Below are 144,179 nucleotides of genomic sequence, written 5' to 3' on the forward strand. Positions count from 1 at the left end.
TCTCCTCCGGGTTTATACACACTTTTCAACAGTTTTACAACAGTTTTCTACATTTTATAGAAAGTTAGATATTTTACAACAGTTGCAATGCAAGCTCAGATAGTTTAAGAAGATAAACAAAAAACAAACAAGTCTGTAATATTTGTCTGTGTGTGTTTGTCGGAGTGAGAACTTCGCGCACACACGTGTGTGTGTGTGTGTGTGTGTGTGTGTGTGTGTGTGTGTGTGTGTGTGTGTGTGTGTGTGTGTGTGTGTGTGTGTGTGTGTGTGTGTGTGTGTGTGTGTGTGTGTGCGCGCACGCGCGCTACAGAGGTCATAAGTTCTTTGAGCATTGAAGCAGAATTAGGCCCATCAGCCCATCTGTGTGTTCCATTTATTATCCCTTCAACACATGTTTACTTCCTTCTCTTTGCAACCCCCATAACTAATGGGAACGTTTCAACGGCTGCCTGAAATAGGCTCCACGTTAGCCCTTTCATTGTTGCGGCCTAATTGCAGCATTCTAATCCAATTTATTGTGATTTTAAATCTCTGCAGCTTCCTGTAGAAGTAGTAGAGGCCAGTTCAGTTGTGTCATTTAAAGTAAAATTGGATAGGTATATGGACAAGAAAGGAGTGGAGGGTTATGGGCTGAGTGCGGGTAGGTTGGACTAGGTGAGATTAAGAGTTCGGCACGGACTAGGAGGGCCGAGATGGCCTGTTTCCGTGCTGTGATTGTTATATGGTTATATGGTTATAATCTCGGTGGACCAGGCATTGTACATGGAGAGTTGAAGAGAAAAATAGAGAGAGACGGGATGAAGGAGGGAGAGAGGTACAGAGTGAGCTGATGATTTGTATCTGTAAACGCAGGAGATTCAGCAGGTGCATGAAATCCACACTAACTCAATGAAAATGCTGGAGGAATTCATCAGGTCAGTGAGCACCGATGCAGGTGAATGAAGTGTCGGTGTTCTGTGTCGATAAATCATCAGGAACCCTTTATTTTCTGCTTCAGATTATCTCTATCAGGTGTTTGGACTTAACATGACATTTTGGAGGGACGTGCTAACAACGATGCACGTCAGATCAGTGGAGGAATTTTCAAGAGAGTCCATGTGCTACTTAAAATCTGCATTTCTTAGATTAATATGTTTTACCTAACGGAAAGGTGAGATGGAATAATTGAGAACAGACGGTTAGTGCAGATATAGATGGAAATGCAAAACTGTTTAAATAACAAAGCTAATAAATTAGATGATAGAAGTTTGACTAACAATAGGTTAGGAGTAGTTAACATGAAACACTTGAGAGCAGCCGGGGACTCTTCACTGAAATGTTCAATAGTAATTTGATATGATGTCTGTTAGAAGCATTGATAGACACTGGGCGATTCGCTTTGCAAGAAGAAAAAGTAGAAATAGCGCAGTTCTTCTTCTCTTAAATTTTACATTGAGAAAATTGTAACTTTCAAACGTCCTTGGAATGCTAACAGAGTGTTTTCATTTTCAATCGTTAATAAAGCATAGAACAAAGAAAACCTCTGCACTGGACAGGCCATTTGACACACGATGTGCAGGTATTAATGCTGAGTTATACTAAATTTTCTCCTTTTGTGTATCATTCATATCGCTCCATTCACTTCATATTTTTATGTCTATCTAAATCATGCTAAACAGAAAACTGTCTTCTCCCTCTGCTACTCCTGATAATTTACTCCAGCCACCCGCATCAGAACCTTGACACTTACGTTCCTTTCAAATTTAGCCCCTCTAACCTTCTCCTCTGGTATTTGCTATTTCGACTCCAGGGAAATATTCGAATTAGCTTTGGCCGTCAGAATTTAAAAAAAAAACAACAAAAAAAAACTATTGATAACAGCCTTCTCTTTTCAATCTCATCCTTCGTCCCTCTAGTGGAAGAACGACATTTGTTCCATCTTTCTTTCGGACGCCTACCCTTTAATTGACACAGAATTATTCAGATCGATTCAAATCAAAACAGGCTTAATTGTTATTCAAACATGCATGGATGAAGCCGAACGAAACTGTATTCCTGTGGTGCAAATTTGAAAAACAAATTTGAAAAACCGAACAGGGATACCAAGACCGCGACCTGAGGCCTAGTCAACAATAGAATAGAGGTTACACAGACTCCCCGCCTCCAGTGGCCCCACCGGCAAGGGAAACATTCCTGGGACACATACCATTAACCAATTTCTTTAATCCCATAGTCCAAATCATTGACATACATTGGAAAAAGCAGCGGTCCCAACACTGTGGAACTCCACTGGCAACCGGCAGCCAGCCAGAATAGGATCCCTTCATTCATACTCTCTGTTTTATGCAAATCAGCCAATGCTTGTATCTTCCCTGAAATTCCATCTTGTTACAGCCTCATTTGACATTCTCATGTCAGGGGAATCCTCAATATCCAAGTATACTATATCTACTACATGTCAGGGTCATCCTGAAAAAACCAAGTATACTATATCTACTATGTCTACCCTGCTTGTAATTTCCTGAAAAAATTTTAGTAGGTCATTCAGGCAGGAGCTTACTTTTAGGAAACAATTCTTGCTGTGGCCGATCTTGTCATTTGCCTCATGTTACGATGTAATCTCACCCCTAACAATAGATTCCAACAACTTTCCAACTACTAATTTCAGGCTAACAGGTCTATAGTATCCTTTCCCCGCCTCCCACCTTTCATAAATAGCGGAGAAACATCTGATATGTTCCAGTCATTCGATACAATGCAGAATCTATCGATTCCTGGAAGGTCATTGTTAATGGCTCTGCAGTCTCCCCAGCTATTTCTTTCAGAACCCGAGGGTGCACTCCATCAGGTCCAGGAGTTTTCTCCAACCTCGGACAATTAAGATTCCTGAGCATCTTCGCAGTCGTAATTCTCACTCTCCTAATTCAGTTCCCTGACACTCTTGAATGCCTGATGCACTACACATGCCTTCCACTGTGAAGACTGATGCAAAATTCGCATTTGGTTCCTGTGCCATCGCTGGGTCTCTAATTACAATACCTTCAAAGTCCTTTTCCGTTGATCCTATATCTACCTTCAACACTCTTTTAGCCTTCATATATTTAAAAATACATTTCGTAACTTAGAAACATGGAAACATAGAAAGTCTGCAGCAAATTACAGGCTCACAAAACTGCGCCGAACATGTCCTTACCTTAGAAATTACCTAGGATAGCCCTCTCGTTTCCTAAGCTCCATGTACCTATCCAGGAGACTCTTAGAAGACCCTATCTATCCGCATCCACCACCGTCGCCGCCAGCCCATTCCATGCACTCACCAGTTTCAACGTAAAAAAAACTTACCCCTAATATCTGCTCTGTAACTTCTTCAAAGCTCGTTAATACTGTGCCCTCTCGTATTTGTTACAAGGTCGCCTCAAAAGCAAGACATAGACACTGAAGCAGTATGAACAGGACGATGTTTGTTAAGAATACTAGGGAAGCCAAGGAGCGAGGACAAGATGACAACACGGACATAGACGTAGGATACAACCTGGGCTAGGACTTCGAACTTGGACCTGACTGGGAACACGGTTCATGACTCGGAAATCGGGTCTTGTCAGGGACTCGGTACCTGGGTCTTGACTTGGCTCTTCACCAAAACTCGGACTGGGTTGGGTTGGACACGTTCGTAACTGGGTACTCGGGTCATGACGCGGAACTCGCGTCTTGGCAGGGACACGGTAGCGGGGTCTTGAATTGGGCCTTGACTTAGACTCAGACTTTGCTTGACCTGGAACCATGGCAGGGCTTGACCTGGAACTCAGGCTTGATTTGACTTGAAACTTAAGCTTTACCTGACTTAGAACTAGACTCAAATTCAGACTTGACTTGACTTAACTTGACTTGAAAATCGGACACGGATACACAGACAGGACTGAACCTTGGACACAGAGCCAGGACCCAACTTTGAATACTGAGCGGGGACACAAACTTCGATACGGAGCCGGGACTCAACATTGGACGCAGAGCTGGGACACTTCTTGAACGCAGAGCCGGGACTCTTCTTACTGCTAACAGCCAGCAATTCTCAGCTGGCCCCGAAAAAGTCAGATTTCCTACCCTACTTGGAGCAGCGGCAGACAGCCGGCAACTCAGCTGGACATGACAACGACTGATTCTTTAAGCAGCCACAGGCACAGAAGCAACTTAGAGTCCACCATATTCGAAAGTTCTGATAATGGTCAAGACATCTACGCTGGCTGAGGTCGCGTGTTTCTGGTTACTGGTTTCTCGTACCGAGCTTCTGGGTGTGGGTTTTGGAAGCCGTGCTACTTGGAATGAGTTTCTGACGGGTTTGTGACGGTTTTCTGACGTAACGGTCCAGCGAAGGAATCAATGGACCACGGAGCTGTTTATTTTGTCAGCCGGAAACTATAATTTGGTATTGGGAAATGAACCTGGTAAGGTGTCAGATCTCTCAGTGAGAGAGCATTTTGGAGATAGTGATCATAATTCTGTCTCCTTTACAATAGCATTATAGAGAGATATGAACAGACAACTTAGAAAAACGTTTAATTGGAGTAAAGGGAATAATGAGGCTAACAGGCAGGAAATTGGAAGCTTAAGGAGGAAACTGATATTCTCAGGCAGAAGTACGGAAGAACTGTGGCAAGTATTTAGGGGATATATTTGTAGAGTTCTCTATAGGTACGTTCCAATGAGACAGGGAAGTTATGATCGGGTACAAGAACCGTGGTGTACAAATGCTGTAATAAATCTAGTCAAGAAGAAAAAAAAACTTACAAAAGGTTCAGAGAGCTATGTAATGTAAGAGATCCAGAAGATTATAAGGCTAATAGAAAAGAGCTTATGAAGTTAATTAGGAGAGGGGCCATGAGAAGGCCTTGACGGGCAGGATTAAGGAAACCCCAAGGCATTCTACAAGTATGTGAAACGCAAGAGGATAAGACGTGAAAGAATAGCACAAATTAAGTGCGATAGTGGGAAACTGTGTATGGATACTTTACTTCAGTATTCACTATGCAAAATATTCTTGGTGATTGTATTGAAGACTTGCAGCAGACTGAAAAGCTTGAGGATGTAGATATTAAAAAAAAAAGATGTGCTGGAGATTTTTAGAAAGAAGCAAGTTAGATAAGTCGCCAGGACCGGATGAGATGTCCCCAAGGTTACTGTGGGAGGCGATGGAGGAGATTACTGAGCCTCTGGCGATGATCTTTGCATCATCAATGGGGACAAGAGAGGTTCCGGAGGATTGGAGGTTTGCGCATGTTATTCCTTTATTCAACAAAGGGAGCACATATAGCCCAGGAAATTATAGACCAGTGAGTTTTGCATTAGTGGTTAGTAGGTTGATGGAGAAGATCCTGAAAGGCAGGACTTATGAACATTTGGAGAGGTATAATATGATTAGGAGTAGTCAGCATGGCTTTGTCAAGCGCAGGTCGTGCTTTAAGAGCGTGATTCAATTTTTTGAGGATGTGACTAAACACACCGATGAAGGAAGAGCAGTGGAATTAGTCTATATGGATTTGATAAGGTGGCACATGCAAAACTACTTGAGAATGTAAGAAGGCATGGGATCCAAGGGGACATTGCTTTGTTGATCCAGAATAGGTTTGCCCACAGAAGGCAAGGAGAGGTTATAGTCGGGTCATATTCCGCGCGGAAGTCGTTCACCAATGGGAGCCTCAGGAATCTGTTCTGGCACCCTTACTCTTCGTGACTTTTTATAAGTGACCTGAATGAGAAGTGGAGGGACGGGTTAGTAAGTTTGCTGATGACACAAATGTTGGAGGTATTGTGGATAGCGTGGAGAGCTGTCAGAGGATAAAGTGGGACATTGATAAGATGCAAAACTGGGCTGAGAAGTGGCAGATGGATTTCAAACCAGACAAGTGTAAAGTCGATCATTTTGGTAAGTCAAATATGCTGGCAGAATATAGTATCAATCGTAAGACTCTTGGCAGAGCGAAGGATCAGAGGGATCTTGGGGTTCGAGTCCATAGGATGCACAAAACAACTGAACAGGTTGACTCTGTGATTAAGAAGGGGTACGGTTCAATGGGCTTCATCAGCTGTGGAATTGAATTTAGGAGCCGAGAGGTAATTTGGCAGCTATATAGGATCCTGGTCAGACCCCACCCAGAGTTCTGTGCTCAGTTCTGGTCGCCTCACTGCATGAAGGCTGTGGAAGCTATAGAAAGGGTGAGAAGGAGATCTACAATGTTGTTGCCCGGATTTGGGAGCAATCATTACGAGACTAGATTGAGTGAACTTGGCGTTTTCTCCTTGGAGCGACGGTGGATGAGAAGTGACCTGATAGAGGTGTTTAAGATTATGAGAGGCATTGACCCTATTGATAGTCAGAGGCTTTTCCCAGGGCTGAAATACTTACTACAAGAGAACGCAGCTTTAATGTGCTGGGCAGTAGGTACTGAGGGGATGTCGAGGTATTTTTTTTTTTTAACTCAGAAATGGGTAATTGCGTGGAATGGGCTGGCGACTCCGGTGGTGGAGGTAGGCACGATAGGGTCTTTTAAGAGACTTTTGGATAGATACATGGAGCTCAGAAATATATAGGGGTAAATTGAAGACTAGCAATTTCTAAGGTAGGGACATGCTCGTCACAACTTTGAGGGCCGAAGGGCCTGTATTGTGCTGTAGGTTTTCTATGTTTCTATGGAAAACACGTTTTTATTATTTGGAAATTCAATAAAGTAAGACCGTTCCGACATAACGAGGTGGTGTCACCCACCCAGATACAGGTGACCAATTAATGTGTTAATGCGTATGTCTTATGTCATTTGAAGAATTTTTGATGGCTGTGTTCCTGCATTGACTGGAATGCAGAAGAATGAGGGATGTCCACATTGAAATCTATCGAATGGTGAAAGATCTTGATGGAGTGGATGCGACGAGGATGTATTGGACGAGGACATAGCTTCAGAATATAAGGGCGTATTTCGAGAACAGATATGAGGAGGAATTTAATTAGCCAGATAGCAGTGTGTATGTGGAACATATTTCCACAGACAGCTGTGAAGGTCGTATCATGTACAATATATTTAATAGAGAAGCTGATAAATGTATTTAAGGCAAAGTTTGATAGACTCTTGATTTGCCAGGGTTTTGAAGATTACGGGGTGAAGGACTCAGACTGGGGCTGAGAAGAAAATGGGATCAGCCATGACGAAATAGCAGAACAGACACGATGCGCCGAATGGCCTAATTCTACTTCTAAACCTTACAGATTTATGGAACTTGGGACTTCGGAGGAAAACAGAGCACCCTGATGAAACCCATGCACACACGGGGAGAATCCCGACTAATAACGTTCCCTCAGTTGATGGCATACTGGCCGGACAATAATTTATTGGCTTATGTTTCGAGACATTCAAACTGCGGAACAAAGTTATCTGCTGGTACGAATCCTATCAAAAAGGATGATTTAAATGTCTCTGATAGGGACTTGGTAAATTCTGCACTTATATCACCACATTGTATAGTAGAACATCGTTTGTTTGTGGCTAACCCTGAAATCAGCCTCATTTTGTTTTAAAACCAGCATCTGAATATCCTTTTTTTTCTGTAGGCCGCTCAATAGTAACAGGAATATCGAGGAGTAGATAGAGAAACGGATTCTGGAAAGTTATAGTCATAACAGAGTTGTCGTGATAGGAGATTTTAATTTCCCGAATATAGATTGGCATCTCCCTAGAGGAAGGAGTTTAGATGGGGTAAAGTTTGTTAGGGGTGTTCAGGAAGATTTCTTCACACAATATGCAGATCAGCCTACAAGAGGAGAGACTGTACTTAATTTGTTATTGGGAAATGAATCTGGTCAGGCGCCAGGTCTCTCAGTGGGAGAGCATTTTGGAGATAGCAATCGTAATTCTGCCTCTATTACAATAGTATTGGTGAGAGATAGGAACACACACGTTAGAAAAAAAAACGTTTAACTGTTATAAGGGAATTATGCGGCTATCAGGCAGGAAATTAGACACTTAATTTGGAAACAGATGTTATCAGGGAAAAGTACGGAAGAAGCGAGGCAATGTTCAAGGGATATTTGTGTGGAGTTCTGCATAGGAACATTCCAATGAGACAGGGAAGTTATGGCAAGGTACAGGAATTGTGGTGTACGAAAGCTGTAATAAATATAGTTAGGAAAAGAAAAGCTTACAAATTTTTCAGAGAGCTAGGTAATTTTAATGATCTAGAAGATTATGAGCCAAGCAGGAAGGAGCTTAAGAAAGAAATTTGGAGAGCCAGAAGGGACCATGAGAAGGACTTGGCGGGCAGGATTAAGGAAAACCACAAGACATTCAACAAGTATGCGAAGAACACGAGGATAAGACGCAAAAGTATATGACCTATCAAGTGTGATAGTGGGAATGTATGTATGGAACCGGAGGAAATAGCAGATGTACTTAATGAATACATTACTTCAGTATTCCCTATGCAAAAGGATGTTGGTGATTATAGCCATGATTTGTAGCGGACTGAAAACTTGAGCATGTGGATATTTAGAAAGAGGATGTGCTGGAGCTTTTGGAAAGCATCAAGTTGGATCAGTCGCCAGGACAGGATTTTATCTACCCCACGCTAATGTGGGAGGCAGGGAGGAGATAGCTAGGCCTCTGGCGATGATTTTGCATCATAGACGGGGCCGGGAGATGTTCTGGAGGACTACAGGGTTGCGGATGTTTTTCCTTTATTCAAGAAAGGGAGTAGTAATAGCCCAGGAAATTATAGACCAGTGACTCTTAATTCAGTTGTTGGTAAGTTGATGGAGAACATCCTGAGAGGCAGGAATTATGAATATTTGGAGAGGTAAAATATGCTTAGGAATATTTAGCATGGCTTTGTCAAGGGCAGGTCGTGGCTTTTGTGCCTGATTGATTTTTTTGAAGATGCGACGAAACACATTGATGAAGGAAGAGCGGTAGATGTAGTGTATATGGATTTCAGCAAGGCAATTGATAAGGTAGCCAATGTAATTCTTATTGGGAAAGTAAGGAGGCATGGAATCCAAGGCGACTTTGTTTTGTGGATCCAGAACTGGCTTGCACACAGAAGGCAAAGAGAGGTTGTTGTCGGGTCATATACTGCACGGGGGTCGGTGACCAGTGTTATGATAGATAGATAGATAGATAGATAGATAGATAGATAGATAGATAGATAGATAGATAGATAGATAGATAGATAGATAGATAGATAGATACTTTATTCATCCCCATGGGGAAATTCAACATTTTTTTCCAATGTCCCATACACTTATTGTAGCAAAACTAATTACATACAATACTTAACTCAGTAAAAATATGATATGCATCTAAAATCACCCTCTCAAAAAGCATTATTAATAGCTTTTAAAAAGTTCTTAAGTAGTTTACTTAAATACATTGAGTCCTAACCCCGGCACTTTAACATATCTTACACCTGGCGGTTGAATTGTAAAGCCGAATGGTATCAGTCTGTTCGCCAGGGTAGAGAAGGTGAGTGGTAACAGTCTGTTCCCCGGGGTAGATAAGGTGGATGCTATCAGTCTGTTCCCCAGGGTAAATAAGGTGGATGGTAACAGTCTGTTCCCTGGGGTAGATTAGGTGAGTGGTATCAGTCTGTTCCCCAGGGTAGATAAGTTGGATGGTAACAATCTGTTCCCCGGGGTAGATAAGGTGATTTGTATCAGTCTGTTCCACAGGGTAGATAACTTGAGTGGTAACAGTCTGTTCCCCAGGGTAGATAAGGTGGATGGTAACAGTCTGTTCCCTGGGGTAGATTAAGTGAGTGGTATCAGTCTGTTCCCCAGGGTAGATACGTTGGATGGTAACAATCTGTTCCCCGGGGTAGATAAGGTGATTTGTATCAGTCTGTTCCACAGGGTAGATAACTTGAGTGGTAACAGTCTGTTCCCCAGGGTAGATAAGGTGAGTGGTAACAGTCTGTTCCCCAGGGTAGATAAAGTGAGTGATATCAGTCTGTTCCCTGGGGTAGACAAGGTGAGTGATATCAGTCTGTTCTTCAGGGTAGAGAAGCTGAGTATTATCAGTCTGTTCCCCGGGGCAGATAAGGTGAATGGTATCAGTCTGTTCCCTGGGGAGATAAGGTGAGTGGTATCAGCCTGTTCCCCGGGGTAGATAAGGTGAGTGTTATCAGTCTGTTCCTTATGCCTTAGGGATCTGTTCTGGGATGATTACTCTTCGGGATTTTGACAAATCACCTGGATGAGGCAGTGGAGGGATGGATTAGTAAGTTTGCTGATAACACAAATGTTGGAGGTCTTGTGGATGGTGTGGAGGGCTGTCGGAGATTACAGCGGGACATTGACAGGTTGCATATTTGGGCTGAGAAGTGGCTGATGGAGTTCAACCCAGAAGAGTGTGAAGTGGTTCATTTTAGTAGGTCAAATATAATGGCAGAATGTAATATTAATGGTAAGACTCTTGTCAGTGTGGAGGATCAGAGTGAACTTGGGGACCTAGTCCATAGGACGCTCAAAGCTGCTGTGCAGATAGACTCCTCAATTAAGACGGCATTCGGTGTATCGGCCATCATCAATGGTGGAATTGAATTTAGGAGTCGAGAGGTAATGTTGCAGCTATATAGACACCTGGTCAGACCCCGCTTAGAGTACTGTCCTCAGTTCTGGTCGCCTCACTACAGAAAAATTGTGGAAACCTTAGAAAGGGTGCAGAGGAGATTTACAAAGATGTTGCCTGGATTGGGGAACGTGACTTCTGAAAACAGGTTGAGTGAATTCGACCTTGTCTCCTTGGAGTGATTAATGCTGCGAGTTGACCTGATGGACGTGTATAAGATGATGAAGACATTGATCGTGTAGATAGTGTTATGATACGTCTCTGGCAGCAATACAAATAGAATTGAGTCAGGTTGTATATTAAATAAATTTAAAAAGTATTAAACTCTGCTTAACAAAATAAAAGAAAAGTAAACAAACCACTAACTTACCCGGAAGTTAACTGCTATACGGAAACTCGAACAGTTCTTAAAGTGGTAAATGCGAACACAGACTTCAAGTGGTAAATACGAAATTCCAAGTGATTTATTCAGTCATTTAGGGGACACTTTCCTGAAGTAACGAATTCCTCGACGACGTGAAGTTATTGCTGATTCCAGCCGAATTATGCCTTGGTCGAAGGATTCAGGACGAAGGAGATAAAAATAGCTTAAAGGAACTGCGCTTTTTCTTGGCGAATGAACACTGCAAACCTCTTCTACTCTTACAGGTAGGGGTTATCTCAGATGCAGGTAAATGCTTCCTTGAACGAAGAGCCAATAAGTTCGATCATGTATTAAACCGACACAAAACCAACTATACTCGATCCTTCGGGTTCCCGTACTTCGGTAAAATCTTCACTCTCCAATACTTAGAATTTAAAATTAAATCGAAGATACATCAAACATACTGGAAGCCCTTTGGCGAAACTGCCTGCACAACGATTCTTAGAGTAGAAAGTGAAACTCCACTTTAAAAAGAAACTGCGTCATGAGACCAATTACGCTGCATAACGGAGTAATTGAAGAATTGAACGTCTCAACAAAAACTCCTGTGTCACAGCAGGCTTTCCCATCTTATACCGGTTGAGAACAGGTCATCACGTGACCTGAGGCTGGCGGGAATTTACATCAACCCATCATCACAAGACCATTACATCATGCTCACAAGTTACTTAATTACATCGCGGTCATAAGACAGTCACAAGATACCCACACAATGATTTAACGTGCTGGGGAGTAGGTATAGAGGAGATGGGAGCGGTAGGTTTTTTTTTACGCAGAGCGTAGTGATTGCGTGGAATGTGCTACCTGCAACGGTGGTCGAGGCGGATACTATAAGGTCTTTGAAGAGACTTTTGAATACATACATTGAGATGAGAAAAATAGAGGGCTATGGGCAAGCCTAGTATTCTGTAAGGTAGGGACGTCTGAGCCGAAGGGCCTCTGCTGTATTGTGCTGTAGGCTTTCTACGTTTTTAAGTTTTTAAAAGGATGTCCCTCTAGTCTGAGGCTATGTTCTCTGGTCTCAGACTCTATTATCATAGGAAATATCCTCTCCATATCCATTCTATCAAAGCATTTCACCATTAGATGCGTTTTAATTAGGAATACTTATGAATTCTGGTAAATATAGCCCTAGAGCCATCGATTGTTCTTATTACAAACCATTCAATACTGGATTTGTTTTCATGAATATCTTTTGAATTCTCTATTGCGTCAGCACATCCTTTCCACGGTAAGGACACACAACTGCTCACAATACTCAAAGTGATGCCTTAAGTCATCAACATTACATCCTTGGTTTTAAATCTCAGTCCTCTTGAAGTGACTGATATCTTCGTATTTGGCCTCTTAACCACTGACTCAATCTGCAAATTAAACTTTAGTGAATCCTGCATAAGGACGCCCAAGTCCCTCTGCGGGTCAGTTGTATTTCTTCGAACAAATTACATTACCTTACAATTCCGGTCACTAAATTCCATTTGTGCCTTCTTTGCCCATGCTCTGAATCTGTGTAAGTCCTTCTGTAGTTCTTCTACTTGCACAAAACAACCAGTCCATCCATCTATCTCCGTGTTATCCATCAACGTTACAACTTCTTCTCCAATGCTATCATCCGGGTTATTGAAATGAAAATTAGAAAGATCCGATCCCATCACAAATCCCACTGGAACTCCGCCAGTCACCGGCAGCCAGCCCAAAAAGGTTCTGTTCATTCCTCCCACTGTTTGCCTCCTGCCAATTAGCCAATGCTTTATCCGTAACTAGTATTTGCTCGCAATACCATGGTCTCTTAACTTGTTCAGCAGCCTCGTATGGCACCTTGATAAAGGCTTCTGAAAATCAAAGGACATAACATCGCCGATTCTATTTTCTCTATTCTGCTTATTACTTCCTCACATAATCTGAACAGATATGTCGGGCAATATTTTCCCTTGGGGAGACCATGCTGTCTACCATGCTGAAACATTTTATAATGCTTCTCCGTGTACCCCGAAACCGGATCCTTTATAGTCGACTCCAGCATCTTTCCAAACACAGTGGTCAGAGTAACTGCCTATACTCCCGACTTTTCTACTTCTCTCTTGTCTTGAACGGTGTCGCGTCACTGGCAGAAGTCCAGTTTTTCCCGAACTTACCAGAATCAATTTAGTCTTGAAACACCAATTCGAACGCCGCCATAATCTCTACTTGTAACTGTTCTTCTGTCTTTTGCTGGAGTACTGTCGTGACATTTCCCTTACTAGTAACGCCATCCTGCCTCTTTCACTCCCTCCAGCTCTGTCACTTCTTAAACACGGTACATTGAACAGCCGGTCCGGCACCACCTGAAGCCAAATCTGATGGATATTATAATTTCAAGCGTTTATCTATACCCCGAGTTTCCTGCCTTTCCTAATGTAATTCTTACTTTGAAGTAAACTCATACACAGCTCCAGAGTCTAGTTGCACGACGCTTAACATTTTCATTTCTTAATTTGTCTGAAGTTATGCCAAAATCTGTCTCCAAGACATCTCTGCTAGCTAACCCCTGTACTCTCGTTTAAGTACTTCTCGATAGGATATTAATCTCCCTCCAGTTCAGGTGTATACCGTCTCTTCTCTACTGGTACCACCTACCCTGTAATAGAGCCCAATTATCCATAGCTACATGTTCAACTGCATAATCTTCCTCTTGCTGGCCTCATGAGCACATGGCATTATAGCAATCCTGAGATCACGACATTTGAGGTCCTGCCCCTTAAAAGCATCTTCCTTCCCTGAACTCTCTTTACTGAAACTCATCACTCTTCCTACTCTTCCATCGGTACCTACGTCGACCACAGCCTCTGGCTATTCATCCTGACACTTAAGAATGTTGATGAATCGATCTGAGGTATAGCCGACCTTGACAACATACCATCGGCATACTTCGTTCTCACCACCTAATCTCCTTTCTTTCCAGCAACGAACAAATCCCCGATCCACACAGTGACCTCATTTGCCCTATTCCCCACAGTTGCGAAGCCAGGCTCAGACCCTGACATCTGATTGCTGTGACTTTCTTCTGCTCTGTCATACCTCACTCACCCCCACCCAAAAGTACCCACAGGTTTTTCTGCACAGGTTCCTTAAACACCTTCCTCTTAAGAAATTCCCACCCAATTTTCTGTGCCCTGACCCTTGGGTGTATTTACCTCTATATACAGTTTATACTATATATCACACGCTAAGCCTCTCGAATGATCCAGAGTACACACTGTAACATCTCCGACGTCTTAAAGCAGCTTGATGCATTTCCCGCATTTGTGGTCGTTAGCGAAACTGGGCGTCCTTTGTTTCCCATATCACACAAGAGGAGCTTTTCATTATTCCGTCTGGCATCTTTGCTGGTCGATATGTGCAAATGTAAAGAAGGGGAAAAACTGTATTGAGAATCTTTTCTGAAGCCTTGAAGAACTAAAACTTCAATGATCACCCACACTAAATTTGTCCACTGCAACTATGGCCACTCCGCTTAATCAATTCTTATTTTAAATTGGTCTTTTGAATAAACCGTCAGTGCTCATTGGCCGCAACTCAAAGCTCCATACACAACTGGCGCGAATCGCTTTCCTGACTGTTTGATGAGCGAACCAAGCGTCTGATCTTTCCCATTGACCGCCGATCAAAGCTCCAGGAAAGTGACGCGAGTAGCTTCCTTTTCTACTTGATCAGTGTTTCTCAGCGAATTAAGTTTTCTCTGGCTTCTGATTTCTCCGATTGGCGGCCAGTACAGTATCTTCTACCAAATTTCTCATATCATTATTCCAATTGCCACTTTTTTGCCCACATTACTAAGTTGCTTCATTCTTTCCGCATCCTCTCTGCTTCCTCATCACTACATTCTACCTCACCTATCTTGGATCATCTCAGAACGTGGCCACAAAGCCAACAATTACGTCAATTTAGTAATTGACAGAGAGAGTAAAGAGAAATGGTCCCAACACAGATGCAAATGCAATACTAGTACTGCAGACATCCCACCAGATGAAGCTTCCATTTATTCCCTATATTTGCCACCTGCCAAACAACCATTACGGGTCCATGCTGGTGTCGTTTAATTAATACAATAGGTTTTTTAACTTGTTTGGTTGCCTTATGTCTGGTTCCATATCAGAACACCCTTTGAAAACCCAAGGGCACAACACCCACCGATTCTACTTTGTCTGTTTTGCTTGTTATTTCTTAAACGAATTGCAAAAGATTTGTAAGAGAAGACTTCGATTCAAAGACACCATTCTGACTTAGGTGTCTATTTCCTCTGTCTCCAATTCGGCTGAATCCACATTCTTAATAATCGAATTCACTATGATCCCAACCATTGGGCTAAAATATCCTTTCTGCTGCCTGTCTCCCTTCTTGAAGAGTGGAATGACATTTGTAATGTTCCAGTCCTTCTGATCTATTCCAGAATCAATTGATTCTAAAATAATATTAATAATGCCTACATGATGTCTTCAACCGCCATTTTCAGTTTTCTTGGCGTATCCCATCTGAACTTTATGATTTAAATATCTTCCGAAGTTTCAGTTTTCCAAGAACCTTCTCCCTAGTAATGGCAACTTCATTCATTTCTGTCCACTGACACTCAAAATTTTCTGGCATAAGGTTTGCTTCATCCACAGTGAATACTGATGCAATATTTATTTTCAGTTTTTCCGCCATTTCCTTCTCCCCCATTACTACCTCTCCAACGTCATTTTACTAGAAATCCAATATTTACTCCAAACTGCTTTTCACTCTTTATGTATTGGAAGAATCTTTTGGCATCCTTTTAGATATTATTGGAGAGTTTAACTTCGTATTTCATCTTTTCCTTTTCTGTGAATTTTTATTTACCTACTGTTTGTTGTATCAAGTTTCTCTATCCTTTATCTTCCCACTCGTTTTTCCTGCATTATATGCCTGCTCTTTGGTTTGTAATTTGGGTTTTAATTTTCTTGTTAGCTGCTGTTGCATTATTCTGCCTTTTGAATGCTTCTGCTTCATTTCCGTCACTCTATCCTGAACCTTCAGAATTGCATCAGGAAACTCCAGACATTGTTCTGCTGCCGTCATCTCTGCAGCTGTCCCTTTCCAATTAATTTTAGACAGCTCCTCTCCCGTGCCCCTGTAATAGATTTTACTGCACTGCAGACTGAATTTATGTTCTTCTACTCCAATTGCTGGTGAGTTCTCTAATATTACGATCACATGCCCAGAAGGATTCCTTTACTTCCCGAAGTCTAATCAATTCCGGTTCATTGCCCAACACCAAATCCAGAACATTTGATTACGCAGATGCCTCAACAATGAGCTGCTCTAAACGCCAACTGGAATGTATGCTATAATTTTCTATTCCTATTTGGATCAAGCGGGTGGCGCGACGCAGCATGCAGCGGCCACTCCGGAGCTGATATGTTATTTGTTAAGCGGGGCCGTGCACAATCCTAATCTAATGAAAAACGGACGTGGGAGCACGGAACATGGAGGAACATCTAGAAATCTCCAGGAAGGTCCTTTTCGTTGCTGCTACTGCTGTGAGGTCCGGGTGTCCGCTATGAAGAACAGATCCCCAGTCCGAAGGGTCGCGTTGCCGATGACCGTTGGCAGGGGCGTCTTAATACGCTCGGCAGAGGATTGTGCCCGGAGAAGCTGTGCCGGAGGGGATGGTCGGAGGCTCGGAAGTTTGACAGACTCGGAGTCCGCTGCGGTCAGGTCGCCTTCAGTGTGTGCTGTGTCTGCGAGGCTGAGTTCGACAGAAATTTCATTGCGTGCTGTGTCTGCGAGGCTGAGTCGGGCGGCGCTGTGGAAGTCCATAGCGGGGGTATTCCTTTCTGCCGCCGGCGTGAGATGACGAGTCTATCGGAACCCTGAGGACTTGTGGAAACTGCGTGGTGGTGTCCTTTGAATTACAGTCTTTCAACATCTTTGGACTATTTTTACCGTGCCCATGGTCTGTATTTTTTTTTATCAATGATGGTATTGTTTGCACTGTTGTAACTAGGTTGTAAGTATGTGCAGGACTTCCAGATTTAGATTTTGGTCTTGTTTTGTCTGGTGGGTTTGGAGCTCCTTTCTGGCACACACTCTTAGATGGTAGTGCGATATTAATACGCAGCAGCCTCTCCGAACTCTGGATTGGGGATTGCTAAACGTTATGTGGATTTTCTGATGTAGTCTATTTTGTCACGTGATTTTAAAACAAAAAATCATTCTGGAGGAAATTTGTCTCATTTTTTAACTGCATTGCATTAGTAGTTTTTAAATGACAATAAAATGAATCTTAATCTGAATCAAGTACAACCTGATTTTCAAAAACCGCTTGAATTATGGCTGAAAGAAGACTACAGAGGAGAGCTTAAGAACCAAGGATACACTTATTATGTAGAAGGTACAGGCAGGAAGCAGAGCAGATCTCATTACTTTGTTGGTTAAGCAAATGGAATCGGATCATAAGAAAGAGGGGACATAGCGTCGGAAAACATTGACCTGTTGTGGATAGAACTAAGGAACAGCAAGGGCAAAAGGGTAAAATGACCCTGGTATAGCTGCATGCAGACCACCAAACAGAGATAAGATATGTGGCCTTCGGGAGACAGAAAATGCATGCCAAATATGCAAAGTTACCATCGGCATGGAGGACTCCAAAATGCAGTTTTATTAGGAAAATAATGTTGGTCCTCGATTACAAGAAGAGGAATTTGTAAAATGCATATGAGATGCCATTTTAGAGCAGCTTGTGGTTAAGTTTAACTGGGGGATCAGCTATTCTTGTTTGTGTGTTGTGCGTTGAATAGAAATGGATTAAAACAGCTTAAGGTAAAAGAAACCACAGGGTCAACTGATTATAATATCGTCGAATTCACCATGAATAAGAAGGAAAAGCTGAAGATAAACTTATCAGTATTGCAGAGGCTGAAGACAATTACAGAGGCATGATCGAACAGGTGAATTGATTAGGAAGAAACACCTGCAGGGATGTCATCATATCAACGATGGTAGAAATGTCCAAAAGCAAGAAAGGTGCAGGATATATACATTCCTAAGAGGAAGAGGTATCTAAAGCATAGATAACACACCTGTGGCTAACAAAAGTAGTCAGAGGAAGCATTAAAACCAAAAGTCGGACATATAGTAGATCCACAAGTGGGATGTTAGACGATTGAGAAACCTATAAGAACAAACAGAGGACAGAGGACAGCTTAGGTTTCAGTACCTAAGTTACAGGGAAAGGTTGAACAAGTTAGATCTTTAGGAGTGTAGAAGGTTGAGGGGGGACTTGATAGACGTATTTAAAATTATGAGGGTGATAGATAAAGTTGACGTGGATAAGCTTTTTCTATTGAGAGTAGGGGAGATTCAAACAAGAGGACATGAGCTGAGAGTTACACGAGGGGTGGAAGCTTAAGGGTAACACGAGGGGGAATTTCTTTTTCTCAGAGAGTGGTAGCTGTGTGGAACCAGCTTCCAGTAGAAGTGGTAGAGGCAGGTTCGTTATTGTCAGGTAAAGTCAAATTGGATAGGTATATGGACAGGAAAGGAATGGAGGGCTATGGGCTGAGTGTGGGCCAGTGGGATTAGGTGAGAGTAAGCGTTAGTCCCGGACTAGAAGGGCCGAGATGGCCTGTTTACGTGCTGTAATTCTTAAATGGTTATATTATATAAATGCCAGTAAGAAGATGAAGATGAAGCCAGAAGATACGAAATTAAGCTAGCCCATGATATTAAAGTGGATACCAAAGGTTTCTTCAGATGCGAAAGTGGAAAGGGCAGTCGAGAGTCGATACCGGGTGGCTGGTAAACCATGCGGGAGTGATACATAGTGATGGGTTACAAGGAAAGTATGGGCGAACTGACTATTGCATTTATCGTCAGTCTTACTGTGGAAGAAACTAGCAGTGTGGTGAATGTCTAGAAGTCAGCGTTGCTGTGGTCTGTGCAATTGCAATTGCTAGAGAGGGATCGTCGGCTTTCTAGTAGAGTGATTAAAAGAATAAAATTCAAAAAATAAAGGATTAATAAAGTTGGAAAACCTATCAACATAAAATAGTGCTGGAGGGAACAGGAAGAGCACTATATCATTCGCCCCAGCCAACTGACCTTGATCCACTCTCTAGGCTGCAGATCTGGAATCTCAAGTCATTCCTATAGACTGGTCCCCTTCTACTTCCGTAAAAATTGCACACATCCCAGACTAGCCACGTTTTTCAGATACACGTTTTTCAATATACCAAGGAGGAATCAAATTTAATGTTTCCCTTCCACGTGTTGGCAGACAATTTGTCCGTTCAGATTGTTTCAAGTTTCAATGAGCATTTTCATTTTCTGAATTGAATCAATTCCGAATTTCAGGGGCATGCGGAAGTTGGCGAAATAAATTGAACATACTAAATATGCTGTTGGGACCCAAAACATCGCTGAATATAAAACAGTTCATTTCAAGGGTGTGAGATCAGCCAATCATATCTTTTATCGTGATGATGTCACATTCCAGTGCAACAGCACTTTGCTCGGAATCACCTTACCAAATTAATTATCTCGCAAACAAATAAGAAACGTTTTCGGATAAGGTTTTGCTAGCGCCTGAGGTTTGAGATGTTTGATGATGTCAGGGAGTTGTGGTGAATTCAGAGACATTTCAGTGATGTCTTTGAGAAAACGGTGTTTTCACTGTGGCCAGATGGCTCAGATTATTTTAATTAGCAATATTCAGCATAGATGACTGTTACAGGCTGAAATATTTCAGCTCGATCGGGTTATAAACTGTGACAGACTACTGAAATTCATTAAAATAAAACATGTGTCCACGGTCAAGGAGGACGGCAATGTATCTTTCACCCTGGATTTGTAGTTTTTTTGACATTGATAATTTCCCTAAATTCGTGTCGAAGTACGGCATAAAGGGTATTTCTCCTATTGTGTAGTATCCCGGATGTTATTGGCCCTGGAATTCTGGTGACTGCACCTCCTTATATTGATGAAAACTTTGAAAGCTGCAATAAGGAAAATATTCCAACATAAAAACAACAGTGAGTATTTGGAAAGACGTGATTATTATCATTTTCAGACTGTCGAAATAGGAGTTAATGCTATTTAAATGTTAATTCATGTGTAAGAGGTTACTGCCAATTAATGAAAATGGCAATCAGTGCTTTCCCTTCTATCTTGGTTTGGGTTACTATTATTATCATAGGTGTTGGAATCCACTGTATAATTCTTAGACTTTTAGGTTAGACTGATTTTTTTTTATTTTCAAAGGGTTTAAAAGTTTAGCGTCCTGCTAGTATGCTAAGTAGTTCTTTTCTGCATATGCCACTCGTAGAAGTACAAGCTATAATTCTTGAAAGTTCTAGATGCTGCAATCTTTGGCAATAAGGGCCCTCATTGCTTAACATGGTACTGCAGTATTTCGATTGGTTTGAATCTTATCTATTAAATTGAATGAAAAATATCCTTATCCCTATGGGTATAAAATAGATGATTTAAAAAAAACGTTATGTTAAGCTTCTTAGAATCCTATGCCCTCAATCCATCTATTACTATCTTCCGATCACGCTTCCCTTGTTCTGTCAACGCTTAATAAAACGATCGATAAACAACAGAGTTTATGTCTCGTCCTGAATTCTGCAACGACCAGACATTAAAACATTTGAATCCGATGAAAGCAATAGCTTGATATTTATTCCAGTTTGCTATGTGAGCCAAAGGAAAAGATTTCCGAGCCTGGAATTTTACTCGTTTTGCCGATTGTGGTGACAGGTGGCTGACTGACAACGTGACTGTTTATTCAGGGGCTGGAGCGCTAGGCCTCTGTTATAGGCCATTGAGTGTAACATCAGTGGTAGGGAAGTTATTGAATAATATCACAAAGTAATAGGTGTAGTCCGTAATCAGAAACGTAGTATTAATCATAGATTGCGCCACGGTAGTGTCGCGGATAGCAGAGCATTTTCAGAGCTCCAGGCGTCACAGTCCGGAGTTCAATTCCGACATCAGGTGTCCTCTATTAGCAAGCTAGTAAATTCCATTCAGTGTGCACGTATGCTTCGCTTGAATGTCCCGGTTCCCTCCCACACTCCAAAGACGTACAGTTTAATAAGTCATTGTGAATTGGCGTCGTTCAAGATTACTCTGTGATCTCGGAGGACATTCCGAAAACAGCTGTGTTAATCTGGCTTGGCATTTTTGAGTTTCTGCGCATGCCGTGTGAAATAGGATAAAAATGTAGCACAATCATTCCATCGGCTGATTGTCTCTGTATTAAAATATTTAGATTTTATTTTTGTTTACTTGGGTGACCTACTCATCACCAGTGTATCCATTCCGAACCCATATCTTATGTCCGCACAATTTTCCAAAGCTTAAGCCGACACAGGGTGAATAACCCTGCTAAATACCAGTCTGGGCTTCAACCATTGTCTTTTTCAGCCATTACATCACCGCAGCATGTGTGAAAGACCTTCCCTCAAAAGTGGCCACTGCTACAAAAGAAAAAGTACGGCAGTTTTTAGGTATCTTGATTTTTATCAAGATTTCATTCCTCGACCGGCATATGTTCCCCATGTAAAGTGCGTTTAAAAGGAATACCACTAATTACGTAATTGACTGCACAGCCTGTAGGACGAGGTATTTGAGGATATCAAACGACCTCTTTCACATTTCGACATGCCAGTTCATGGCTGCATCTTTTTGCCGCGATGAGAGCACATTCAGTTTGGACGATCAACAAGTTGTACTCCATTTCGCTTACCTTCAACCTGTTGGCATGAGCAGCACTTTCTAGAACTTCCGGGAATTGCGCAACACAGTCCCAACACCCTCTGGTGCTCGCCCGCCATCCTTTATTTATTTACCTTTCGGTCCTCTACTTTCAGGTTCTCCCTTTTCCAGCCGTTTATCTCTTTCACCAATTGACTGCCAGATGCTTACTTCCGTTATTTTAAGGTGGTACTGCCGAACCTCCTCACTTTCCGCTGCTGCTAACCGGCGAGACCTCTCCCGGGAAGGGGTACCCTTGGTCGCACCAATAGTGTGGCAAGTAATCCTGGAGTAAGCAACATCATCCTCATCAGTCAAAAATGTATTTTCGTGTCCCAACATCTTCTCAGTTAAGTTTCATTTCCATTTCTTGGATTTCCCCGCAAGTTCGGTGTTTCCTGTCTTCCAAAGCGCAGCATGACAGGTTTGAACTGGGTGCACCACACATTTCCTCTTTTCCACTCATCCCTCTGCTTTAGAGAGGCTCGCATCTCCTCAAAAGCTGCTAGGAACACAAAGTGAATGGACATGATGTTCAAAATTTTCTCTCCGTTCCACTCCTTGCATGCCTCCAGGAGCCTTCTCAAAAAGGCAGTATTTGATCCCACAAAAAAAGGGAAGGAATTTCAGAAGAAGATCACTTAATTTGTTAAATATCTTTTGAACTTAACAACTTCGTTTTTACTATTTATAAGCTAGAACAACCAAGACCCGCTAATCCCCATAACCTTTCAACGTAGGTAACAGGCCAACGTTTGGTTCATCTGATTGAAGTCAATGACATCTAACTTTTCCGCATTGAGCTCAGTTTATCAGGTTTTCATCAAATTGTTCATTCAATGTCCCCTTTCAGAATCACAACGGTTACGCCAGAAAATTCCATTCCACCAGGGGAATAGTCATAGGTCTTTAACAATATTAAAACTGGTCCTTTGGCCCATGATGCCGAAGTGAAGCATTCATACAAATCTACTAATTTCGCATTCCTACGTTAGTTGAATTTGCCTCCGAACCTTAGATTTACTAGAATGTTACCTGGGTTTCAGCACCTAAGCTACAGAGAAAGGTTGAACAAGTTAGTTTTTTTCCCCCCTTTGGATCGTACAAGGTTGAGGGGGGAACTTGATAGAGGTATTTAAAGTTATGAGGGGGATAGATAGATTTGACGTGGTTAGGCTTTCTCCATTCAGTGCAGGGGAGAGTCAAACAAGAGGACATGAGTTGAGAGTTAGGGGGCAAAAGTTAAGGTGTAACATAAACGGGAAATTCTGTACTCAGAGAGTGGTAGCTGTATGGACGAGCTTCCATTAGAAGTGGTAGAGGGAGGTTCGATATTGTCATAAAAAATGGATAGGCATATGGACAGGGAAGGAATGGAGGGTTATGTGCTGAGTTCAGGTCGGTGGGACTAGGTGAGATTAAGCGTTCAGTACGGAGTAGAAGGGCCGAGATAGTCTGTTTCCGTGCTGTAATTGTTATATGATTATATGGTTATAACCATGCGCTGTTTACAACTGCCTAATTCATGATGCAACTACAGTGTGTACATATGCCTATTTGCCATATCTAGGGCAACCAACATACTCTTTACCTAAATTGATGCAATCCTTTGAACAGTATGGTCAATTATCAGGATACAAGATCAACATAGATAAAACCCAATTACTTTCATATTACTATAGCCAACCAAGAGAAATTGAAAGTAGATGCCTCTGGGCATGACATACACAGTCTTTCAAATATTTGGGCATCATTATTACAAAAGTTTTGGCAAAATTTTCAGAATGTGATTATCAACCTTTATATAAAATATAAGGAAGATGTGTCAAGATGGAACCTGATTCTTTTTTTCAGTCTCAGTTCAAGGATTGAGTCTATTAAAATGAATATACCGCCCAGACTGTTATATCTCTTTCAGACCCTACCAATAGAAATTAATCAAAATCAATTCAATGAATGGAACAAGATGTTATCAAGGTATATTTGGCAGGGTAAAAGGCCTAGAGTTCCTGTCAAAACTTTGCAATAACAAAGGAAAAGGGGGGATGGTGCCTGCCTTCTCTTCGAGATTATTATTTTGCAGCACAGTTGAGTGCTGTGATACGTTGGTGCAACCCATCATATGATGCGCAATGGAAAAAACGTTAAGGAGCGGGTACATACCATCCCCTTACAAGAAATTTTGGCTGATAGCATCCTGCAAAGTTACATATATACCATTGATAACCCATGGGTGAAATTTACTCTTAACGTATGGAAAACTACTATAAAATAATAAATATTAGAGGGGGTATTTCAGTTCTTAAATAGTGTGCATACGACTCGGATTTTACACCAAATAAATTGGATGCTAGATCTAAGGACTGGACAGCTGAAGGAATAGATAGATAGATAGATAGATACTTTATTCATCCCCATGGGGAAATTCAACTTTTTTTCCAATGTCCCATACACTTGTTGTAGCAAAACTAATTACATACAATACTTAACTCAGTAAAAAAATATGATATGCATCTAAATCACCGTCTCAAAAAGCATTAATAATAGCTTTTAAAAAGTTCTTAAGTCCTGGCGGTAGAATTGTAAAGCCCAATGGCATTGGGGAGTAGTGACCTCTTCATCCTGTCTGAGGAGCATTGCATCGATAGTAACCTGTCACTGAAACTGCTTCTCTGTCTCTGGATGGTGCTATGTAGAGGATGTTCAGAGTTATCCATAATTGACCGTAGCCTACTCAGCGCCCTTCGCTCAGCTACCGATGTTAAACTCTCCAGTACTTTGCCCACGACAGAGCCCGCCTTCCTTGCCAGCTTATTAAGACGTGAGGCGTCCCTCTTCTTAATGCTTCCTCCCCAACACGCCACCACAAAGAAGAGGGCGCTCTCCACAACTGACCTATAGAACATCTTCAGCATCTCACTACAGACATTGAATGACGCCAACCTTCTTAGGAAGTACATTCGACTCTGTGCCTTCCTGCACAAGGTATCTGTGTTGGCAGTCCAGTCAAGCTTCTCGTCTAACTGTACTCCCAGATACTTGTAGGTCTTAACCTGCTCCACACGTTCTCCATTAATGATCACTGGCTCCATATGGGGCCTAGATCTCCTAAAGTCCACCACCATCTCCTTGGTCTTGGTGATATTGAGACGCAGGTAGTTTGAGTTGCACCATATCACAAAGTCCTGTATCAGTTTCCTATACTCCTCCTCCTGTCCATTCCTGACACACCCCACTATGGCCGTGTCATCAGCGAACTTATAATGAAAGAAGGAACACTGTTCAGTTTTGAAATGCTTAAAGAGAAGCACTTGTTAGAAAAACAAGAGTTTTATCGACAATATGTTAATAACGCGTAAAGATGTAAACAAGGCAAGTACATGCTTGATAGAGCGACTTAGAAAAGCATAACGGTAGTAGATTCATTTCAAGCATGTATAAGGGACTGTCAAATCTTAAAACATATTCGACTTCATACATTAAAACAACTTGGGAGAAGGAAGGAGGGATAATTATATCTGAGAAAGAATGGACAATAAGATGGAAGTCTCAATGGAAGTGTATCAGTTCACAGAAATGGAGGGAGTTTGGATGGAAAAACTGGATAAGATATTTCATTGCACCCTCTCAGAAATCCCATTATGATAGTAACCTCCCTGTTTGCTGGAGAAATTGTGTAAATCAAATTGCAAATCATTATCATATTTTTTGGGACTGCCCTGTTATTAAAAATTATTGGAGGGGAAACACAATGTCCTACAAAACATCTTTAATTGTGAAATACCCTTAGAGAGTAAGACCATATATTTTGGATATATACCTCAAGAATGGTTGAAAAGAGATAAATATTTACTGACTGTACTGTTGGTGGCTGGTAAAAAAGGCTCTTGCAAGGAAATGGTTATCACCGGAGAGCATAAATTTAAATGCATGGACGGAAATTAAAATGAACATTTACAAAATGGAGAAGTTAACAGCTTTTATTAATCATAAGGTGGAACGATTTGATTCATACTGGGAAAATGGTTTAACTACATAATGTCTCATAGGCCTGATTTTATTTTCACAAATCAGTGAATATGTTGTAAAAAAAAAAGGATCACTCCCTACCTATACAGTTTTTATCCTTTTGCCTGTTTTTTTTTTCTTTCCCCTCTTTTCTATAAGTGTATACCTCAGATAAATACTTCGTGGAGATTTATGATATATATCATTATATGGTATATATGTACAATGTATGAAATACATCTTATGGAAAAGTTTGATGATGAACTTCAATAAAAATATTTACAAAAAGTTAAGAGACTTTTAGATAGGTACATGCAGCTTAGTAAAATAGAGGAATATAGGTAAGCCTAGTAATTTCTAAGGTAGGAACATGTTCGGCACAACTTTGTGAGCTGAAGGGCTTGTATTCTGCTGTAGGTTTTACATCTTTCTATGTTTCTATATGTTCGGCAGCCTAAGCGCTCGGGCCTCTGGAGATTGGCGGATCGAGGGTCGGTGTCACTGCCGGAGTCTCGTGAGTCGTTGGGGAGACCTGAAAGTCTTTCGCTGTGGGCCCGAAGACCCAAGGTCTATGCTATCTGCGGAGCTCGAAAAAGGAGACGAAACGGACTTCTGCGACCATATACCAGCGGGTTGTTGTTATGTCTCCTGCTCGCTGTGGAAATAGAGGGATAACCTCCACTCTCTTGCCAGGCAGAGGGAGAACCTGCGTTTATCGAATTCCGGATGAAATGCAAAGCTTTTGGGGTAACATTGGTCTGTGTTTTTGCTATTGCTTAGCACACGCTTGTGCTCGATGATTGGACCGATGCGCGTTTATGTTTGCTGGTGACGGGAAGGGGGTTCTTTGCTCGCTGCCACTTACGCGCGAGAGGGGTAGCTGGGGGAACTTTGGGGTTATCAAGTTTTAATGTCGTTCATTCTTTGGGGTACTTCTCTGTGTTCGTGAATGTTTTGGGAAGGAAAAGCAAATTATATACATTTCTCTGACATTAACCTTGACCTTTGAATTATTGAACCTTTGAAATGCATGTTCATGCACTTTGGTAGCAGAAATAAACGTGTGGACTATTTTCTAATCGATGAAAAAATCCAAAAATCTGAGATAGGAAAGGACTTCGGGGTCCTTGTGCAGAACACCGTGAATGTTAACTTGCAGGTTGAGTCGGTATTGAGAAAGGCAAATGCCATGTTAGCATTCATTTGGGAGGTCGAGAAATAAAGAGCAAGTATGCGATGTAGAGGCGCTAGAAGGTACTGGTGAGGCCTTACCTTGACTATTGTGAACAGTTTCTGGCCCCTCATCTCAGATAAGAGTTGCTGACACTGGAGAGAGCCCAGAGGAGGTTTGACAAGGATGATTCCAGGAATGATTGGTTTATCATACGAGGAAAACCTGAAGACTCTGGGGCTGTATTCGCAGAAATTCAGAAGGATGAGGAGAGAGCTGATTGCAACCTTTAGAATGTTGAACGGCCTAGACAGAGGAGATGTGGGAAAAATATTCGCCATTGTGGGAGAGTCTAGGACAAGAGGGCACAGCCCTGGTTTCAAAACAGAGATACGCATGTAACCCTCAGGCTCGACCAGCTCGTGTTCTTCTAAGACAAATGAGCCTCTGGCCCCGCCAAACTGAGAAATCACGTTTGTGTGGATGCTGTGTAATCAACCGGCCAGTTGCAAACCAACAACACAAAACACCAGACAGTAAACCATATGCAATTGTTTTATGATTGAATGTTCAATGCAAATGATTGTACTTTATGAATCTTCACCTGAAGATAAGGTTAGTAATTAAAATATAAAACGGCCCATTTCAAGGAAAAGTCAAAAGTGCACGTTGGGGCTCATTCATTCGCCATTCTTCCACCATCGATCTCCTCCAAGCGTTGCCTGCCTTCGGGCCTCAGATCCCAGTCCACTCCTTCCGGTGTTCTAACAGCTCTCTCCACACGTGTCTTCGCTCTTCATCTCTGCTCGACCAAAGACCGCGATTCACAAGACAGAGGAGCAATCTCTTATTGGTTAACATGCATACCACAGTCATGTTATCTCCAGCCATAACTCAAACATTGCTGAGTTATGTAACATTGTAACACTGTAACATTGGTTACAGAGAAACCATTACCTCAGTAGTGAACATTACAGGGAAGCCATTACATTAGCAGTCAATCCTTACGGCGCGTTACACACTCCCGTCACCAAATTTAGTCATGTCCTCATGACGCTGAGATAATTCGCCAATCCTTCCTGCAAAACACAAGTCCCAATCCATGTGCAAAAGGCAATAACATACCTCCCAAAAACGTTACAGATAACGCCCTGTTTCCCACGCGCTACATAGGCCAAGCTATCTGGTGGTGTCCTAATTCTGTGAGAAAACAGTACCTCTTCCCCTAACTGTTGAAGCTCAGTCGGTACTGGGGATACTTCTCTCTACGTGGCGATCCCTCCCCAGACATATCACTCGTTTCTCCTGTAACTCGGAGCCCGCTGTCTGTGTCCATGCCCTGCTTCCTCTCCTCATGGCCCTGCTGTAACCCAGGCTGCACACAGATAGCACCCCCGTCCCCACTTCACCGGATTCAGCGGGAGAAGGGCCAGGAGACACTTCCTTCCTCTACCGGGAAGTTAACGAAAGGCAGTATATACCACATATCCAGATCCTCATCCTCCGAATGAGGATCCCTCTCATGAGTGTGGCCGGCTCAGCCTCTCCTGTTGTGGGCCCTCTAGTCGCCCTACGTTTTAGCAGAGCCCTCTTAATAGGTGTAGGCTACGAGTTGGGCTCTGATTCTACCTGCAACTCTTGTCCAAGGGGCATCAGGTGGTTCCAATGCAGAAACATGACAGACCCATTTACATCCTTTGGTTTCACCCGGAAAGCTGGTAGGTTTTGTGTTTGACTCTCCGCCACGTAGGGTGTGCCACCCAGTGGTTAGCCAACTGTGCTTTCCAGCTTGCCCCAGATTCCTTATAAGAACCCCGTCCCCCGGCAGGAGTTGGGAGAACCTCATTTTTTGATCATTCCTCCTCTTATTTCTTCGATTCAGCTTGGCGGCTGCGAGCCCAACCAATTCATAAGCCATTTTCATCTCTCTTGCCATATCAGACACATACTTTAGATAGGTCTTCGGAGGGTAAGTTACCCTCGTCAGTATCAAAAAAAAGTCAATGGGCAACCTCGCCTGGCGCCGAAAGATCAGCTAATATAGCAAATACCCAGAAGCTTCATTTCGTGTACAGTTGTAAGTGAACCTGATGCCAAATATGTTGACTCCACCTGGTTTTCAACCTGATCACCAGGGTTCTGAGCATGTCTAGCACGGTCCGATTGAACGTCTCAGGCTGGTCATCGCCCTGCGAGTGATAGGGCGTGTTCCTCGACTTCTCAATTAATGGATGAGTCATCCAGTGACTTCTGGATGAGTCTGCTCTCGAAGACCCGTCCCTGCGTCTATGTGCCCGCCTGGGAAGGCCATAATAAAATAAATACTTCTCCCATGACACTTTTGCAACCATAGTCGGACTCAGGTCCGTGATAGGAAAAGACTGTGCATTTCTGATGTAGAGGTCCATGATCACTAAGACATTGGTCGAGTTGCAGGTTTCAGGTTCTACGGACAAGAAATCCATACACACCAGTTCCAGGGGACCTGCACTCAGCAAGCGGGGCAAAGGAGCAGTTTCTTCCGCCATGTGCGGCAAATTCACGACTTGAAGTATCCAATACTCCTGACGAAGGGTCGGCCTGAAACGTTGACTGCTCATTTCAACGGATGCTGCCCAACCTGCTGATTTCATCCAGCTTGTTTGTATGTGTTGGGGTATTCTTCGAACCCCGATTTCATCCGGGGCCAGTAAACCCGGTCTCCGAGCAATCCAGAGGCCTCGTCCACCCCGAAATGTCCGGAATCATCATGTAGTGGCTTAAACGCAATCCTCCGATACTTATCGGGCAAAAAAAGCTGGCAACTCCGAGGCTGGTCAAAGTTGACTTGACCCGGTAGAAGATCTGGTTCTTCAAATCCAACCGAGGTCAGGCTTTCAGTAAAGGAGACACCAAAGCGTGTTTTGTCTTTTCCGCCTGAGACATGTCTCCCTTTTCAACCGCTGACCAAATAGTGTTAAAGCCCGGATCATCTCCCTGAGCAGCTGCCACTTCCCCAGAACTGAATTCCGGCAGCTGATCTGAACATGGGGGATGGAGTCATCAGTAGCCTCCAATTGATAAACCCCTCGATCCTGTCTCTCCTGTAGGAGATGAGTTATACAGATCTCGTTACATGCATCTGCAGTTCAACAATTTGAGTGATTATGCAGTAAGTTTGAAGTTAATTACTCATCTCCTTCTAACTTAAGCCACTACCTTATCAATCACTGCTGCTGTGAACCGCTTCTGGAGGTCTGAATTCTACAAAGAGATGCATATGCTCAACAACACCTGGACTAAGTGTGTAAATATAGGAGGGGACTATGTTGATAAATAAATGTGCTACGTTTTCTAAAATTTACTTCTTCTACCTCAGGCCACGAAACTATCAATCACCCTTCATACACATGTCCTGGAACTTCCGAGGTTTTCGCAGAAACGCAGGCCATTGCTGCTCTCGTGACATACCTGCCGGTAACTCCTTCTAATTTACTTTGGCCTACTCTTCAGTCTATCCACGGAAATACAGCTACCTCAGGCTATAAATTCTCCCTATCAAATTTCAAGTTGAACACAATCATATCGTGATCTCTGGATCCTATGTGTTCTTTATCTTAAGCTCCCTAATCGCAACTACTGCCTTACATAACATTCAATCCAGTATAGCTGATCACCTAGTAGGCTCAACGACAGAGACATTGTCACTTCAACTGGTGTTTCGAGTTGCTTTTGAGCAAGAGCTTGGCTATTCTGGGCCGGATAATGAGCTTAGACGCGGAATGTGAGGTTCATCCAATCAAAGCAAATCACGTTACGGTTCTGAACAGTAGGGAGAGTAATGGGAAATCCCCAAGATTCACAGAATTCCTGAGGGCGGGGCCCTCTTGGTGGATACTCCGGAAGACCAAGAGGACGAGTATGGTGTGCCTGCTGGGTTACTGGTGAATCCCAAACTACAGGAGCCCGCGGTTGTAGAAGGGTATACGATGGGGGTGATTGTCAGGAAAATGACGAAGAGGGGGGTCACCATCAAGATGGGGATGCCCCAAGCGCATCTATTCTCGGTGACAGTCATGTCTAGTGCCTTGTCAGACAAACGAGGAACAAAATATCTGCAAAAGCGGGAATGTTGACCGCTGAGTCATTCAACTTTGCGGCTTCCACTGTTCCTGTGAGTTGGAAGAGGAGGCTGAGAGAGAAGATATTGAAATTGGTATCTGTTTTTTCCATTCAGAAATCTGATGTGGGTTGTTTAAAGAGCACTGTTCACACTATCCGGATGACCGAGGCCCCCCTGTTCAGAGTAGTCGTGGCAACTGGCCCCTGCAGAGATGGAAGACATTCGACAGCATTTCTGTAAGTTGAAGGATGCTGGGATCACCACTGCGTTCAGAAGCCCCTATGCGTCCCCAGTAGTAGTGGCCAGGGAGAAGAATAAGAATGTACGAATGCTTGTGGACTATACGACTCTGAATAGGCATATCATGTGAGACCAGAATACGGTAACAACGATCGAAGTTGCGCTGCGCTGTCTGAGTGGTGCGAAGTGGATCAGTGTGCTGGGCTTGAGGAGTGGATATTAATAGATACCCATGAGTGAGGCTGACAAAGAGAAGTCGGAATTTATATTTCCACCGGTGTTCTTCCAGTTCGAAAGGATGTCCCAGGGAATATAAAGAGCCCTTGCGATCTTCGAATGTGTCATGGAGAAAACGGGGAGGGATATAAACCTGCTGGAGGCATTAGTGTATCTGGGTGACGTCGTAGTATTTGGGCCCACATTGGAGGAACATGACGCATTGCTACTACAGGTGCTAGGCCGCCTGAAACCTGAGACTTTAAAACGTTCGCTGGACAAGTGCCATTTCTGCAGGACGTATGTCAGCTATTTTGAAGACATAGTCTTAACGGATGGAGTAGCTAACATCTGTCTAAGATAGAGAGGATGCCACATGGCCAAGGCCCCTGACAGTGAGCGCTTTGCGCTTGTTCCTTGGCTTCTGTGGGTACAATCGGAGGTTCGTGAAGGGCTACGTGGAAGTGAGCCGCACTTTCAATCAGCTTCAGTGTGGTTACCATCCCTTGAGGCAGAATTAGAGGAGCACGAATGAAGAGGAGGGTAAAGTGTATCCTAGCCCTTCGACGCCTTTTGGACCGAGGTAAGACGCGAAATCTGTAGAGGTTTTTCAACCACTGAAGGAGCTGCTGACCCAGGCGCCTGTGCTAGCTTTTGCAGAGCCCCGATTGCCGTCAGTACTCCATACAGATGCCAGCCGAGAGGGCTTAGTGGGTGTCCTGTACAGAGTCAGGACACCCGGTTGACACCTGTTGCGTTTGCCTGCCGGAGTCTGTTGCCCTGAGAAAAGAAGTCTCCTACAAACAAGCTGGAGTTCTTGACATTGAAATGGGCTGTGGTGGATAAGTTGAGTGAGTAACACTATGGTGCAGAGTTTGAGATAAGGACGGATAACAATCCCTTAACTTATATCCTGAACTCAGCGAAATGCCACAGGGCATCAGTGGTTGGCGGTGTTTTCTGCCTATTATTTCAGCCTGGGGAAATGGCCGGGAAGGAGGAACATTGATGCTGATGCTTTGTCCCGCGTGCGCGGGAAGGGCCGGGCCGGGACGAAGAGTGGGAGAGTGTTCCTGCCCCAGGAGTGAACCCCATGTGCCAGTTTGCCATCACAGTGAAAGCAGCGGTAAGGCAAGAGCAGGATCGAGAGGTAGATCGATTAGAAACTTCTGATGACGCCATTTCACAAGTTTGCTGTACCCTGACTGCCGTAAAGAAAAAACAATTACTGGCATTCAGTTCTGGGGAAGTGGCCGCTGCTCAGCGAGATAACCCGGGCATCGGTTCCATTTGATCACCGGTCGAAAAGGGATACATGGACCATCGACTTTTGTTGTGGGATTGGCGAGTAAGACCTACCACCGAAGATTTATCTGAAGTAGGTCTGATATGAGAAGGGAGCTGAAAAAGGCTTATGAATTAGCTAAGGTCGCGGCTGCCAAGCAGAATCAAGGAAATGAGGAGGTATGATCAAAAGGTTAGTTCTACTAACTCATGCCCGGAGACCGAGTCATCATAAGGAATTTGGGGCAACCTGGAAAGCATAGGGTAGCATAAGGTAGCATAAGATAGCTGACCGCTGGACTGCTACGCCCGGTGTGGTAGAGTGTCAGATGCCGAACATCTGACCAGAATGTGAACGGCTGAAATCAGAGGAATTTCATCCAGCTTGAAAGACTTGAAAGCATGAAAGATTAACGGAATAGTCTTTCTGTAGAGGCTGTGTTTGGGACATGGTTAGAGATAACAGAATGTGAGAGTCCAATGACAGGAGGGTGTTTTCGTGTCGTGTGCCTGACAGCAGGATGATCTGGGTCTTTGGGTCGGCGGCAGAGAAATAGAGAAGATACCGGAGTGGATTCATTACCCGACGTAGGACGGGGAGACAGAAGGATGATCGCCGAAGGGTAAACCGGGAACTCCAACTTGTGAATGTAACACTGTTTCATTAAAGTAAGCCCTTTGCTTTTCTTTGCCTTTTCTTCAATAACCCTGTAATTAAATTAGGAATTGTAAAGTTAAATCGTTTAATTGTATGGCGTGTGCTGTCTGTGATTTCGTGGTGGTGATTTACAAGAGTGTGACAAATCACCCAGCATCTACAATAACTGGGGGGGGGGGGGGGGAGTGGTTAGCTGTGCACTCGCAACACAGTCTCACCCGTTTGGCAGGGCCAGAGATTGTCTTCTCCAGACTCAACGCAGCTGACAGAGCACGTCAGCTTATACTCTTCGCATTTAGATACACAGTTTGAGTACCGTATTGCTATCTTCCGATTCTGTATCCTTGATGACTTGATACTCAGCCGTTGGCTGTAACTAAATCCCATCAGTTGCCTGCCTGTCTTGACAATCTGACTGCACGCTGTCTTTACTTTTTTACCATCCGTCCTGTCTTGAGGCCCTATACTTCCGTTCCAACCACGCTGACAAGTTAGTTTAATCACTCCCCAACAGCTCTAATGAACCTGACCGGGGTAACATTTGTCTCCCCCACCCCCCTTCACCGGGTTCACTTGCAAGCCGTAACATTTGAACAGGTTATACCGCCCCCAGAAGGGATCCCAATTATCCAAGAACAAGAAGCCCTGCCCGCTGCACTCGCTTCTCAGCCACACATGTATCTACCAATCATCCTACTTCTACTCTCACGGACACAAGCAGCATTGCAGAAAATACTACCCGGGAGGTCCTGCTTCTCAGCTTTCTCTGCGAGCTCTCTAAATTCTCATTTCAGGACCTCATTGCTTTTCCTTCCTATGTCATTGTGCCAAGACATGTGGCGTTATCTTATATATCACAGACCCTGGCACCTGGGAGGCAAAATACTATATATTTGTAACATTCACGACCACATAATCTCCTGTCTATTCCTCTCACTTTCGAGTCCCTTATCACTACTGCTCCCTTCTCTCTCTTTCCCTTCTTCACCACGGACCCATGCTCAGTGCCTGTAACCTGGTCGCGTGTCATTCTGCCCACAAAAGTATCCAAAGCGGTATACTTGTTTTTGAGGGGAATGGGCATAGGGGGCTCTGCTCTAACTGTCTATTTATGTTTCTGTAGACAGTAACCCAGCTGTTTGCCGCCTGCGACCTGCTATATCCTAGATCTCCGGTATAAGCCGAAGTTCATAAGTTGCTTCTCCAGATACCTAACACGGTCTTCAAGGAGCTGCAGCCAGAAGCATTTCATGCAGATGCGTTTGAATAAGATTGGCATGCCGCAAATTCTTCTGAATTCAAGTGAGCACAGATCCAGGACTATCAAAAGCTTGTATTATGATAAGCCTCTGAATCTCGGAGAAATTCTCGTGAAAGTCATTTGAACTCAGTTCAATATCAGCACATTGTTCCTTAGAAAAGTGGAACAAAAGTGCTTGTATAACTCCAAGACAGACTTCATTAGCGCTTAAATGTTGGTGATTATCATCGGAGAGAATCTAGTGGAGTTTTACGAGGATACTTTCGGGGATTAAATGATTGACACACGAAGAGCGTTTGACAGCATTGGGACTGTGCTCATTAGAATTTAGGAGAATACGGGTTTCTGAATATATCCTAAAGAATGTTGAAATGCTTATATAGGATATAGGATGGATATCGACAGGATGTTTCCTATAGTGAGGTATAGCGAAGCAGAGGGCATTGCTTTTTAGAAAAGAACAAATAGATATTCTTTTTCTGCCAGAGAGTAGCTTATCCGTGGAATATTCTTCCTCATACTGAGACGGAAGCGAAGTCTGTGGGACACATAAGGCAGAATGTGTTCATTTCCTGATTAGCCAGACCATCACAGATTATGGAGAGAAGGTCGATGTAAGTGGTTGAGTGGGATACGAGATTAGCGTTGATGGAATCGCGAAGCAGCCTAGATTGGAGAATGGCCTAAATCTGCTGCTATGATTTATTGTGTTTGTGAGGTGCACTTATGCAAAATGTTCAGTTAATTGCCTCACGGTGAAATCTTATGATCAGAAAACAACAAAAGAAAGCAGAGATAGCGGGAAGCCAGGCAGTTATGTTGAATTAATAGATGTATGAAGACCGGTTTACAATTTATGGGTCTCTATTGATCCTAACTGTAAGATAGTGAAATCACTCTTTACGGGACGTCACTGGAAATGCATCTCGTTAGATGCCACACAAAAAGCCATTGCATTCCACGGCCAGGAAACAAATTTCTGATCGGTACGTCTTGGGTATATATGTCTTTGGTCCCGCCAAATCCGTGAGGTTGGAATGACTCACTAACTCAAACCACGATGTGTGTGAACGCTGTGTGATTGACTAACTGATCGCCTTCCAACCCTGCAATCGCCGCCGACGGTAGACTGCATTTTTAATTGGGGGAAGGCAAATTATGAGGCTATAAGGCTAGAACTTGCGGGTGTGAATTTTGATGATGTTTTTGCAGGGAAATGTACTATGGACATGTGGTCGATGTTTCAGGATCTCTTGCAGGATGTTAGGGATAAATTTGTCAGGGTGAGGAAGATAAAGAATGGTAGGGTGTAGGAACTATGGGCGACAAGTGAGTTGGAAAATCTAGTCAGGTGGAAGAAAGCAGCATACATGAGGTTTAGGAAGCAAGAATCAGATGGGATAATTAAGGAATATAGCGTAGCAAGAAAGGGGCTGAAAAGAGCAAGAAGGGGGCATGAGAAGGCCTTGGCGAGTAGGGTAAAGGAAAACCCCAAGGCATTCTTCAATTATGTGATTATTAAAAATCAATTATTAAATAAAACATAAAGTTTACAACATGAGATGATCAACCAGATAAATAATGCCAGAATGACATGCCAATCAACTGACAATTAGTAAATATGTTTTGCAATTGTCTCAAAAATCAACACTTTGGGTTGGTTGAAGCTACATGACTTGTACGTCGTTCGAACTCCACGAGGGAACGTCCCAAACAAGGCTGCAAAACGGTAGGATTGGTTACCGTGTTAGCAACCCTGTAGAAAGCATGAACAGCAGCTCCAAAACACTTATTCCTGGGAACAGTAGCTTCCTCCAGAAGATGGGCTAATCTGGGTACAAATTGAAATAATTTTGCTGGAAAGAGGACTCTGGCGTGCGGCCCCCGGCGTACTTGGCCCCTATATATTTAATAGCCTCAGGTAAGTGGTCCTTTCAATACAATAATAAAGAGACGAGAAACATATTTCAGCAAATGTATTTCCTGGAAGCATGCACACGTTAAAAGAGCAATAGGACGAAAAGCTGCATCGTTTGTTGAATAAACCACACCGAATATAATGTGCTAGAATATAATTTGTGTATAAGAAAGCTGGACATGTAGCATCTGTGTTAAATTCAGCTGAAGCGATTTTACACATTGTACCACTGGCGTATGCCGAACAGTTCAGGTGATATGTTCAGCTTTCCATACACGAGAGTATCCCACTGTAAATCACGGAAGCAGATGAATTCTATTTGAAACATTACATTAAATGAGTCACAAAACATTCGAGGAAATGGCACGGTTTTTGTAGCGGTCCATAAATGTTTAATCTAAATGATTCTAGTTCTCACATCTTCAAGTACAATTAGACAACATCGTCATATACTTCTCCAAAAATTTCGTCAAGCGTCGAAGGGGATTCTGAAAAGTGAAGGACAATTCCTGAGTGTATAGCAAGTATTTTATAAAGTGAAAGTTACTCCCAGTAAACAATAATCTAACTATTGCGTATTCTCGACAAAATGTCTCTCAATATCTGCAGAGGTTTAAACTGCACAGTTGATGCGAATACGAAAGAAGCACATAAAATGATTCTAATCGTCAGCAAGTGCGTAACAATGAGTGAGATACGACCACATTTAAAGTTGCCATAAGACATAAGAGCTGAATTTGATAATTCGGTCAATAAAATCTGCTCATCCATTCCATCGTGCATCAACGCCATTAACTTTCCTCGTTAATAACTTATCAACCACTGTTTAAAAATACGGAATGTTTTGAACTCCACAACCGCCTGTGGCATTGGATTCAACAGTGGCATTATACTTCGGCCAAAAAAAAAACTCCTTATCTTTCTTCTAAATGTACTTCATTCTTCCACTGTAGAGCACATTCTCTCCACATGCACATACTGCAGAGGCCACTCAGTATTCGACAGGTATCACTGAGATTCCCCACTCCCCAATTCAGTTGTCATGATGTCCCTTGCCAGTATATCTTTTCTCAATAATAAGCCTAGAACTTATCTAATTCGAGCTCATGCTCATAAAGCCTTAGCATTACACCCATGCACTTATACGCATGTCCTCTCGAAATGACTATTAATGTTGTAATCCTTACTATCGACTCAAACTGCAAGTTATCCTTGAAGGTTTGTTGTCGAGTTGGAGCTTCTCAGACAGTTTCAGGCACATGGGATTTGTCTATATTCCTTACGATATGTATATGATGGACAATCATCATGGATCTTCTTGCTGCAGATTTCTCAGTTTCCTTAATGCTCTTGCAGTCACACTGCATATGTGTAAAACAGCATGTGTAGTCCAGAGAGGAGGTGCAATAATAAACCTTATTTTAGGAATGAGCCTATTAGATGACTAACGATTCATTTGGAAATAGTAGATAGAAAAATATCGAAACCCTATAAATTTCAAGGTAGCCATGGATACGGATGACCACGGACCCTGCCAGAGACCATTAAGCAAGTCCCAGCTAACTACTAGAGGAATGGTTTGAAACTGGAAAGAATTAATTGAGAACAGCTAATTCGAGGCAAGTCCACATCGCAGATGGGGAGGATGTTTAAAGACAAAGTGCTCTGAGAATACCTTTGTAAGACTGATGGTTAAGGCTGGCAAGGTAACGGAACCCTAGATATCGAGACAGCTGGTAAATTTAGTCAAGTGGATAATAGAGTAAAATAACATGGATCTCTTCTAGACTAAAAGGAAGATAGTTTCCTTGGCTTTATAGGTTTTTTGCATTACTTTTATGTATTTGTTTCTGAATTTCATGGCTATCCGTAAAATGGCAAGTATTGCAGTTCTATGCTGCGTACATACTTTGACAATAAAATGAACTTCTGAACATTAAAAAAAGAAAGGAACTAATTAAGGGGATGAGGAGACCCAGCAATTGTCAAGAAATGTCATTGGCAAACAGAATACTGAAAAGAAAAAAAATTGTATTTGCATCAAGTGCAAAATGATAACTCTGGAGAGGATAGTCAACGCAAGGATACGTTTGCAGTATGTGGGAAGTCAAGGCAAGCATAATTGTCCCTGATAACGACACCTATAAAAGGTGCATCCAGCTGCAGCTCCTGACTAGCCGAGTTATGGAACTGGAAATGGAGCTGGAGCAGCATGAACTTCGGATCATTCTTGAGGCAGAAGCAGAAATAGATAGGAGTTTCAGGGAGATAGTAACCCTAAAGGTCAGGAGACAGGTAGTTGCGTAACTGTCAGGAGGGGGAAAGGGAATAGACAGGAAGAGCAGAGCAAACCTGTGGCCGTTCCAAACAATGATAAGTATACCGTTTTGGATACTGTAGGTGCCAGAGACTATATCCTCAACTTAGAAGGGTAGGAGGGAAAAGAGCAGGGCAGTGGAGATAGGGGATTCGATAGTTAGTCGGGCAGATAAGAGGTTCTGTGGGAGAGATCGAGAATCCTAGATGGTCTGTTGCTTGCCTGGGGCCAGGGTCCGCGATATCTAGGATCAGGTTCTGAGTATTCCCAAGAGGGAAGGTGAGCAACCGGATGCCGTGGTCCATGTCGTGGTCTATGTATATAAGAAGAAGGAGAAGGTCTTGCAAAGACAGATCAGGGAGTTATGTACAAAATTGAAGGACAGGGCCTCCAGGGTTGCAATCTCAAGATTGCTCCCCGTGCCACGTGCTAGTGAGGCTAGAAATACGAAGATAAAGCAGCTAAGTACGTGGCTAAGGAGTTGGTGCAGGACCGGGGGAGTTCATGTTTCTGGATAATTGGGCCTTGTTCCAGGAAAGGTGGGACCTTTTCCGACGGGACGGGTAGCGCCTGAACTGGAGGGGGACCAACATCATTGCGGGGAGGTTTCCTAATGCTGTTCCGCGGAGTTTAAACTAAAATTTCAGGGGGAGGGGATCCAGAGTGTTAGAGCAAATAGTAAGGTGGAGGAAGATAAATGTCATGCGAGAACTGCAAGTATAGTGCATGCAGTAAAGCCAGATCTAACATATAAATAGGCTTTGAGGAAAGTGAAGCAGAATAAAGGGGATAAAGGTAATAAGGTAGAAGGGCTAAAGTGAGTGTAGTTCAATTCAAGATGAATCAGGAACAAACGTGATGAAGTGAGAGCTTGGACACATTCATGGAATTATTATGTAGTGGCTATTATAGAGACTTGACTGGCACCAGGGCAGGAATGGATTCTGGATATTCCTGGATTTCAGTGCTTTAAAAGGGATAGTGAGTAGGGAAGTGTGGAGGAGGTGTGGCATTACTTGTTTAGGTTACCATTACAGCTACAGAAAGAGTGGGTAATGCAGCATGATCCTCTTTGAGTCAGCATGGCTGGAAGTCAGGAACAGGAAGGGTGCAGTTACTCTATTCGGAATATTCTACAGGGCCCCTGATAGCGGCAGGGACACCGAGGAGCAAATTGCGAGGCTGATTTTGGAAAGGTGCAAAAATAATAGAATTGTTTGATGGGTGACTTTAACGTCCCTAATATTGATTGACACCTGATTAGTTCCAATGGTTTAGACGGGGCAGTGTTTGTTAAGAGTGTCCAGGACTGATTCCTATCACAGCATGTTGACAGTCTGACAAGGGGGAATCCATACCAGATCTAGTAATAGATATCGAAACAGACAGGTCACAGAACTCTCAATGGGTGAGCATCTAGGGGACAGTGGTCACCGCTCCCTGGCCATTAACATTATCATGGAAAATAATAGAATCAGAGAGGTCAGGAAAAATTTTAATTGAGGAAGGACACATTATGAGACTGTAAAGCTACAACTTGTGGGTGTGAATTGGGATGATGTTTTTGAAGGGAAATGTACTATGGTCATACGGTCAATGTTTAGGGATCTCTTGCAGGATGTTATGGATATATTTGTCCCGGTGTGGAAGATAAAGATTGGTAGGGTGAAGGAACCATAGCTGACAGGTGAGGTGGAAAAATGAGTTAGTTGGAAGAAGGCAGCATGCATGAGGTTTAGGAAGCAAGGATCAGGTGGATCTATTAAGGAATACAGGGTAGAAAGAAAGGAGCTGAAGAAGGGGCTGAGGAGAGCCAGAAGGGGGCATGAGAAGGCCTTGGAGAGTAGGGTAAATGGAAATCACAAGGATTTATTCAATTATGTGAAGAACAAAAGGATGACAGGAAGGAATGTAGGACAAATTAGAGATAAAGGTGGGAAGGTGTGCCTGTAGGATGTGGAAGCGCGCGAGGTCCTCAATGAATACTTCTCGTCGGTATTCACCAATCAGAGGGAACTGGATGACGGTAAGTACAATATATGTGAGGACGATATTCTGGAGCATGTTGATATTAAGGGAGAGGAGGTTGAAGTTGTTAAAATACATGAAGACGGATCAATCCCCGGGGCCTGACGATGAATCCCCAGGCTGCACCACGAGACGAGGGAAGAGTTGTTTATGTCCTGGTTGTCCATGGAATGGTTCCGGAGGACTGGTGGTAGGCGGATGTTGTCCGCTTGTTCAAAAAAGGTAGTAGGGATAGTCCAGGTAATTAAAGACCAGTAAGCCTTACGTCTGTGGTGGGAACGCTGTTGGAAAGGTTTCTTAGACATAGGATCTATGGCCATTTAGGTCTGATCAGGAACAGTCAACATGGCTTAGCGAAGGGCATATCGTGTCTAACAAGCCTGATAGTTATCTTTGAGGAGATGACCACGCATATAGATGAGGGTAGTACAGTGCAAGTGAGATCATGGATTTTATTAAGGCATTTGACAAGGTTCCACACGGTAGGCTTATTCAAAAAGTTAGAGGGCATGGCATCCAGGGAAGTTTGACCAGGTAGATTCAGAACTGGCTTGTCTGCAGAAGGCAGAGGGGCGGGGTGAAGGGAGTACATTCGGATTGCAGAGTTGTGACTAATGGGGTCCTACAAGGATCGGTTCTGGGACCTCTACATTTCGTGGGGGTAGAAGGGTGGGTTGGCAAGTTGGCAGCCGACACAAATGTTGATGATTTTGTGGATAATGTAGAGGATTGTCGAAGTTTGCAAAGAAACATTGATACGACGCAGAAATGGTCTAAGCAGTGGCAGATGGAGTTCAACCTGGAGAAGTGTGAGGTCGTATACTTTGGAAGTACGAACTCCAAGAAAGAGTACGAAGTAAATGGCAGGATACTTGGTGGTATGGAGGAGCAGAGCGATCTATGGGGTGGGGGGGGGGGGGGTACATGTCCACAGATCCCTGAAAGATGCCTCACAGGAAAACAGGTTAGTTAAGAAAGCTTATGGGATGTTATCTTTCATAATCGATGGAGAGATTTTAAGATTAACGAGGTAATGATGCAGCTCCATAAGACTCTTGTTCGGCCACACTTGGATTACTGTGTCCAGTTCTGGTCGCCACACTATAGGAAGGACGTGGAAGCATTGGAAAGTGTACAGATGAGATATACCAGGATATGCCTGGTTTAGAGAGTATGTATTATGATCAGAGATTAAGGGAGCCAGGGCTTTACGCTTTGGAGAGAAGGAGGATGAGAGGACACATGAATGACGTATCACTGCTCAATACAAGGGGGCATGGATTTAAGATAAGGGGTGGGAAGTTGAAGGGTTTTTTTTACTCAGAGAGTGGTTGTTGTGTGGAATGGATTGCCTGACTCAATGGTGGAGGTAGCTAGGCTAGTGAAATTTAAGAGACTACTAGACAGGTATAAGGAGGAATTTAAGGTGTGTAGTTATATGGGAGGCAAGCCGGGTTTAATGGTTAGCACAACATTGTGGGCCGAAGGGCCTGTACTGTGTTGTAATATTCTATGTTCTATGTTCTATACAGGGGGGAATACGTGCTTGGTGGCGGAGGACGTATCGTTGACTCATGTGCGCTGGTATCTACCAAGCAGGAAGAGGTGAAACATAAGTTCATTTTTAATATGCTATGGCATTTGGATTAAAACAGCGAGATAGTGACGGATCTTCTAAACAATATTAAATTCGACATACCCACTTTTAGAGAGCGGCAAGATGTACAAGTCATTCATAGCCTATGTAGCATCAAATGATGTCCGAGCAAACTGAAACTAATTAATGTCCCGTTATTTAAAAGCGGTCACAGGAATCATCATGGAAACCATAGACCTGTTCTCGTCCCTTTAGTGATAGGGACAATATTGATGAAAAATCCTAGGTGTACGATTTATCAGCGTAGCCTAATTGAGGAGACTCATTATGTCTTCTTGCTGGGGTGCTGTGTTTTAATTGACTGAGACTTTCGAATGGGTTAAAGCCTCTTTCTAATGCACCCCTGAAAGAAGATAATGATGACCTTCGAGGTCTTATATCTAAATCTCACACCCGTTGAAGTGGGTGATGGATTTAAAGTGTGTTTTTATTTTCTGTTGCGGGAAGTATTTTTAATTTCAGACACTATTTTAAACTAACAGAGACGGAAGTCGAACGAACGATAATAGTGAATGCGTGAATCTTTTAAACCAAGAGATAATCTTAATGTGTGCATGCCAACCAGATCTATGTACAAAAAGATCTGGTTTCGGTTGAGATATTCCTGATGTAAGCGCTTCAATCTGATTTGAGTTTTGTTCTTGCCCGAGCTGATCTTCTTCATTGTTCTTTTGTAGATATTAGGAGCCCGGAGGTAATGCTGCAAATATGTAGGACATTGGTCAGACCCCACCTGGAGTATTGTACTCAGTTCTTGTCGCCTCACTACAAGAAAGATGCGGAAGCTATAGGAAGGGTGCGAAGGAGATTTGCAAGGATGTTGCCTGGATAGGGGAGCATGCCTTATGAGAACAGGTTGAGGGGAATGTTCTTGGGGCGACGGAGGCTGAGAGATGAACTGATAGAGGTGTATAAGATGATGAGAGGCATTGATCGTGTGGATAGTCAGAGGCTTTTTCCCAGTGCTGAAATGGTTGCCACAAGGGGACACAGGTTGATGTGCTGGGGACTAGGTACAGTGGAGATGCCGGGGTAGGTGTTTTACTCAGAGATTGGTGAGTACGTGGTATGGGCTGCCGGCAACGCTAATTAAGGCGGATACGGTAATAGAGGGTCTTCTAAGAGACTTTCAGATAGGTACATGGAGCATAATAACATAGAGGGCTATAGGTAAGCCTGGTAATTTCTATGGTAGGGACACGTTCGGCACAAATTTGTGGGCCGAAGGGCCTGTATGGTGCTGTAGGTTTTCTATGGTTCTATGCTTCTATGTTTCTATATTGTCCGTCAAATGTTTTTCCGATATATTTCATGCCTCTTTTCGGAGCGGACTCGATGGGCAGAAAGGCAAAATTATAGTCCATTTCTTAAGGTCTTTTAAATTTTCCTTATCTGCATTTAACTGATTTTGTTTTAATTACTTTCATTGCTGTGTGTTGTAATGTGCTCGCCACTCATACTAAGACCTTGACTTTTTTCGCTCTATTCTGAAGAGATCATCATTGGTTAAAAAAGAACATCGAACTTACCTTCCATGTTTTCATCTTTGTGATCATGCAAATCACCGTCCAGGTAACATTCTTCTTTTTCTGCTGAGCTGATGGATTGACAATCTGCTGATGCAAAAAGAACCTTGATTTCAATTACAAGTAATATATTTACGAACAAATATAACCCGTGAAACTCGTGAAAATTACCTGATCCTGGCCCAGTGTCCTGAATGGCTATCTCCTCATAAGCAGGCTCAGGAAACTGGGGTGGAGAAGTTTGTGAATTCTTAATACCTGAAAGACAAAAAAAATGGAAATTTATCAAGTGAACAAAACCAGAGAGAACTTTCGCCTGTTATTGTTCTCTGCTCCTTTAATCCAGCAGCATCAGTTCCCTCAGAATCAGAATCAGTATCAAGTTTAATATCACCAGCATATGTCGTGAAATTTGCTCTTTTGTGCAGCAGTACCTTGCAATACCTGATGGTAAAATCTATAAGTTGCAATAAAAACTGATAGAAAATACATTATTACTGCGGAATAAGAAGCAGAAGATGAAGATAAACCAGTGTCTCTGTGATGGCTGGGGCTATGTTTGGGGTATGATGCAGATGGCCTAAGATGTTTTCATTGGTTACCTGCTGAAAGATCGATATTATCTTGATATCTCATGTAGGCTTAAATAGCCTTACGGCTCACACGAAAAAAATATGTATTTTTCACAGGTTTTCACTTCATCTCCTCTCCACCCAACTACGAGGGGTGATTGATAAGTTCGTGGCGTAAGGTGGAACGGGATGCGTTAATAACTTCAAACTTTCTGCAAAATCACTCAAAGACCTGAACTGCATACGCTTGTAACGAGAGCTGTATAACTCCTCTCGTTCTACCTTTGCCCACTAACGTATAAATCGCCCCTGCTGTGGACACTTTCTAGAGGTCCAAGATCAGTTTGCTATACGAGGGCTGGACTAAGTGTTTAAAAGCAGGAGTGGACTCTGTTGAAAAAATAAATCTGCTAGGTTTTCTAAAATTTACACCTTCTCCACTCTGCCACATGCCCATTCTGACAATTTCCAGCAAACATTCCAGTCTTGATCAGGGGACGCGGATGAAATCAAGCTGCTTATTCCTCTCTGTAGATGCTGCTTCTCCTCTTGTTTTCCAGCATCCGCCGAATCTCTGGTTATGTTCAATTCTGTCGTTGTTCCATCGTGTACTCCATACTTTCACAATCCAGATAGAGCCAGCTGACTAGTAGTTACATTTAATGAGATGGGATAATTGTGCCACTACGCTGGGAAGGACACATCAGCTTACATGTACAGATGAGTAGGAAGTAGAAGAAACAGGTGGTCCTCGCACTCATCGACGCCTTGACATTTATCAAGGCCTATTTGACTATAAGATCATAAGATATAGGAACACAATTAGTCCGTTGACCAATCGTGTCAGCTCTACCAGTTCATCATGGCTGATAAAATTTTAGTCGCAATCCCAATCTTCCCCCTTTTCCCCGATTTCATTTAATCCTTGACCAATGAAGAATCTATCTAACTCTGCTTTAAGTCTATATTGAGGGGTGACCTGCACAACATGATGTGGCATAAACTCCAAAGGTTCAGCACTCACTAGCTAAAAAAAGTTTTCCTAATCTCGGTTCTAAAAGGACGCCGTTCGATTCTGAGCCACACTCCTCTGGTATAGACTCCAACACAATAGGAAACATCCTCTCCATACTCACGCTAGGCCTTTCACCTTTCGATAAATTTCAATGAGGTCACTCCCTATTATTTTGAATTCTAGTGAATACAGACTCAGTGTCATCAAACGCTCTTCATATGACAAGCTATTCAATCCTGGGATTATATTCGTGAACATCCTTTCAGCCCTCTCCAGGTTCAGCATGTCCTGTCTAAGCGGAAGGGCCCAAGCCTGCTTACAATATTCCAACTGAGGCCACAACAGTGCTTTATAAAAGTCTCAGCAATTCCGAGCAGCCACACAGACACAGAAAAATACACACACGCACACATGCATGTGCACGCAGGCGAATACACATACATGCATACATATACAGATAGAAAGGAAGAGAGAGTGTGAGTGACAGGCAGTTCCGAAAACAATCCCAGATACTTAAAACTTATCTCTTTATTCTCCTGCCTTAGAGCTATTTGTACAAACGCATACACTGATTTTCTGGAAGAAAATTTAAAAGCACTTAGGAACACCTGAATATACTATAAGTTCTCCACACATGTCCCTTCCCCTTCCCAAGGGGAGGTCGGTATATGAAATACTTCCATTACTTCCAAGTTCTAATCATTACCTTTAAACATAATCGTCAAGAATTTTGTGACCGCAGAAAATTCGCAACAAGCATCTTCAGTCAAAACACCTGCTTCTTCGCAATCTAGAGCTAATATAACTTCACCCTGTCCAAATTTAGATACTCAACCCTTTGCACATCAGATCCCCTCCAGTTCTTAGAAATTAAAATCATTAATATGACAATTTGATTTACACTCACAAATTACACCAAATAACGGACCTTTCCTTATAGTACACGCATTTACAGAATTCATAAGGTTGTCCTGGAAACATGCTTTGGAACCGAGCCTCGTGTCATGAAATTGAAAGTAACCCAGCTGCACCGTCTGCTCCTTCATCAGATGCATCCAGATAAGTTCCAAAGTCCAGAATCCACTCTCAGTGGCGCAGCATTGATTACATCATCTCAACTGTGAACGGAAATATTTACCTGCACTTCCTTCTTTCTGTTAAGCAGACAATCTTCAACGCACAACAGTAGCGAGAAGTGTCTGCTTATCTCTGTAGCGAAGGACAATAAGAAGTAACTTGATAGAGGCAAGTGATATGCAAAGTGATAAGAAGCATAGACCAAATGGATCGAATGAGCAGTTACCCCACAATGGGAACTGAAAACACGAGAGAGCACATAACTTTAGATGTTTGGAGGAAAATATAGGGAACATTTTTATTTTTAAATAGTGGTGAGTGCCTCTCACGACCTGTTACGGGTTGTAGAGGCAGATACATTAGGGGTACTTAAGAAAGTCTTAGATAAACATACAGATAATAGAAAAATGAGGAATATGTCCGAAGGAAGGGGTGAATCACAGTTAGAGTAGGTTAAAATGTCGGTTAAACATCGTAGCTGAAGTGTCTGTACTATTCTATAATGTAATTCGTTCGATAAATAATATCATCCTACTCGCATAACGTGTCCCTTTCTTCCATAACCTTCGTGGTTGTTCCCTGAACTGTTTACTCCGTCCATCTAATGAACAGCTGGGCTTTGCAGCACTGTATCATCGTAAACACTTTGCATCTGACAGTTCCCTCTAAGCTGCATTTAAATACCTGATTGTATTTTCTAGCACACCTTACTCTGGAATAATGCATTTACCATCCACATTTAAACAGTCGAGACATGAGTATTCTAAACAGCCATTTATATCTATGCCTGCGACATTGGACGACCAATTCTTTGAGCATACAATCCAACAATGAATTTCGCGCTATGCATGCTAAATTACTTCACCAGTTATCAAAGCTTATAATAATAGATTTACCAACCTTTCTGGATTTTTTTTCGTACGACTTTGATCAGGTAAAGAGAAACGATGAACAGAAGAGAACAGAGAATGACAGGAATGGAGTAAGTGAATCCTTTGAGAAAACTAAAAGGAGTAGTATCCGGCTGGTGATCTGAAAAAAGAGGTAAACAGGAAATAACTATATCTATATCCATCTATCTATTTATTTATATATTTATATATTTATAGATAAATACGAATATCACACAGGCTTGTTCCAGGAAATTCGAAGCAGTAATAAGATTTCAAATCGACCAACAATCGCAGAGATAGGATGAAATCCGCAGGACGAAAAAAAATATGGCAAACATGAAATATAAAAAAATACTGTAAGAGAAATGAATGTTCAAACAAGAATGCTCAACCAATACTAGGAAAGTTATTTTACAGTACTCATTCGAACCCATGAGGTTTCCTGCAGTGTTGCGGAACAGAGATAGTGACAAATCTCGGCAATAGGTAGAATTGACAAAAATCAGAGGCATAATGAGATTACAGACCAGAACATATCACACCGACGGTTTCTTTGTGCCCACAGTCATGATGACGCATTGAAGAAATCTGGCAATCCCACAGGAAGCTCTCACTTCCTTTGCATCTAACCTCGTCCATCCAAATATTGCCGTTTCCATGGGGGAACAACATCCCTCCTAAAGCCAGGACTGGATCCCCACAGTTTAATTGCCTACAGACGACAGCAGCATCATTGCTGTCCCAGGAATCGTCGCACACCGTTCCCCACGTCCCACTGAAGAAAACTTCGATTCTTCCTGAGCAATTATTGAACCCGGCCACGAGCCGCAGATCTGAAGTAAAAGATGCACAAGATCTGTTTTGAGAACTTGAACTTGCATTAGATCATGTATTTACCCTCTTCTCCATCTTAAACTTCTGTGCTGAACCATGTGTTTAATGCTGAGGGATGCTAACTGTTCCTGGTTACATTCGTGAAAATACGGTTATGATTAACATGTTCGGTGGAATATATTTCTCTATCTGACGTTTTTAATATTTTGAGTCGATATGTAAATAGAATTGATGTTACTGAACGGAAATATGAATAGAAGTTTGTAATATTATGCATTGCCTTATCACTCTAGAATTCAGAATAAGGAGGACACTCCTTAACTTTTAACAACGGATCCTTACTTCGGGAAAGCCTGGCTCATTCATCTCTATCCTTCTGCAGTTGAACATGCCTATACTCTCCAGATACCTTGCATCTGGAACTTCTAACTACAAAGCTATCATCAACATTTTTACATTGCTTTTGCTAAAGCAGTAGATCGGGCCTTTACATGGGATACAATGCACTTGAATTCCCCGTAGTACAGACGCGACAAGATGGGATGTGTCTGAAGAAAAGCCACAGAGGAAATGATGGCGACCTTGTCAGACGAGGAACGAAAAACAAATGTCTTAAACAAGCTGCATGAGAAAAGAAAATGCTTTCATAAAATTTATTTTAATTAATAAACTACCAGTAATTACCGGAATCTTTTGGAGGTGAGTCTATTATCCTTACCATCTTCACCATCTCAATCCGGGGTGTCGATGGCAATAATTCTGTAAAAGAAATTCAATTCAGGATTTCAGTGCAATATTCTGAATACAGTTAATTACCTTTACAGATAATTAATGTTACGGTTTAAAGGTAAAAGGCGAACTCTTAAAGGTGAACATGGGACGTCGCGGGGGGGGGGTGTGAAGTTGGAGGGTGGTGGGGTGTGAGTGGAGGAACACTTCACCAGGAGGGCACTTAGAGTATGGAACGAGATGCCAGCCGAACTCTTGAAATCAGGGTCCATTTCAACATTCAAAAGAACGGTACAATGACAGAAGGGGTATGGAGGGTACAAGTCAAAGGTGCTGTGCTAGGCGGATTATTGATTCGGCACGGTCTAGGTGAGAAAGGTCTAGGTGTTTCTGATGTGAGTGTTTTATAAGTACGATTCCAGAATTACCTGAACAAACGACTCCAACATCCTCCCTATGTTGGCAGTTGTGTTGGCCCCATGGTGAAGATGGGCATTGCCATAATAGTGAGTCGTCCAACCGACATCTCACGTCATCCAACCAGATTGGTCCAGTCCCCTCTTCGAATGCCGCGCTGTTTTCTACTAATTTAGCCGTGCCGCAGTTCAGCTGGGAGCAAACGACCTGTGCATTCTCAATGCCAAACGAATCAGAGCAAACTGTTCCCCATGTCCCGTTAAAGAAAACCTCAAGTCTGCCTTCGCAGGGATTCTTTCCATTTGCCAACCTTATCTCCTTGTGATCTGAAGAAGAAAGAATAAACCTGATTCTTGATTTTAACTGCAATTTGGGCATATATTGTGTTCAGGGAAGGATAGCACATCCGGTGAAGGATTTAACCGTGTGCATTCTGGGTCAGCTCTCACGCATGGACACTCAGTTCTTAGCTATGACTCCAAGTAGTTATTTGTATTTGATAGCGCCAAAATCGTGGAGAACTGCTTCGGCCGGCAGGCAAAACCGGGTAGGCGGCGGGCCTCATATCCTGGAATGATACTGATATGTCTGCGCTAGCATGAAGAGTCAGCCGAGGCAGCGTGGGCGGATATGATAAACAGTGAGATCCAATGGCCAGGAAGGCGTTTTTTGGAACACCCTGTGGAGAGCGAAGCGCATTAAAGACACTATTATATATTACATTGTTGAGCTGAGTTGGGCAATTTAGCCCATCGAGTCTGCTCCACCGTTTTATCACGAGGCACAGAAGTGGACATGCACTCTAGCTAAGGAGGACCCAGTTTGTGACGATTAATGGTATCACTGCACACGGACCTCCGAGGTCGAAACTGGAAATATGACAGTGCAATGCACTTTCCTTTAAAATAATACTCTCCAGCACAGGTTTCATGTCATTGCTGGATACGAAGGGCAAACAACAGTCTTAGACTATAACGTGTTTTATGCTCAGAAGATTAAAAGCATCAAAACATTTAGTTTGTTTTCGTGAATTTAACTTATAAGGAGTTGCTCAGTTGGTTTATATCTGTCTCTCAAGGTCGCAGGCAATGTAGCGCCAATTCATCTGTTGCAATATATCGTTATCAATGGAACCTTAACTGGATAATTTGCGTTAATGCTGCGCTATGGATGAATTCCCATTAAGCCATAACCTATACGATCATAATTATAAACAACGAGAAATGCTGCAGATGCTGGAAATCCAATTCAACACAGACAAATTGCCCGACGAACTCAGCAGGTCAGGTAGCATATATGGATAAGAATAAATACTTGACTTTTCGGGCCAAGATCATTCTTCAGTACGGGAAAGTTAGAGGGCCGTCGAAATGAAAAAAATGCGGTGTATGCGTCAAGGAGGATGTGAATAATTATTCCATTCGAACATTAGAAAATCTTTCAAATCTTGTTCATAGTTGCTTTATTGTCCCTCTCAGCCACATTTTCCGATCTTCTCCCCGGAACCTTTGTCACCCATAATAATTAAGAAACTATCAACCTCTGCATTAACTATACCCAATGACTTGGACTACACGCAAATCCGTGACAGATAATTACACAGAATCAACCCTCTTTGGCAAAAGAAATTCCTCCAAATCACGTTTCGAAATAGTGAGTTGCTTCTTTGGACTACTCTCCCTCACAATAGGAAATATACATAAGACCATAAGACCTTAAGACATAGTAGCAGAATTAGGCCATTCAGCTCATTCAGTTTACACTGCAATTCCATCCTGGCTGACTCCAGATACCACGAAACACCATACACCTGTCTTCTCGCCATAATCTTTGACCCCCTGACCAATCAGTAAGTATCAACTTCCACAATAAGTAAACGCATAGACAGGCGCTCCACTGCAGTCTGTAGCAGAATACACCACCGATTTACTACAATAAACAGCAACAAAAAATAACTGCTCTCCTCTGTTCTAAAGGGTCGCCCCTCAATTTTTGCGCTATTGTCAGCTAGGTCTGAATACACCCACCAGCGGAAACATCCTTTCCACATACACTCGATCTAGCCATTTCGACATTCGGCATGTTTCAATGAGACCCAGACGTAGTCTTCTAAGTTTCACCGAGCATAGGACCAACGCTGCCAAACGGCTTTCATATGTTGACTGCCTCTTTCCCGGAATCATCCTCATGAACCTCCTCTGCACACTCTCCAAAGCCAACACATCCTTTCCGAGATATAGGACCCAACATTGTTGACAATACTAAACTGCGACGTGACTAGTGTCTTATAGAGGATTATATCCCTGCTTTTACAAACGTATATTTTCCCGTTGAAATACATGCCAAAATTGCATTTGTCTTTTATACCACAGACACAATCTGTAAATTTTACTTTCTTGAAGTCTTACACGAGGACCCACTTGTTCTTCTGCACCTCTGATATTTGAACCTACTCCCTGTTTATATAATGGTGCGCATTATTGTGCCTTTTACCAAAATAAATTACGATACATTTTGCAGCACTATAGTCCATCTGCAACTTTTAACCCAGTATTCCAATATGCCAAAGGTCTGTTGCAATCGCATCGCTTCCTCGGCAGTAGCTATGTCTTCCCTATCTTCGTACTGTCTTCAATATTTCCCACAAAACCATCAATCCACTATTTAATATTGATAATCGATGTGAAATGCAGCGCTCCCAATAAAGTCCCATGAAGAATGCCACTAGTTACTAGCAACCAACAAGAAAAGTTCCCTTTTATTCGCATTCGCTGCCTCCTGCCTGTCGTCTTTACTGTGTCCATACAGAATCTCTCCAGTAACTCCACAGGATTTTATCATGTTAAGTAGTCTTATGTATGGTACCTTACAAAGTACCTTCGGAACATCGAAATTAATGACATTATCCCCCTATCATTTGTCCACTCTTTTTGTTACTTTCTCGAAGAGCTCCAACAAATTTGTCACCAAAGATTTCTCTTCAGCGAATCCATGCTGACTTTGACTTATTTTATTATTATTCTCCAAGTACTTTGAAACCTTATCCTTAATAATGGACACCAAAACTTTCCTAACAACTGAGGTTCGGCTGTCTGGCCGAGAAGTTTATTTATATTGCCTTCCTTCCTTCTTTTTTAAAGAGTGGAGTGACATTTGCAATCTTCTATTCCTGCGGGACTATGCCAAAATCAAGGGAATTTTGAAAGACCATGACCAATGCAACTGTTTTCTCTTTCCATAAATTCTCCCAGGTCTCTGGGATGTAGTCCATCGGCTCCAGTTGAGTTATCCACATTAAGACATCTTAGTTTGTCCGCCACGTTTTACTTTGTAATGGCAATGGCAATCATTCCTATTGTCTGAAACTTACGGGCTGCCAGTTTCTTTCACAGTGAAGTCAGATGCAAAGTACCCATTAAGTGCATCAGCCATCGTTTTGTCTACCTGTATAACCTCACCAACAGAATTTCCAGTGGTCCACTGTCAACACCCCTATCCCGTTTACTCTTTGCAGGAAGGTAGAAACATAGACAGCACAGTACAGGTCCTCCGGCCCACAATGCTGTGCCAAACATGAACTTACTTTATAAATTACCTAGGGTTACCCATAGCCCTCTATATTTCTAAGGTAAACGTACATATCCAGGAGTCTCTTAAAAGACCCAATTACACCCGCCTCCACCACAGTCGCTGGCAGTCTATTCTACTCATTCACCAATCTCTGCGGACAAACCATACCCCTGACTTCCCCTCTGTACTTGCTTCTAAGTACCTTAAAACTGTGCCATTTCGTGTTAGTCATTTTAGCCCTGGGAAAAATCCTCTGACTATCCACACGATCAATGCCTCTTATCATCTTATACAACTCCAACAGGTCACCTCTCATCCTCCGTCGCTCCGAAGAGATAAGTCCAATTTCAGTCACCCTATTCTCGTAAGACATGCTCCCCAATACAGGCAACAGTTTTGCAAATCTCCTCTGCACCCTTTCTATTGCTTTCACATGAGGTGCCCAGAACTGAGCATAGTATTCTTAGTGTGGTCTGACCAGTATACAGTCACACCAGTAGTGTGGTCCTATATAGCTGTAACATTACCTCTCGGTTCTTGAACGCAATCTCACAGTTTATGAAGGCCAAAACACGGTATGCCTTTTACACCACACAATCAACCTGCGCAGCAGCAATGAGTGTCATATGGACGCATAGCCCAAGCTCTGATCCTCGACTCCAAGAGTCTTACCATTAATACTATTCGCCGACACCATATTTGACCTACCAAAATGAACCATCTCACACTTATCGGGATGAATTCCATTCAGTCACTTTTCAGCCCAGGTTTTCATCCTATCATGTCCCCTGTAACCCCTGACGGTCCTTGACACTACCCACAACGCCTCCAACCATTGTTCCATCAACAGATTTACTAACCGATCCCTGCACGTCCACATCCAGGTCATTTGTAAAAACCACGAAGAGAAGAGGTCACAAAATAGATCCCTGAGGCACACCACTGATCAATAATCTCCATGCAGAAGATGACCCGTCTACAAACTTCTTTGCCTTCTGTTGACGAGACAATTCTAAATCAACAAAAAAAAAAGGATTCCATTGGATCCAATGCCTACTTACTTTCACAATAAGCCTTGCTGAAATCTATGCACTCTATATTTACTACTCTACGTTCATCAATGTGTTTAGTCACATCCTCAAAAAAAATCAATCAGGCTCGTAAAGCACGACATACTTTTGACAAAGCCATGCAAACTATTCCTACTCATATTACTCCTCTCCAAATGTTCATAATTCCTGCCTCTCAGGATCTGCTCCATCAACCTACCAACCACTGAGGTAATACTCATTGGTCTACAATTTCCTGGGCTATCTTTACTCCGTTTCTTGAATGTGAAACCGACATCTGCAAACTTCTAATCCTTCGGAACTTCGCCCATTCACATTGATAATGCACAAGTCATTACCAGAGGCTCAACAATCTCCTCTCTCGCCTCCCACTGTAGCCTGGCTTGTATCCCGTCGGGTACAGTTGGCGTATCCAAACTGATGCTTTCCAAAAGCGTAAGCGCATCTTATTTCTCAATGTCTATATTGTCAAGCTTTTCAGTCCGCTGTACGTCATCCCTACAATTACCAAGGTCCTTTTCCGTAGAAAATACTGAAGTAAAGAATTCAACAAGTACCTCTGTTGTCTCGTCCGGTTCCATACACACGTTTTCACTGTTACACTTGATTGGTCGTAATCTCTCACGTTTTGTCCTCTTGCTCCTCAAATACTTGCAGAATGCGTTGGTATTGTCCTTAATCCTGCGAGTCAAAGCCTTATCATGGCCCCTTCTAACTCGTCTAATTACATGCTTAATGTCCTTCCTGCTTGCCTTAGAGTTTTCTAGATCTCTATCATTACCTAGTGCTTTTAACCTTTCGTAAGTTTTTCTTTTCTTCTTGATTGGATTTTCAACCGCATTTCTACACCATGGTTCCTGAACACCACCATCCTTTCCCTGTCTCATTTGAACCTATCTAAGCAGAACACCACGCAAATATCCCGGAACACCTGACAGATTTCTGCTGTACATTTCCCTGAGAGCAGCCTTTCTTTATTTATTCTTCCACGTTCCTGCCTGATAGCCTTTTATTTCCCTTTACTCCAATTAAACGTTCTTGCAATGTGTCTGTTCCCTTCCGTCTCCAATGCTGTGATAGAGAAGGTAGAATTGTAATCACTATCTCCAAAGTGCTCTCTCACTGCGCGACCTGTCACCTGACCAAGTTAGTTTCCCAATACCAGATCAAGTACACCCTCTCCGATTGTAGACTCATCTACATATTGTGTCAGAGAAACATTGGGGCAGAAAATGCTGGTGGGAGTTGTGTACAGGTCACCTAACAGTAGTAGTGAGGCTGGGAATGGCATTAAACAGGAAATTAGAAAAGCGTGCAATGAAAGAACAGTAGTTATAATGGGTGACTTCAATCTACATATAGATTGGGTGAACCAAATTGGTAAGTGTGCTGAGGAAGAGGATTTTTTGGAATGTATGCCGGATGGTTTTCTGAACCAACATGTCGAGGAACCAACTAGAGAGCAGGCCTTTCTAGATTGGGTATTGAGCAATGAGGAAGAGTTAGTTAGCGATCTTCTCGTGCGAGGCACCTTGTGTAAGAGTGACCATAACATGGTGGAATTCTTCATTAAGATGAAGAGTGACATAGTTAATTCAGAAACAAAGGTTCTGAACTTAAAGAAGGGTAACTGTGAAGGTATGAGACGTGAATTAGCTAAGATAGACTGGAAAATGATACTTAACGGGTTGACGGTGGATATGCAATAGCGAGCATTTAAAGATCGCATGGATGAACTACAACAATTGTTCATCCCAGTTTGGCAAAATAATAAACCAGGGAAGGTAGTGCACCCGTGGCTGACAAGGGAAATTAGGGATAGTATCAAGTCCAAAGAAGACACACATAAATTAACCAGAAAAAACGCTACACCTGAGGACGGCGAGAAATTCAGAGTCCAGCAGAGGAGGACAAAGGGCTTAATTAGGAAAGGGAAAAAAATTATGAGAGAAAGCTGGCAGGGAACATAAAAACTGACTGTAAACGCTTTTATAGATATGTGAAAAGAAAGAGATTGGTCAAGACAAATGTAGGTCCCTTACAGTCAGAAACAGGTGAATTGAACATAGGGAACAAGGACATGGCAGTCCAATTGAATAACTACTTTGGTTCTGTCTTCACTAAGGAGAACATAAATAATCTTCCGGCAATAGTAGGGGACGGAAGGTCTAGTGGGATGGAGGAACTGAAGGAAATGCATGTTAGTAGGGAAGTGGTGTTAGGTAAATGGAAGAGATTAAAGGCAGATAAATCCCCAGGGCCGGATGGTCTGCATCCCAGAGTGCTTAAGGAAGTAGCCCAAGAAATAGTGGATGCATTAGTGATAATTTTTCAAAATTCCTTAGATTCTGGATCCGTTCCTGACGATTGGAGGGTGGCTAATGTATCCCCACTTTTTAAAAAAGGAGGGAGAGGCAAACTGGGGAATTATAGACCGGTTAGTCTGACATCGGTGGTGGGGAAAATGCTAGAGTCGGTTATCAAAATGTGATAACAGCACATTTGGAAAGAGGTGAAATCATCGGACAAAGTCAGCAAGGATTTGTGAAAGGAAAATCATGTCTGACAAATCATCTAAAATTTTTTAAAGATGTAACTATTAGAATGGATAGGGGAAAGCCAGTGGATGTGGTATATTTAGATTTTCAAAAGGCTTTTGACAAGATCCCACAGAGGAAATTAGTGTGCAAACTTAAAGCACACGGTATTGGGTGTAAGATATTGGTGTAGATAGAGAATTGGTTGGCAGACGGGAAGCAAAGAGTGGGAGTAAACTGGGCCTTTTCAGAATGGCAGGCAGTGACTAGTGGGGTACCGCAAGACTCAGTGCTGCGAACCCAGTTGTTTACAATATATTTTAATGATTTAGACGAGGGAATTAAATGCAGCATCTCCAAGTTTGCTGATGGCACGAAGCTTGCCGGCGGTGTTAGCTGTGAGGAGGATGCTAAGAGGATTCAGTATAACTTGGATAGGTTAGGTGAGTGGGCAAATTCATGGCAGATGCAATTTAATGTGGATAAATATGAGGTTATCCACTTTGGTTGCAGGAACAGGAAAACAGTTTATTACCTGAATGGTGGCTGATTAGGAAAAGGGAAGGTGCAACGAGACCTGGGTGTCATTGTACACCAATCATTGAGGGTGCCATGCAGGTACAGCAGGCGGTGAAAAAGGCAAATGGTAGGTTGGCATTCATAGCAAAAGGATTTGAGTACAGGAGCAGGGATGTTCTACTGCAGTTGTACAAGGCCTTGGTGAGACCGCACCTACAGTACTGTGTGCAGTTTTGGTCCCCTAATCTGAGGAAAGACATTCTTGCCATAGAGTCAGTACAGAGAAGGTACACCAGGCTGATTCCTGGGATGGCAGGACTTTCAAATGAAGAAAGACAGGATCGACTAGGCTTATACTCACAGGAATTTAGAAGATTGAGGGGGGATCTTATTGAGACGTACAAAATTCTAAAGGGATTGGTCAGGCTAGATGCAGGAAGATTGTTTCCTATGTTGGGGAAGACCCGAACGAGGGGTCACAGTTTAAAGATAAAGCAGAAGCCTTTTAGGACCGAGATGAGGAAAAACTTCTTCAAACAGCGAGTGGTGAACCTGGGGAATTCTCTGCCACAGGAAACCGTTGAGGCCGGTTCATTGACTATATTTAAGAGGAAGTTAGATATGGCCCTTGCGGCTAAAGGGATCAGGGGGTATGGAGAGAAAGCAGGTCCAGGTTTCTGAGTTGGAAGATCAGCCATGATCATACTGAATGGAGGTGCAGACTGGAAGGGCCGAATGGCCTACACCTGCGTCTATTTTCTATGTTTCTATCTATGTTTCTGAATACACCTAACATACTCCACCTCATCTAAACTCCTCGCTCTAGGGACATGCCAATCGATATTTGAGAGTTTAACATCTCCCACATCTATAACTCTGTTATTATTCCATATTTCGTGTATCTCTCTCCTAAACTGCACCTCGATGTCGTTGTTACTATTGTATGGTCTATAAAAAACACTCAGTAGAGTTTGTGTCCCTTTCCTTTTCCTAACCTCCACCCATAGAGACTCAGTAGACAATCCCTCCATTCTTTCTTCTTTTACTGCAGCCGTGACAACATCTTCGATCTGCAGAGCCACACCCACACCTCTTTTGCCTCCTCCCTGTCCTTTCTGAAATATCTAAAACCAGCTAAAGGTAGGAAAAGGGAAGGGTGCCTGAAAAAGTGATTACCGGGAGTTTGGAAGATAGTTGTGAAGCAGGACTGCAAAGGTCGTAATCTAGTAATTACTGCCTGTGCCACGCGATAATGAGAATAAGAATAGAATGAGGTGGCGGAGAAATACGTGGCTGAAGGACAGGAGCAGGGTGCTGGGATTCAGATTTCTGGATCAATGGGACCTCTTTTGGGCCAGATGAGACCTGTACAAAAAGGACGGGTTGCACCTGATTCGCAGGTGGACCAATATCCTGGCGGGGAGGTTTGGTAACGCTAGTGGAGAGAGTTTCCACAGGAATTGTTGGGCGGAGGGACTGGATGTGAAGGTACTGGAAAAGAGGAGGGTAGCTGACAAATAGAAAAACTTTGTGGACAGTGCGAGAGGAAGGATAGGAAGGTGATATCAGAAGGGAAGTGTTCAGACCAACACCTTGAGATGGGTCTATTGTAACGCAAGGTCTGCTGTGAATATAGCGGATGAGCTTATATCGTGGATCAGTACTTGGCGATATGATGTGATGGCCGTTACAGAGACTTGGATGGCTCAGGGACAGGAATAGTTACTTCAAGTGCCGGGTTTTAGAAGTTTCAGAAAGAACAGAAAGGGAGGTAAAAGAGGTGGAGACGTGGCATTGTTGATCAGAGATAGTGTTACGGCTGCGGAAAAGTCGAACGCCCTGGAGGAATTATCTATGGAGTCTCTTTGGGTGGAGGTTGGGAACAGAACGGGGTCAATAACTTTACTGGGCATTATTTTAGACAGCCATTTAGTAACAGCGATATCGAGGAGAAGATAGGAAAACAGATGCCGGAATGACAGTGTTGCTGTGATGGGAGATTTTAATTTCCCAAATATTGATTGGCATCTCCCCAGACTAAGGGGTTCAGATAGTGTGGAGTTTGTTATGTCTGCTCAAGAAGGATTATTGACAGAGTATGTAGATAAGCCTACAAGAGGAGAGACTGTACTTGATTTGGTATTAGGTATTGCACCTGGTCAGGTGTCAGATCACTCAGTGTGCGAGAATTTTCAAGATAGTGATCATAAATCTATCTCCTTTACAATACCATTGGACAGAGATAGGAACAGACAAGTTCGAAAAGTGGTTAATTGGAGTAAGGAGTATTAAGACGCTATCAGGCAAGCAATTCGAGGCTTAAATTGGAAGCAGATGTTTTCAGTGAAAAGTATGGAAGAAATGTGGCAAACATTCAGGGGATATTTGTGTAGAGTTCTGGAGAGGTACGTTCCAATGAGACATGGAAGTTATGGTAGGGTACAGGAATCGTGGTTTTCAAAAGCTGTAATTAATCTATTCAAGAAGAAAAGAAAACATACAAAAGGTTCAGAGAGCTAGGAAATTTTAGAGATCTAGAAGATTATTAGTCTACTAGGAAGGAGATTAAGAATGAAATTTGGAGACCCAGAAAGAGCCCGGAGATTTCTTGGCGGGCAGAATTAAGGAGAACACCAAGGAACTCTACAAGTATGTGAAGAGCAAGAGGATAGGACTTGAAAGAACAGGACCTATCAAGCGTGACAGTGGAAAAGTGTGCATGGATCCGGAGGAAATAGCACAGGTACTTAATGAATACATTGCTTCCGTATTCACTATGCAAAAAAGATCTTAGTGATTGTAGTGATGACTTGCAACAGAGTGAAAAGCTTGAGAATGTAGATTTTAAGAAAGAGAATGAGCTGGAGCTTTTGGAAAGCATCAACTTGGATAAGTCGCCGGGACCGGCCAAAATGTCCTGCAGGTTAATGTGGGAGGGGAGGGAGAGATTGCTGAGCCTTTGGCGATAATTTGTGCATCATCAATGGTGATGGTAGAGGTTCGGATGATTGGAGATTTGTGGATGGTGTCCCTTTATTCAAAAAAGGGAGTAGAGAAAGCCCAGGAAATTACAGAAAAGTTTCTTACCTCAGTGGTTGGTCAGTTGATGAAGCAGATTCGGAGAAGCCTTTTTAAGTATGTGATTACACATTGATGAAGAAAGAGCAATAAATGTCGTGTATATGCATTTTAGTAAGGCATTTGAAGAGGTACCGCATGCTAGGCTTATTTAGAAAGTAAGGAGGCATGGGATCCAATGGGCATTGCTTTGTGGATACAGGACTGGTTTGCACATAGAAGGCATAGAGTGGTTCTCGACGTGTCATATTCTGCATGGCGGTCGGTCCCCAGTGGAGTGCCTCAGGAACTTTTCTGTGTCACTTACCCTTCGTGATTTTTATAAATGACCTTTTTTAAGGTAGTAGAGGGATGGCTTAGTAAGTTCGCTGATGACAGTAAAAAATAGAGGACCCCAGTGTCCTTGGGGTCTGAATCCATAGGACACTGAAAACAGCTGTGCAGATTGACTCTGTGGTTAAGACGGCGTGTGGTGTACAGGCCTTCATCAATTGTGGAATTGAATTTAGGAGCCGAGAAGTAATATTGCAGCTACAAAGGACCCTGTTCAGATCCCTCTTGGAGTACTGTGCTCATTTCTGCTCGCCTCACTACAGGAAGGATGGGAAAGCCATAGAAATGCTGCAGAGGAGATTTACAAGGAAGTTACCTCCATTGGGGAGTGTGCCTTATGAGAACGGGTTGACTGAACTCTGCCTTTTCTACTTGGAGCGAAGGAGGATGAGAGGTGACTTGATAGAGGTATATAAGATTATGAGAGTCATTGATCGTATGGATAGTCAGAGGTTTTTTCGCAGGGCTAAAATGGTTGCCACAAGAGGACACAAGTTTAAGATGCTGGAAAATAGGTACAGAGGAAATGTCAGGGGTATTTTTTTTAACTCAGGTAGTGGTGAGTGCGTGGAACAGGCAACCAGCAACGGTGGTGGAGGAGGATACAATAGTTTCTTTAAAGAGGATTTTGGATAGGTACATGGAGCTCCGTAAAATAGAGTGCCATAGATTAGCCTAGTAAATTCTAAGGTGGGGTTATGTTCTGCACAACTCTGTTGGCCGGAGAGCCTATATTGTGATGTAAGGTCTGTAGGTTTCTAAAGGCCTGAACTCTAAATAGCTATTTCTGCCCCTGGGCCATACAAGTCTCTGCAGTGGACAGCTCCAAGTACTGATAGACGCTCCGAGCTCACCTGCTTTATTCATGATACTCCTTGGACTAAAATAGACATACCTGGTTTAGATTCTGGTTTAAAATCTCGCCAAAACTCTTAATAAAATTCCCGGCCACGAAATTAATCTCCCTATGATTCAAGTGCAAGCCGTAATTTTTTGTGCAAGTTATGTCTGCAACAAAGGAGGTCCCAATGATAAAGAAATCTGCATCTCTGCCTTCTGCTGCTATTCCTTAGCCACGCATTTAAAATCCAGCTCACCCTATTACTGCACTCACTGTCGCATGACTGAGGAACAGACCTGATGGAACATGTGGTACAGAGTTAACCGATCCCCCTTGAGAACCACGAACTATTACTGTTGCTATGCTGCTCATGAGAGAGAGAGATGAAAACACAGAGAGAGGAACATCTGCTACAGATAAGAAGGAGAGAGAAACTGTTGATTTATTGCATTTTGACTCTTCTTGGATTATTTTCCTTTCACTACAAGGACTTTACTTTTCTCGTTAACATTCCTCAGGAGACAGCAGGAGTGGCCTGATTTGATGAACACAGTCATTTAGAATTGATTGATGGCTGAGACCCCGTTAGTAGGGATAAAAAACAGATCTGGGGAGACACCCCTCAGACACACCAGTGGACACTGACTGAGTGTTGTGAACCCACGGGAAGGTGGGGGCTTCGGAGACCGAATCAGGAGATCGGTCAATAAAGCTCAAAGTGTGACAGCAGGGCCGGTGGGGGCTTGTGTGTGTGTCCACCCATGCCAGAGTGACGAGTCCACCACAGAAGAACGGTCTAGCTGAAGAACAGAGTGGGCATAGCTCAATGACCACAACGAAACGACGGATTAAGAAAGTAACAGAAGGTTTGCCTGCTGCAGCTACCTAATCTCTTGCTCTCTCTCTCACTCTCCAACGATTGCAACACAACAACCAAAACTGCCTCAGCATGCATGAACTGAACTGAACTTTAAATTCTATGACAATTCATTTACCCCTAGACATCGATAGAGCTTGTTTATTTTTGCTTATTATTGTTCCTACACTTCTAGGTTTATTATTGCTAACCAGTTTTATATGTATATTGGCATTTTAGATACTGTATTGTGTATTTTACTAATAAACACCTTTGCATATAGTATCACCAGATTCCAACGGATACTTCTATTTCTGCTGGTCTGACACCCTGTTACGGGGTACGTCACAAATTGGGAGCTCGTCTGGGATTTTATTATTAAATGCGAGCACCGTGAATCGGGAAAGAAATCCCTTCACGGATCTTGTTGTGTAGATAACCAGACGGGAAACCAGCAGAGATGGAGACTGAAATTCTTTTTGGAAGAACCGACTTCGGGTTCATTAGAGGATGCTAGGAAGGCGGAATTGGTGAGTGTTGCGAAACGATTGAATTTCTCAGTGGTGAAATCGACGATGAGAAATTTGGAAATACAAAGAGCAATAGCTGAGCATTATGTATCCGAGGGTGTGTTCCCATCGGATGTATTGGACCTGTTCCCAGAGAAGAAACCAGCCGCAGGTGAGGTTCAGTTACAGATAGAAAAAAATAAGGTTGGCTGAGCAGGAGAAATGGGAGCAAGAGCGCCGGATAAAGGAGATGGAGGCTGAAAGGAGGATAGAGTAGGCTGAACGGGAGAAGGAAGAAGCTGAAAGACAGAGAGAAGAAGCTGATAAGCAGAGGGAGTAAAGGGCGAAAGAGAGGCAGCATGAGCTGGAAATGGAGAAGTTAAAGGCATCGCAGGGAAGAGACCGGGCAGCAGACCCAAATGAGGGATTCAAGATTGGTCAGGTGATTAAGTTGGTACCTCCATTTGAGGAGATGGATTTTGATAATACTTCCTCCATTTTGAGAAAGTGGCTGTGAATCAGAACTGGCCTAAGGGGAAATGGGTTTTTCTGTTACAGAGCGTAGTTAGGGGATAGGCTCAGCAAGCGTATTCGGCATTGGAAATGGATGAGTCTAAGGATTATGATGAAGTAAAAAGGGCTATACTGAGGAGTTATGAGTTGGTGCCAGAGGCATACCGGCAGATGTTCCAGAACTTGAGAAAGCCGTGGAACTACAGGTATTTAGAGTTTGCCCGTGAGATGCAAATATATTGCGATCGGTGGCGTGCCTCAAAAGGGGTAAATGGAAATTTGGATAAGCTGCAACCGCTGATGCTCATGGAGCAATTTAAAAGTTGTTTCCCTGAAAGTGTGAAGACGTACTTGGATGAGAAGGAGACAGTGACTCTGTCTACGACTGCCAGACTAGCAGACGAGTATGCCTTAACCCATAAGATAAAGTTTGCCCCAAACAAGAGTTACCAGAGAGGCAATAGGGACGGTAGAGAGAGCCCACCGGCTAAGGCAGAGAATAAACCGGGAACTCGTGGAAAAGGTAAGGAGGAGGAAAAGTAGGCTGGTCGGAAGGTTCCGAGCTTTACGTGTTATAATTGTGGAAAAGCTGGTCATATCGCATCTAAGTGCATCGCTCTGAAGAAGGAGATAGGAAATGGAAAAACAGCAATCCCGAATGGTTGCATTGAGCCGGTCAACAGATCGATGAGAAAGGCGAAGTTAGATAGAGCCCAAGAGGGGCGTGAACAGTTTATCTCGGAAGGGACGGTGTCTGTGAAAGAGGGCGAAACCCCAGTTCCAGTGCAGATCTGGAGAGATACTGGGGCTGGTCAGTCATTGATTCTAGGGAAGGTGTTAGACTTCGGTCCTGAAACCGAGACTGGGGAGGTTGTGTTAAGAGGTATCGGAAAAAGGTACTGAAGCCGTACCTTTGCACAGGATATTTCTGAAATGTGACCTGGTATCTCGACCAGTCGAAATAGGGGTGCGGTCGAAACTACCGTTGGACTGCGTGGACGTCCTACTTGGTAACGATCTGGCAGGTGATGACGTGTATTCAGCAGCGAAGCTGACAAGCAAGCCTGTAAGTGCTGAGGACCCGCCCATAGATTACAAGATTTATCCCGCATGTGCAATAACTCGCAGCGTATCTAGAGAGGCTGCTGAGACAGGAATCCGTTTAAATGAGTCCAGTGTTGATTTAGCAGAGACGTTTTTAGCGACCCTGTGCCAGGAGCGGTTAGAGGATGGTTAAACGGAGACTAGCGAGGCTAAGGAAAGTAAGGGAGACGAAGCAGATTCAGTGTTGTCAAGGAACGAGATTTTGAACCTGGCCCATAAGGTACCCCGAGGTGCACATTTGGGATTAAGAAAGACAGTAGATAGGATTATGAAAGATTTTTACTGGCCAAATATCAGGAAGGATATTGTTGACTATTGTAAAAGGTACCATACTTGTCAGGTGGTAGGAAAGCCAAATCAGGTTATTCCTAAGGCACCCCTTAGTCCGATACCCGCCATTGAGGAGCCTTTTTTCCCGAATCATCGTGGATGTTGTGGGTCCTTTGCCTAGAAATACGAGCGGGCGGCAGTACGTCATGACCATGATGTGTACTGCTACTCGATTCCCGGTGGTTGTGCCCCTGGGGAACATTAGGACTCCTGCCGTGGTAAAGGAACTCATTAAATTTTTCATCACGGTAGTGTTACCTAGAGAGATACTGTAAAATCAACGGAGTACCTTTACGTCCCGTGCATTTCAGCAAATATTGGCTCGGATGGGAGTTAAACAAATTCTAGCCTCTGCATATCACCCGGAATCTCAAGGACGGTTGGAAAGATTCCATGCGACTATAAAGACCATGATTAAAACTTACTGTCAGGAAAACACTCTTGACTGGGTTGATGCATTACCACTTCTGTTATTTGCAGTGAGGGATACGGTTCAGGAATCTCTGGAGTTCAGTCCATTTGAGCTCGTTTTTGGCCACAGGCCCAGAGGACCTTTAACCATATTTAAAGAGAAATGGTCTCGTCCGAACGTACCTGTCAATGTGATTGACTGTGATTTGAAGTTCCGTGAAAGACTCCACAAGGTATGCGATTTGGCAAAGCAAAATCTTAAAGACTCCCAGACTAAAATGAAACAATTGTATGATAAACGAGCCCGAGAGCAAGAATTTCAAGTGGGAAATAAGGTTTTGGTCCTGTTCCCTGTAGTTATCAACTCCCTCCAGGCGAGATTTCAAGGGCCGTACAAAGTAATCAAGAAAATAGACTCTCTAAATTATATGATCGGAACACCTAATAGACGAACGCCGAGCAAGTTGGTTCACGTTAACATGCTAAAAGGTTATCATGACGCGACCCCCACGGTGGTCGGTGCTGTCACGGAAACCGATGAGGCAGAAAGGATTGATAAGGAGGGGCCCGAGCGTTTTGAAAAGATAAGCATAGTACCCACCAGAGAAGAGAACTCTGTTATTTTAGCCAACTTTGCTGATAAAGTCGGTCATTTGGAGCCTGAACAAAGAGAGCAGCTGACACAGTTAATTAACCGGCATGCAGATTTATGCCTAGAGGTTCCAAGGAAGTGCAAAGGAACAGAGGATGATTTTATTGTTACCTCAGCTCAGCCTATTAAGCAATCCCCTTATCGGATGAATTTGGGAAAAAAGCAAGTTAGTGGAAAAAGAAATTCAGCATATGCTAGCTTCTGGTATTATTCGTGAATCTTCCTTTGCATGGGCATCTCTATGCGTGGTTGTACCGAAGCCCGACGGTAGTATAAGATTCTGTACAGATTACAGAAAGGTGAATGCCATCACACAAACAGTTGCTTATCCTATCCCTAGGGTGGATGATTGTATTGATAAATTGGGTAAAGCTAGATACATCACCAAGATTGACATGCTAAAGGGATACTGGTGTGTTCCTTTAACTGACAGGGCTCGAGAAATTTCAGCATTTGTCACACCATCAGGGTTCTATGAATACAATGCTTTGCAGTTTGGGATGAAAAATGCTCCAGGGATATTTCAGAGAATGATTGACGCCGTGATTAGAGGGTTAACAAACACAAAGGCTTACATTGACGATGTAGTGGTCTGGAATGATACATGGGTCGAGCACTTTGAGGCTGTGGAGAAGCTGTTTAAACGAATGTCTGCAGCCCATCTCACAGTTAACCTCGCAATGAGTGAGTTTGGCCATGCCACGATCACGTACCTGGGGTATGTGGTAGGAAAAGGGCAGTTGGCCTCTATGCAGGCTAAAGTACAGGTTATTTCCGAGGTTCCTGTCCCAACAAATAAGAGGGCATTGAGAAGGTTGTTGGCATGGTGGGGTACTATGGGAAATTTTGTAAGAATTTTGCGGATATTGCCCTCCCGCTCCAACAGAAGGATCAAAAGTTTGTGTGCAGCAATTCTTGCAAGGAAGCTTTTGAGAAGTTGAAAACCACACTCTGCCACCACCCTGTGTTGAAAGCACCTGATCTATCGAAACCCTTCTCCCTGGCAACTAATGCAAGTTACGAGGCTGCAGGGGAAGTCCTATTGCAGAAAGCTGGGGATGGAGTGGAACACCCAGTGGCGTATTTCTCTCGAAAGGTCAATGTATATTAGAGAAATTACTCCACTGTGGAAAAAGAATTGCTGGCACTTATCCTGGAGATACAGCATTTTGAGGTCTACATTTGTTCAGCAAAGGGTCCCTTAATTGTTTATACTGATCACAACCCCTTAGTGTTCCTGGCTAACATGAAAAAGAAGAATAGGCGGTTATTAAGTTGAAGTCTGCTGTTACAAGATTTCGATATTAAAATACAACATGTAAAGGGGAGTGACAATGTAATTGCTGACTGTTTATCCAGACCTTGATTTGAAAGTGTATCTGCACTATTCTGCTTGTTAAGACACCTTCTGTATTTTGGTAAACTCTGTAATTCCGTAATGTGCTTCATTAGTTAATTTTCACTCTGGTGAAAATTCCTGGAGGGATGGGGGTGTTATGAGTGAGGAACAGACCTGATGGAAAATGGGATACAGATTTAACCGACCCCAACACCCCCCCTTGAGAACCACGAACTATTACTGTTGCTATGCTGCTCATCAGAGAGAGAGAGATGAAAACACAGAGACAGGAACAACTGTTACAGATAGGAGGGAGAGAGAGGGTGTTGATTTATTGTATTTTGACTCTTCTGGATTATTTATCTTTCAGTACAAGAACTTACTTTGCTCGTTAACATTTGTCAGGAGACAGCAGGTGTGGTCTGATTTGATAGACACAGTCATTTAGAATTGATTGATGGCTGCGACCCCGTTAGTAGGGATAAAAAACTGATCTGGGGAGACAGCCTTCAGACACACCAGTGGACACTGACTGAGTGTTGTGAGCCCACAGGAAGGTGGGGGCTTCGGAGACCGAATCAGGAGATCGGTCAATAAAGCTCACGGTGTGACGGCAGGGCCGGTGCGGACTCCTGTGTGTGTCCACTCAGGCCAAAGTGACGAGTCCACCACAGAAGAACGGTCGAGCTGAAGAACAGAGGGGTCATAGCTGAATGACCACAACAACACGACGGATTAAGAAAGTAACAGAAGGTTTGCCTGCTGCAGCTGCCTAATTTCTTGCTTTCTCTCTCTCTCCAACTATTACAACACAGCAACCATAACTGCCTCAGCACGCATGAACTGAACTGAACTTTACATTCTATGACAATTCATTTACCCCTAGACATCGATAGAGCTTGTTTATTATTGCTATTTATTGTTTCTACACGTTTAGGTTCATTATTGCTAACCTGTGTTATATGTATATTTGCATTTTTGATACTGAATTGTGTATTTTACTAATAAACACCTTTGAATATAGTACCACCAGACTCCAATGGATACTTCTATTTCTGCTGGTCTGACACCCAGTTACGGGGTACATAACACATGGTACAGGCAATAATCCCAAGTTTACTACCTTTGAGATCCTGTTTCTCAACTTTCTTCCTAAATCTCTGTAGGGCTTTCTCCCATTCCTACCTATACTGTAGGGACCAATATGTGCCACGACCTCTGGCTGTTCACCTTCCCACTTTAGGATGTCGTTGACGCGATTAGAAACTTCCTAGACCCTGGCACCTGGAAGGATAATTACCATTCCTGCATCTTTCATGCGCTCAAAGAATCTCCTGTCTGAACCCCTAACTATAGATTCCCCTATTCCTGCAGCAATCCTCTTTCTATCCCTACACTTCTGAGCTACAGGGCCAGACGCTGTGCCAGAGGCGTGGCCGCAGTAGTTACCCAATGGTAGGTCGCTTCTCTCGCAGCCTGGAACAGTTCTCAAACAGGAGTACTTATTGTTAAGGGGGGCATCCACAGGAGTACTCTATATTATCTGACTCGTGCCTTTCCCTCTCCTGACAGTTACACACTTATCTGTCTCCCGAGGACCCAATGTAACTACTTGGCTATAGCTTCAATCTATAACCTCGTCACATTCCTTGAACAGAAGAATTATATTGACTGAATCATCAGGACATGCAGCTGGGAGTGTCCCGGACATCCCACATCTGACACCCCGTACAGAACACTTGCCTCACAGACATATTTCCTATTCGTATACTTCACAAGGAATTCTCCTCGCCTCGACCGTTATCGCCAAAGTTCCGCTGAGCCAAAGACTTCCTATTCTAACTCCCTCAACTCCCCCTTATATATTCTTATATAACCGAATAAATATATTTGTTATCCTGTTTCATATTATTGGCAGATCTGCCCTCATGTTTCATCTTCTCCCATCTGGTAGCATTTTGGTTGCCTTTGTTGTATTTTAAAAGTTTCCAATCATCAACTTTTCTCTTCGCTTGTTTTTATGTAGTCTTTCACATTCTTTGTGAACCAGGTTTGCTACACGTGCAAGCTGAGAACTTCTTCTTCTGTGCGATACATCTATCCTGCATCTAGTGAACTATTCTAGAAATGTCAGCCATTTCTGCTTTGCCGTCATTCCCGACAGTATCATAGTCCAATCCACCTCGGCAAGCTCCGGTCTCATGCCTTTGAAATTCCCTGTATTTCATTGTGAAATGGTACACGTCTCTTATGCTTCTCACTGTCAAATCACAGTATGTATTCATTCACTGCTTTCTAAAGTTCTTTTACGTTAAGCTCCAAAATAAGATTATAAGACAACGCCCAATCTAAGATAACCTTTCCCTGAGTAGGCTCAGCACAAGCTGCTGCAAAAAGCCGTATCATTGGCATTCAACGAATTTCCTCCCTTGCGATCCACCACCAGACTGAATTTCCCATTCCGCTTGCATATTGAAATCCCCCAGTACAATTTTGTTATTACCCTATTACATGCCTTTATCAGTTCCGTTTGAATACTAAACCCAACAGCTTGCAACTATTTTGAAGCCCATAATGGGTTTTTCACTCTTGCAATTTCTTAACTCCACCCACAAAGAATCAGCCCTCTCTGACCCTATGTCACGTCCTTCAAAAGATTTAACTCCATCTCTTATGAACAGAAGCACACCACGGCCTATACCTTCCGGCCTGTCCTGTCGATACGCAGTATATCCTTTGATGTTCAGCTCCTAGTCATAACCGTCTTTCAGCTATGACTCAGTGAGGCCCACAACCAATTGCGCCACGAGTTCGTCACCAGATTCTGAATGCAAGCACAATTACATACAATACCTTATCTCCTGACTTCTTCGCTCTTTTGAAATTTGCTTCTCCGCTACGATTTAACTATTCACTCGCTCTGTATTTGTACTCAGTCATTGGCTTGTCCTTGCTTGCATTTTTTTTGCACTCATAATTTTCTTGTAAACCTGATGGCTTATCCTCAGCTCTATCATCTTGACTCCCATTCCTTGCCATATTTGTTTAAACCAGTCCCAAATGCTCTAGTATATCTCCCTTCAAGATATGTGGTCCGACTCGGATTAAAGAATGTGTAGGTCCCGCATCTTCCAGAAGAAGTCACAGTTATCCAGAAGTCCGAATCATTTCATCCTGTTCCAATTCATTTGACACGCATTTATGTTCCACCTCATACTATTCCTACCTTAACTGTCTCCAGCTACAGGAAGTAATGTTGAGATTACGACCTTTGAGATCACGCTACTTTCGTACTTCCTTTTTTTTTACAGGTCCACCTCTCTTTTTCTACTTCTGTTGTTGGTAGCAATATGTACCACGATTTCTGGCTAGTCACTCCCCATTTTCAGGATCTACTGGATGCGTCAAGAAACATCGCAGACCTTCGCAACTGGGCGGCAAATTGCAGTCCGTCTTTCTTTTTTACTTCTACAGAGTCATCGATCTGATTCCTGACTGTACACTCCCCTGCTGTATCGTATTCAGATACCTGCAGTTCTGAGCCACAGGGACGGACTGAGTGAGACCGGACGCAGATTGGGGGACCGCTTCATCGAACACCTCCGCTCCGTCGGCCACAACAGACAGGATCTCTCGGTTGCCACCCACTTCAACTCTACTTCACATTCCTATTCAGATATGTCCATACATAGCCTCCTCTACTGCCATGATGAGGCCAAACTCAGGTTGGAGGAGCAACACATCATATACCGTCTGGGTAATCTCCAGACCCTTGGTATGAACATCCAATGCTCCAACTTCCGGTAATTCCCTCCTTCTCCTTTCCCCCATTCCACTTTCACTCTGTCTCCTCTTCTAGCTGCCTATCACCTCTTTCATGATTCTGCCTTCTTCTACCACCCATAGTGCTTTTCCCTTAAATTCCTTCTTCACCTCTCCTGCCTATGCCCTCCTTGCATCCTCTCCCCTACAACTTGATTTTCCTCTGATTGGTTTTCCACCCTCCCTCCACCTTCTTTATGGGGCTTCTGCCCTCTCCTTCTTCAGTCCTGACGAAGGATCTCTGCCAGAAACGTTGACTGCTTATTTCAACGGATGCTGCCCGACCAGCTGAGTTCATCCAGCTTGTTCCTACTTGTTGATTTGACCACAGCATCTGCAGTGTACTTTGTGAGCAAGGTAGAATTACTTCAAATCTATTCTGATATGTTTGTACTGTCCCCTATAACCTATTGAATTCGTCCATAAGGAACATGATGCTCCCCATGCTTTACAACCCATCACGCCCCAGAGTAATAATTGAGCCAAAGTGGTTAGTGCAACATTTCATCAGAAATAAGGAAAGAACTGACTTTGATTGATCATTTGTATACACTAAGACTTGTAACACAACGTGTTTTTTTAATAAAACAATATAGTGTCAGCTTGGAGACTGGTGTTGCCTTTCGACCTTACAGACCAATGCTTTCATTGCTATTTTGAGCGCACGTCGTTCAGATTAGACACATGTTCAGAATTTTATCGGTACAGATCTGCTACCTCTATTTCTCACTTCCGTCTCGATAACCATCAGACCATAAGACTGTGTCGAATCAAACCACGAGGTCCGGGTCTGCTGTGCCAGTGCATCCCTCTCAACCTAGTTCTCCTTTCTTCTCTCCGTTAGCTTTGACTCCTCGAGAAATACAGTAACTATCAACCTCCGCTTAAAGTATACTCAACGACTTTGCCTCCACAGCCATTTCGGCAATGAATTCCACAGATTAGCATCCTCTGGTTAAAGGAATCCCTCGTCAAATCTGATTTTACCGGATGCTCCTCTATTCTCAGTCTTGCTATTTAGTCGAACATTGCGCTACAAATGGAGGCATCCTTCCAAATTTACAGAGTATATCTTTCAATATTCGAAAGATGATGAGAAATTCGAAAGATAATCTTCATTCTTCTAAATTCGATCAAGGATTGACAGTATTAAAACGCATTTATTATAAACGATGGAAGTATTATACATCTCTGACATTTGTTTTCCCACAGAAACTAACCAAAATAAAATTTAAAAAAAAAGTCATTGGGCTTCGTTCACAGAAAACATCAAACACCCAATGCGCAAACTGAAATAAATTGCGCAAAAGGTAAAAAAAGCAACAGCAAATAAAACACAGAACATTAAACATTAAACTGCAAAGACCAAAAAATGACCAGTTTAGATCAGTTCAGATCAGTTTAATTTATTTTTGCGTCGGTCATTGACTGGAAGCCAGCGAGTCATTTTGCCCCGAACTAAACACAGACTTTAGCAATTAAAAAGAAAACAGTAAGCAGCAGATATAAGCACATATAACATGAACTTCAAAGTCCTCTAAAAAGAATACAATCTCAAATATGTGTCGATAAAACATTGCCTAAAGCCCACGATTCCTGCACCTTCCTCCAGCAAAATAAGCGACAGGCAGAGAGGCCTCACTCAAACGCAGAAAGACGGTGCGGAACCCGCAGTTATCGCACTTGCTGCTTTCAATCTCGCTCGACCCCTGAAAAGGGGAGTTAGTCGACAATAGGAGCAGATCATGGGTTCAAGCTCTGTCACCCGGCCGGATACTCCATTCTAAACTTCGCTGTCCGCAGGTCGAATTGCATCGGAGACAACAAAAGCGACAGATCACTCAGTTATTTCTTAATCTTTCCATTCCCGGGATACTTTGCCTGAGTCTACTCTGTATGCTTCCCAATGTCAGGACAAATGTTCTTAGATAATGGGCCCGAAACTGCTCACATTACTGCATGCGTCTTATCAAGCCTCAACATTGACCTAAGGTTGTCAAACAGTAATCGACTTTAAGGTTCTAAAAAGTGGTAAAGTTTTACCACTACTACCACACGAACTATCGTATATTCTGATGGAGAGAGAGAGAGAGAGAGAGAGAGAGAGAGAGAGAGAGAGAGAGAGAGAGAGAGAGAGAGAGAGAGAGAGAGAGAGAGAGAGAGAGAGAGAGAGAGAGAGAGAGAGGGGGGGGGGGAGAGAATTATTATCAGTTATTAGTTGTGTAATTTACAACGACATTGTTTAATTGTAATATTTTACAGCTTATTTGTAGTTACCGTTCGAATCATTGTTGTTTTTGACGGTAACCTTACTGGTGCTGGTGATTAATCAATAAGAAGACGTGATAAGAATTTTAACGATATGAACTCTACGACACAGGTATGTCAAAGACAGACTTCATCACATTAAAGGAAAACAAAACGGCATGTCTTAAGGGAGCACTCACCGGAACAGATTACTCCAGCATCTTCTTTGTGAATGCAATCGTTCTCGCCCCATGGACTCTCCAGACATTTCCATAAGGCCGAATTATTCGCTGAACACTTGAGGTTGTCCATCCAGATAGGACCAGAACCTTGGCCAAACCAACTGGACTTCGTGGCATTAACAGCATACCCACAATTCAGTTCTTTGCAGGCAACATGTGCATCTATTAAGTCCCAATCATCATCGCAGATGGTCCCCCAGATTCCGTTGTAATAAACTTCTACCCTTCCAGCACAACGACTTTTGCCACTCACCAGCCTTACCGGAATATTATCTGCAGTACGAAATAATATCAGTAAATGTGTTAGATTTTTGAAAACAACTTCTCAATGTTTGCAATCATGAAATGATAATTGTCAATTGTAACTTCATTGCTCTGCGTAATATAAATTCGCAAAAGGAAGGAGCGGGAAGACCATTGCTGATTGCAATCTTTAACCTCAAGTTCAGGTTGAAGTTCAAGATATCTATAATTTAATTGGCAATATACAGTTGAAAAGGGGAACGCAATAATTGTTACTCTACATCAGATGCAGTAAAAATACAATCAGATAAACTGCACAGAAATAAAACTGCACAATAGATATAATTGTCTCTCCATGAAGTGAAACTAGGCACAGGGGTATCTGCACATTAAGTGAATCTGGCCTGGCAGGAATTCATACAATTGTGGTCTTTTGTGGTGTGGAGTGCTGAGTTGGTGACTGGAGGTTTTGATCATTCTTACAGTTTGGAGAGGATACTACGTAGCTGCCTCCCGAATGGGATTGGAGAAAGGTCTATGAGCAACCACGTGCAAAGCATTCCGAATTGAGGATATTAGTGATGAATTACATATTCTGCATATCCATTCAACATTTCTCTGCACTTCCTGGAACTGCAATTACTCTTAATTTCTTCCAATCTGTGTTTTTTTTAAACAAGCTGACATCTCAGAAGTACACGCCTCCTTTCTTTATTTAGCAGGGAATACCCTTGCGCTTGCAATGTGATTGTGAACTTGAATTAGATCAACTTCGTTGCCCCCAGGATGGCGATAATGTATCGTTTCATTACCGCACTAGATAATGTGATTCGAGAATGTGTTATATGCAAGATGTTCTAGAGTTGTTGGAAATGCAGAGTAACACATCACAAAACGCTGGAGGAACTCAGTAGGCCAGGAAACAATCAAAGGGAGGTATACAGTAGCCAGCATTCGGACCGACACCCTTCATCGCGACTGCATTGTGCAAAGTTGAACAGTAATAGGGATAACGAGATAGTAGCTTCCTTTGTCAATAGAATAACCTTCGTTATTGTGCGAAAAATATTCCGTCTTATAAGCTTGTTTGTATTTTTCATAAGACAACAGCAAATGGGATACATTTGAAGTCGATGTATGGCATGATATACGAATATTTTCTAACCGTACAACAGGAATATTTTATGAAGGAATGAAATATTCTTACCAGAACAAAACACACCAACATCACCACCGATAGGTAAATGGTTCGCCTGTGTGAAAGTGCAGTTCCAGAGGTAGGACTCATTCCCAATGCAACTGACGTTATTTATTATCACAGGCCCTTCCCCGATTCCATACTTGTTGTGGTTGTAAACGTTTACTGCGGAGCCGCACTTCAGCTGTTTGCATACTATATCTGCGTCTTTGAAATCCCATAAATCATCAATAACCCTGCCCCAGACACCGCTGTGATAAACCTCCACTCGACCATCACATCGGCCCTCTCCATTGACAAGCCGTAAATGCCAATTATCCACTGTAAAATACAATTCGGAAATCGGCGTTGTTCAACATTTCACATAGGTAATTGTACACAACATTTGCACATTCATATCATTGGTGACCAAGCTGGCCATAATCAATTAAATTATAAACTGTTGCAAATATGCGCTGCGGCTGTTATCAGAGAGGAAAAGTAAAAACAATAAATGCAATGTACTGTAATTTAGTGTCCGAACTCCGTTGGCCAGAGGACACCTGGCAGACTCTAAGGAATACGATGACTCAGACCACGTTGAAGGATCTGAAATAGATTGCATCAATTAAGTAATTAGTAATGGATAAGGGATGAACGATTCATGGATGGACCAATCACATATACGTTTTATTATAAGAAACAATTAATGCATGTACACTATTAACGAATGTTGGGGATTCGTGAGTTAATTTCAATATTTTGTTCGTGGCACAGCGTGTTCGATGCAGTAAATACACAAACACAATATGATGTTAACCTTAAAGCCGAGCACACTTCTGTGGACTTGTTCAGAGATGTGCTTTAAGCTGCATTCTTGTAAATATATCATATTGAGGGAGATTCAAAGTTGAACATCTTGAACCTTGTTTGAAGTATTCAAAATTACGTAGATCCGCTGTGCCCCTTTGTAATTTCATTCAATGCACCAGTGATATTAAGTTTTATTCTAACATCACAGAACATACTATCTCTTATCTTTGCAGTCTAAAGCATTCATGAAATCATCCCACATAAAATATAATTTAATTGACTGTTACGTTTAATCGCTCATTTTTAAGCATTTATAAAGTATATCATGCTGCTGCATATTTTCGTGGCGAGTCCGAATTGTAGAACCCGATTGGTCTTCACTTCAGTATACATAATAATCCAATTCCAGCACATGGCCGTTATACAATTTAACAACTGAACTGAAAACATTTTATTTCTGCTCTGTTTGCTAGTGCAGACGATCCACAGTGGTTCACGATGACAACATGGAGCTATTTCTGCAGTCAACAGGCCATTTTGAATTATTTTCCTCTGTTATTTCTGATGATGTCATGCCACGGCCTCGGTCTTTCAGGCCCCTGAGATGCTAAATATGTCTCATGACAATTTCAGTATTCTCCGTTACTCAAGATTTCCAGCAAATGTAGCTTCTCCAACTCACTGCTACAGAATGCTGGATTTATTCATTCCAATTGACATATTTCACGTGCTTCAGCAATTACATTCAGATTTATAGTAGACACGTATTTATTTATCACATATACACCGAAAGATACCTTACGGGCATAGTCAGGCATACTGAAATCTCAGTTGCTAGAAAATTTTAGAATATGCTAGAGATATTTAGTTGCTGTTGTTTTTTTTCTGTTGACTTTCTGGAGATTTAGAAACATAGAAACATAGAAAACTTACAGAACTATACAGGCCCTTTGGCCCACAATGCTGTGCCCACATGTACTTACTTTATAAAATACTTAGGGTTACACGTAGCCCACTATTTTTCCATGACATTCCTTCTGTACCTACTTCCAAGCACCATAAAACTGTGCCTCCTCCTGCTAGCCATGTCCTTACTGGGGAAAAAGCCACTGACTATCCACGCAATCAATGTTTCTCGTCGTCTTATACACTTCTAGCAGGTTATATCTATCAGACCTCTGTTGCGCCAAGGTCAAACGCCGATTTCATTCAACCTATTCTCATAAGGCATGCTCGCCAATCCAGGCAACATCATTGCAAATCATCATCTGCACCCTTTCTGTGGTTTCCACATTCATCCTGTAGTGAAGCTACCAAAACAGAGACAGTACTCCAAGTGGGGTCTGACAAGGTTCCTTTAAAGCTGCAACAGTAATTCTGGGCTCCTAATAGAATGGACCAGAATGAACCACTTCACTTTTATCTGGATGTAACTCTGTCTGTCACTACTCATCCCGGTTTTACATCCTATCAATGTCTGCTGTAACCTCTAACTCTCCTCCACACTGTCCGCAATAACCCTAACCTTGGTGTCATCAGGGAGTTTACTGGCCCATACCTCCACTTCCTCAGTTAGGTCACTTATACAAATCACGAAGAGAAGAGGTCCCAGAACAGATCCCTGAGGCACACGACTGGTCACCGACCTCCATACAGAATATGACCCGTCTACAAACACTCTTTGCTTTCTGTGAGCAAGCAAGACCTGGATCCACAAAGCAATGTCCCATTGGATTCCATGCCTCTTTACTTTCTGAATAAGCCTTGCATGCTGTACCTTATTAAATGCCTTGTTGATATCCATATACTCTACATCTACCGCTCTAACTTCATCAATGTGTTTAATTACATCCTCAAAAAGATCAATCAGGCTCGAAAGGGACGATCTTCCTTTGACAAAGCCACGCTGACTATTCCTAATTATATTAAGCCTCTACAAATTTATATATGCTGCTTCTCACGGTCTACTCAATCGACTTCCCAACCACTGAATTAAGACTCACTGGTCTAGGCCCTTTCTTGAATAAGAAAAGAACATCATCACACTCCAATCCTCCGGAAACTCTCCTGTTCCCATTGATGATGCAAATATCATCGCCATTTCTCAGCAATCTCCTCCTTCTCCTCCCACGCTAGCCTGTGTTATATCTCGTTAGGTCGCTGTGACTTATCCAACTTGATGCTTTGCAAAATCTCCAGCACATCCGCTTTCTTAATATCTAAATGCTCAAGCGTTTTTTTTTCAGGCCGCTGTAAGTTATCCCTACAATTGCCAACGTCGTTTTCCGTTGTAAATACTGAAGCGAAGTATTTATTAAGTATCTCTGCTACCTCCTTAGGATAGATACTCACTTTGCCACTGTCACATTTGATTGGTCCGCTTCTCTGACGTCTTATCCGTCTTATCCGTCTTATCCTGTTGCTCTTATCCTTGTAGAATACCTTGGGGTTGTCCCCTATTCCTGACAGCCAAGGCTTTGTCATGGCCACTTCTGACACTCCTAAATTCATCCTCAAAATCCTTCCTACCAGCCTTTTAATCTTCTCGAGCTCTATTATTACCTTGATTTTTCAACTTTATGTAATGTTTTCATTTCTTCTGCACTAGATTTACATCAGCCTTTGCACACCACGGTTCTTGTACTCTACCATCCTTCCTCTGTCTCTTTAGAACATACTTACACAGAACTCCACGCAATTATCCCTGAATATTTGCCACATTTCTTCCGTGCATTTCCCTCAGAACATCTATACCCAATTTATGCTTCAAGTTCCTGACTGATAACATCATATTTCCCCTTACTCGCTCCATATTGTGTGAAGAACCTTCCTGAACACACGTAACAAGCCCATCTAAAACCCTCTGTCTAGGGAGATTCCAATCGATATTTGGGAAAATCTCCGTCCACGAAAACCCTGTTATTGTTATACCTTTCCAGAATTTGTCTCCAAATCTGCTCCTTGATATCCCTGCTACTGTTGGGTGATCTATAAAAAAACACCCAGTAGCGTTATTGACCTCTATCTATTCCTAATTTCCACCCAAAAGACTCCGTATACAATCCCTCCATGATCTCTTCCTTTTCTGCAGCTACGTCACGAACATTCAACAACAGTGCCACGTCCCCACCTCTGGTGCCTCCCTTCCTGTCCGTTCCGAAGCATCTAATACCTGGCACTCGAAGTAACCATTCCTGCCCCTGAACCATTCAAGTCTCTGTAATGTCCGCAACATCATAGCTCCAAGTTCTGATCCATGCTTGAAGCTCGGCCGCTTTGTTCATAATACGCCTTGCATTAAAATACACACTTCTCAAACCATTGGTCTGAGCGCGTCCCTTCTCTGTTACCTTCCTATCCTCGAACTCGCACATTTTCCAAACTTTCCTTATTTGTGCGCCAACCGCAACTTCCTCCGTCTTTCAGCTCTGTTATCAACGCCCACCCAGCAATTCTAATTTACAATCTCCCCAACAGCCTTAGTAAACCTCCCTGCCGGGATATTGGTTTTCCTGGGAATTCAAGTGAATCCTGTCCTTTTTTGTACGTCCCACCTGCTCATCCACGCAATTATGCTTCACCTCATTCTGTTTCTATACTCACTGTCAAGTTGCACAGGCAGTTATCCCGCGATTACTACCTTTTGTTGTCCTGTTTCTCAAATTCCTTCCTAACTCCCTGTAGTCTGTCTTCAGGACCTCCTCCCTTTTCGTACCTATGTCATGAGCACCAATATGTACCACGACTTCTGGCTGTTCTCTTCCGTGCTTCAGGATATCGTACACGCGCTTCTTCCCTGCGTCCACAGAATCGCCGGTCTATACTTCTAACTACAATGTCTCTTATCACTACTGCTATCCTTTCCCTTTTCCTGCCCCTCTGAACCACAAGGCCAGACTCTTTGCTAGTTGCTTCCCTCAGGTAGGCCACTCCCCAACAGTATTCAAGGAGGAGTACTTATTGCTAATTGGGACAGCAACAGGAAAATTCTCTAGCCACTCTTGACGGTCCTTCCCTCTCTTGACTGTTACTCACTTATCTGTCTCCCAAGGCCCCGGTGTGCTGGCCTGCCAACAGCGACTATCGATCACCTCCTGACCAGAAGAAGATCATCGAGCTGCATCTCAGGCTCGCTAACGGGGTCTCTACGGTGCGGCAGCTCGACGGACCTGGCGCATACCTAGATGCTGGTAGTCTCCAGGACTTCCTGACACTGAGCCCATAACACCAGCCTCACTGACATACTTCTTGTCTGTATTCTATACAGGCAACCCTCCTCGCCTCGACCCGTTATCGCTGAAGCTCCTTTGAAGGAATGCCCCCCTACTCTGTCCACTCTACTCCGTCGCCCGTTCCTGTAAAGACCACTCTATAAAGATGTTTCCTTATAATCTATTTTCGCTGTTCTAAACGACTGAATCCACGCGCCTGTGCAGTCGTGCCTCGATCAAACCTTGACAAAACATATTACGGCCGATGCATTATTTCAGACAGGAAGATTCAGAATAAATATCCAAATGTATTAATACTGGAAAAGCAAGCACGAATTTGATAGATATAGCCATTCTATACACGCATAATTTATAGAAAACAGTTAAGTTAGAACGATCAGAAATATGTAAATTAAACATGACAATTTAAAGACTTAAGGCTTGAACTGGGTTTCCATTGTTCCGATTGTAATATACAGACAATAGACATTTGGTGCAGAAGTAGACCATTCGGCCCTTCGAGCCTGCACCGCCATTTTGAGATCATGGCTGATCATCTACTATCAATACCCGTTTCCTGCCTTGTCCCAATATCCCTTGATTCCCCTATCCATAAGAAACCTATCTAGCTCCTTCTTGAAAGCATCCAAAGAATTAGCATCCACTACCTTCCGAGGCAGTGCATTCCAGACTCCCACAACTCTCTGGGAGAAGAAGTTTTTCCTTAATTCTGTCCTAAATGACCTACACATTATTCTCAAACCATGTCCTCTGGTATTGGACTCTCCCAGCATCTGGAGCATATTTCCTGCCTCTATCTTGTCCAATCCCTTAATAATCTTATATGTTTCAATCAGATCCCCTCTCAATCTCCTTAATTCCAGCGTGTGCAAGCCCAGTCTCTCTAACCTCTCTGCTTAAGACAGTCCAGACATCCCAGGAATTAACCTCGTGAATCTACGCTGCACTTCCTCTACTGTCAGGATGTCCTTCCTTAACCCTGGAGACCAAAACTGTACACAATACTGCAGATGTGGTCTCACCAGGGCTCTGTACAAATGCAAGGTGATTTCCTTGCTCTTGTACTCAATTCCCTTTGTAATAAAGGCCAACATTCCATTAGCCGTCTTCATTGCCTGCTGCACTTGCTCATTCACCTTCAGTGACTGATGAACAAGGACTCCTAGATCTCTTTGTCTTTCTCCCTTACCTAACTCTACACCGTTCAGATAAGAATCTGCCTTCCTGTTCTTACTCCCAAAGTGGATAACCTCACACTTATTCACATTAAACGTCATCTGCCAAGTATCTGCCCACTCACCCAGCCTATGCATGTCACCCTGAATTCTCCTAACATCCTCATCACATGTCACACTGCCACCCAGCTTAGTATCATCAGCATATTTGCAGATGTTATTCTCAGTGCCTTCATCTATATCGTTGATGTAAATCATAAACAGCTGTGGTCCCAATACCGAGCCCTGTGGCACCCCACTAGTCAACACCTGCCATTCCGAGAAAAGCCCGTGCACCGCTACACTTTGCTTTCTATCTGCCAACCAGTTTTCTATCCATGTCAATGTCTTCCCCCCAATGCAATGAGCTTTGATTTTACCCACCAATCTCCTATGTGGGAGCTTATCAAATGCCTTCTGAAAATCGAGGTACACTACATCCATTGGATCTCCCTCGTCTAACTTCCTGGTTACATCCTCGGAAAAACTCCAACAGATTAGTCAAGCATGATTTACCCTTGGTAAATGCATGTTGGCTCGGCCCAATCCTGTCGCTGCTATCTAGATATGCCACTATTTCATCTTTAATAGTGGATAATAGCATCTTCCCCACCACCGATGTCAGGCTAACAGGTCAATAGTTCTCTGTTTTCTCCCTCCCACCTTTCGTAAAAAGTGGGATAACATTAGCCATTCTCCAATCCTCAGGAACTGATCCTGAATCTAAGGAACATTGTAAAATGATTACCAATGCATCCGCAATTTCCAGGGCCACCTCCTTCAGTACCCGAGGATGCAGACCATCGGGACCTGGGGATTGGTTAGCCTTCACTCCCATCAGTCTACTCATCACCGTTTCCTTCCTAATGCCAATCTGTTTCATTTCCTCTGTTACCCTGTGTCCTTGGCCCATCCATACATCTGGGAGATTACTTGTGTCTCCCTTAGTGAAGACAGATCTAAAGTACTTATTAAATTCTTCTGCCATTTCTCTGTTTCGCATAACAATTTCACCCAATTCATTCTTCACGGGCCCAACATTGTTCTTAACTATCTTCTTTCTCTTCACATGCCTAAAAAAGCTTTTGCTATCCTCCTTTATATTCCTGGCTAGCTTGCGTTCGTACCTCATTTTTCCTCCCCATATTACCTTTTTAATTGAGTTCAGTTGTTCCGTAAAAACTTCCCAATCATCTATCCTCCCACTCACCTTAGCTCTGTCATACTTCCTTTTTTTAACGCTATGCAATCTCTGACTTCCTTTGGCAGCCACTGTGGCCCCTTTCCCCCCTTCGAATCCTTCCTTCTCTGGGGGATGAAATGATTTTGCACCTTGTGCATTATTCCGAATAATACCTGCCATTGCTGTTCGACTGACTTTTCTGCTAGGATATTCGTCCAGTCAACTTTGGCCACCTCCTCCCTCATGGCTCCATAGTTTCCCCTGTTCAACTGCAACACTGATACCTCCAAGCTGTCCTTATCCTTTTCAAATTGCAGATAAAAACTTATCATATCATGATCATACCTCCTAATGGCTCCTTTACTTCAAGATCGCTTATCAAATCCTGTTCATTACACAACACTAAATCCAGAATAGCCTTGTCCCTGGTCAGCTCTCGTACAAGCTGTTCCAAGAATGCATCCTGTTGGCACTCTACAAACTCCCTATCCTGGGGTCCAGCACCAACCTGATTCTCCCAGTTCACCTGCATGTTGAAATCCCCCATAACTACTGCGACATTACCTTTGCCACATGCCAATGTTAACTCCCTATTCAACTTGCACCCAATATCTATGCTGCTGTTTGGTGGCCTGTGGACAACACCCATTAGGGTCCTTTTGCCCTTACTGTTCCTCAGTTATATCCACACAGTCTCTACTTCTCCTGATCCTATGTCCTCCCCCTCCCCTTGCAAAGGACTGAATCTCATTCCTCACCAACAGGGTAACAGTATATACAACAAGTTTCATACAAAACCAAGTACACAATAGTATTAAGCAATTCGGGCTCACATTTCCGCGTAAATCATCAGAAAAACACAAAAATAAACACCAGCACGATCATTTCTAGGAAGTCGAGAAATGATCGTGCTGGAGTATGCCCGCAACACAGGTTTTACCAATCTCAGCTGAGGAAATATAAGTTTTTATAATATGTATAATTATAATAAGTAATTATCTTTGTAAAATACCAAAAATATATTGAATTAAATGGGGTAATTGGAAGACAACGGTACTGAAACCGGGTATCCGTTGTCCCAATAGGAATATCTGGAATTGGTATCATGCCAAAGGCACTAAACGATAGCGCTATGCAATTGGGTCTTCACAGAAATATTTATGTAAATTGCCAGAAAGCCATAGCAATAAATAAGAATAAAACTCGCGTGCGTGGCTCTCCCGGTACTTTTTTTTATCATCTTGAGAAAGTGATGAAACTTTGACAGAATGTCAAGTTATGTCTCATACATCTTATTACTGCTTTACAACTCTGGATAAATTAGCATATTATGCATCTCGCAACTAATCACCACTTACAAAGATAACAACAGTATACTTCCGGAAGAGCAGAAAGGGTGTTGTAAAGCATTAAAATTGAAACGGAGAATGGATATGTGATCACTTAATTCTAAATCAAGCCTGCTGAAAAATCAGACTCCTTTTGTGCTGAAATATTCACTACTGAAGGGTATTTGATTCTGTTCCACATTGACTCTTAATATAAAATATACATAGATTACATCCAACACTTGTGAAATTCCTTCAACATCTGATGATGTATTGGCGTGCTATAAAAGCCCTATCACTTCAGAACGAAAAGAAAAGTAAATAAATAAACAGACAGAACAATTGGAATGAACCGTTGCCTTTTTCCTGGGCGATTCTTGAAGCATGCAATGGCTTTGTATTCTTTTAAAGCTACTATCTAAGTTACTAAAGCGGACGAGAATTTCGCATCACCTTAGAACTACCTAACTAATTGTACCTTGACACTTCTCGACACATAGACTAGTCGAAATTTTACGCTCCTTCAGGAACCATAATCAGTAAATATAACGTAATAATTCAACCACTAGAGTTGCAGTGAATTAGTTAGCCCTAATTTGGAGGAGGCGAGTAGCTTTGTGACTGTCAAGAGGATCTGAAATGTGAATATGCAATTAGCGCAGAACACCCCTGGGAATATTCCTCCAAATAGTAAGTATCCTGCTTTGGATATTGTTGTGGGGGATGGACCCCAGGGGAAAGCGTTTGAGACTGCGTTATTGCCACTGTTCATTGGTCTTCGATAGAGTGGAAAGAGGGGGGAAATAATGATTGGGTACCCAGGGAAGCAGACGGCAGATTCTGTGGACGTCAATGGGACAACTGAATGATATATATCTCCTCGGTGCCAGGGTCAGGGACGTCTCGGATCGCGTGCACAGCATGTCGGACAATAGCCAGATGTCTTGTTACATGTTGGTATCAATGACATAGGAAGACAAAGCTAAGAAGTCAATCAAAGAGAATTTAGAATGCTTGCAAGAAAGGAGAACCGGGCTTTCCAGGGAGGTAATTTCTGGTTTGCTGCAGTGCTACCCAGCAATCAGGGAAGAAACAGGATGTTTTGATAGATTAATGCATGGCTGAGAAGCTGGTGAAGGGGGCCGGGATTCGATATCCTAGATTATTGTAATCTCTTCTAGAGGAAATATCACCTGAGCAAAAATAAATGGTTGCACCTGAACTCGACGAGGACCGATATTCTAGAGGACAGGTGTTCTAGAGCTATAATTTGGCAGGAGTGTGCGAACCGGAATGAAGGGACTTAAGACACGACGGATGGTACAAATAAACAAGGCTAGCGGGCAATCAGACTGTCAGAAAGTGCCAGCCCAAATATAGGCAGAGAGGGAGGAAAGGCATTACTGGTAAAAATGGCATAAAATCAGGAAAGAGATCTGGCAGAGGATTGGGAAGATGTTGAGGCATTCTGAGTTGAGTTAAGAAACTGCATGTGCAAATTTATCTTATTGGCTGTTATATACAATCTTTCCAACAACTGGCATGCGGACCGCAGATTACAACGGGATATAGAAAAGTTGAATCAGAAGGGCAATGTTATATCAGTCATGGGAGATTTCAACATGAAGATCCATTCGGATAGTCAGGTTGGAAATGGATCCGAAGAGAGTGAGATTGTCGAATACAAACGAAATGGCTTTTTAGAGCAGTTTATTGCTGAGTCTTCTGGGGCTCACTTACACTTGATTGGGTGTCATGCAATGAACAGGCGGTGATTAGCAGTGATCACAATATGATTGTTTTCAACTTGACATTTGACAGTGAGTAGGTAAAGTAGCATTATTTCATCGAGTTAAGGAAATATCAGCGGTATAAGAGAGGAGTTGGCCAAATTACATTGAAAAGAGCTACTGCCAGGGGTGACAGCATGGGTGCAATGATATGAGTTTCTGGGGCAAAAATATTTCAGGAAGATGCAGGACAACTGCATTCCAGAAACAACGATGTACGCAAAAATGTGAGCAGGTGATAGGTCAGGTTCCAGCTGAGCGCGGACGCCACTCTATTTACAGCTCGTATGCAACAGCAAGCAAGGCCGATACCTGAGGACTAGTCCTCGTTCCATCTGGGGCTGCACATGTCACCTGCCCAACCACAAGACAAATGTAACAGGTATGTGGAACTTATATTATTACTCTCCAACAGAGCCTTGCGATCGTAAGTGAAATGTCTGAGACAACCTCCCACGGTTATACTGCGGTTATTCGTTAATTCCTGGCAGTAGGCAGGAACATGGTTTGCATCCAGCTGAGCTCATCCGTAACCAATCCTGCTCCTCCGACGACTTTTCTTGGCACAAGCAGGAGAAAATCTGCATATGCTGGAAATCGAAGCAACAGACACAAACTGCACGAGGAACTCAGCAGGGAAGTCAGACCCGATGGAAATCAGAACCTTCATCAGGATCCTCCGACATCCCGTCCAGCTGCCTCCAGTATATCCCAGTCCTCGTCTTCGGCATCTCGGCCGGCTCCTTTACCGAAATCCTGGCCAGCCCCTTCGACTTCTCGAGGGCCTCGTTCTGCACAATCCCAGACGTCTCCATCGAAACCTGAGCCCGCTCCGCAGCTGACAAAAGTCTAGTACTCCGATCAACGGGTAGCTTACTGATAGTGAAGACCTGCAGTACTCGATCTTCTTGGAGTTGAATTGCCTTTGGATGGTATAGAAAAAACACACAAAAAAATATTCTGTCTATCTCCGAGAGCTGCTGCGTTTGCAGGCTCTGCCATTTCCCGGATGCAGTTAACACACCAATAAATTTTTGTAATGATTGTTATGAAAAAATATCACTGTCTGTACCTTTCAGCTGTGGGCAGTTTTGCAACCTCTAAATTGGAGGAGGCGAGTAGCTGTGTGACTGTCAAGAGGAATTGTAATGTGAATAGGCAATTAGCACAGAACACCCCTGCGAACATTCCTCTAAATAGTAAGCATAATATTTTTCAGAATATTCAGCATCATTATTAGTATGACTATTGCAAAATTTATTGTTTATACTATTTTTATATGACAAGTATACCTGATAACGGCAAATCACTTACCGGAACAGATAACGCCGGCGTCATTTTTGTGTGTACACTGCTGGTGGCCCCATGATGAAATGAGGCAGTGATTCAAACGCAACTCATTACCTCGACATTCATTCACGTCTTTCCAAATCGAGACATTTCCTTCACCAAAAAACGCTCCCACGGGCGCTGATAACACAACTCCACAATGGAGATGATTGCAGACGACAGCCGCATCTTCTAAATCCCAGAAGGCATCGCAGACTGTTCCCCACGTTTCGCCTCTTAACACTTCCACACGACCCGAACAGCTGTCCATGCCACCAGTTAACCGCAGTCCTTTTTGACCTTTTAAACAAAAACAATCGGGGAAATCTGTTTTACTGTTGAACACATCCACCTACGCATCGACCCTACAAACACATTGCAACCACGATTTTATGATTTCAGTAAGACTATAAGATATACCAGGAGAAGTAGGCAATTTGGCCCATGGATTCGGCTCTACAATAACTTGGCCTACACAGCTGCTTGTGGCAAAGATTTCCACAGATTCTCCATTCTCAGGCTAAACCAATCACTCCTAATGTTCTTTCCAAAAGGCCGGACCTCTCAGTCAATCCACTTCCCTCTCCTCCCCTCTTTAGATACTTCCCTGGTCTATACGGTGCTGTGCATCTTTGCATCTTCCCGAATACAGAGAAGCTCCACTGCCCTGTGGATTGCGCCTAGGGAAGGATGCACTGTTACAAACACGGACTCGGCAGCGCAGCAGTTTCGACAGTTATGCACTTGTCAGCTAGTTATTATTTAAAATTGCAGCATGTAACTCTCTTCTTTTTCATTATTATAATGCGTGTGAAGACCTGGACAAACTGCAACAACGTAACGCTGCCTGTTTGCTTTCAGCCTTACCTAATGAAGTGGACTATCAAATCGACTGAGGTTCAAATCAAGGTCTTGTATTTAGAAACTACCCTTCAGGGCGGTATTGGCTTCTAGTGCTTCGTTTGGGAGTTTTAGTCAACAATATTGTTTGTCCTTGCATTCTCAAATCCGTCAACCTGGTGTGAGAGAGCGTCGGCCTGAGTATACTTGCTGCCCGGGTGATTGATGAGGATGAGATTAAACCGGGTGAAGAAGAGAGCCCACCGGGCTTAAAAGTGTTGTGTCTCTTTGCGACCTTAATGACGGAGTGACTTTTGTGACCTGTCCAGACCAAAAATGATTTTCTGCCCCTTCCACCCATTGCCCGAATCAGTCGAAGTGCCTCCCTTGCAGCCAGATGTTCGCGACTCCCAACATCGTGGTTACTCTCAGCCGGAGCCAACCGATGGGAAAAGAAGCCCAGGGGTGCAGACGGCCATTAGCAGAAGAGCACTGATGGAGGATAGCTTCAAACCCAACATCAGATGCTCCAACTCTTCTACGCACGGGTTGTGATGGGTTTGCGTTTTGCAGAACAGGAACAGCTGCGAAACGTCGCGTCAACTCTGAAAATGCTTGGTCGGCACCGTCTGTCGAATGGAATCCTGCCGAGGTCTTCCTAGTGGGTACACTTATGGGAGCCGTATTCCTGATGAATTGGGATAAATGTTATCAAACCCAATGCAGTGCCGTAATTGCCTGACTGTAGAAGGTTTGAGTCACTCTGTAACCGTCTGAACTTTATATGGTCCAGTTGAACACTGAATCGGGTAAATATATGGACCCAAAACGTCTTCTGGCCTTCGTGGGACATGCATTTCTCGGGCTTGGAATACAGGTTATTTTCGAGGAGCCGTCTGAGAATACCTCCGGGAATTCGGGACGTGTTCCTGATCAAACCAGAAATAGATAAGGCTGTCGTCTGAATACACAAACAGCGGGGGCGTTGGCAAGACGAAAAGCAGCACAATGCACTCATACTGGCTATTAGAGCTATTGAAAATTCTCTCCTACTCATCACTTCCTGTCATACGGAGCAGATTATAAGCGTTGAGCAAATCATTGTTGGAAAATATGGTACTCCCTTGAGACGTTCGAAGGTACGCGCCAGAATGGGAAGAGGGGAGAGTTTCCTCACAGTGATGTTATTCAGGGGATGATAATCGATGCTGGGACGGAGTGTGCTCCTGCCGGCGAGGATGACGGGCAGATAAACCCCATGCCCATTGCCTCCCTGATGTATTCCTCATATTACCGTTCCGGAAGGAAAGAGGAAAATGTGACGGCCCTAGGAAGGGTGAGAGCCAATTGGGATTTTTAAGGCGAAGTTGTCCGTTTGGTATGGAGGCAAGGATGTGGACCTACTTTCATTTTTATCTAAAGAGGATTTGCATATTCAGCCGGAATTCAGGAGACGCCCACATTCATAGATGGCACAGGTGAAGATTCAACTCTAGCAGGGCCCAGACTGTTAGATAACCAGATCGCCCCCATTCTTTGAGTGCTTTAAGAGATGTAATAATCAATGGGTTATGTTGGGATAACCAGGAGAGAACAAGCAAAACGGCAGTTCAAGTGAATCAAACAGATAGAATGAGAGTTCTTTATTATGGTTGCCTTGGAACTCAAGTTAACGGACTCGCTGGAAAGTGGAATCCGGCCGATGCCCAGATGTCCACCGCCCGGAGCCTTGCCGTTGATCTTCTCAGTCCATTCCTGAGTTAGAACTCTCCAGTTTCAGGTAAAGAGATGTCTATGAGATTCCCGGCTGCACCAGAGTCAATAAACGATTTAGGTTCATGAGTTCTGGGCCTCCATGAAAAGGAAGCTGCGAGCATAACACAACTAGAGGGAAATGACTGCAGAGATAATAGATCCTACAGGGTTTCACCGTCCTTCGGCCTTGGACAAGTCCAGGAGTTATTGGGCAGCCGCCTGATCGCATAATGGAAAGGCAGAATTCCTCCTTGACTCTGTAACGAAATGCCGGAACGACTGGGAAGCAGTGTATCCTTGCTTTAACAAGGCATTGAACAGGTTGAGTGGAGGTGCAGATATGAGATCGACCACGACCAGAGCCGACTTAGAGTCTCTCTCCTTAATAAGGGAGAAGAAGGTGTCTCTGTTTACACAGCGCACAACGAGCGGGAGACATGCCAATATGTATATATATATTTATATGTATTGGTATGTCTCCCGCTTGTAGTGTGAATAGAGACACCTCCTTCTCCCTTATTTGGGAGAGAGACACTAAGTCAGATCTGGTCATCGCCAAGTCTCTCTCATGGTGACAGCAACAGAATGTAATTGTAGGATAATCCTTGGGATACTTAATATAAGTATAAGTATAAGTATAAGTATACTATAAGTATAGGAGCTTATATTTAGTCCTTTGGAGAATAAACTCCCTAATGTTTTGTTCATATTATTGCCGGTCAGTTATTAGTTCTTGCTTAAGTGAAGTTGAGCTGAAACTGAAGGCTGGAGCAGACTTGCGAATCGGGAGACCATAGATCCTAAAATGGAAAACATTATATCTCATTTCCACGCATGGCAACTTATTGCGAGAAGGGGCATAAATAGCAGCAACTCAGAAATTCCTTGAAATAACAGACGTGGTGCAGAGAAAGATGTTAATGTAGTCAGCGTACGTTACTAAAATGAAAGTACGGGTGCCGTCGAGAAATTATACAGAACGTGTTTGATGTACTCTGCAGATAGCAAGCCATCTTTGCACTATATTCCAATATGTGGAAGGAAGCGATATTTAATGATCGGAAGTGAATGGTTTGAAAAGAAACTAACTGAAAAAAGAATTATTACATGCAGGCGAGTAAAGCTGAGAATGTATCAATATTATAAATAATCTAGCTATACTGCGAGGACAGTCTCGCCTACTTTGTCGGGATTGTGGGTCAAATATAATGTAATTCGAATTCGTTCATGATGACCAGACTGTGTACAAGCTGGGAGAAATAAGTCCGTTTGTACAAGTTGAATTTGGTGTGAATTTCCCTATAGTTTTTTTTTTCTTATAGTATATGTTATATCTTTCACTGACTTCAATGCCGAACTGATCACTAAACGTGCACTCACCGAGAAGGACAATACATATTTATTTATTTTATTTGTCTGTCCATCTATCCAAATATCTGTATGTCTATGTATGTATGCCTATATTTATTTGAATATGCAACATAGAATTTTACAGCACATTCCAGGCCCTTCGGCCCACAATGTTGTGCCGAAAAATGTTACCTACTCTAAAAACTGCAGAGAATTTCCCTAGCGCATAGCCCTCAACTTTTCGATACTCCGTCTGCCTATCTACCCCTGTGGCTGTCCCCCTTAACAATAAGTACCGTTGTTTGAGTACTGTTGGGGGTGGAGACCTTACTGAGGGAAGAAACAGAGGCCACGCCTGTAGTGCAGAGTCTGGCCCTGTGGCTCAGAAGGGTAAGCAAAATAAGAAGGCACCTGTAGTATGCGACTATATAGTTCGGTGGTCAGATTGGCGATTCTGTGGAATCAGGAAAGAAACACTGATTGTAATTTGCCTCCTAGTTGCCAGGATCCAGTGTGTTTCTAATCATGTCCACGATATCCAGAAGTAGGAAGTTAAACAGCCAAAGGTCGTATAGATATTGACACCAAAGACATAGGTCGGAAAATGGAGGTGGTCTTGATAAGAGATTAGAGTGACTTAGGTAGGATGTTGATAAGCAGAATCTCAGATGTAGTAATCTCGGGATGACTGTCTGTGCCACTTGACAGAGATTATAGGAATAGAGTGAGGTGGAGAATAAATGCGTGACAGAGGGATAGGAGATGAGATTACAGAAAGCATATTAATAAGGTTGAAAGATTGCAGAGAAGGTTTACAAGGATGTTGCTGGGACTTGAGAAACTGAGTTACCGAGAAAGGTTGAAAAGGATAGGACTTTATTCCCTGGAGCGTAGAGGAAGGAGGTGATACTTGATAGAGGTATATAAAATTATGATGGGTATTGATAGAGTGATTGCAAGCAGGCTTTTTCCACTGAGGCTAGGGGAGAAAAAAGAAACAGAGGACATGGTTTAAGCGTGAAGAGGAGAATGTTTAAAGGGAATATGAGTGGGCGTTTCTTCACACAGAGAGTGGAAGAAGTGTGGAATGAGATGCTAGATGAAGTACTAAATGCGGGTTTACTTTTAATAGTTAGAGAAAACTTGGACAGGTGCATGGATGAGAGGTGTATGGGGAGATATGGGCCAGGTGCAGGGCACTGGGACTTTGCAGAAAAATGTTTCGGCACAGCCAGGAAGGGTCAGAAGGCCTGTTTCTTTGCTGTAATGTTCTATGGTTCTATGGTTCTATGCGAGCAGGGATTCAGATATCTAAGTCATTGGGACATTTTCTGGGGCGTGACCTGTACAAAAAGGATGGATTGTACTTGAGTCCCCGGGGACCAACATCCTGGCAGGGAGTTTTGCTGAGGCTGTTGGGACAGTTTAAACTAGAATTACTGGTGAGGGCGGGGGACAGAACTGAAGAGGGGAAGGGGCGGTTGGCTTGCATATAGAGAAAGCTTGGAAACACTGTGACAGGGAGGATACGCAGGAGATAGAGAAGGGATACGTTCAGACAGATCGTTTGAGGTGAGCCTATTTTAATGCAATAAGCATCACAAACAAAGCGGATGAGCTTAGCACGTCGATCAGTACTGGGAGCTATGATGTTGTAGCTATTACAGGGACTTGAATGGCTCAGGGGCAGAAATGGTTATTCAGACTGCCAGGTTTTAGATGGTTCAGAAAGCGCCGGAAGGGAGGCAAAAGAGGTGGGAGCGTGGCACTTCTGTTAGATATAACGTCACGGCTGCAGAAAAGGACGAAGTAATGGAGGGATTGTCTACTGAGTCTCTGTGGGTAGAAGTTAGGAACAGGAAGGGGTTAATAACTCCACTGGCAGTTTTGTATAGCCCACTCAATAGTAACAGGGACATCGAGGAGCAGAGAGGGAGACAGATTCTGGAAAGGTGTAATAATAGCAGGGTTGTCGTTAGGGGATAGATGGGGTGTCGATTGTTACGTCTGCTCAGGGAGGTTTACTGACACAATATGTATATAAGCCTACAACAGGAGAGGCTCTACATGGCTGGTATTGGGAAATGAACCTAGTCAGGAGTCATGTCTCTCAGTGGGAGGGCGTTTTGAAGATGGCGATCACAATTCTACACCTTTACTATAGCCTCGGAGCGGGCAGGAACAGACAAGTTCGGACAAAGTTAAATTGTAGCAAGGTGAAGTATGAAGCTATCAGGCAGGAACTTCGAAGCATAATTTGGAAAACTATGTTCTCAGGGAAATATATGGCAAAAATGTGACGAATGTTCAGGGGATATATGTTCGGCGTTCAGCATAGGTACGTTCCATATGAGGCAAGTAGAGAATGGTAGGGTACAGGTACCATGGTGTAATTTAGTCAAGAAGAAAATAAAAGCATACGAAAGGTTCAAAAACTAGGTAATCATAGAGATCGAAAAGATTAAAAGACTGTAAGGAGGGAACTTAAGAAAAGCTTGTAGGAAACCCCAAGTCATTCGGCAATTAAGGGCAAGGAGATAAGTCGAGAGAGAACAGGACCAACCAAGTGTATCAGTGGAAAAGTGTGTACGGAACCGGAGGAGATAGCAGAAGTACTTAATGAATAATTTGTTTCAGTATTCAGTACGGAAGGATCTTGGCGATTGTAGGGATGACTTGTATCTAATTGCAGAGCTTGAGCATACAAACATAAAGGAAGAGGATGTGCTTGAGCTTTTGAAAAGCATCAGGTTGGATATGTCTCTGGGACCGGACGGGGTGTTCCCCAGCTACTGTGGGAGGCGTGGGAGGCGATTGCTGAGTCTCTGGCGATGATCTTTTTATATTCAATAGTGACGCAAGAGGTTCCAGAGGATGGATGGTTGGCAAATGTTGATCACTTATTCAAGAAAAGAAGTAGAGATAGCCAAGGAATTATAGACCAGTGACTGTTACTTACGTGGTTCGTAGCTTGATGGAAAAAAAATCCTCAGAGGCAGGATTTCTAACATTTGGAGAAGCATAATATGATTAGGAACAGTCAGTATGGATTTGTCAAAGGCACATGATACCTTACAAGTGTGATTGAATTTTTTGAGGTTGTAGATAGATAGATAGATACTTTACTCATCCCCATGGGGAAATTCAACTTTTTTTCCAATGTCCCATACATTTGTTGTAGCAAAACTAATTACATACAATACTTAACTCAGTAAAAAAAATATGATATGCATCTAAATCACTATCTCAAAAAGCATTAATAATAGCTTTTAAAAAGTTCTTAAGTCCTGGTGGTTGAATTGTAAAGCCTAATGGCATTGGGGAGTATTGACCTCTTCATCCTGTCTGAGGAGCATTGCATCGATAGTAACCTGTCGCTGAAACTGCTTCTCTGTCTCTGGATGGTGCTATGTAGAGGATGTTCAGAGTTTTCCATAATTGACCGTAGCCTACTCAGCGCCCTTCGCTCAGCTACCGATGTTAAACTCTGCAGTACTTTGCCCACGACAGAGCCCGCCTTCCTTACCAGCTTATTAAGACGTGAGGCGTCCCTCTTCTTAATGCTTCCTCCCCAACACGCCACCACGAAGAAGAGGGCGCTCTCCACAACTGACCTATAGAACATCTTCCGCATCTCACTACAGACATTGAATGACGCCAACCTTCTAAGGAAGTACAGTCGACTCTGTGCCTTCCTGCACAAGGCATCTGTGTTGGCAGTCCAGTCTAGCTTCTCGTCTAACTGTACTCCCAGATACTTGTAGGTCTTAACCTGCTCCACACATTCTCCATTAATGATCACTGGCTCCATATGAGGCCTAGTGATATTGAGATATTGAGATATTGAGATATTGATAACTGAACACGTAGATTAATGTAGAACACTAGGTGTAGAAAATATGGATTTCAGCAAGGCATTTGATAAGGTTCCCCATGCAAGGCTTACTCCATGTAAGGAGGCATCGAATCCAAGGGGAATTTGCTTTCTGGATCCAGAATTGGGGAAGACTGAATGTAGACGGGTCATATTCGGCATGGCAGTCGGTGACCAGTTGTGTGCCTTAGGGATCTGTTCTAGGACCCCTTCCCTTCGCTACTTTTATAAATGACCTGGATGAGGAAGTGCGGGGATGGGTTAGTACATTTGCTGATGACAAAACGTTTGGGGGTGTTGTGGACAGTGTGGAGGTTCTGTCAGAGGTTACAGCGGGCCATCGATTGGATGGAAAACTGGGCTGAGAATTCGCAGATGGAGTTCAACCCAGATAAGTGTGAGATTATTCATTTTGGTAGGTCAAATATGATGACTTGGCAGTCTGGAGATTCAGAGGAATATTGGGGTCCTAATCCATTGGAGACACAAAGATGCTGAGCAATTGACTCAGTGTTTAAGAAGTACGGTGCATTAGTCTTCATCAACCGTAAAACTGAGTATAAGAGCTGAAAGATAATGTTACAGCTGTATAGAACCATGGTGAGACATCACTACAAGAAGGATGTGGAAAATATAGAAAGGGTACAGAGGAGATTTACCAGGACGTTGCATGGATTGCAGAGCATACTTTATGAAAATAGGTGGTGGGATCTCCGCATTTTCAGCTTGGAGTGGCGCAGGATAGGAAGTGAACTGATGCAGTCGTATAAGACGATGAGAGTGATCATCGTGTGAATAATAAAAGAGTTTTCCCCAGGGCTGAAATGGCTAACACGAGGGGGCACTGTTTTAAGTTTTTTTTATTATTTCTTTTAACCGGGAGAGTGGCGACTGCGTGGAATATACTGCCGGCGACGTTAGTGGAGGCGGACAAGATATGGTCTTTTTAGAGATTCCTCGATAGGTACATAGAGCTTACAAAATAGTGGGCTATGGGTAAATCGAGGTAATTTCTAAAGTAAGTACATGTCCGGCACAGCGTCGAGTGCTGGAGGCTTGTATTGTGCTGTAGGTTCTCTATGTTTATATCTAAGAGGCGCTTTAAAGATTTTATTGCATGCGTTTGCATCAACTTCGCCAGCAGTGCATTGCACGCACCTACCACTCTCTCAGTGACAAACGTGCTCTTGACATCCCCTCGGTGCCTATTTCCAAGCATCATAAAACTATGCCCCCTCGTAGTAGCCGTTTCAGCCCTGGGAACAGCCAGTGGCTATCCACATGTTTAATGTCCCTCATCATCATATACACCTCTAACTGGTCAGCTCTCATCTGTCGTCGCCCCAAGGAGAAAAGGTCAAATACACTTCACCTATTCTCATAAGTACGTTCTCGCATTCAAGCAAAAAGCAACATCCTTGCAAATCTCCTCAAAAGTCTGTCCATCGTATCCACAGGCTTCCTGTAGTGAGGTGACCGGAACTGAACACAGTACTCCAAGTGGGGTCTGTCCAAGGTTTTCAATAGTTATAACATTACCTCACGGCTCTTCAACACAATCCTGTGGTTGATGAATGCCACCACACCCTACGCCTACATAACAACACTGTTAACCAGCGCAGCAACTCTGAGTAGGATATCGACACGGACCCCAAGATTTCTCAGATCCTCCACACTGCTAAAAGTCTTACCATTTATACTATATTCTGCCTTCAAATTCTACCTAACAAAAGGAACCATTTCATACCTTTCTGGGTTGAAGTCCCTCTGCCTCCTCTCAGCCCAGTTCTGCATCCTATCGATGTCAGGCTGTAATCATCCAGACCATTCATATTACCCCTAACCTTTGTATCATCAGCAAACCTGCATATTCTACCCTTCTACTTCTTCGTCCAGGACACCTCAAAAAATCTCAGAGAGGATGGTCCCAGAACGGATCCCTGCGGAACATCACTGGTCTCCGACCTCCATGTAGAAGCATTTATATTTATTGGCAAGCCAATTCAACATCCACAAAGCAATGTCTTGTTTTTTAGCTGGTGCGGTGAGAGGTCGGTGCTTGCTGCCGCTTAAGAGTGGGAGGGAGGGGAGCTGGGGATCTTTGGGATTCCAACATTTAACTATCATTCAGTCATTGGGACACACATGTGTTTTCCTGGATAGTTGCGAATAAAAAAAGCATTTAAGAATGTATATTGTGTACAGTTCTCTAACATTATGTGTACCGTTGGAACCTTGGAAACCTTTGAATACACATAACAAACACCATTACTCCGATACCCCTTGCGCTAAAGACATGCCAACCAATATGAGGAACGTTAAAATTTCCCATCTCAACAACCCTATTATTATTGCACATTTCCCGAAGCTGATGTCCTATCTGCTCCTCAACATTCCAGTTACTACCGGGGACTTAGGTTAAAATGCCCATTAGATTTATTGTCCCTTCCTGTTTATGAATTCCACCCACACTGAGACAGACTATCCCTCCATGACTTCATCCTTTACTACAGCCGTGACTCTATACCTAATTAGCCACGCCACGCCACGCCACTTTTTCTTCATCTCTGTTCTTTTTGAAATATTTGTTTGTTTGGTTGGTTGTATTTTTTGTTCGCTATTACTTTTTTATTACTTTTACAGTTTGCTTTCGTTTGAATATTGCTTCCTGGGCATTGATGTATATTTTGCAACATTTGCAACACTTTTTGTACATATTGTATAAAAATATAAAAATGAATCACAGTAGTATGGGCAGTATTGAAAATAGATTCAATTGAACTTTGAAATCCAGAATTCCAATATACCCTGTGTCTTCTGATATTTACTTCTCTGTGTAAGAGTTAGCAGTTATCAATCTAAAGACTGAGTGCAGCTCCATTGTTTATTCCTACAGTCAGTTCTCTCCACTGTGTAAATCTTGCTATATAAAAAAACTGAAGCACTCACCTGAACAAATGACGCTCACAGCACTTCGACGTGAGCAGTTTTGTCCATTTCCTGGTGTGGTAGAACAATCCCAGATAATAGTCTCATTGCCTTGGCATTCATAGGAATCCTGCCACATGGGACCACTGCCCTTTCCAAAGTATGCCCCTCCGATTACTGATATCGCTTCCCCACATTTCAACGATCTACACACCACTCGCGCGTCCTGTAAATCAAAATTCGAATCGCACACAGTGCCCCACGTCTCTCCATGCTGGATCTCCAATCTTCCAGAGCACTCGTCGTATCCACCAATCAGTCTGGGCTCTCTATGTCCTGTGGTATATCAGAGGAAAGTAAAAATCCGGATTCAAGCGATGTTTCGCAGATAAAGACACTGCAGTTGCTAATATCATTAGGACTCTAAGGAGAATCAGTATTAATATACGACTCACGCATTTATCTACATATATACCGTGGAGAGCATTTTCAGTGGTTGCATTAGTGTGTGGTATAGAGCGTCCGCTGCACAGTATTTGAAAATGCTGTAAAATGCTGCAAACTTAGCCAGCACCACTATGGACACTAGCCTGTCCATCACGAGGGAGCTCTTCAAAGAGCGATAACGTAAGAGGTAGTTTCTGTCATTAAGGAAACCAACACTCAGGACATGCCCTCTTCGCATTACTACCATGAAGGAGGAGATAGAGGAGTCGAAAGGCAGACAAAAAATATTTTGAGAACATCTTCTTTCTTTCGACATTTGATTTCTGAGTGGACAAGCAATATATGTACACAACTTTTTTTCAATTTCTGCTATCTTTTAAATTCTTTCCTGAAATATTTTCTTACTATAATTAATACACTTTTTATTCCCGTGTTCTGCGCTGGACTGCTGCAGCAGAACAACAGCAAAAAAAAAAGAAAAATGAAATTCCATATGCGAGTGATATTAACCCTGGTCCTATAGATCATTGGCCGACCTAACTCAAGGATCCATTTGGAATTTCCCAGCGAAGCTGAGGTCAGGCCTACCCAGTAAAGCCAACAGATCCAACCGTGTTATCTTTGGTAAATGATATCACCAGGCTGTGACCTTGTCTAGGTATACAAACAGAAGTTGAAATAGGAGGACTTGTTACAGCACACTAATGTGCTGATTCCTCGAAACAAAAGAATATTCTATGTGCCTGCGAGCGTATTCTAGCCCATGTTTAGTAGCGCAACTGCCAGCCCAGATGAATTTGTCACCAACATCACCGGATTTATCAGCCAATATATTGACTGCTGTGCACTGAATTGGATAATCGTGCTCCAAAACTGGGCGACCAGGTCCATTGGGTCTTAAAGGTGGATTATGCGCTGTGTTGCTAAATAAGTTTTAAAAAAACTCTTCCCTTTTTTGTATTTACTACGTGGTTAACCCCATTGCTAGGTGGACCTCTGCTTTCTATGTTCGGATTAAATATCTACTTTTCCTCTGCTTTGTCTTCCGATATGTTTTACACTCAATTGAAAATTAGAAAATTGTCTAAGGATTCAGTTTTTAATCGTTTATTTACAGTAAAATGGCTACAGGAAGCTGCCAGCCATCATTCAGATTAGAAGAATGTGTGATAATTTAAATGGATCAGTCCTTGCCCAGTTAAGTCTTTCGGTACTTTTGGAGGCGTGCTTCGATATTCAAATTTTGAGGGGAATACAATAGAAAGGAGTTTACCGGAACAAATAACGCCGGCCGTTTCGTTTTCCTTAAAACAATTACGGTGAGCTAACAGTCTCCTTTCACACCGCCATGGGTCGCCTTCTGTCCCATTGCAACGAATTTCAGCTTGCAGAACGGGCCATTGTGCATGTCCAAACTGTGAATTTCCGGATGCAGATACGGCGTCACCACAGCCGGCGAAGTTGCACACAGTCTCGGCTTCATTCATATCCCAATTACGACCACAGAGGATGGCGAAATAAGATGCGTAGTTGCCCACCTCCACTCGCCCTGCACAAGGGCTGCCTCCACCTGACAGCATTAGGTGTTGCCTATCTGTTGCATAAAAACAAGAATGCATAGAGTTAACCCCTGTCAGAGACTGTTAAATTGAAACATGATTCAAGGGATTCATAGAGGTATATCAATTCGCTGACGGAAATATAAAACATTTATCAATGGTAAAAACGATAAAAGTGACAAGCCATGACAAATAATTTCCTCATTCGGCAAAAGGAATGGGCTGCACCAAACCGTGGCTGATTTATTACCCTTCCCAACCCCATCCTGCTGCCTTGTCAAGGTAACCGTTGACGCCCTAGCTAATCAAGCACCTATCAACATAAGCTTTAAATACATACGATGACAAATCCGCCACAGCTGTGGCAATCAATGTCCCAGATTCATTACACTTCGGTTGAAATAAATCACCTTCATCTTTGTCCTTCATCGACGTCCCTCTATTCTGAGGCTGTGCCGTTTGGTCGCAAGCTGCCACACGACAGGAAACATTGACTTCCCATCCGCACTATCTATACCATATAACCATATAACCATATATAACAATCACAGCACGGAAACAGGCCATTCCGGCCCTACTAGTCCGTGCCGAACTCTTAATCTCACCTAGTCCCACCTACCCGCACTCAGCCCATAACCCTCCACTCCTTTCCTGTCCATATACCTATCCAATTTTACCTTAAATGACACAACTGAACTGGTTTCTACTACTTCTACAGGAAGCTCATTCCACACAGCTATCACTCTCTGAGTAAAGAAATACCCCCTCGTGTTTCCCTTAAACTTTTGCCCCCTAACTCTCAAATCATGTCCTCTCGTTTGAATCTCCCCTACTCTCAATGGAAACAGCCTATTCACGTCAACTCTATTTATCCCTCTCAACATTTTAAATACCTCGATCAAATCCCCCCTCAACCTTCTACGTTCCAATGAATAGAGACCTACCTCTCATCATTAAATACTTTTCAATGAGATCACTGCTCATTCTTTTAAATTCCAGCAAATACAGACCCACTGCCGTCAACGTTACTCACATGTTAATCCTTCATTCCCATGATTATTTTCATTAACATGCTCTTGATGCTCTCCAAAGCCAGTGCATTTTTATTAAATAAGCGGCACAAACTGTTCACATAACATCAAATTTGTCAGGTGTTTATAATAGTTTGTAAACGCTCAGCATTAAACTCTTGCTTCTAACTTTTAGTCCTCTTGAAATTAATGCGAATATTGCATTTGCTTTCAGAGATCCCAGAGATCAAAAGATGACGGTGGAGCTACAATCCTTCGGAATGCAATCAGTTTCCAACATCTACGGTCCAGTGCCGATTTCCATCGGACCATAAGAGCATAAGATAAGGGAGCAGAATTAGTGTTGATTCTGCACTGCCATTTCATCATGGTTGATACATTTTGCTTCTCAGTCCCAGTCTCTTGAATCTTCGCCGTATCGCTTTCCGCTCTGACTAATTATGAATTGATCAACCTCTACCTTCAATATACCCAATGACGTGGCCTCCACCGACGCCTGTGGCAACGCATTCCAAGTATTCACAACTCTCTAGTTAAAACAATCCTCCTCATCTCCTCTCTAAAAATGACGTCCCTGAGAGTATGGTTTTGTCCTCAGGTCTTCGACGTTCCCGCCCGAAAATATGCTCTGTGTGCTTCTAAACATTCTGTAAGTTTCAATGATAACACCCTTCATTCTACTGAATCCCAGTGAGTAAAGGCCTAGAGACATTGAAACCTCGTAACATTACTATCTTTTCAACCCCGGCAAAATTTTCGTCAACCTCCTTTGATCACTCACCAAACTCAGCATAAACTTCCTTAGATAAGGGGAGCTAAACTGCTCACAATACTCCAATTTAAACGTCACATAGTGTCGTATCATTCCTCAACATTACATCCTTGCTTTTATATGCTGCTCATAAATGCTAAAATTGCATTTGCCTACCTCATCACGATTCAAACTGCAAAATAACCTTCAGACAATCCTACACAAGGACTCCCGAATTTCTTGGTCCCTCAGTTTATTCTGCACTTCTCCCAATTAAAAATAGAATAGTTAATCATTTCAATTTTTCTACCTAAGTGCATGACGATACACTCCCAAATCGTGTATGACATTTTTCATTACTTTGCTCGTTCTCTTAATCTGTCTAAGTCCTTCTGTAGCCACTCTACTTCCTCAAAACTACCTGCCACTCTACCATAAAGGTCTCACTTTAATCCACTCTTTGCCTCCTGCCGTTTTATTCGCGCTGGTGTCTTTCCTCTAATATTATGGGTTACTTATTTGTTAGGCTGCTCCATGTATGATAATCAGTCAAATCCCTTCAGAAAATCCAAGAATCCGTTGTTCTACAGTATGCTTGAAAGCATCCGCTGATTCTCGCACAAACATGAGAAAATCTGCAGACGTTAGAATGCGATCAACACACACAAAATGCCCGAGGAAGTCAACATCTAGGAATGGAGTACAATGGTCTGCCGAAGAGTTTCAGCCAGAAACTTTGATTGTTCTGTTTCTTGCTTCTCCCGCATTTTATCTGTGTTCCGTTTATGTCCCTTTGTCTATCATGCTTGTTATTTTTCAAAAAGTACCAACAGATCTTTCAGGTAGAATTTTCTTTGAGGAAATCCATGCTGAACACAATCTATTTTATCATATGTCTCCAAGTACTCAGAAAACTTATCTTTACAAGCTGCGGGAATTCAAGTCAGGACGCCGGAACTTTAGAGCGTTGTGCTATCCACGACGCTACCGTGTTGCCCCAAATGAATTATTTTAGATGGTGACATTGACCAAAGCAGGAAGATGAACCAAGTACTAACTGGCAGAAAATAAAATATGAGAGAAACGCGAGCCAATCGAAAAGAAAGCATTAATATCTATTGCCATTGCACAATCACACAAATTGCTGGAGCAACTCAGGAAATCGGATAATATTCAGAAATGAATAAACAGTCGACATTTCGTGACGAGTGCGTTCGTCAGGACTAGACAGGAACTGAAAAGGCTACAGAACACAAAGTTGGGACGAGGGGAAGGAGGATAACGATAAAGTGACAGGTGCATAGGAAAAATAAAGGGCTGTAGAGGAAGAAATCTGATAGGACAATAAGGGAAGGGAAAGAATGAGGGGACCCAGTAGGAAGTGCTAAGCATTTGAAAAAAATGTAGAAGAACAAGGCGGGAAAAAGAAGAGAAAGGGAGCTTTAGGGATTTTTTTTCAAACGGTTGGAGAAAGGCATATTCACGTCATCAGTTTGGAGGCTACCCAGATGGTATATGTGTTGCCCATCCACGACTGCACCCTGAGGTTGGTCTTATCGTCGCATAAGAGGAGGCCATCGACCGATATTTTGGAATAAAAATGAGAAAAGGAATTAAAATACTTGGCCACATGGAAGTTCCTGAGTAGTCGAATCGAGCGGAAGTGCTCGACAATTGGATCCCACAATTTGCGGCTGGTTTCACCAATGCAGCGGTGGCCGCACCGGGAGCAGTGAAGAGAAGCGACTACCCGAGTAGATTGTCAGAAATGTTGCTATTTATGGTATGTTATTTCTATGCCAAGTGATAGAGGAGATGTGCAGACAATGTTTCCTATATGCACCAGAGGGCATACCCTCAGATTGAGGTACGTCTATTTATAATACAGATGAGGAGGAATTTATTTAGCCAGAGTTCGGTGAATCTTTGCAATTTATTGTCAAAAACTATTGTAGAGACCATGTCAGTGAGTATACTTATAGCGGATTTGATGAGATCTTGATTAGTCAGGGCATCCAATATTATGGAGGAAGGCAGGAAGATGGGATTGAGAGGGATAATATCTCAGCCATATTCGAACAGTGGAGCAGAATGTATGGACTGATTGAACTAACACTGTTCCGATGTCTGATATGTGATATGGCCAAATATTGCAAAGAGAATTTTTCTTCTTATCCTGCCTCTTTCCTGCACAGTACATCGGTTAGGTTTCTTCTCCAGACCACTGTGCCAAAGTGAGAACGTCAGCTTGTGACAAAGGTACAAAATAACTTCGATTTTAAATCTAACGAACAGAGTAAGAAAATGAGAATAACTAAATAACATAGATCAAATATATGTGCACTGGATGTTTACGAAATCCAAGAACTGGCAATCCCTATTGATCAACACAGTGTCGTTTCTGGAACGAGATGCAGGTGACCCCTATTGACTGGCTGGCCGGAATAGATCTGAAGCATTTGGAATCGAGAACCTGACATTTACACCATAAATGATACCCAAGCAAATACAGATCCTGTTATTGAGCGTTGGCCAGTAAAATGTGGACAAGGACTCCTGAAAGGATCTGAAGAGTTTTCCCGAAGCAACAGCATCAATCATAAACTATCAGATAGTAAACAAAAGCTGGATTTAACATAATTCCAATGAAAAATACAAGGATCTACTCCCAAAAGCTAATTCTAGCAGTTTTATCTTGCTGTTTTCTATAAAATTTAAGAGTGAATTGGGTCTCATTGACTGCATCTTCCATATCCAGAATTACGATGCGGATGCTTCCAATCATGATAGAACATTTGTTGCAAGGCAGTTTGTAACAAAATTACAATCCATTTGGGAAGTATTGAATCCAGGTTGAAAGTTAGTGAACGAGCATATTAAACAAAATTGCCGAACCCAAATACCTTTACAATAGATGTATACGATCTCCCCAGAGTGGCAGTCTTCCTGGTTCGAAACAGCGAACGAACACTCCGACAGTGAACTCTCAGTCCCCTTGCACTGAAAGTTATTCAGCAGGGCAGCTCCGTCTTCAGATGTAATAGGTCTGATGACAAGCGTGTCGTAAGACCCGCATCCACTATGTCGACAGTGTATTTCTCCATAGAGTGCATTCCATTGACTGCTACAGATGGGCAACCATTGGCTTCCATATTTAATTTGTAAATCTCCTGCGCAAGGAGCGTTCGGTCCCGCAATTCTGACTTCTCCGAAATCTTCAAGAAAGTGACAATGGTTAATTGTGTAATCTCAGCCCAAATGATATGTTAATTACTAAAACAACTTAAACATACTGAAATTAGTCAAGGTAATTAAATCGTGTTATTATGTTCTGAACTTCCTTCTTAATCCTATCCTCTTAGAAATTGCTGGAACAGCTCAGCAGGTCCAGAAGGGTTCAGAGGCAAAGTCATAGAAAAGCACAGCTTTGAAACAGGACATTTGACCTCTTCCAACCCATGCCGAAACCTCTTCAACTGCCTACTCCCACTGACCTGGACATTCGACCTCCATATCCCTACCATGAATTTACCTACCCAACTTCGAATGCCCACTTGAGATTGCAGCAAATTCCACGTTCTTCAGGACTCCTCTGAGTGAATATGTTTTCTGTATTATTCCCTTTAAACTTTTCATCTTTCAGCTTCAACGCATGACGTTTGGTTTCAATCCCACACAACCTGAATGGAAAAGGCTTGCCTGCGTTTATCTTGTCTTTTCCGCTCATAGTTATGTATATTTCTATAAAATCCTTAGCAATATCTAATCAACCACCTATCCTCGTGTTGCCTACAAACTTGGCCACCAAACCATCAATTCCATTTTCCAAGTTATTGACGTATAACGTAAAACGATGTGAATCACGACTCGTCACCGGCAGCAAGCGAAAAAAAAACACTTCCTTTATTCCCACTCCTTTCCGTCTGTAATACCTTAGACTCCCATCTTGTTAAGCAGCCTCGTGTGATTCACGTCGTGAAAGGAATCTGAAAAACTAAGTACGCAAAATCCATGTTTTTTCTAACATCTTCCCAACCACTGAGGTCAGACCAATTAGCCGAGAATTTCCATTATTCTGCCGCCCTCCCTCCTTGAAAAGTGGTGTGACATATTATTTCCCCAAGCCTCCCGAACTAAGCCAGCATTTCTTGATAACTGAAAGATCACTCCTTCACAATTTCTGAAGCTACCTCCTTTAGTACCCTGCATTGTTGTCCATATTGTCCAGTTTACCTATCTACCCTCAGAGCTTTTGAGCATCCCATGCTGATTATCCTTATTCATGCAAGTTCAGTTCACTTCTGTCCAATGACACTCTCGAATTTATGGCATATTGATAGCGTCTTTTATAGTGAAGAGTGATGAAAACATAGTTATGTAGTTCCTCCACTATTTCCTTGTCTCTCAGAACTACCACTCCATCTTCATTTTCCGTCAGACCGATACGGACTCTGGAATCTAGTTTACTCTTCAGAAATCTGAAAAAATGGCATCCTTTTTGATATTATTGTTAATTTACATCTTTCACCTTTTCCCTCATTATGGCTTTTTAGTTCCCTTCTGTTGATTTTATTATTTTTCCGGATCATTTATCGTTCCACTATTATTATTATTATTTTTTTGCATTATTGACTGCTCCCTCCTTTGCTTTTATGTTGTTTTTGACTTCCATGATCAGGCACTGTTACACCATCATGGCGTTTGACTACATCTTCTTCTTTGAAAAGGATCTATCCTACGCCGTCTAAATATCTCCGAGAAAATGCAGCCATTGCTGCTTTGCCGTCATTTCTGTTTGTGACCGCTCGAAATAACGTTTTTGAGCTCTTCTCCAATGCCTCTATAATTCCCCTTAATGCAGTGATACTGATTCCTCTGCCTTCCTTTCCTTCCTCTCATGTTGATTTGGATGCCCATTATCTGCTTAATTTCTTACGTTTATGATATGCCTGTCCTTCCCGAAAGTTTCACTGCACCACACATCTAGTTGTACACTAAATGTCACATCTTGAGCCCGTTCAATCCGGCTCCACTCCCTCACCTCCTACCAAATTAGTTTAACCCTTCTTCAACAGATCTAGCAATAGCACTAAAAGGAGTACTGTTCCCTTTTGAGTAACGATAAAACTCTTTTCTTTTGTACAGTTCATATACTCCCCAGAATAGATCCCTGTGTTCCAGCAGACTGAAACCCTGTCCACTTCCCCACCACTAACTCGTCAGTCATGCATACCTCTGGGAAATCATACTGTCGCTGCGCGTCCGGCAAGCAGCAGACCAGTGATTGTTGTCCCGAGGGCCCGGCTTTTCAGGATACTACCTCGCTTCCTAAATTGTCTCTACAATACCGCTTCCTTTTTCCTTCCTGCACTATGTCATTGGTGTCAATATGTATCAAGATTTCTAGCTATTGTTGCTTCCCTAAAGAATGTGACGCCGATTCGAGACGTTCCAATCCCTGACACGAGGGACGAAACAGTACATCCGGACTAAATGCTCTGCTATGGTGATGTGCATGTGTGAACTGCTAATATGTACGGTGATATTATATGGACAGGTTTAATTCTAAACTGAATCTGGGAAGTCATATAATCTCCTACGGTTTGTGTGAATATGGATAAAACTAATGAGGAAAATCTAACAGTTATCATCATGTGCAGCTGCTGGGGTCCTGGTAATTGAAGATGAATTTCACGATAAACGTTGAGAAACTCACTTAGCTTCGATTTTGTTTTAGCTCCGAATACAGCGTGTTTGTCGTGTATAAGCAAAATTCCCGACATGTCAGAGAAACATAAAATCTGGGGTATAACTGATTCACCGTGGGTTATGTAGAGCTTCGGATGCGTGATTGTATTGCATTACACGCTAGTCTTTCTACGCCTGATTTGTTGATTTCGTTTCACAGTTTAGCGTTCTACAAAAATAGAACTATTGCGGGAGAGTCTTACTGAAAAAAAAAACTCCTTCCTCTTTGTGAAATTGCACAAAACATAAAAAAACAACTGTGTGGATGCGGGAAAGCGATATAACGGAAATTCAGAGTATATCTGTAAAACAATAAACAATACAGACATGAGTTGCACAAAAAAAAGAACAGTAACATTTCAGCAGGACAAAATCTGCTTCAACATCCGTGAATGTTATCGCTCAGGGTGAGAGTTCCAGTGCTTATACTGTATATAGCGGTGGTGTCTCACCTCTACTAATGATAGTGCCAGGCGCTCAGACCTTACGCTAGCCTTCACCCTTTGGCAATGTGTAATATCTGGATAGCACCCACGATGAGGGTCACCTGATGCTATGGGTGCAGGTGGTGAATGAACGCATGAGTAGTTGTTGCATATCGTAGTATACTTGGTTGTGTGACCACTAACACAAGGGAAAAAAAACTCTGAAGAGAATTAATAATGGCTGGGTTTACCGTCTTGTATATACACTGCTCAGAGGAAGTCAATGGAAAACCTCCTCTCTAGATACATTTGCCGCGAACAATCATGGTCATCGATACGACCATGATTGCTCATGTTTTATTTTTAACTTTTGTTTAAATTTGTATTGAACACACCAAAAACATAAAACTAAACATATGCTAACAAAGCCAGGGAATCATAAGCTGCAACAAATAAATAACTATTAATTTTAGATATAAAAATAAACATGAAAATCCACTCTAAATGCTGTTGGACAGAAAGAACAGTATCTAAAAGGAGTCACAAAACAGAAACATTTACAGTGATAATCCGAAACCTTGACAGATTTGTACAGTCTTTACAGCTTTCTGGTCATGGGAAGTTTTCAGAGTATTAACGTGCAGTTTGAAGTCTGACGTAAAAATATAACTGAAGTGTTCTTATTGCTGTATTTGCATTTATGGATATAAAATTTGCTGCAAATTAACATAATATTTATGATAAAGAAATGATACCTATGAGATTTTGTTATTATTAATAAACCCAAGTAAGATATTTTCAAAACAAAAAGTAAAATCCACATTAATATATTGATCTATAAATTGAGAAACATCAACCCAACGTGTTTTAATATCTAAAGAATCCCAAAGCAGATGAAATAAATCCTCCGGATAGAAACTACAAAAATAACAGTTAGTTTCATTATTCGAATTAAACCTTGTCAAATAAACATTGGCTGGATAACATCTATGAGTAATTTTAAATGAAATTTATTTCATTTTATTCCTCAATAAGAAAATATTAAATAAGCCCTAAATACGCCTCCACCTCAGCTTCCCCAAGCGACTATTCCAAAAACTAACAGCCGTAGAGATGGAAGTAGTGTATTTTTGAAACAAGCTTCTAATAGCTTTATTATTAAAAAAAAAAGATGGGTGGAAACAAATCTTTTCTACAGAGGTCCTAGATGGATCCATGTTGTGTAATTCAGCTACCAAATATGATGTATCTCTAAACAACATAATTGTACCAGAGGGAATTGCATCCATAACAACAGCATAATCGTTTGGATTCACAGGAAATTCAAAGGTAGTTAAAATCTCAGTATCACTCAATAAAGTACCGCTTCAATTAAATAACGGTTTAAATAACAGAATATTATCATCCAACCAATTGTTATAAAACAAAGATTTATTCTTACAAGTTATTTTGTGGTTATTCCAGATAAAGTAACTATTTGGAGAGAAATTGTGTTTCTAAATCAAAGAGCAAGATAAAAGCAAACACAAGGAAATCTGCAAATGCTGCAAATTCAAGCAACACACACAAAATGCTGGTGGAACGCAGCAGGCCAGGCAGCATCTACAGGGAGAAACACTGTCGATGTATCGCGCCGAGGCACTTTGGCAGGACTAGACGACAAAGTGCTTCTCCCTATAGATGCTGCCTGGCCTGCTGCGTTCCACCAGCATTTTGTATGTGTTACCAAGATAAAGCCATCTGTTTATGATGCTTTTTCAATTTTGTAATTACATAAAAGAAAAAAAAATCCACAACCAGGGAAAAGACAAAAGAAGGAATACAATTCCATATAGAGGTAGTATTCCGCAAAAATTGTTTAATCCAATTAATTTTAAAAGTATTATTAAGACTGTCAAAATCAAGAAAATTTAGACCCCCCTTGGAATAACTATTCATGACAACAGATTTTTTTTTAATATAATGAACTTTGTTTTTCCTTATAGTTAAACAAAATGGTGTCTATCAATTTGCAGATTTTTTATCGACCTATAAGGGGAGATCTATTTATATAATCCTGGAAAGTCCTTCTGCTTTACAAAGCAAAACCCGGCCTTTCAAAGATAAGTCCCTTTAATCTTCTTTTTTAATTCTGTCTGTAAGAGGTAGAAAATTATCCATACACCTTAAGCAATCGTTTTTAACAATAGTTAACCCCAAATATGTAACTTTGTCTTTTACTGGAATTTAATTAATTATAAATTGAGTGCAACCTTTAAGAGGAAATGATTCACATTAGTGAATATTCAGACAGAGGCCTGAGGCTTTGGAAAAAAAAAACCAGAAATACAATTTAAAGCCAATGAGATTTCCGAAACATCATTTAAGAAAAAGAGTTGTATCATCCGCAATCTGACTAATCAGAAAATTGGAATTTGCACAGGAAATACCTTTTAGAGGACTAGACTTGATGGAATAGGTGAGCAGCTGAGCACATAAAAGGAATAAGCAAGGTCAGATAGGACAACGTTGTCTCACCCCACAATCCACATCAAACCTCTGTGAAGTCCCCAATTTCAACTTTATAGAACTATTAGCGTTTGTCTACAAAACCTTAACAGCCTTACAAAATAATGGACCAAATCCAAATTTACCAAGTACCAGAGGAGATAAACTGATGCTCAATAGTATCAAAAGCTTTGTAGACATCTAAAAACAGTATAAAACTATCATTTTGAACAAAATGAGAATAATCAATAAGATCTAAAATTAATCATACATTATTAGAGATAAGAAGACCATTCATGAAACCTGATCGCGTTGCATAAGTAATAAATGGTAAAACTAATTTAATTCTGTTAACAAAGATTTGGGCCAGAATTTTATAATCGCTGTTGAGAAGGCAAATAGGACGTCACTTATCGATAAATAATCTTTTCTTGGTTTAGGAATTAAAGTAATATGGCCCTGTGTTAAAGAAGTGGGAAGAATTCCTTTATCAATATATTCTAAAAACAATTTCAGTAAAAAGTGAATTAGGAAACAGAAAAAATCTTATAAATTTCTGCAGTCAGACCGTCCAAACACGGCGACTTTTTTTTTAATTTGAAATGGCAACCTTAACCTCTCCCAAGGTAATAAGAGCTTCACACACGTCGTTCTGATCATTGGACAAGTTCCTAAGAATATTGCTATCATTCCATGAAATGTAGTGTAGATGCTTCACAATATTTTGAGCTATACACTTTAATATAAAAAGCAGAACAATAGTTTGCTATTTTTGGAGACTTCTCTTATCGCACTATCAATATTAAGCTGATGAATGAAATTAAATTGTACACGTTGCTTTTCTAAACGAAAGAAATAAGCTGTACACTGTTCACCCTCTTCCAACCATTGTTTTCTCGATCTCACATATGCACCTTCTGCCTTTATAAGATAAAGGTGGTTTAACTTATCCTGGAACAAAGCCAGCTCCTCTTTAGCTTTCCCTGAAAGGTTACCTGGAAACAATTCACATAAACTTGCAATCTTTGAGATCAATGACTGTATTTCCAATTTTCTTTTCGTTACTAAATCACTACTGTATTTCCTGAAGAATTTGGCAGATTCAAATTTTAAAAGTTCCCAATTTGTAGAGAAATTATTTTCTACTATCGTGTTATGCAAAAAGTAGGTTGTCAGCATTTAATGTGCAAAGAGTCAACTTTTTGCCCCAAAATGGAGTTATTTAATTTCCAGTAAGATTTAACATTGGATCAAGCTGAAGATCATGCAATTTGTGTATGGATAGCTTTATGATCTGTTTAAGGTGAGGGAAAAAATAAAAATGACATTATTATTTCCTAAGGTATCGGATAGCAGCCAGTAATCTAGCCTAGACATGGATGTAATAGGTTTATTAATCTAAGTATAATTTCTAAATCCAGAAAAGTGTTCTCTCCAAATACCTATGATACTAAATTTCTGAATAAAGCTAGTAAAGTTATTATAAGTAGAGTGTTGCCTTGGTGGCCATCGATGACTATTTTCATTTAATACCATATTAAAGTCTACTCCAATAACAATAAATAGATCAGGAAATTTAGAGAGCAAATAATCAAAACTTTTTTTTTCCAAAATCTCAAGTAATCTATCATTATCATTTATAATATTATAGCCATAAATACAAACAATAAGAAACATTTTACCACGATATTGAACAATAAGAACCAAACATGTCCATTCGTACCTGCCTCAGAATGCAAAACATATCCTTTACAGTTAAACATCAGAATAGGAACACCTGCAGAAAGTTCAGAACCATATGAAAACCAAACATCGTTTCCCTACTGGGATTTTCACAATTTAGTGTCTTCAGTCACAGTGTGTGATTCTTGGATAAAAAAGAAATCCACACGCTCATGCTGCTTTAAAAACTAGAATAAAACCTTCCGTTTAACAGTGTATCTAAGACCTCTGGCATTAAGAGAAAAAAAGTGAAAAAGACAGTCTTATGAGAGACTACATAAATATACAAAAAATAATTCATCTTAACAATAAAAGTTAAAAAAAAATAAAACTACCCCAGTCCTGTATAACCAAAGGCCAGACACGAATATTGGTAGAGTTACTAGACCAGGTTCCACAACAACATGTTACCGTTCTGCTCGTATCTCTTTTCCATCAATGACAGCTCGGGTCTCAGCAGAGAAAGCACACTCCCCATCTTTTCAAACAGCCTCAACCAGCAGTCACATCTTCTGTCGGGCCAACTTATCAGCTGCAGTCAGGTCGTCGGAGATCGTCAGGCTCTGCGAGAGCAAGTATTCATTTTATCTGTCTTGTTTCCATTCTGGATCCCTTGTGGTTTGGTTTGAACATCGATAATGATCACCCGAAGCTTCTTCCCCCTCCAATCTGACTGAGCCGATATACAACATCCACGTGTAGTAGAATTTCCTCCTTGGCCTCCGGAACTACTCCTTGGCATAATTGAGTTACTTTATTTTTTAATTTTTTCATCCGTTTGCTCCGGAATGCCGTGGATTTTCAGATTCCACCTTCTTTGATAACACTCGGCCTCATACATTCTCAACTCAAAAGTCTCAATTCTCCTCTCGTGGTCCGTGTTAGTTCCTTTAATCTGCGCAACTTCAGACTTCAGGGTATTCACCTCTTCAAAAATATACCGAGGGATTCCATAATATCATCGATGCTATTTTTATTGTTGCCAATTCTCAATGCCAGATCATCGGACCTATCGTTAATTAACTACGCTATAGTTTGTAAAGTGAGCTCTGCTTTCTTTTTTTAACAACAGGCTTCACCGGAGTGTCGAGATCTGACTCAGGTAAAGGATTCAGCTCGGTCGACCTCCGAATATTGAAGATGGGAATAACTGTTCTCCCGTTCCGAAGCAGCAGCACTAGACTCTTGCAAAGGCACTCAAAACTCCATATCTTCAGGGAAAGATTGCACCTTATTTCGTTTTCAGCCAATGTTCGCTTTTTTCTTTGTTCTTGGGCTTCTTTGAAGGCATTAAAACTCTCCAGAGCACGTGGTATCATCCACCACCCGACAACAACAAAAAACACGAAATATGACTTCCAAACCCAAAGAAAGCTTCAAAAATGGTAAATGATCGAGTATTGGGCGACACTGTACCGGGATTGTGACATATTATCAAAAATTGGAGATGAAGATCAACACAATACCTCAAGCAAAAAAAAAAATTGCGACTTCCCGCGTAATTGTTCATGTCATATGACATGATACATAATGATGATGCTGATATTGTATATCCGTGTGTGTGTGTGTGTGTGTGTGTGTGTGTGTGTGTGTGTGTGTGTGTGTGTGTGTGTGCGCGCACGCGTGTATATATTTTTAGTACTTAGGCAAATATGATATATTGCACTGAGTATTAAACCTGATGGTATGGATTATAGAGTCATAGCGCCATAGAGAAATACAACACACGAACAGCTCGTGTGGTCCATCCATTCTATGCCGACATAAGTAAAACTGTCTTTTCGAATCGGCCTGCACCGGGAACATAGTCCTCTATATATTTACAATCTATGTACATATCCAACCCTTTCATTAACGCTGAAACTGTTCTTGCATGCACCACGTTTGCTTACTGCCCATTTCGAGCTCTGAGCTAAGAAGTGTCCCATCATCTTCCCCTTAAACACCTCACTTATTTCTTTCAGCCTATGGCATCTGGCTGCAGTCCTACTCAATGGGGAAAATCCTGCTCGCATTTACCTTAGTTTTACCCCTCATAATTCTGCATACCTCAATCAAAACTGCTCTAGATCTTTTACGCTCTAAAGAATGAATTCCTAACGTAATCTTTCCTTGTAACATAGTTCCCCCAAACCCGACAAAGTGCATTGTGAATATTTCCTGCACTTTTTCACTTCTTATTTACATCGTTTCTGTAGGTAGGTAATCAAAACTTCACACAATATTTCAAAATTAGGCCTTACTAACGTCTTACACAACTTCAACATAACATCTCATCTTCTGCACAGAGCACATTGATTTATGACGGCTTTCTTTTATGTCCCTATCTACCTGCCAGGAATTATTGACCTATATTTCCAGATGTTTTTTGTTCGAAGGCACTCCTCAGGGCCCTATCGTTCAGTGTGTAAGACCAATCCGGATAGTTCTAACCGAAGTGCAAAAGTTCACACTTGCCGCATTGATTGGGCGCCAATTTTCACTCTTCCACTGTTTATCATTTTGATTGCAAAATCATGTTCAGAAGTTAACTATTTAGAATCTCTTGTTCAGCAAAAATGTTCGCCTTCTGTGTCCCTCACAAGTTTACTATTACAGTTCCACTGTGCAAAATATTTAAAAGTTAATTGATCCGCAGCCTTGCACAGGAGAATAAAGTTGGATTTGAAGCTTTAATACGTGAAAGGAATTCAGCCGCTGCAAAAGATTTTTCTGCTTCTTCATATAGGATTTTTTAAGTAATAGTCAGAGGAATGTAGTGCTTGTGAAACGTTTCGTTGAATATCACCATAAAAAACGTTGACAAAACCGACTTCTTGTTCTACATCGTAGACGTACTGAGATAGCCTCTGCTGCTTGATTGGGCAGGGAGTTCCAGAGAATCACCACTTTCTGGGAAAAGTAGTTTTTCCTCACTCATCTCGGACATAATCTACACCCTCGAATCTTGAGGCTGTGTCCACTAGGTCTAGTCTCGCCTACCAGTGAGGAAAATAAAGCCTGCCTCTATCGATTCTCTTCCTTTCATAATTCTATATTTTCCTATAGTATCTCCCCTCATTCTTCTGAGTTCCAGCGAGTACCATCCCAGGCGACTCAATCCCTCCACACAGTCTTAACCCCTTCATCTCCGGAATCAACCTGGTGAAACTCGTCTGCATCGCATTGAAAGCCCGTAGATAATTCTTCAAGTAATGAACGCAGAATTACTTCAATGATCTAGGAGCAGTCTCACCAGTACCCTGCATATTTGCAGCTTAACTTCCCTGCTCTTGAATTCTATCCCTGTAGCAATGAAGGCGAGCATTCAATTTGCCTTCTTGCTAGCCTGCTGTTCCTGCAAACTAACATTTTGTGATTCATCCAAAAGCACTCACAAATCGCCTGCACTGCAGCATTCTACACTGGTTTTACCATTTAAATAATAACGTGTCCTTTCATTGTTTTTCTTCCATGTGAATGACCTCGCAATTATAAGTATTGTACTCCACCTGCCAGACCCCTGTCTGCGCACTTAACCTGTCTATTATTTTCTGCACAACCTCCGTAACCTCTGCACAATCACTCAATTTAGTATCAACAGCGAATTTAGATACCCCAACCTCGCCCCCTCTCCAAGATTGTTAATGTATATGTCTCCACAGAAGCTGCAAGGAATATTAGATTCGTTTGTTATTAATTAGAATTACATTAACTGCTCAGGCTTCGTTATTAATGAACCAGATTCCCACCGAACAGCAATTGTTTTATCAATAATATTGAGTTAATTTTATATTTTAAATTTGATTTAAAAAAAAAAGCTTTTGAATAGTGTTGTGTATTGTTTATTAGGGCAGCCTAGATTCAGTGAAATTGAGTTTTCCTGTTGCTACCCGTGCTATAGATAGTGAGGGAATCGTCTGTTTGTTTAAAACAAAACATGATTCGGTTCTGTAAAGGGTAAATGTGGGGATTACAGTAATTACGGCAACTTCACGAAATATTCCCATGAATGAAAGAAGGGTTTAATTGTTTGTATAGATTGTTAAAATTTCCGTACGACGTATTGGGCCAAAGAGACCCTGCGATGCTGAACTGTTTTAGTTTCTCTATTTTATAAACGCGAAAAGACGCTTTATTGTATCGGAATCAATATGAAGACACCCAGGAATGAAGGTGCAAAATTGAGGAAGGAATTTAGCGCTGAAGGTACGAATATGCCTGAGGAAACTCGCTGATTTCGTCCAGTGATTTGCTGTTTAATTATTCGTGGCAGGGAACAAATTTCATGTAATTTTCTACCTATAATATGTAGACAGATTATGATTCTGTTCTGCAGTACTTTAGTGTTAGGGTTAACGCGAAACATCAAACTTCATGCCATATATCAATGATACTGAGCCTGATTCTGATTGTGAAATTAAAGAGAAAATGTGAACAATGGTCCCTTCAAATAAGCAGATGTAATATCACAAGAACAGCGGTTCCAAACTTTTTTTAATGGAATTGTCCAGCGACATTCAGCAAATGTGTGGAATGCACATAGGGAACCGCAGCACTGAGACTACAAGAATCTGCTCCACCATTCAGCTATGGCTAATTTATTTTTCCTTTGAATTCAATTTTTCTACCTTCTCCCCGTAGCATTTGACGTCGCTAACAATCTAAATTAAACCCTATGCAAATGCAAAACAATGCCTTGGGAAACAACATAAACACTGAGGAGAATAATTTTGAGATGTAGCAATACATTGAACGTCTATACACTGATTAGATTTGCCTTTCCCATAACTTTATATCCAACCTGACGCTTTTCAACAATTGGTAGAAACTCACACCAGTGTAGAAGCAATAGCTATGCACACTTTTGAGCAGATAGTGACAATCGAAGTAATAAAATCAAGGGATAACTAATTTTTGTGTTCCTGGTGCCCTGAGGTCCCATTTGATGGGAATGTTATTTTATAACTATGTTCAGCTTCGTTTATCTTTATTCAGCTCAGAATAGGATCTGATAGAAACGAATTAGATTTCAAACCAGCGTTTGGATTACATGCCGAGATTATCAAAAGACATTTCAGTAGATAGGTAACAGAGAAATAATTGCTCTGATTATTCTCAATTCTTCCAAAATTCTCTGCCATATTGTGTTGTCTTTTGGTTACGATTCATTATATTGATTTATAGAAACACAGAAACGTACAGCACAATGCAGGCCCTTTGGCCCACAAATCTGTGCCGAACACTCCCTTCCCTTAGAAATTATTTAGGGTTCGCCGAAGCCCTCTATTTTTCTGAGCTCCACGTACTTGTCCAGGAGTTTCTCTAAATACCCTGCCATATGCGTCTCCACCGCCGCCGCCGGCAGCCCATTCCACACAATCCTCTGTACCTACGAACAAGCACCTTAAATCCGTCTCCTCTCGTGCTAGCCATTCCAGCCCTGGAATAAAACCTCCGATTATCCACAGTATCAATGCCCCTCATGATCTTATACAGCCGCATCAAGTCGCCTCTCATCCTCCATCGCATCAAGGAGTAGAGGCTGAGCTCACTCAACCTATTCACATAAGGCATATTTCCTAACCCAGACAACATCCTTGTAAATCTCCTCTGCACCCTTTCTATGGTTTCCACATCCTTCCTGGAGTGAGCTGACCAGAACTGAGCACATACACAAAGTGAGGTCTGACCACGGTACTATATAGCTGCTACATTACATCTCGATTCCTAAACTCAATCCGACGATAGATGAAGATCAATCCACCTTATGCTTTCTTAACCGCAGTGTCAACCTGCGCAGCAGCCTTGAATGTCCTATACACTCGGACCCCAATAGCCCACTGATCCTCCATACTACCAATAGTCTTACTATTAATACGATATTATGCCATCATATTTGACCGAACACAATGAAACACCTTACAATTATTTGGATTGAACTCCATCTGCCACTTATCAGCGTAGTTTTGCATTTGATCAATGTCCCGCTGTAAACTCTGACAGCCCTCCATACTATCCACAATATTCCCGACCTTTGTGTCATTAGTTGAATTACGGACCCATCTGTGCACGTCTTCATCCAGGTTACTCATAAAAAAAACACGAACAGCATGGGTCCCAGAACAGATCCCTGCGCAACACCACTGATGACCGATCTCCATGCAGAATATGGCACATCTACATACACTCTTTGTACCTTCTATGGGCAAGCCAGCTCTGGATCTACAAAACAATGTCCCCTTGGATCCCAACCCTCCTTAGTTTCACAATAAGCCTTGCACGAGGTAACCTGTCAAATACCTTGCTGAAATTCATATACACCACATCTACTGCTCTACCTCCATCTATGTGTCACATCCACAAACAATTCAATCAGGCTCGTAAGGCACGACGTGCTTTTGAGGAAACCATGCTGACTATTCCTAACTATATTATGCCTCTCCAAATGCTTATAAACCTTATCTCTCAGGATCTTCTCCATAAACTTAAAAAATACTGAAGGAAGACACACTGGTCTATAATTTCCTGAGCTATCTCTGCTCCCTTATTGAATAATAGAGCAACATCTGAAACAGTCCAATCCTCAGGAACCTCTCCCGTCCCCATTAATGATGCAAAGATTATTGCCAGAAGCTCAGAAAACTCGTCCCTCGCCTCCCACAGTAGCCTGGGGAACATCTGGTCCGGTCCCGGTGTTTTTACAACTAGATGCTTTCCAAAAGGTTCAGCACACCCTCTTCTTTAATACCTATATCTTCAAGCTTTTCAGTCCGTTGTAAGTCATCCCTCTGGTCGCCAAGATTCTTTTCCGTAGTGAATACCTCAGCAAAGTACTCATTACTTACCTCTGTTATCTCCTCCGGTTTCATACACACTTGTCCACTGTCACACAAGATCGGTCGTATTCTCTCACTTCTAATCCTCTTTTTCCTTCACACATTTGTAGAAAGCCTTGGGGCTTTCCTTAATCCTATTCGCCACGGTCTTCTCATGGCCCCTTCTGGCTGTCCTAATTTCTTTCTTTATTTCCTTCCTACTAGCTTTATATTCCTCACGATCTCTATCATTACCTGGTTTTTTGAACATTTCGTAAGCTTTTCCTTTCTGCTTCTCCAGATTTACAGCAGACTTGGTACTCCACTTTTTTCGGTATTTTCCCTTTCCCATTGGGACGTACCTATTCAGAACTTCAGGCAATTATCCGTTGAACATTTGCCGCACTTCTTCCATGAATTTCTCTGATTTATGCTTCCACGTTTCTGCCTGATGGCCTCATAATTCCCTTTACTCCAGTTAAATGCTTTCCTAACTTATCTGTTCCCATCCCTCTCCAATGCTATAGTAACGGAGATCGAATTGCGAACACTATCTCCAAAATTCTCTTCCACTGAGAGACCCGACACCTGGCCAGGCTCATTTCCCAATACCAGATCACGTACAGCTTCTCGTCTCGTCGGCTTATCTATATATTGTGTCAAGAAACCTTGTTACCAAGGTAACAAGGTCCATCCCATCTAACCCTCTTGCTCTAGGGACATGCTAATCGATATTTGGGAAATTAAATTTTTCACCACGACAATCCTGTATTATTGCACCTTTCCAAAATCTGTTTCCTTATCTGGTCCTCGATTACCCTGTTACTATTGGGTGGTGTATATATATAAACACACAATAGAGTCATTAATCCCATCCTGTTCCTAACTTCTACCCACAGAAAATCCATGGACAATCCTTCGATGTTTTCCTCCTTTTCTGCAGCCGTGTAACAGTATCTCTGATCAATAGTGCCAAGCCCCTACCTCTTTTACCTCCCTCCCTGTCCTTTCTGAAACATTTAAAGCCTAACACTCGAAGTAAACATCCCTGCCCCAGAGCCATCCATATCTCTATAACGGCCACAACATCATAGTTCCAAGTAATGATGCACTCTCTAAGCTCACCCGCTTTTGGAATGCAACATTATTTATATTTTTTTCCACAGCTGGGATCGGAGACGTATACAATTCACAGCAGAACATGATTGAAAGCTAACTTCCACGCTGGAACGTCAAAATAAAATATAAATAAATCTGTTTGGAATTAAAGGCAGCTTATTTCGAACAATGTCTGAAAATGGCATAGTCTTTTTAGCAGTTTATCCATTTATAAGTGTTAATGCTCGTCAACAGAAAGGTACATGGGGTAAAATCCCGGATCTGTAAGGTCCTCGTCTTTGCTCTGTAAGGTGTAGTGATTTTTATGTACATCTACTCTTGTTTTTCTTAATAACGACGACATTATGCGCATAGACAGGGGAAAGCCAGACAGAAATATGAATTTGAAATCAGCAAACAATGTCGAATGGATTTTATGTGACTGATTCCTGCAGTGCCAAATTAATATTGTGACAATTCGGTAATCGTAAAACTGCTATGAAAATCCCCTTCAAAAGAAAATTAAACCGATGTAATACTCCTTTCCCTTGCGCTCACCCTGGTTAATATTCTTGGCATCCTAACAGGCATAATTAGAACTTTTCTATCGAGAAGACAAGAAGCAATTTAGCGGTTAGTCTAACTTTTGTAACGGTACAGTGATTTTAACTTAATGAGTTGTGAAAGGAAATCAGAAAATAAAGTTACTTACACCTTTGAATGTGCAGAACTAATACGAGTATCCACAGACTATGCATTTCACTTTCTAGCACATGGATGAAGAAGATTTTTACCAATAGGTCTTTGTGAGAAGGGCAATTCGGTTCGCTACTTTATTCAACAGAGAATGTTTCTTAAATCATCGGAAGAATATTCTTAAATAGGTCGAAATGAGAGATGGAAGCGTTGCTACAGATTACCAGTACCGATACACCAATAGCAAACATTGTTGCCATTTTAGGCAGAAAACCTTGTAACAGAAATCTTTGAAGGGGTGGAGCTGGCATCGATTCTGATAACTCCAAATCTGAAAATCTTTCTGTCCGTTCACGTTTAACAGCAAACTTCCTCGATCAGCAGAATGTGCACGGATAGTGAAGCTCTCATTTTTCCATTGCAAAGCTATCCATACATGTTTATAACACACAAGATGATGGAGGAACTTACTAGGCCAGGATGCTGTCTGGCCTGCTAAGTTCCTCTAGCAGATTGTGTGCATTTGCACAGATTTCCAACATCTGCAGATTCTTTCTTGTTTACCATAGCTGATGAGATTGTGGTCATCGTATTTGAAAAGTTCCTTAACTGAGTCGAGATCTCCCTTTCCATTTCCCCGGCTCTGCAAAGCCAAAAACCTGGAACATATTTTCCTAGAGTTCGGCCTCCTTGCTGGAACGTGTTTTCCATGTTTTGTAAAGCCCCAATAAAAACTGAACTCCGGCAGCTGCAGCGAGCTTTTGGGCACCTCGATTTGAAAATACTTTAATGCTTCGCGGTAATTTCAAACAAATAGTTTCTGTCTTTTGGACGTAATGTCGTGTGCCACACACACACACACACACACACACACACACACACACACACACACACACACACACACACACACACACACACACACACACACACACACACACACACACACACACACACACACACACACACACACACACACCATCATAGTCAGTCTGATTATTAATTAACTGTTCACAAAATCCAACATTCAAACACTGTTCCATGGCCTTCAATTCATTCATAATTGAAATACTCATCTGATAAATACTCTGAGTACCTGCGTTCACCACAATTCCATAAAACGATAATACCATAAGACATAGAAGAAGAAATAGGCCATTCGGGCTAACGGATCTGCTCCGCCGTTCAATTTTGGTTCATCCAATTCTTCCAGTTATCCCAAGTCCCCTGCCTTCTCCCCTTACCCTTGGATGCCCTGTCTAAACAGGAAACTGCCTTAAATGCTTCCAATCACATTGCCTCCAGAGCCGCTCGAGGCAACATCTTCCACAGATATGCCACCCTCTAACTAAAGTAATTTCTCCGCATCTCTGTTCTAAATGGCAGTCCTTCAATACTAAAGTCGTACATTCTTGTCCCTGACTCTCTTACCAATGCACATAAATTTGTCATACCTAGTCTGTTCAGGCCTTTTCATAATGTTTCTATGAGATCCACCTTGATTCTCCAGAACTCCAGGGAAGATAGCACAAGAGCAGCCAGACTTTCCTCATACGGTAAACCTTTTATTCCTGGAATCATTTTCGTGAATCTTCTCTGAACCCTCTCCGATGTCAATATATCTCTTCTAAAGTTAGGAGCACAAAACTACATACAGAACTAAAAGTGTGAACTCACGAGTGCCATAGAGTTCCTGAACATCACATCTCTGTCCTTATATTCTACGCCTCTAGAAATCAATGCCAGAATTTCTTACGCCTTCTTCACCACTGACAGAACCTGGAGGTTAACTATTACAGTATCCTACAGAAGGACTCCCAAGACCCTTTGCATCTCTGCAGTTTGAATTCTCTCTTCATGTAAATAAAAGTCTGCCCCTTAATTTCTTTCGCTAAAGTGCATGAATATACACTTTCCAAAAATGTATTCCATTTGCCACTTTTTTTGGCCATTACCCTAAACTAAGTGTGTCTCTCTGCATACCCTCTGTTTCATAGAACATAGAATAGTACAGCTCAGTGCAGGCCCTTCGGCCCACAATGTTATGCCGACCCTTAAACACTGCCTCCCTTATATCCCCCCCCCCCACTTTAAATTGCTCCCTATACCTGTCTAGTAGTCTCTTAAATTTCACTACTGTATTTACCTCTACCAGTGAATTCCACGCACCAATCACTCTCTGAGTTAAAAACCTTCCTCTCATATGCCCTTTGAACTCCCCAACCCTTACTTTAAAGGCATGTTCTATTGTATTGAGCAGTAGTGCCCTGGGGAAGAGGCGCTGACTGTCCACTCTACCTGTTCCTCTTAATATCTTGTATACATCTATCATGTCTCATTTCAACCTCAATCTCTCCAAAGAGTAAAACCTTAGCTTTTTGAATCTCTGATCATAATGCATAATCTGTAAACGAAGTAGCATCCTGGTAAATCTCCTCTGTACACTTTCCAATCCTCCACATCCTTCCTATAGTTAGTCGACCAGAATTGGACACAGTACTCCAAGTGTGGCCTAACCAGAGTTTTATAGAGCTGCATCATTATCTCGCGACTCATAAACTCTATCCCTCGACTTATGAAAGCTAACACCCCATAAGATTTCTTAACTACCCTCTGTAACTGTGTGGCAACTTTCAGGGATCTGCGGATATGTACCTCCAGATCCCCTGCTCCTCCACACTACCAACTATCCGGCCATTTACTTTGTACTCTGCCTTGGAATTTGTCCTTCCAAAGTGTACCACCCCACACTTCTCTGGGTTGAACTCCACCTGCCACTTTTCAGTCCACTACTGCATCCTATCAATGTCTCTCTGCAAACGTCGACAATGCTCTACATTATCCACAACACCACCAACTTTTGTGTCGTCTGCAATCTTACCAAACCACCCTTCTACCCTCACATCCAGGACGTTTATAAAAATCAGAAGAAAGTAGGCGTCCTAGAACCTATCCTTGTGGGACACCACTAGGAACAACCCTCCAATCTGAATGTACTCCCTCCACCACGACCCTCTGCTTCCTGCGGGCAAGCCAATTTTTGAATCCACCTGGCCAAACTTCCCTGGATCCCATGACTTCTGACTTTCTGAATAAGCCTACCGTGTGGAACCTTATCAAATGCCTTACTAAAACCCATGTAGATCCCATCCACTGCACTACCCTCATCTATACGCCTGGTCACCTCCCCAAAGAACACTATCAGGCTTGTTAGGCACGATCTGCCCTTCAAAAAGCCATGCTGACTGTCCCTGATCAGACCATGATTCTCTAAATGTCCATAGATCCTATCTCTAAGATTTTTTTTCCAACAACTTTCGCACCACAGACGTAAGTCTCACTGATCTGTAATTACCCAGACTAACCGTACTATCTTTTTTGAACAAGGGAACAACATTCGCCTCCATCCAACCAACCGGTACCATTCCCGTAGACAACGACGATATAAAGATCCTAGCCAGAGGCTCAGCAATCTCTTCGCTCGCCTCGTGGAGCAGCCTGTGGAATATTCCGTCAGGCCCCGGGGACTTACCCGTTCTAATGTATTTTTTTAAAACTCCAACACCTCATCTCCCTTAATATCAACATGCTCCAGAACTTCAACCACAATCATATTGTCCTCACCGTCAGCAAGTTCCCTCAACACTACCCGCTCCTCCACAAATAATTGAATCCCATAGTCCAAATCACTGTCATACATTTTAAAAAGCAGTGGTGCCATCATCGACCTGTGGAACTCCACTGTTAACCGGCAACCAACTAGTATAGAATATCTTTAGTACCACTGCCTGTTTGCTGCCCATCGACCAATGAGCCTCCCATGCTAGTAGCTTATCTGTAATTCCACGCCAAAGGCCTTCTGAACATTCAAGTACACTACATCCACTGCAACTCCTTTGTCTGCCGTGCTTGTAGAATTGCAGTAACATTATCAGACAGGATTGTCCTTTCAGGAAACCATGCTGGCTGTGGTTTATCTTCTCATGTACCTCCAGTTACTCCGTAATCTCATTCCTCGCTGCCGATTTCAACAATTTTACAATCACTGATGTCAATCTAACAGGTCTATAGTTTCCTTTCTGTTGCCCCCACTTGACCTCACCGTTCTGAAACAATCCAGTAACATATGCAATTTTCCAGTCATCCGATGCAATGCCAGAATTTATCGATCTTGAAGGATCGTTGTCAATACCTCCACAATCTCTCCAGCTGCTTCGTTTAGTAATCGAGAGTGCATTCTATCAGGTCCAGGGGATTTTCCACCCTCAGACCATTGAGCCTTCTAAGCACCTTCTCTGTCATAATTTTCACTTTACTTTACTGAAACTCCCGAATATCCGGAATACTGCAGCTGTCTTCCACTGTGAAGACTGATGCAAAATATGCTTTCAGTTCTTCTGCCATCTCTGCGTCTCTCATTACAATATCTACAGTGTCATTTTCTATTGGTACTATATCTACCCTCGACTCTCTTTTACCCTTTATATACTTAAAAAAAACTTATAGTTTCTTCTATGTTGTAAGTCGACAGCTTCATTTCATAATCCATCTTAACCTTTCTAATGCCCTTCTTAGTTTCATTCTGCAAGTTTATAAAAGCTTCGTAATCCTCGGTCTTATCACTAGGTTTGGCTTCATTGTATGCCCTCCCTTTTGCATTTACTTCGGCTCTGACTTCCCCCGTCATCCATTGTAGAGTCCTGCTTCTTATCTGGAACATATCTGTCTTGCACTTCCCTTATTTTTCGCTGAAACTCCAGCCATTTATGCTCGGTCGTCCTTCCTGCTAGTGCCCCTTTCTTGTCAATCCTGTCCAGTTCCTCTCTCATCCCATTATAATTTCCTTTATCCCACTGAAATAGCAACACATCGGAATTTAGTTTCTCCTTCTCAAATATCAAAGTGAACTCAGTCATACTGTGATCACTGTTCCCCAATGGTTCCCTCATCTTAAGCTCTCTCATCACCGTGGGATCATTGCACAACACCCAATAGAGCAGAGCCAATTTTCTAATGGGCTCAACAACAAGCTATTCTGAAAAGCCATCCATTAGGCATTCTACAAATTCTCTCTCTTGAAGTCCAGTACTGGTCTAATGTTCCCAATCCACTTTCACGTTAAAATCCCCTAACGATTATTATGACTTTGCCCTTCTGACATGCGTTTTCAATCTTCTGCTGTAATTTGTAATCCACATTCCCGCCTCTGTTTAGGGGCCTGTATACAACTGCTATTATTGTCCTTTGACACTGGCCTTTTCTTAACTCAAACTGCAGAAACTCTACACATTCCAATCCTATGCAATCGCTTTCTAATGATTTAATATTGTTTCTTATAAACACGGCGACACTACCCCCTCTGCGTACTAAACTATCTTTCCAATACACCACATATCCTTGGACGTTCAGCTTCTAATGGCAAACATCCCTTAGCCAAGTTTCAGAGACGGCCACAGAGTGTCATACGTTCCATTTTCAAGATCGTACATTCAAATTTCTTATGCTACGTGCATTCAAATATAACATTTTAGTCCAGTATTTATTGGTTTCTGCTATAACTACAACCCGCCTCTATTGCACTGTAACTCACCCCACTGGCTGAGAATATGCCTTATCTCCTGCTTGTTCTTTCTTTCATCCGTGTTGCACTCTATATTTGATTTATTTCTGTTCTTCCCTCAGCTCTATCACACCGGTTCCCATACCCCTGCCAAATTAGTTTAAACTCTCTCAACAGCTCTACTAAACCTGCCTACTAGGGTGTTGGACACATTTGGATTCAGGTGTAACCTGTCAGTTTTGTACAGTCCTTACAAACCCCGGAAGTGGTCCGAATAATCCAGGAACCCGAAGCCCTGCTCCCTACACCATTCTATCAGCCACGCATTAATATGCCCGATGATGCTATTCTTATTCTCGTTCGCATTTGTGCACAGACATTTCTGAGATTGCTACCCTAAAAGTCCTGCTTTTCAGATTCCTATTGAACTCCCGGAATTCTCTTTTCAGGATCTCCTCCTTTTTTCTACCTATGTCATCTATATCAAAGTGTACAGAGATTTCTGGCTGTTCACCATCTCCCTTCAGAATACCCTGCACCCGATCCGAGAAATCCCGCACCCTGACATATAGGAGGCACATAAACATGCGGGTATCTGTATCAGCCCGACCGAACCTCTTGTTTATTCACCTCACTATGGAATCCCCTATAACTACCGCATGCCTCATCTTCTCTCTTCCTTTCGCACCAGAGTACCAGGCTCAGTGCCAGAGTCCCAATCGCTGAGGTCGTCCTCAGTCAGGTCACCACCCCTCAAGATCATCCAAAACGAGATAACGATTACTGAGGGGGATAGTCACAGGAGTACTCTCTACTATATGACTTCTTCCCTTCCATTCCCTTCCCTTTCCTGAGAGTCACCCACAATTTCTTAACAGATTTCTCCCCATTCCGGAGCTGCAGTGCACTACCTTGGAGTCAAAAGGAAAAAAATTCACACAAACAAGAGAATCAAACAATGTGCAAAAGGCAGAGAACCTGCAAATAGAAATGTTAATAATAATCATAATGAGAATAATAGCAATAGTAGCAACAATGTAATCATGATAACAATAGTATTAAAACATTATTAGCATGGACATTTTAAATTACAGTCTCCATCGACAGTAAAGCTCATACAATTAATTCAGTTATTAGATTTTCTAAAATTATCAATATAAACCTTTTGTAGATAAGTGCAGAACATTAAACAGAAAGAAATGTACAGTGGAGCTAACAGAATTCAAAACAGGGCAGTAGTATACAATGAAACTGATGGTTAAAATAGATGGATAAAGACATCTACAAAGAAACCGATCATCATGCGATGAAGGAAAAACTTTCAACAGAATTTATTTCAAGGCTTGTGATCGTCTGCAAACAGAGCTCAACAGGAAGAAAATAACAAACTGACTAAGCATTTTGGTTAAACGTATTAACTTATTGTTTTAGCACAGTATTTTGATCTGAAAACGATCAGGAAACTTTACAAAGATAAATCAGAACTGAAATGGCATTAGTTTAGAAAACACTATGAGGACTGTAACATGCTTAGGTTAACACTACACAAGGCAGAAGGAATAACACACATAAAAATACACAACAGGCAGATGAACCTTCAAAGGATATATTTTCATCAATGAAGACAGGATTTAGCACTCCATCCGAGTATGTAGTTTTGATACGAAATACACACCACCAAACATAAATGAAGGCACAGAACAGATTAAAGAAACGAATAACAATCAGTGTAGAAGTAGAGGTTCACCACTGGAAGACTATCACCCTCCATGGAATGCATCCGCACGTTTCAAACAGAGTGGAGTTCAAGTTGGCAACAAAGCGTGGAAAACCTGGCTCAGAGTTGTAGACCTCGTCCCGGAAATAGAAGGGTTCCTTGTTGCAGTACAGGAACGGGCGGGTTACAGACAAAAAAAAAAACAAAAAAAAATCTTTCATTTGAATGCAAGGTGACAAATGCAGAAATGCAATGAAAAACCATAAACTGCCGAACATAGTACAAAATCCTGAAGTAGTTAAATCAATCATTTATACTATATAGGCACAATCAAGTGGCAAATACCATTCACCAAATTCTTGCTTTAAATAAAATCTTAGAAAATAATACCGATTTTACTAGTTTGTTCCCGTTTCAGAGTCAGAATCCCACAAATTATATTGCAACCGATCCGGTACAACAGATAGTACAAGCCGTAATAACCATATGGATATAATAAAGTAGGACCTGCAAGCAAGAAAACTTGTTTGTAAATAGAGTCAACAGATACTAAAAAAGCCATGTATAGAAAGTAATGAGTGAAAATGAAGAGAAATATGCTGAACTAAATAAAGGAAATTGAACGACTGTAGAATATTAATATGATATAGATTATCCCCGTTGTAACATCTACATCTCGTATCATCCCAAAGTTACTACGCAATAGCATTAAACCATTAGGCCTACATGATAATATTTGTTTAAATATTCAGAATGCCAGAATACTGAACCCTGGCGGGGTTAAAACTCAGGTTTTAACAGCCTGGGATGAATAAAGAAAACAAAACAACTAACAATGAATAGAAGCAGGTGAATATAATATTACAGCATGAACAAGCAAGAACAAATTAATTAATAGATTTTGCCATTGCAAACACACATAACATACAGAAGTCAAAAAGTTTGAAACACCAGAAATTTGCAGAGCTAACACGGGAAATTTAATGTCTTTGGAAATTGAACAGGATACACATTGTCCCAATCGGTGTTATCTACAACTGTATCATCCGACATCCATGGCGCAATGCCATTAAGCTATTGAATCTACACAGCAGCACGTATGTAAATCACCAAAAAGCCGCAATACTAAACAACACTATCTTGCTGAAACTTCTCAACTTGCGTAACGACCGTTCTGAACAGTAGATGGTTATCTGCAAATCGCTTTTATTTTTGGCAGTGTCTGCAGAAACAATGTTTGCAGCATATGGTTTTATGTTCTTATTTATAAATCCCCGTTTGGGGTCGGTGTATGGCACTGGCTTTGGATTCAACTTACATACTGATTATTGATACGGTTGGAACAATTATATTATATGTATAGAAATGTATTTCCATCTGAACATTTCTCATTCTTAAACTGTCTGTTGGAATTTTTCTTTCCGGAATCAGGTGTATTTTCTAACTTTAAACTTGCATCCAACGACGGCCGCAGTTATTCAACGTCATTTCATATTGTTGTACCTGGGAACTCTAAAACAATGATCTTTATTTATCCATTTTCTGAAATGAGAAGCTGAATTTTACAGTCAAAATTTGTAGCTGAAATCGAAGACAATGCAAGATTTCACCGCGTCCATTCAGGACAGGGGACAAAATAGAATAGTTTGTCTCTGGTGATCTGGTTCTCCTCACTGTCGCAGCAGTAACTAACGCCCTGATATTTCGGGGTTTTTTTTTCGTGTTCGCGCTAGCGAACTGTGCAATAGTTCAGGCTGATAGAAGCAACTCGATCGACAACGATCGACTTCAAAATTCACAAACTGGAAATATTTACATTCTGGCTCAGAATTTTCGGGATGAAGTGTGAATAGGACAGAGGATGTTGCGGTGCAGACAAAGGAATGTATGCGTCAAAGATGAACATTTAATGAAAGAACAATTAATATCAATCTGTACTGATGAAATATCACCACGATGTGCTAACAAACGTGCACAGAATGGAACAGAGCAATTTCATTAGCAGGTACAGAACAAAAGCGAAATTGATTTCCCAGAAGTAAATCGATCCTTTCCTAATCAATATAGAAACATCAATTTGTTTGATGTAAATGCAAAGACGTGCACTTGAGCTCTTAACGTCTAAATGACCACGTTATTGGCTGGAGTCAGCACGGGAGGTGACTTTTTTAAATGACAAGTAAGCTGAAGAAGCTTGAAGCTGGAAGCGCTAAGGTGATCTTTCCTCTTTAAGACTTCCATGGAATTGTGGGAGCCCTAACGCATAAAAATCGTCAGCAGTTTCACCTTGACACGGAGAAATTTCCTGACTCGTACAATGGTTCATTAGCCACTCTTTGGTCTTCCATTACCTCAGACTTTGCCAATGATTAAAATAAATGTTGCTGTCACGGTTTAAACAAATTCTTCTCTACCTCTGTATTATATAGGACAGATCTGATCAGGCCTACAGGAATACAACATAGAACATAGCATAAGGAACAGTACCGCAGCATAAACACTTGGGCCCACGTTGTTATGCCGAACTTTAAACCGTCATGCGCTAAATCTAACATTTCCATCATATATGTCCCGACCTTTTGCTTTGATCCACTTGCCCACGTCAGAGAATTGTAAACGTCCCAAATGTATCGCATCTACCACCATTTCTGGCTGGGTTTTCCATGGCTCCTCTACTCCCTGTAAATATCCGAAGTATGATATTTCCATTTTCCTTCAAACAATCTCTTAAATTCACAATCACTTTCGTATTAGCCATTTTCATTCTGGAAGAAAGGTGCAGTCTGTCAGCTGTAGAGTAATAATGGGTGTCCGTCCTTTATTACTCTAAAGGGTGTCGACCGTGGATTTTTCTCCAAAAGTGCCGCTTGAACTATGAGTTCCTCCATTATTTTTTGTTTGGTGATCCAAATTTCCAGCACCACCCGTCTTATTTTTATCTGCAGTCTAGTTTGCTGGATATAATTTCAAACCTGCAGAGTGTGCATTTTGTAGTGGAACCTGCAGAAGTGGGAGTTACTAATCTGTTCATGTGCTTGTACTTCATGTTGGAGGTCGCAAGAGTGAGAGATCATACCCGAGTGGCCGCGATTGGTTCTGCAATGAAATTTTATACTTGACATATAAAGTAAATCTTTATCTTTACATTTCTTCGAGGTATGCTATCTAGGAACTTGCACATCAACGTATAGGTTATATACCACCATAATGCATCAATTCACATCTATCAGGATTAAGCGCCTGAAATTTCTTGGAGGATTTCCCCAATGTTTTCAGAGTTTTTTTTTCAGCCATAGATTATCGTCCGCAGGACCACCCACCAACAAACTTTGCGCTGATAATGCTATTTACATCTGTATCCAAACCTTTTGGAGTTATTGAAAACTGCATATGAATTGAAACTGATACCTGTGGAGCAGCACATGTCATAGACAAATTATAACAAAAACAGCATTCTTCACGATCCCGTTTGCTATTTACACGCCCATTTTGTATACAAATTGCCAAGTTCACCTGGTTTCCAATTGTCCTATTCTCTCGCGTTTGACCATACTGAAAGCCTTACTCAATTCAATGTACACCCCTTGTACTACATTGAATAGAATACATTTAAATCTTACACCTGTCCCACAATGTGTGGGATTAAAATGATTTGTGCGTTATCACTCCGTCACAATGTTTGGACTTGCATATTTATAATCTAACGGTTTGTAGAAAGAAGCTTTCCCGTAGACTGTTAGAACTGCTGTTAATGCTGCAGAACTGTTTGCCTGAAAAAAAGCAGCTGAAAGTTTATGGTTGGGGAGGCTGATGAACCCGATGACTACCTTTACAATCCTGCCGCTATAAATGTCCTCAACGCAGGGAAGTTAATATCAGAATATGAACTGTGCTGTCTCTGTATTACCAGCGATCACGGTTGGTGCACTTCCCGTACCAAGTGGTTACACAACCGCTCAGTATGCTCTCAATGTATACTGATGCTCCCTGTAGCAGGCCTTGAGAATTTGGGTATCATGAAAAACATTTTCAGTCGCCTGAGGAAGAAAAGACACTGTCTGGCTTAATTTTGTTACAAAGCCGGTGTATACAGTCCAGATGAGATCATCGTTGCTGCGTATATTTAGGAACTTGAAACTAATCACCCTCTCATTTGCAGTCCCATTGATGTCGACTGGGCTGAGCCTGCCTCCGTTCCTCCTGTAATACATAATCAGCTATTTTGTTTTCTGGACGTTGAGGAAGATGTTTTGTTATCTTGTCATCACTGTCTCTTCTGTAGGCTGTCACGCAACCGCAAAATATAATGCCTATCAATATCATGTCAGCTTCAAATTTCAGAAGTAGATTTTAGCGGTGTTTGACAGCACAGTTGTGATATAAATGGAGTACAGGAGGGGACTCAGGACAGAACACTGGAGGGGGCATCTGTGTGCATCCCTTTTCTCGTTATCGGTAGAACGGTTCCATCGGAAGGCGAATTGTAAAGGGTACAGCGTGGATGTTAGCATGCTGAATGTTTAGTATTTAACCAGCATCTCAAAGCATTTGCTTGTAATTGAGGTGAAAATGACAGAGCGCCATAACTTCAGGCAGGCTACCTTGGTTTTCAGAGTCACAAGGACAATGATAGACGATTTGAATCAAGAAGGGACTAGAAATATTCACTGCACTACCCTCCTCTATATGCCTGGTCACATCCTCAAATAACTCTATCAGGCTTGTTAGGCACGATCTGCCCTTCACAAATCTAAGCTGGCAGTCCCTGATCAGACCATGATTCACTAAATGCCCATAGATCCTATCTCTAAGAATCTTTTCCAAAACCTTTCCCAACACAGACGTAAGACTCACTGGTCTATAATTACCTGGACTATCCCTGCTACCTTTTTTGAACAAGGGGAAAACATTATCCTCCCTTCAATCCTCCGGTATCATTCCCGTGTACAGGAAGACATAAAGATCCGAGCCAGAAGTTCAGAAATCTCTTCCCTAGCCTCGTGGAGCAGCCTGGGGAATATTCCGTCAGACCCCGGGGACCTATCCGTCCTAATGTATTTTAAGAACTCCAACACCTCCTCTCCCTTAATATCAATATAATCCAGAACATCAACCTCACTCATATTGTCCTCACTGTCATCAAGTTCCCGCTCAGTGGTGAATACGGAAGAGAAGTAGTCATTGAGGACCTCGCTCACTTCCACAGCCTCCAGGCACATCTTCCCACTTTTATCTCTAATCAGTCCTATCTTCTCTACTGTTATCCTTTTGTTCTTCACGTAATTGAAGAATGCCTTGGGGTTTTCCTTTACCCTACTCGACAAGGCCTTCTCATGCTCCCTTCTTGCTCTTCTCAGCCCCTTCTTAAGCTCCGTTTTTGCTACCCTATATTCCTCAATAGACACATCTGATCCTTGCTTCCTAAACCTCATGTATGTTGCCTTCTTCCACCAGACTGGATTTTCCACTTCACCTGTCACCCCTGGTTCCTTCACGCTACCATTCTTTATCTTCCTCACCGGGACAAATGTATCCCTAAAATCCTGTGAAAATGATCCTTAAGCATCGACCACATGTCCATAGTACATTTCCCTGCAAAAACAACATCCCAATTCATACACGCACGTTCTAGCCTTATAGACTCATAATTTGCCCTTCCACAATTAAACATTTCCCTGTCCTCTCTGATTCTATCCTTTTCCATGATAATGCTAAAGGTCAGGCAGCGGTGATCGCTGTCACCCAGATGCTCACCCACTGTGAGCAGATCTGTGACCTGACCCGTTTCGTTACATAATACTAGATCCAGTATGGCATTCCCCTAGTTGGCCTGTCAACATACTGTGACAGGAATCCATCCTGGACACACTTAACAAACTCTGCCCAATCTAAACTCTTGGAACTAATCAAGTGTCAATCAATATTAGGGAAGTTAAAGTCACCCATGATAACAACCCTGTTATTTTTGCACCTTTCCAAAATCTGCCTCCCAGTCTGCTCCTCGCTATCTCTGCTGCTACCAGGGGGCCTATAGAATACCACCAATAGAGTAACTGCTCCATTCCTGTTCCTGACTTCCACCCATACTGACTCAAAAGAGGATCCTGCTACATTACCCACCCTTTCTGCAGCTGTAATAGTATCCCTGACCAGTAATGCCATCCCTCCTCCCCTTTTCCCCCTTCTCTATCCCTTTTAAAGCAATTAAATCCAGGAATATTGAGAATCCATTCCTGCCCTGGTGCCAGCCAAGTCTCCGTAATGGCCACAACATCATAATTTCATGTATGTATCCAAGCTCTCAGTTCATCACCTTAGTTCCTGATGCTTCTTGCATTGAAGTACACACACTTTAGTCCTTCTACCTTACTACCTTTATACCTTTTATTCTGCTGCTCTTTCCTCAAAGCCTCTCTATATGTTAGATCTGGCTGTACTCCGTGCACTTCTTTCCCTGTTCTATCCCTCCGGGTCCCATCCCCCTTGCAAATTAGTTTAAACACTCCCGAACCATGCTAGCAAACCTACCAGCAAGGATATTGCTGCGCCTCGAGTTCAAATTGTTGGGGAGGAACAATTGTTGGGGCGTGTTGGGGAGGAAGCATTAAGAAGAGGGACGCCTCACGTCTTAATAAGCTGGTAAGGAAGGCGGGCTCTGTCGTGGGCAAAGTACTGGAGAGTTTAACATCGGTAGCTGAGCGAAGGGCGCTGAGTAGGCTACGGTCAATTATGGATAACTCTGAACATCCTCTACATAGCACCATCCAGAGACAGAGAAGCAGTTTCAGCGACAGGTTACTATCGATGCAATGCTCCTCAGACAGGATGAAGAGGTCAATACTCCCCAATGCCATTAGGCTTTACAATTCTACCGCCAGGACTTAAGAACTTTTTAAAAGCTATTATTAATGCTTTTTGAGATAGTGATTTAGATGCATATCATATTTTTTACTGAGTTAAGTATTGTATGTAATTAGTTTTGCTACAACAAGTGTATGGGACATTGGAAAAAAGTTGAATTTCCCCATGGGGATGAATAAAGTATCTATCTATCTATCTATCTATCTATCTATCTATCTATCTATCTATCTATCTATCTATCTATCTATCTATCTATCAAATCATCCAATCGAAACAGGTCCCACCTTCCCCAGAATAGATCCCAATGGTCCAAAAATCTAAAACTCTGCCCCCTACACCAACTCCTCAGCCACGCATTCAACTGCCATCTCCTCCAATTCTTACCATCACTATCACGTAGTACTGGCAGCAATCCTGAGAACGCCACCCTTGAGGTCCTGTTCTTCAGCCTTCTGCCTAGTTTCCGAAACTTACACTTCAGGACCTCATCCCTCTTCCAACCTATGTCATTGGTCCCAACATGTATCACGACTTCTGGCTGCTTTCCCTCTCGTACCAGGATGTCATGCATCCGGTCAGAGACATCCCGGACCCTGGCACCCGGGAGGCAACAAACCATGCGGGTTTCCGTCTCACGTCCACAAAATCTCCTGTTTGCTCCCCTGACTATAGAGTCTCCGATGACGACGGCTCTCCTCTTCTCCGTCCCATCCTTCTGCACCAACGGGTCACACTCAGAGTCAGAGGGCCTGCCACCGTGCCTCACACCGGGTCGATAGTCCTCACAAACAGTATCCAGGACGGTAATCTTATTATTCAGGGGAATGGCTACAGGGGTGCGCTGCACTACCTGTCTACTCTCCTTCGCTTCTCACCACCCCCCCCCCCCGGACTGTCAACCAACGACCTGCTTCCGGCAGCCTGGGTGTGACTACCTCCCTGTATCTCTCATCTATGACTGCCTCATTCTCGCTTATGAGTCGAAGGTCATCCAGCTGCTGCTCCAGATTCCTCACACGGTCTTCCAGATAGCCCAGCCGCAAGCACTTTGTGAAGGCTTGCCGATCTAACTGACCAACTGCTTCTCTCTCCACAAAAAATGTCCGACGGGCCGAGTGTTTAAGATTTTTTTTTCATCTTTTGCTCACGGATATCCAGATATCAGTTCAGATTTACAGCATCTGCATTTGTGATTCTTTATATTTCGCTTTTGGTTTTCCTGTTTAGACTGCCAATGAGTCTGATCCAATCGCAAATATACCTTCAGCAATATTATGTGTACGAATTTCATTGGCTTTTTACCTTTCTTACTATAGAGGGAAATTGAGTGGATATTCCGTTCGATAATCAGTATACTAATTTGGAAACTGTTCTGGGGTGTTATCTCTCCGAGAGAACGCCACGGAGACCGGGCTACTGGCACTGAGCATGGATCCGTATTGTTGAAGTGGAAGAGGGAGTATAAGGGAGCTGAAGTACTAGGGGACTCAGAAGTCAGAAGTGCAGTCAGGAGATTCTGTAGACGTCAATGGAATACCCAAATAGCATGCTTTCTATTAGGTGCCTGGGACACGGACGTCTCCGATCGAGGCCACAGCACTTTCGAGGAGTAGGGAGTGCAGCCATGATGTCTTCGTACATATTGGTACCAACTACATAGGAAAGGAAAACAGAGTCCTAAAAGCTGAGACCTAAGCCAAAAGCTCAGAAGCATGACCTCAAGGATACAGATTTCTGGACTGTCGCATGCGCCACGTGCCAGTGAAGGTAGAAACACAATAAGTTGGCAGACTAATGCGTGGCTAAGAACCTAGTGCTGGGGACAGAGTTTCAGGTTCCTGGATCATGTGGTTCTATTTTAGGGGAGGTGTGATTTCTACAAAAGTGATGGTTTGCACCTGAACACAACGGGGACCAATATTCTTACGGGCCGGTTCGACATATCTGTTTGGGAGGGGTTAAACGAAATTGTTAGGGAGTGAAGTAGATCAGGATCGGGTGGATGGTAAAAATAAATTGCAGGCAGGAGGCAGACTGTCAGGAAGAAAAGGCAAACTATTGAACAATATTGCAGTCAGTAGAGGGATGCAGGATCAAAAACGTTCGCAAATGCAGTTCTTCAAAGTGTTATATCTCAATGCACTGTATCGGAAGTAAGGTGGATTACCTAGCTGCACGACTACAGATTGTTTGGTATGGTCAGAATCTGGTTTATTATCACTGGCATGTGACGTGAAATGTCTTAACTTAGTAGCAGCTGTTCCATACAATACATAATCTAGCAGAGAGAGAAAGAAAAAGATAAAATAATAATAAATAAAATAAAATATAATAATAAATAAACAAATAAATAATTTACGTACATTGAGTATTTTTTAAACGTGCAAAAACAGAAATACTGTATATTATTAAAATAAGGTAGTGTTCAAAGCTTCAATGTCCTTTTTGGAATCGGATGGCAGATGGTCAGAATCTGTTCCTGAATCGCTGAGTGTGTGCCTTCAGCCTTCTGCACCTCCTACCTAATGGTAACAGTAAGATAAGGGCATGCCTTGAGTGCCGGATGTTCTTTCTGAGGCACAAGTTCAGTCTGGTCACAAACAACATCTTGAGGCATTTAATCACTTTCGATGTGAGTGCTACCGGGCGAGTGTTACGAAGGCAGACCACATTATTCTTCTAAGACACTGGTATAATTGTTGCCTTTTTAAAGTAAGTGTGAACTTATGCCCGTAGCAGTGAGAGGTTGAAAATATCCTTGAATATTCCCCCTAGTTGATTGGCACAGGTTTTCAATTACTCCATCGGGACCTTGTACCTTGCGAGGGTTCACTGTCTTTAAAGACAGACTAACATCGGCTATGAGACGGAGATCACCGGGTCATCAGGTGCAGCAGGGATAGTCACAGCTGTTCTTCCTTTCAAAGCGGGCATAGAAGGCGTTGAGTTCATCTAGTAGTGAACCATCGCGGCCATTAAATCTAATGGGTTTCGCTTTTATGGAAATAATGTCTTGCAGACCCTGCCAGAGTTCCCATGCATCTCATATCGTCTCCAACCTCGTTCGAAATTGTATCTTCGCTCTCGAAGTAGCCCTAAGCAAATCATATCTAGTTTCCCGGTACAGGCCTGGGTTGCCAGACTTGAATGCCACAGATCTGGCATTCAGCAAACGACGCACCTCCTGATTGATCCACGGCTTTTGTTTTGGGAATTTACAGTAAGACTTTGTAGGCATACGCTCATCCACACAGGTTTTAATGAAGTCGGTAACAGTTGCAGCATACTCATCCAGATCCAAACGTGACAACTGAATGCAGTCCAGTCCACTGATTCGAAGCAGTCCTGTCGGCGTTTCTGTGCTTCTCTTGTCCAAACCATCTTAGTTCTCACTGCTGGTGCTGCATGTTCAGTCTCTGCTTATACTCAGGGAGTAGAAGTACAGCCAGGTGATCAGACTTCCCGAAGTGAGGGCGTGCAATTGTACGGTAGGCATACTTGCTGGTGGTGTAACAATGGTCCAGGGTGTTGCTTTCTCTGGTATTGCAAGTGATCTGTTGATAGAAATTGCTTTGTGTTTTTTTTTTCCAGACTAGCCTTGTTAAAATCTTCCTGAACGATGGTGAAGGTGCTGGGGTGCGCTGTTTCGTGGATGTTCATCCCATTGCCCAGATCATATAAAGCCTGCTTGACATTGGCCTGAGGTTGTTGCAAGGGGGCGTTGGGAACAGACACAAGTGCAAGACACAGACACGGTGACGGACTTGGACTTGAACTTGACACGAAGCGTGGCACTGGACACGGAGCATGGAATTGGACACGGAGAGACAAATCAAATCGACGGCAGATAATTCGCATCGCGACCCGCAGCAGCGACAAACGGCCTGTAATATTCAGCCGGTGAAAAGACGATAAAAACAACCAACGATAGACCATTCGTATCACGGCTCGGAGCAGCGGAATACGGCCAGCAATACGCAGGCGGACACAAGACGAAAAAAAAAGTAGGAGGGATCTTGACACGGAAAAACTCATGAAGATTGTCCTTTATTCTTGGCGGCACGGAAGATGGAACCTTATTCTTAGCGGCTAGGGAGGAGCATAGCCGTACTGCTGAGGTGACGAACCAACAGCGAGTAAACGAACCAAAAGCCACAGTTTTTATGCTGACTGTTCGAATGAGGATCAGGTGCATAAGTCAAGCAGCCCAATGCAACACGGGGAAGAGGAAATTATCTTAAATGAGTAGTTAACGGCCCGGGCCATGACAGAGGTGGAATGTAAACTGCTACCAGAATGACCCCAGGGAACTCTCGGGGGAGGTAAAAAGGGCGACAATTTACTGCTAGATATTCCAAGTCTGACGAGCAGAATTGAGACAGCGTTGATATATCTGTGCACCAAGAAGAGTTGATCATGAGGCATACTCCGCCACTTCTGCTTTCGAGAGACAATTTAGATCAGTCCTGACGGTGTAGAGTAAACCCGTCGATTTGAATCGCTGCATCCGGTACGGAATGGGTTAACCAGGATTCCGTGAAGTAAAGGATACGCGCGTTCCTAATGTCCGTCTGAATCAGAACCCTGGGTCTGAGATCATCGATTGTATTCACCAGACACTGCACGTTCGCCAGGAAGATACTCGGTATCGGGAGTTTAAAACGTCGTTTCCTTAAACGCGCCTGTAATCCTGATGTGCGCCAGTGCTTCCTCCGAGGTTTTCTTCGTTGGCACTTCCGACCACAGACTGTGTTGTTTCCGTTCATTTTAAACAGCGATAGTTCCCTTAAACGCATTGAGACATCCTTGTTGGCATACGGACCTTGGAAGTTCTTGTGCTTTTTAGCTTTAACAGGCTCAAACGAAGCGTATTTAATCGTATCCACTGCTCTACTCAATTCGCGCCTGGGCGCCACGGAATTGGCTTCAGGGTGTTTGCAGTTTTCAGCTGAGTGTCTAAGGATACATGTTGAAGCTAGGCAGAGAGGGTTTTATGGCAGAGCGAGTTAAAGTGGCATCAAATCGGGGATGTGACATGGGGTCAGAAGATGTCAATCCTTTGTGGGATTCGTTAAGAAACTACAAGGTTAAAAGATCCCTGATGGCATTTATAAACAAGCATCCCGACCGTAACTGGGAAAAGGCGTGTGAAAAGGTCAATGTTATGACAGTCACGGAAAATTTCAACCCGCAGGTCGATTGTGAAAATTAGGATGCTAATGGATCTCAAAAAAGTGAGTTTGTTTAATGCTTAGGAGATGGCATTTTAGGGCAGTTTGTCGTCCATTCTACTAGGGTATCAGCTCTACTGGATTGGGTGTTATGTAACAAACCGGAGATAATAAGAGAGCTTAAGGTAAATTAACTCCTTGTCATGGTTCCGGTTGCCTGTTCTCCTTTAACGCTCCTTTCTCCCTGATTATGCCCTAATTTCTGTCATTAAATCTCCAATTGTTGCCAGTTAACTTAATTACAGTACACCTGGTTTTCATCAGAGTATGTGAAATAAGTACGATGGCGTCACTACCACAGTTTGCCAGTTTGTTGGTCTATTCTCTTGTGGTACTTCGTTCTCTTGTCCTATTTAGCAGCGTTAATTCTAAGTTCAAGTCTAGTTTCGGGATAGACCCTATAAATCCCGTCTCTTTCTCAAGATTCCTCCGGTTCGCTGTTCTATGTTCACGCCTATGCCAGCACCCCCAACTCAGTCGACGTCCTGCACTAGTATTCTCCTTAGTAACCCCGTGCAACAGACCAAACTGGCCGGAATGAACCCAGCAGACACGAATCCCCTGCAACAAACCCTCGCCAGCCAGCGCTTCCTACTGGGCCTACCATCAGCTGCTCTGGAATGTCATGGAGAACCTCGGTTCACTGTCAGTGAACGTTAGAAAGGTCAGTGAACAGGTCGACCGAGTATCCGCCCATTTTACCCCGTTGACTCCGGGAACTCTGTCTGACCAGCTCAGACAGCCTGTAGCGGAGACGCCCGATGCGTCAACAACACGTCCGCTAAGACAGCCGCACGTTCCTGAACCAGAACCCTACGCCGAGGATCTGGGGAATGCCAGGCTCTTCTACTGGAATGCTCCTTGGTATTCGAGCAGCAGCCATCCACGTCCGCCACGGACAGATCAAAAATAGCTTACATTATGTGGTCGTTCGAGGAAATGCCTTAGCATGGGCCACCGAGATTTGGGTTAATCAGCCAGAGACCTACTCTTCCTTCTCCACCTTCATCTCGAAAATAAGGAAGATTTTTGACCATCCTGTCCGCGGTAAAGATGCTGCTAAGCGTCGACTCACCCTCCGTCAAGGCTCACACAGTGTTGCCGAATACTCCATGGAGTTCTGGACGCTAGCGGCCGACTCCGGCTGGAATGGTGAGACACTCCAGGAGGTATTCTGACATGGCCTTTGTGACAAGGTAAATGACGAGTTGGCGGCTAGGGATGACACTAACAGCCTGGATTCAGTGATCTCCCTAGCCACCGGGCTGGACAACTGACTTCGAGAACGTCAGAGTGAGAGGACCGGTCATCCTACTCCTTTGGCCACCATACGGCACACTTTACCATCTACTCCCAGCCCTAAACTTCCTTCTCCTCTCGTTCCTAGAATAGCACCCGGCCTGGTCGTTTCCACAGCCCCTGAAGAGGAAACAATGCATCTGGGACGGAGCCGCCTTTCTCCCACAGAGCGATCCGGAGATTCAGAGCAGGGGATTGTTTCTATTGCGGTCAGTCTGACCATTTTCCTGCTACCTGTTCCCTTCGGCCAAACGGGAGGGCTCACCAGTAGTAAGGGAACGCTGGTGAGTCAGACAACATTTCCTTCTGTCCCCCAATTAAGGATGCAGATCCATTCTACTGTAAGCTACAACCAACAGTCCCTGTCCTTGTCTGCCTTGATAGACTCCGGTGCTGAGGAGAACCTGTTGGATGAAAACATAGCCTCCGAGGCCGGAATTTTTCGAGAGCCGTTGAGTACCCCTCTGGAAGCCCGGGCACGGGAAGGAAGACTTCTGACCCGAGTCAGTCACCGTACACCACCACTGTCTTTGGTTCTAGCGGGGAACCATCGGGATCAGGTACCATTTAAATTAATTTCCTCTCCTCACGCTCCTATAGTTCTTAGGTACCCCTGGTGAAGCCGCCATAATCCTTACATTGATTGGACCACCGGGAATACAGCCAGCTGGAGTCCGTTTTGTCACCAACTTGTCTACAGTCGGCCCTTGCCTCTGTAAAATAACACCACGACCTCATCTGCCGTTGAATCCCACCAACACCGCCCACACGTGCACCATGTCCGTCAGGTCCTGCAGAGGCTGGCGGAGAGTAAATTATTCGTAAAGGCGGAGAAATGCGAATTGCACGTACCCTCAGTCAGCTTCCTAGGTTATATCATCGAGAGTGGACAGGTGAGAGCTGATCCCAAGAAGATCCGGGCTGTGGCGGAGTGGCCCAAATCCACGGACCGCAAGCAACTCCAACGGTTCCTAGGGTTTGCGAACTTCTATCGCCTGTTCATCAGAATCTACAGTCAAGTGGCGGCTCCCCTTACCCGACTTACCTCACCTGCTACACCTTTCCTTTGGAAATCGATCGGACATCCTAGAATCGACCGCACTCTGATCCTGCTGAAGAGAACATTCTGGTGGCCCTCCGTGGACGCTGACACCCGTTCCTCTGTCTCTGCATGTTCCGTCTGCGCCCGTGGAAAAGCCTCCCATCGGCCATCTCCGGGATTACTTCGTACCCTACCTGTCCCTGGTCGTCCCTGGTCATGCATCGCTCTAGATTTCGTCACCGGTCTACCCCCTTCACATGGAAGCACAACCGTATTCACTGTGGTGGACCGTTTCTTCAAGTCGGTGCATTGTGTAGCCCTCCCTAAACTATCTTCTGCGCAAGTGACCGCAGACTTTCTCGTCACCTACGTTCTCGGACTTCACGGAATCCCTTCGGATATTGTCTCCGACCGGGGACCTCAATTCATTTCGCAAGTTTGGAGAACATTTTGTCGAGCCCTTGGTGCCTCAGTTAGCCTGTCGTCCAGGTTTCACCCACAGACGAACGGGCAAACGGTGCGGGTCAACCAGGAGTAGGAGACCGCGTTACTTTGTATAACAGCCATAAACACGTCTACCTGGACCAACCAACTCGCATGGGTAGAATACGCCCACAACTCGCTTGTCAGCACCGCCACCTGAAAATCTCCTATTGAATGCTCTCTTGGTTATCCACTCCCGCAGTCTCCCGCCCAGGAAGAGGAGATTGCGGTACCGTCAATCCAGGCCTATATATACAGGTGCCGAAAAGTCTGGGAAGACACACGCACGGCCGGGCTTTGCTCAGCCAACCGTAACCGGAAAATTGCCGATCGCCATCGTACCCCTGCTTCTCAGTATCGACCTGGGCAGATTGTGTGGCTGTCGTCTAGAGACAATCCCCTCAAGAACGAGCCCAAGAAGCTCGCCCCCCGCTTCCTGGGACCTTACGAGATTGAGAGCATCATCAATCCCATGGCAATCCGACTCATACAACCTTTATCTATGCAGATCCATCCTACATTTGACGTCTCCTAGTTAAAATCGGTTTCTGTCACCCCATTGTGCCTTTCGACCGAACCCCCTCCAAACCCCCGGATCATCGACGACCATCTAGCGTACAACGTCCGGGGGTTATTCGATACCTGCCGTCGGGGCAAGGGTCTCCAGTACCTGTTCGACTGGAAGGGGTACGGCCTGGAAGAACGTTCCTGGACTCCCTGCTCCTCTATCCTGGACCCTTCTCTCATCCGGGATTTCCACCGGGACCATCCAGACAAGCCTGGGGGGGTCGCCTGGAGGCTCCCGTTGAGCGAGAGATACTGTCATGGTTCCGGTTGGCTGTTTCCCTTTAACGCTCTTCTCTCCCTGATTATGGCCTAATTTCAGTCGTTAGATTTCCAATTGCTGCTAGTTTACTTAATTACAGTACAGTTGGTTTTCATCAGAGACAGTACGATGGCGGCACTGTCACAGGTTGCCAGTTTGTTGATCTATTCTCGTGTGGTACTTCGTTCCATTGTCCGATTTAGAACTGTCAGTTCTAAGTTCAGGTCACGTTTCAAGATAGTCTCTGTAAATCCCGTCTCCTTGTCAAGATTCATCCGGTTTGCTGTTTTGCGTTCTACGCCAGCATCCCCAACTCAGTCGACGTGCCCGAGTCGTGCTCTTGGATTCTTCTCAGTCGCCCCCTGTAACACTCTTAGGAGACAGTGATCACAAGTAGCAAAGAGTATCAAGTGCATAGTGAAGGCTTTTGATTAAAAAAAAACAGTGATGAGAATGGATATAGGACCACTCGAAAATGAGGCCAGATAAATAATCACGGGGGCAAAGAAAATAGCAAATAGAACATAGGAACCAATAGCACATTACAGGCCCTTTGGCTCACAATGTTTTTCCTACTATGCAACTAACCCGACAATCTGCCTTGAATTTCCCTACCACATAGTCCCTTATTTTTCTAAGCTACATGTACCTATCTTAAAAAACCATGTTGAGTTTGTCTGTA

This window comes from Hemitrygon akajei, chromosome 3 (genome assembly GCF_048418815.1).
Source record: "Hemitrygon akajei chromosome 3, sHemAka1.3, whole genome shotgun sequence".
Lineage (NCBI taxonomy): Eukaryota > Metazoa > Chordata > Chondrichthyes > Myliobatiformes > Dasyatidae > Hemitrygon > Hemitrygon akajei.